The 144,179-nt window shown below is 39.9% G+C and overlaps 1 protein-coding gene and 1 non-coding gene across 2 annotated transcripts; one reads left to right on the top strand and one right to left on the bottom strand.

Moving 5' to 3' along the window:
* The first annotated feature begins 34,258 nt into the window (after positions 1 to 34,258).
* Positions 34,259 to 34,360, top strand: LOC119261489 (U6 spliceosomal RNA). Its single transcript, XR_005129032.1, has one exon. It is a non-coding gene; the product is annotated as a U6 spliceosomal RNA (small nuclear RNA).
* Positions 34,361 to 55,674: 21,314 nt separating this feature from the next.
* Positions 55,675 to 141,938, bottom strand: LOC119260642 (cytosolic beta-glucosidase). Its single transcript, XM_037529630.2, has 5 exons — positions 141,857 to 141,938; positions 112,717 to 112,944; positions 100,430 to 101,226; positions 99,608 to 99,731; positions 55,675 to 56,118 (listed from the first exon to the last, which is right to left on the bottom strand). Exons 1-5 carry the CDS (start codon positions 141,912 to 141,914, stop codon positions 55,919 to 55,921), a joined length of 1,407 nt encoding a protein of 468 aa, XP_037385527.1. The 5' UTR covers positions 141,915 to 141,938; the 3' UTR covers positions 55,675 to 55,918.
* Positions 141,939 to 144,179: the final 2,241 nt, after the last annotated feature.

The following is a 144,179-nucleotide window of genomic DNA, read 5'->3' as shown; positions in this document are numbered from 1 at the left end:
TATCTAACAATCCAAGTTCTAGGTGCCGGAAGATTGCAGATCCTGATTCTGCCACTTCCAACTGTGTGACTTTAGCAAATTTCTAAACTCTACATGTCAGTCTTCTCAGCTTTAAATAGGAATGAAATAACAACATAAATAATGACAGTAAGACCTAAGACTTAGAATTGCTCTGAGAAGTAAAGGATTCAGACATAAAGCTCTTAGAATAACACTTGATACATAATAAGCACGGCACTGTTTTTAGTTTTTACTAGTTCTCATAACGCCCCCAAAGTACTATTATTATTCTCAATTTGCAGATGAGGAAACCAAGGTATAGAGAAATAATGTAACTATTCCAAGTCACACAACTAATAAGAGATAGATCTGAGAGTCAAAGTCGAAGATTCTAGAACAAAGGTCCAGATTTTAATCCCTACTCTCTGCACCTGTCCTGTGCAACAAAATTCACATCTGCAGATTGTCAATCAAATGTCTTGTATAATGCCCACTCCATCTTTCCATTTAATCATCTCCAATTTTTTCCGCAAGGAAGACATAAGGACACATGGGTTAGTAAGCACAGAGCCCACCTACGCCAAAGCCTACTCAGTGCCTTCTGCAAAAATGCCTCTCCAATGCCCTCATGATTAAATTTCAGACAACTAGTGCTACATTCCTTCAACGTCTACAATCACCAGTAACTATTCCTCTGATTTATTTGCCTTGCTTGTATTTTTTTTGCTTTGTTTTGTTATCCTACAGCATTAATACTGCCTTCCCTTTCTGCTTCCCCTCTGCAGCTGAGCACCCACCCTTAACTTTCTCACTTGCATTTTATTCCATCCAATAACCTATAACCAGACAGCTCTGAAGCATAAAACTTGGGCAGTTCAATCCGCCCCCTAGTGGTAATGTAGGGATATCTTAAAATTGCCTGGGTTGGGGATGAATCCCTTTCTGTTGAAACCTACCTACTCTTTTGAAAGTTTTTTTTTTTTTAAATAATAAATTTTATTTTTATATTCCCCCATACAATTGCAAAAGCCCCATTCTGACCCCAATCCTTCCCTTCCCGCCCCCCACCCCCCAAAAAGTGTCTCTGGTTCATAGTTTTTTGTTGATTTTGATTTTCACTTTCTTATATTCATTTTCCTGGTCCCTTATTTAAGTTTTCTAGATTCCTGCTATGAGTGAGACCATCCGGTATTTTTCTTTTTCTTTTTGGCTTATTTCGCTGAGCATGATCCCTTCCAGCGCCATCCATGTTGCTGCAAATTGCATGTGTTTATCTTTTTTGAATGCTGAGTAATATTCCATGATATATATGTACCACATCTTCTTGATCCAGTCATCTATTTTTGGGCATTTGGGTTGTTTCCAAAGCTTAGCTATTGTAAACAGTGCTGCTATAAACATAGGGGTGCAGGTGCTCTTTGGAATTGAAGTTTCTGTGTCCTTTGGGTAAATACCTAGGAGTGGAATTGCTGGATCCTATGGAAGCTCTATGTTTAGTAGGTCCAGAAATCTCCACACAGCTCTCCATAGTGGTTGGACCAGTTTGCACTCCCACCAACAGTGCAGAAGAGTTCCTTTTTCTCCACACCCTCGCCAACATTTGTTGTTGCTAGTTTTTTTAATATGTGCCATTCTCACTGGTGTGAGATGGTATCTCATGGTAGTTTTGATTTGCATTTCCCTGATGACAAGTGATGTTGAACATTTTTTCATATGTCTGTTGGCCATTTGCATTTCCTCTTCAGAGAAGTTTCTTTTTAGCTCTTCTGCCCATTTTTTGACTGGATTATTTTCTTTGTTGTTGCTGAGTCTCATCAGCTCTTTGCAGATTTTTGTGATCAGTCCTTTATCATTAGTGTTGGGTGCAAAAATGTTCTCCCAGTTGGTGGGGTTTCTCTTTGTTTTCGTTATTGTCTCTTTTGCTGTGCAGAAGCTCTTTAATTTGATGTAGTCCCAGCTGTTTATCTTTGCCTTCACTATCACTGCTTTGGGTGATGTGTCTGTAAAGATGTCTTTGATGTGCAAGTCCCGTAGTGTTTCGCCTATATTTCCTTCTATGTATTTTATGGTTTCAGGTCTTATGTCTAGTTCTTTAATCCATTTTGAGTTGATTTTTGTGTATGGTGTGAGGTAGTAGTCAAGCTTCATTCTTTTGCATGTAGCGACCCAGTTTTCCCAGCACCATTTATTGAACAAACTTTCTTTGCTCCAATGCATAGTCTTTGCTCCTTTGTCAAAGATTAGTTGACCATAAATCTGTGGGTTTATTTCTGGATTTTCTATTCGATTCCATTGGTCTGTATGTCTGTTCTTGTGCCAATACCATGCAGTTTTGATGATTATGGCTTTGAAAGTTTTTAATAAAGGAAGCAGACAGATGTGGAATGGCAGATGATGAGGATGAAACAGGTATTGTATGCCCCTTAAAAGCTTAGGTACTTCCATCCCCTAGGGAATGAGAATTAACAAAATGTAGTGGTGGAGGTGGGGGGAGCAGCAAAACAAAAACAAACAAAAAAAAAACAGATTTACAGGCTTCAAAGTCCCTGAAGCAAAAGTCAGAGTGGGAGGGGAGTGGTGCAGAGTAAAGAAAAGTCAGTAGGGCTGAAATGCAAGGAAAAGAGAACATCAGCGGGGCCAGTGCTCAAAAGTGAAAATGAGGTGAAATTGAGGACTGCCTTCTGTTTGTTTGTTTGCCTGTTGGTTTGTTGCTGTTTTGTCTGAAAGCAATGGAAAACAAAGTTATTTAATCATGGAGTGACAGGTTCCCTATCTCCTAATATTCTTGAATTTATGTGATCGCCTCCCTTTGAGTGCTGATTGGACCTAGGGACTCCCTTCCAAAAAATAGAATACTGCAAAAGTGATGGCATGTCATTTCTAATATTAGGTTATAAAAAGACAAAGAGTTCATCTCTCTCTGTCCCTCCTAACCTCCCATCTCTTCTTCTTCTTCTGCAGAAATTAAGCTGCCATTTTGGATAGCCATATGGGGAAGTCCACAGGGCATAGAACTGATGTCTCCAGTGAACATACAGGTAGGACCTAGGATCTCTTCACAGTCATGTGGGTGAACTTGGCCATGGACATTCTAACAGCCAAGTAAATGAACCTGGAAGCAGATCCTCCCCCAGGTGAGTCTTGGGATGATTGCAAACCTAAAAGTTACTTCATGGGAGACCCTGACTCAGAGGCATCTAACTAATCCATCCCTGGACTCTTCATGCAGCAACATTCTGAGATAATGAATGTATATTGTTTAAACCACTAAGTTTGGGGATACCTTGGTGTACATCAATAGAAAACTAATACACTGATGTAGGGCATTTGGTTGTTGTTCAATAACTATTATTGAGTAATTAAATGAATAACTTCTGGCTTTTTAACAACAGTTAAGATATGAAATCAGACATTATAACAACTTATTTTAGTTTATTCTTCAATGTGAAACTACAGGGGCATAATAGTAGACGTCAATAGTAGATGTCAATTTGTCAATTGACAAATTTTTTGATGATGCTATGTGCCAAAAGGTGAATGGAGTAGAGTCCCTTACTCCAAAATGGATCTTTCGACCTAGAAGGTTCATGTCAGCCTTTTTATCACTCACGGAAGCCCCATATAATGTCTCCATGTAGAGAATTATGAGTGAAAGAGAACTAAACTCATCTCATTGTTTTTTAAAAGAGTTTTAAATCAGACAAACCTACATCTAGTCCTCACTGTCTGCTAGCTAATAAAGATAACTGGAGGAAGTAAAGAAATTTCTCCAAATCCTCAATCCATAAAATGCTTGTCATGATATCCACTTCCCTTGTTAAGGATTTGTGTGGCCCAACTTCCAAGTTCAGTATTACTAATCCAAAGAACTCAAAATATATTTATGGTCTCATTTGTCATAAACAAAAACAAGATCACCAAACAGGAGGAAAAAAAAAAAAAAAACAAACAGAGAAAGTCAGCCACAGGGACCCATGTGACCCATGTTGGAAAAATGGAACCCTATAGGCAGGAATTCCAACTAAGCTAGACTCATGAAACCTATGAAATCCAGTGGGGTCTGCTTAGATCTCAGACTATCTCCAAACGCATGTGGAAGAATCATAGCTTGAGAAGAATAAACCTAAAATATATCCTTGAGAAATAAATAATACACTTAAGAAACTTGTATACCGGAGAAGTGGCATAGGATGAAATGAAAATGAAGAATATATAACTGCAAAGGATTTTTAAAAATCAGAGATATTCTTACTTTAAAAAAAAAACAAAAACCTAGTTAGGACCTCCCCTGGTGGCACAGGCAGTTGAGTGCAGCGCTGTGAAGCTGTACTCAGTCTCTGCTATGCTGGTCCTATCCTGGCCGGCCGGCAAGATACCCACATGGCACAGCAGACCTCCCCTGTCTCACCCACTGCTCCCCTCAGCAGTGTATTTCATCAATCTGCCTGTTCTGCTCCCCACTCTGTCTCTGGTGAATCCTCTCACCCTCCCATGCATCTGGCCTCTACCCTGATTCTTGCATGCATGAATAAATAAATCTTTAAAAAATAATAAAAAATAAATAACTAAAAAGCCTAAAGTCAAAGTCAGTGTTGCAAATTTTATTAGAAAATGTGTGCCATTTATTTGTTCAGTGCCAATTTGCCTTTAGTTTACATATAATTCTAACAAATATGGAAATTTAGTTTCTCAGTTCTTCCTAGATTCAATGCAAAGGATTATAATGACAAAGAATATAATGACAACCCAGAGGTAGTCTAAAAGAAAAAGATAAATGAAAAAAAAATGGAGAGAAATGCTTTCAAAAAAAAGAGTAATCGGAAGCTATTTAATGAGGAAGGAGGTCCTATATTTCCCATTTAGCATCAATGTACGTAGTGTCAATTTATAGAAGTACATACTATTGTGATTAAATTCAGTCTTCCCAAAGATGCTAAAAATTATGTTTCATACTTTATCTTCCTAACCTTGGGAGTGTGCCATAACATTAAAAAAATTAATGCTATTTGGCATCAACAATTATACACAATTGCGCATTTTAGTTGTCTATTGAATTCAAATAGAGATTCTTCTGGGTGACACAGGTAAATAAAATATTAAATGAATGCATGTAAAGGGATCAGAGACCCTTAATGAATCACTGAGGGATCCCTGTATAGTACTAAGTAGACAGTAACCATTGATGTTGACATCCAGAAATCAGATGTGCCTTTGCTCTTCGTGTCTCTTGAAAGAATCCAACAGAGGGGCGGCAGAGAGCATATAACCACTTGAATGAGATTTTTATTTCTAGGTGGAGTCATAGGAAATAGGCATGCCATGGATGATGAAATTCACAATGTCACACTACCCTCCCCTAGTACAGACAGGGCCTCTCCATCAATTTGCCCTGTGTTGTCAACTGTCTCATTTGCCAGCCTTCTAGCCAGGAGTTACTTTCCTACTCAGTATTCTTCTTCCAAGGGCTTCTATAAGCGCCTTCCACTGTGCGGACACATTCTGGGCAGGATATTCTCTTGTTCCTACACATCCATTCTTCACTCTGCCCCTGGCCCCAGGAGGCCGACCTTTAAAGCTTCAAAGAGGCTTTCTTGTCTCCCGCTTTCTGGATAGGGTTAACATGAGAGACAACAGCAGGAGATCAGGGAGTGGGAGGAGAGGAAGATTGACATTTTATTCCCTTAATTTCCTCTCTGCTGGACCAATTGTGAGAAGTGAATTCTTTCTTTCATCCTTCATTCCAAACTTCCTGCCTTTCTTTGTTCCTTCCCCACAACTTTCCTTCTGTCTTTCCTTCCTTCCTTTCTTCCTTAATTCTTTCTTCCCTGCTTCCCTCACTCCCCACCTACCTTTGTCACCTTTATTTTCATACAGTAAAAACCCCTTTTACTTGTACTATTAGTTTTGACCAGTGTATACACCTGCCTAACGATGATCACAATCAAGAAAGAAAAAAGTCCATAGCTATAAAATACTATTTAGGGCCTCCGCTGGTGGAACAGCGGTTAAGTGCTGGGCTGCGAAGCTGCCTGCAGCCACTGCAGCGCCAGTTCAAGCCCCGGCCAGCCGGCAAGGGTCCCACATGGCGCGCAGACCTCTGCTGCCGCACCCGCTGCTCCCCTCAGCAGTGTATTTTGTCAGTCTGCCTGTTCTGTTCCCCGCTCTGGCTCTGGTGAATTCTCTCACCCTCCCACGCTTCTGACTGTACCCAGTGCTTGTGTAAATAAATAAATAAATCTTAAAAAAAATTTAAAAATAAAAAAAAAAAATGCTATTTAGTTTCCCCTCACAGCCAGCCCCTGTCTTCCCAGCCCCAGGCAGCCATGGATGTGATCTCCATCACTGTAGATTAGTTTTACCTTGATTAGAATTTAATAGAATTGGAATCATACAATAGGAACTCTTGTTCAACACAATTATTTTCAGATTTATCTATGTTCAGTCTATCAATAGTGTATTACTATTATTATGACTTATTGCTTTGTAGTATTGCACAGGAAGCCTATCACAACGAACACTGACTGTGGCCACTGTCAGAGTGCTCTCCTAAAATTCAACTTCCACTCACTTCCACCCTCCCTGTTGGCTTCCCTACACTCTCCTGCCATCTTTGCAAATAAGCTGTCACCCCCCCCCCCACCATGGGCCTGTTTCCTACTGACTCTCTAACTGACCCATCATCACTTAAGAAATGCGATATTAAAAGATTTTATAAACTTTTGTTCGCTGACGCAAGGAACACTTCTATAGGCATCATTCTATCACCCTTCACTGTGCACCAGGGTGGCAGTGAAGTGGGTTCCAGTCTTTTTGAACTGCAAAGAGAAAAGAAACGGGATGACCCCCACATGGTTGCCTACAGTGAGTTGTGAAATACTAGATAGAAATAGGGTGGGAGGTAGAAGAGTCTGGAATCCTTGACTTTTTAAACCTTTCGTGGCTCTTAATTGTTTTTAACTAGTCTGTTTCTTCAGATTATTTTTAAAATGTGTGCTCAATGAATATTTGCAAAATGCAGAAAAAGGTAAAGTGAAAACTATTCAGATTAAACCCACCTTCCTGAGCTAAACACAGCATATTTCTTCTCAGTCTTTTTTTTTTCCCGAGGACCCCTCTACAGACGATTTAATAAAATTAGATTCCTAAGGTGGCATTGTTTCCTGCCTTTACACCTAACTATATATTGCCAGCATTTTCATTGTCATGAAATACTATTTGAGACATGATTTTTAATGGCCGTATAAATCTTACATTGTATAACACATGTCTCCAACGACTTTCCTATTGTTCCTGATCCTTTGCTTCTAACAAGGCTCTAAATTTTGCAGAAAGCAAACCAAGTTTCATTTCACTCATTGGCCATTAGGAGGGTGTTCTTTGACATTTGGGGCCAGCCTACCTCCTAAATAGAATTTCAAATCAAGGGGCTTAACAATTGAGAGAAAGGTGCTTGACAGCTAATCCAGGCATTTGGGGAATATTCACTGGGCCTAACAAGGAAAATAATGGGGTTCTCAGTTTCCACCTCCAGGTAACTTCTGAAGTCTGCCCTGCTAAGGTTCAATTAAGACGAGAAAGATCAGGTAACTTCCTAGGAAAGCCATAATTCCAGCAATAACAAATGTCAAATGTTGCCATTTTAGCTGCTCTGAGTGACGACCTTGTTATTTCTAGGGGTTTTAAGGATAGTGTTTGTCAATGGCAGTATCACTGACTTCTCAAAGTAATTAACTTTGTCTCCAAAAATAAACTTAATTGTTTAACCACCGGTGTATTAGGCACCATGGGAGGGATGAACCACTTTCTTTGGAAATAAATCTGATTCCTTCATTCTCTCGATTTATTTCTCCGGGAACCATGTTATTGTCTTGTAAAATGGTCCACCCCTCCCATTATCTCCTAAGTAGCAGTTAGGCTGGGGAGAAAACAGTTATATTGATATATGAAGTTGGAGGCAGATGCCAAGCTAATTGATCTGAGTAGGTTAAATGGGAGAAAATACTTCCAAGAATCAATAGAGTTGCTAATTCTGCTAATTGTTGGATAGTGTTTCTTTTTTAAGTGAGCGATTTTCCCAATTACTGTTTATCATGTTTTTTTTTTTTTTTTTACCCTGAGTTTATCAGTTTTAACTTCACTAAACCTTCTATAATATCAGATTCCAATGTGTCTTTGTCCCAAAGATTTTATTGCCAACCTGGTGTCAGGTAGTTATTCTCACAGAGGCAACTTTCTGTCGATGACATCTACACAAAAACAAGAAACCTCATTTTGTTAGAGTAGATGAACCAAGAAATAGAAGTTGAAACATGTTTAAATTTATCATGATAATGAGGGATCTCCCCAAAAAAGATCAGATAGGCTTTCCTCAATACATCCACAGTAGGCCTTTTCTAATGTCACCTGGGTTTGTGGAACTAAGGTCATTGAAGCCCTGTGGGCATTGGGAGTCTGTTACCATTACTTAAGGAATGTAGATTATTTTTAGTTAAGAACAATAAAAACCCTGGAGGCTGAAAAGCCCTTCTTATTTTGGTCCTTCTGTATTCAGTCCTACTGAATGAAGTTTCAGTGCTATTATCAAGGAATAGATTTGTTGGTAAACATATCCTCTCTAGCTGAGAATCTCATCTTTTTACTCTCAGAATAACAATGAGGTCATGGCCCTCTTGTCCAGTAAAGTGCCCACTTCTCTCTTTTTGATGCCCCAGTTGCTTTAGCACTGGATATATACCTCTGACTTCTCCGAATTTATTTAGAATTTACAACACATCAATTCTCTATACATGGGATAATAGATTTTTTTCTTTGCTAACCCATCTGATGTTGCTTTGATTACTTGTCCAACATGAGAAGAACTGGGAGAGGTAAAGGATTTTCCCCAGCTCCCTAACCATAACCAATAAATAAACTAAAGATTAATATGTTACTAATTAAGGGCCTTCCTGGTGGCACAAGGGGTTATCTTGCAACCTATGAAGCTATCAGCAGCCACTGAAGCATGAGTTCGATCCCTGGCCAGGGAGCTGTCCACATGGTGTAGCAGACCTCTCCTGTCTCACCCGCCGCCTGTTCTGCGCCCCTCAGCAGTGTACTTTGGTCAATCTGCCTGTTCTGTTCCCCACTCTGTCTCTGATGAATCCTCCCACCCTGCCACACCTCTGGCCTATACCCCAACTCTTATATGCATAAATAAATAAATCTTTAAAAAATATGTCCCTGGGCCTCCCTGGTGGTGCAGTGGTTGAGTGCTGGGCTGCAAAGCTGCCCACAGCCTCTGCAGCGCTGGCTGGATCCTGGGCAGCCTGCAAGGATCTCACATGGCGCTCAGACCTCTCCTGCCATGCCCGCTGCTCTCCTTAGCAGTGTACTTGGTCAGTCTGCCTGTTCTGCTCTCCACTTTGGCTCTGGTGAATTCTCTCACCCTCCCGCGCTTCTGACTATACCCAGTGCTTGTATAAATAAATAAATAAATCTTTAAAAAAATATATGTTCTAATTAAAAAGCTGAGAAGAGAAATGCAGAAGGAGTGGTTAATAAGCTAACGTCTTACCTTTCTGTAACTGTTGGGAAGGGGATCACTAATACATGTTGCTTATGAAGGATTATTGAAAACATTGTCAACAACAATGAATTCAAGGATGGAAGCAGGGAAGGAATGAGGGAGCAAAGAGAGAGAATCTTCTTTTTAGAAGTTTTTCTGTTCGATGATATAAAATAATAATATAAAAAATGGTGTAGGAATTTGGGAAGAAATTAGATAAAGCAGACTCTTAAAGTCTGAGAATGCAATAAATAAAAGATATCTAGGAGAACAGTCTTCTTCCACACACCCCTTTCATAAATGATAGACTGGGGGACAGATGGTTGAATAACAGACAGTTTTACAAACATTGGTACTCAAAGAGGACAAAGTAGAATACATTCTGTTGATATGCAGTAATACTTGGAAAGTTTTCTTGGAGTAATACTTGGAAAGTTCTCTTTGCTGACCCCCACCCCCAAATCTGTTCACTAATGCCTGAAATTCTTTTGAGATGGGAATAATCCTTTCATTCCAAAATGAGGGATACCCTAGGGACAAATTTATACATTAACTCAGGGTTCTGCTTGAATGATTTTGACCTAAATTGGAAAAAAAGGTTGAAACGTCTGATAGTAGAAGAGTACAAAACTCTTAAATCAGAACTCTATATAAAGCTCTGTCAATATGAACTGGAAAAAGAACGACCAGAGGCATCAGACACAAATATTTTACACCATAACTATATCCTGCTGGTTTTCCTGCTGTCCACTGTCTTTCTCTGGCCTCCTTCTTTCTTCCGGTGCAATGGTCCATGGTGTTGGCATTGCTTTTATGCCTAAAATCAGCAACAGAATTGGAATTTCAAACAGTTACTGTCAGATTTTGGCTGGAATCTTTGGCAGATTCCCCTGATGGAGTTTTCACTGTCATATCGGGATGGAAATGATAAACTTGAACCAACACATCAGCTGGTGGATAAATTAGAATAGAAAAGAATGTTTCAAGATCTTTCCCAGGGAAGCTGGAGTTCACTGATTGAAAGAACTCGGACATCAGGGTACCAACAAGTATCTGTCCTCAAATAATGCATTGCCATTATCATCATCATCTTCTCCTTTGTCTTCTTCATCATTGTCATCATCCACACAACATTTGAACTGTGACCTTGAATAATTTCAGTAAGATCAGTATGCTCAGCTATAAAATGGAAATATTGAACTTTGCCCTGCCTACCACAATGTAGAGTAAGGAGACATAATGCAGAGAAGTAAATGGGGCAAACATGCATGGGCAAAATTAGAAAGCACTAAGTAAATATGAAAATGATCAGAAATGATTTCAAGGTCATGAGCTCTTTGAAGTCAGAACCCTACAGAGGATTGCATACTGCTCATTGTATAGATTTAAGTATGTTTCATGCATATGCAAAAGAGAAGAAAGGCAAAAAAAAAAAAAAGACAAACATGCAAGTGACAGTAGAATCGATTCTATAAGCCACCTTATGATCAACAAGGAGATGAATAGGGAATACTTTGATTTCAGAGAACACCTAGCCTTCCAGAGGGATTCTGGACAGGAACAGAAACTTCAAGTGGGCTTTGAAGGAGAGACCAGCTGTGACCAGCTGTTGAGGAAAGAAGACAATCGAAGACAGAGGCAAAATATAATTGGTAAATCTATCGAGAGCTTATAATGCTGCCACATATGATTGCTTGGTAGCCCTTGACACATATCACTTGGCTTCCCAAAAATATTCCACAGAATAAATGCAAATATTAGTATGTAAGTCCTCAATAATTTATATTTCACAAACTATGATTCAACGAGGTGGAGTTGCCCAAGATTGCACAGCTAACCTAATCATGGGAGGTCTGTGCAAAGAAACCCCAAACCATATGTTCTTAACCACACGGGACAGTGGATGTGCACATAGTAAACCATCTTTCATTTAACAGTAAGCTGTCATTGAGCCCTCAGAGGAACCTCATTTCTCACATCCTAGAAGAGATACTTTTTTGGAACCTGAACGCTGTGAAAATGCATATACAATCGATCCTTGTTATTTGCAGACTCTGAATCTGCAAATTTGCTTACTTACTAAAATGTATTGGTCCAGATCAATACTCGTGGTGCATTCATGGTCATTTGCAGACATGTGCAGAGCAACAGAAAATTTGAGCTCCCGACACGCATACTTCCAGCTGAGATGTAGCAAGGCAATGCTCTGCCTTCCTGCTGTAGCTTTCATTCTACAAACAAATGATCTCTCCAGTATCTATTTTGTGCCTTGTCTTCCCCATTTTTGTGCTTTGTAGTGATTTCACTGTATAAAATGCCCCTCAAGTGTAGTGCTAATGTTTTGTCTAGTGCTCCTAAACACAAGAAGGCTATGATGTGGGAAAATATGCATTAGATAAGCTTCATTCAGGCATGAGTTATAGTGCTGTTGTCCAGGAGTTCACTGTTAATGAATCAACATTATATATTAAATATGGTGTCTTTAAGCAGAAACACACATAAAACAATTATGTATTGATTGGTTGACAAAAATATAATCAGAGGCTCATGAGAATGTAGTGCTGTATTTCCCCTAGGAATAAGAGTTTAGCATTCTCTAACTCAGTGCTCACAGGGAATTTGGAGTACACAGCTACCAGGAGTAATGAGAATCAACTCTATTTCCTTGAAGTCAGATGTGTTGTATGCAGCATTCCTCATTGGTTACTTATCATCACAAATCAATACATTATCTTTACTAGATGAAACTGGAGCCAGGGCCAGAGCGAAGAATGGACTGGAGAGATAGTGTTTTGGACTAGAAGGTCAAGCATGAATGTTACCACCACAGTGGAGAAGATGGTATGAGTCTGACCACTTAGAGAGAGCTGGGCACTTGAGGTCATGGATGTGAGACACTGTAAAAAGAGGCAAAGAGGGAGCTGGTGAGCACAAACTATAGCTGCTCATCATTTTATCTTTTAAACAAGATGACTATGGCTGTGTTTGCCATTGTAGTCAACAAGAAATGTCCACCATGTCTACCCTCTCTCTCAAATACCTGGTTTACTTTCCAATTAGGTATGGGGAGATGCTGGAGCTTCCCTTTTAGTATTTTCAGTTGTGATTTACCCTCCCTAATCTGTGCCCATTGAGAATGCAAAGAATGGAGTGTTCAAAGCCTGAGGCCCAGCATCACTGATTCTAAGTTTCTTTGAGGCTTTATGTTTAATCACAAAAACTCACAAACTCAGGTAAATCTACAATGTACCTGTGCCTACAAGTACTAAGACTTTAGGATAATAGATATGGAACACTGATCCCAAGCAGGTGCTGTTATAGCCACTTATTTTCATTATCTTTTTTTAATCCTCACAGCATGAAAGAGTATGATTATCATTATCATCATCTCCATTTTACAGGTAGAGGAACTAAGAGTTGGAAAGGATAATTACTCTCCCCAACCAATCAGTGCTGGAGGCAAAATCCAGGCAGATTGACTCCAGAACTCTGCAGGACTCTTCAAGGCCCAAATGAAGTTTCTCATCCTTCACAGATCCTCCATGGCCCCCATAGTGAGCTCAGTGTCCTCTTACATCATAATACATATGTCACACATACTGAATGGTATGACGTACGTATTCAGTATGTATTATGTCATACTATTCACTCCTTCCCTAATCTGTATCCCTGTGGTATTAGTTATATTATCATTCACACGTGGATTGTATGATTGTAGTATCTACATTAAGACTTCTAGAACTCCCAAGACCCCAAGTTTCAAAACGGCAAATCTGCATAACTCTATCAGAGAAATCCTTAGTATTGTTTAAGTAGTAGGTTTCAATATGTGTCACAGAGTTTCAGGACCTCCAATGGGGAAAAAGAAGGCATAACAAAGTGGTGGTGAGGAAACCAGAATGGAAGAAGGTAAAAAAATTAATTAAACAGTGTAGGGAGAGGAAGAAGGGAAGAAAGAATAATAAAATAATAAATGAATAAAATGTGTTTGTGAGCCCTGGCATGATAGAGAGGAAACGATAATGAGTATGTTGTCTGTTATTGTCCAAGTCCCACGGGGCTACCAATTCCACCTGGGCTGACCTCTGCTCAAGACCAGTAATTAGAAAGCAAGGTCTCTAGCCCTATGTTCACTGCTAATTAACAAGAAAAGCTTGAGGTATTCGACCAATACCCAATCAACACACCTCATTTCATTTTAGCTTCTTCAGTTCTGTTACCTCAATGATACTTCAGCTGACCACTGGGTGAAAGGATTGGAAGAACAAAAGGAGGTTAGTGGGTGTGAAAACATTCAGGCAGAATATTCCATTGCACCTTTGGAAAGCACCAAACATCTGCCATATGCCATATTGGATATGAGAGATCCAGACATGAGTATGTCCCAATTTCCACCTTCAAAGAACTCACAGGCCAGTAATGGAGACAAGATGCATTAACCACTGTATTTCAAAACAGTTTGACAAGTGTAATAAGAAAAGTACATTCCAGGAATAGGGAATGGTAATTCTCTCGGGGAAGTTCAGGGAAAATAGCATAAGAAGAAAACGCAGGTGGTATTATTTGTTTTATGGACCAAAATTTAAAAAAAGGAAGGTGGTGAAGGAAAAGACACATAAATAAAAATGTCTAGCTTAAAACCCCACTAATTCAGTATCAAAGTAAGCATGCATTTGTTAATGTTCAACTTCCTTTCTCTGCAATTTCAATCAAGTCCAAAAGAACACATGTGAGATTAAATCACCACACACAAGACCTTGATTTATCCAGGGAAAACGGACCATTTCAGCCTCCATCCCCTGAGCCGACCAGCCAATTTTGCCTTTTAAAAAATCAACAGGTAGGGGCATAGCAAAGGTCATATATTATGAGGCTGCAGATGGAAATTCAGCCCCAGCAGTTACATCGACACAGTTATTACTGTTATTACAGCTAAACCTCCTCATTGCACTGACATTATTAACCAAGACAAACGTGGCCCTGCAGCTTTACTTCATGGGGTAGATCACCTATTAAGCCAGGAACAGTATCATGTCTTTTGCAGCATTTCCAAAATCGCTGTCTGCCTCTGAGAGTTTTCCTGGGCTTTTTCCTCCTTACCATCAAAATAGACACCATCTATCACACAAACATTGTCCTGTGGCCAGTTTCTGCTTTGCATATTCCAGCACATCCCTGTGGTATTCATTCCGGTAAGAGGTGCCACTGGGGTGATCATTTGTGAAGTCATCAGCAAGCTCTCTGGCAAGCTTCTCATTCAGGTGCTTACTGAGTGAATCTGCCCCTGACCAAAGCCCCAAATTAAGCAGGATATTTTTATGCTTCTAACCAACAACGCATACTTCAGGAACCATCGCTAAACCTTGTCTCAGCAAATGAGAGACTTACATTCATCTGGAGGAAGAAAGTTAGTCTCCGCGAATGTAGATGATTTGACCTCAGTAACATGAACCGGGACTAAAACTGAAGTCAAGAAGCTTTGTTTCTGTCTATTTATGTAGGGAAATGGCTACTCATTTGAAACAGGAGTACACGTCATTATTTGCTGCATGGATGATTAGGAAAATTCAAGCCACCTGCCTTTGGCTTATGGGTTGGGTTCTTTTTTGCATGGAGATTGTCTTCATTCATGATACCTTTCTTACTTCAATTAATTTAATGAGTAAATCATTCCCACAGTCCTTGTCATGGACCTTGGTTTTGTTCCAAGTTGATAACATTCCTTCTTATGAAAAGGGGAACAAATCCCCTCTCAGCATGCTGAGCCTGGAACTCGCAAGAGTGACTATTTTTGACAGTGTCTTAGTGCCCTGTGTGAGTGTAAATATAAACTCAGGCAGAAGTAATTATGGTAATCACTCAGGGCATCCTGGGTGCTCTGGTGAATGGTAACCCCCACGGGCAGCGTCCAGCGAGACGTTTGGGTCCATGTAGTTTTTAAGAAAGGGGAAGCATCATTCAGGGTTTATGAAGCTCCAAGTGATCAAAATCAGTCAAGGAGGTTTGCCATATGGCTTGGTTGTACATGTCTTTCCTTGCGTTTTCTCCTCTAATAAAACACACCAACATCCTGTTGAACAGCAGCAAAATAGCAGGACTTGATGTTCCTCGGGCATCAAGGTCGGGAGTCTGACCTAGGAGTGTCTATGTGGGCTGTGGCTCCCTGGACAGTCTCTCCCAGCCAAGCTGGCCGGCGGTGCACAAGCTCGAGGAGTGGAAACAGACCCCTGTGGTCTGGTGGCCCCCTCTGGTCCGGGGGCAGCAGGACTGATCGAGGGTCAGACCTGGCTCCCCAGCTCTTTGCCTTTGGCCACCAGCCACCTGGAGTCTGTTCAAATGAACAAGCTGCCTTTTCTTCCTACATATTGGTTTCCCCTCCATTTGAAAACAAAACTCTTCCCCATCTGCTTGCTTCTGGGACCGCCATAATTGCATGGAGGATAATTGGCGGCAACTCAATCTGAGGAAAACCCTGTTGATCTGAAGCACAGTCTCAGTAAACGTTTGTGTTTCATCGTGTTTGCTAAATGGGGCCTGTGTCCCAGCCAGCTCTGCTATTGCAGGAGTGGAAATTCATGGGAGGCATATGAGGAGGAGGGAAGCAGGGAACAGAACTTTACCCTGACCCCGCTGTTTCTAAGAACCCTCCACAGTCTGGGGGTCCACTGATTTGTCTGGTTCGTGCCCTCTCCCCATTCATAAAGCTCCAAAGTAAATGATGTCAGAACGAAGCCCTGAACTAATGGGACTGCCAAGAATAGGGCCATTTTCTTGACTCCATGTTCTAAAGTGTGGCCTTGGATCTGAGTATTGGACTGGCCAACTCAATAAAAAAAGAGAAAATATCTCAATACTTGACATTTGCTCTCGGATATGGTCACTGCCTGCTAAGACAGAAGCCACATGAATTTGTATACAACTAGGAGCAGGGCACATCGGTGCAAAAGAGCAAGTTTGTCATTCACACACCTGGGCTGAGGGCCTGCCTCGGACACTCACGGGGATGTGACCCTGAGCCCATCCTTCACTCTCCCTCAGCACACGTCTCTCCTCTAACATGGAGGGTAAGAATCTTACCTTGTGAATGAGCCCGCTCGTGTAAGGAGAACAACAGGACCTGAGGCCTGCGAAACTCAGCTCTATCTCAGCTCCTTACAGTTCTGGAAATACAGCACAGAAATAGACAAGCTCCTGACCACCATGAATCTTAGAGACTTGCAAGAGACAAAGAAACGAATTAGTAAACAAAAATCACCTGAGGGTAGGGGCCTCCCTGATGGTGCAAGGGGTTAAGCACAGCACTGTGATGTTATCTGCAAACTCCGCAGCACCGAGTCCATCCCCAGCCAGGGAACTGACCCACAGGATGCAACAGACCTCTCCTGTCTCACTGCTGCTCCCCTCAGCAGTGTATTTCGGTCAATCTGCCTGTTCTGCTCCCCACTCTGTCTCTGGTGAATCCTCTCACCCCCACACCTCTGGCCTGTACCCCAGTTCTCGTATGCATACATAAATAAATCTTTTAAAAAATCACTTGATAGGGGTCTTCCTGGTGGCGCAAAGGTTAAGACACAACCTATGAGGCTATCCACAGCCACTGCAGCACAAGTTCAATTCCCGGCCAGTCAGGGAGCAACCCATATGGCGCAGCAGACCTCTCCGGACTCGCCCGCTGCTCCCCTCAGCAGTGTACTTCAGTCAGTCTGCCTGTTCTGTTCCCCGCTCTGTCTCTGATGAATCCTATCACCCCCTGCCCCCCCACCCCGATACACACACCTCTGGCCTGTACCCCAGCTCTTGTAGGCAAAATAAATAAATCTTTAAAAAAGAAATCACCTGACAATAACAGTTTCTATGATGAAAATAAAACAAAATGGAGGGGTAGGAAGAGGCTGGGGTGGGGGACAGCTCCTTCAGGTATTGCATTCAAGAAAGACCTCTTTAAAGAGGACACGTCTGAATCACAAGTTGGGTGCTCGGGCATAGTAAGGAACTAGTGCGGAGGCCCCTAGTGGGAGTGGTCTTGACGTGTTCAGGCATAGAAAGACCCGTGAGGTTGGAACACAGCCAAGAAGAAGCGAGAGAGTGTGATGATAAGAGTGAGGCTGTCAGAGGGCTGGGCTGATGTGGTCAAGGTTAAATATAGTTTGTGCATGTGGCAGACTGGGCAAAGACTGGTGTTATGTGATTTATATGTTTCAATTCTCACTCTGGCTGCTTGGAGAACACTAGCATGGCAAGGTCAGGAGCAAACCAACCAGGGGCTGTTGCTTTCGCCCTGTTGGACAAAGGTGGTAGCCGTTGAGATAGAGAGCACTGGACAGCATTGAGCCATATTCTATTCTATCAATGCCAGTCAGCCTGGCACATACGTATTTTGACTGATCTGATTAAGCTCAAATTCTTAGTTCTGACCTGAGGTCAACCCATCCAGCAGCATACACACAGACAATGGCAAAACCTGAAATGAATTCCATTCCAGGGTCTTCTTTCTCTGTCCTCCACAGGCAGGATGGGGTAGTAAGAAGGATCCTGGGGTTTTAGTTGAAAGAATCAAGAATGGACTGAACTCCACCACCCACAGGCCATGTCACCTCAGTCAATCCACTCAGCGTCCAACCCCAGTTACCTCATCTTTAAAATTCAGCTTGGCGATACCAAGCTCAGAGAATTGTGACTGTAATATATGTGGCAACTGTTCTTGAATTGTAATGTGGCATTAAAATATAAAGTATTTCCAAACAGAGAGTTGGAACAGATGGTTTCTTGTTTTCTTGATGTGCAGCGCCCAGCCACATGGCCCACAAGGCTACATCTTGTTTGAATTTCTACAATAGTCTCCTAGGACTGCAGGAACACGCTACCACAAACAGGGGGGGCTTAAGACAGCAAAATGTATTCCCTGAGAGTTTAGGGACTAGAATCCAAAATCAAGGTGTTGGTTTGACTCTGCTCCCTCTGAAGAGTCTGAAGAAGAGTCCTTCAAACTTCTGGGGGCTCCAGGAGCTCTTTAGCTTTCAGTAGCATCATCCCTGCCCTTTTCTCCATCTCCACGTGCCATCTTCCCTCCGGGCCTGTTTGTCTCTGTCAACACACAGCACTTTCCCCCTGTGTTGCTGTTCTCTTCTCTTTTAACAACACAAGCCATCATGGATTAGGACCCCGCCTTAACTTGATTATATATGCAAAGACTATTTCTAAATTAGGGTACAAAGCACCCAGCATTTGGACTTCAACAAACTCTCTAAGGGACACCAAATAAGAAATACTCAGATTTGAAGCTCTTCTCGTGTTTTGCTACACAGACCAATGACCAAGTTTTGAGTTTGAGGAGATGTCTTGGCAAGAAGGTAAAGCCAAAAATCCAGGGGATAGAACTATACATAGAGGGTATAGCAAGTTTGATGTCAAGACTACAAATTAGGGCCTCCCTGAGGGGTGGGGGCAAGGGATCAAGCACAGCACTGTGAAGCTGTCTGCAGCCTCTGCAGCATGAATTTGATCCCCAGCCGGCCATGGAGCTACTCACATGGCTCAGCAGACCCCTCCTGTCTCACCCTCTGCTCCCTTCAGCAGTGTATTTCAGTCATTCTGCCTGTTCTGCTCCTCACTTTGTCTCTGGTGAATCTTCTCACCCTCCTGTACCTCTGGCCTGTACCCCAGCTCTTGTATGCATAAATAAATAAATCTTGAAAAAAAAGACTTAAAAATTAAACTGGAGCCAACTGATGGCCCTAAGGGTTGGTTTGTTGACTTTCAAGAGCTAAGACAAAGTGGAATCAGACAATCACCCAGCAATGGTAAGTGGAAAAACAAGATTTAAAAAGATACAACTGGAGGCAAGGAAAGGGGTTGGCAGTTGCCACATACAATGATACTGCCTGGGCGTTCCATTTGCTAGACAAAGACTAGATTACCCAACAACAACAAAAAACAAACAAACAAAGAAAATGATTCCAGGACAGCAAGTTTCAAGTTCTGTAGGTCATTAACTGAGCACAGGTGGAAGCCCTAAAGAAATCAGATTGTAAGTCACTCTGAATTGTATGTGGGGTTGAAGGTGCTGCGACTGGCAGATAGCCATGATCCCAGGCAGACAAGTTGTGGAATTAAAAGAAAAATCTTCCCCTACTGGTTTCCTATTTTTTTTTATTTTGATGAAAATTCAGCTTAAAAAGTGTGAGTATATACTTAATTTCACTAAACTCGGATAGTAAGCAATAATCTCAATTTAATAACTTTTTTTTCTTTCTAAACTGAGGGAGGGAATCTAATCCTGAAATTAACTAGGTGCATTAAAAAAATTTCAAATGGAGCTTCATGGAATGTCTTCTAAAAGAAATTTATTCAAGGAATGTTGCATTTTTCGTGAAAAGGAAAGAATCTGAATATTCTCTTTCCCCAAGAAATCAGAGTGGCTTTCAGGGATCAAAGCAGTAGGCAAATCATTCTCCTAGAGCTGGTGAAATGAAATGTGGACTTTGAATCCATAAAGTGAAACTGACAGAGTTTCTTTCATGGCATTTCACCAAATACTATTTCACCCATGTGTCCAATCAAAGTGTTCACGACATGTCTTAGCACCAATACCGTACTCACCTCAGGAATGCATTCATATATTAGTGCAGTTGCACACCTCTAGGTTTATGTATTTACTCACCCATCTCTCACACTAGGCTGAAAGCCCCCTGTAAACAGGGACTATGTTTCATCTCCACCTGCCCAGGCCACTGTATAATCAAAACCCAAAGAATATATGTCCCTCACATACAAATATCTCACTTTTCCTCTCACTCTATGAGAGAAAATCCCCTTGGTCAGGTGATATCTGATCTGAAGCTTTAAGTTAGAATAAAAAAAAAAATTCCCAACAGAGGGTCTCTCTGGTGGTGCTTGGGGTTAAGTCTTAGCACTACGAAGCTATTGCCAGCCACTGCAACTTGAGTTTGATCCCCAGTCAGGGAGCTGACCCACATGATGAGCATATGGGTCTCCTGTCTTGCCCGTTGCTCCCCTCAGCAGTGTATTTCAGTCAGTCCACCTGTTCTGCTCCCCACTCTGTTTCTGGTGAATCCTCTCACCCCCCACACCTCTGGGCTGTACCCCAGTTCTTGTATGCAAAAATAAACAAATCATTAAAAAAAAAAATTCCCAGCAGAGAAAAGGCAATGAGCAAAATCCCAGAAGCCAGAGATCATTATGTGAAAAGTAGAAGATATCAAGTTTAAATTTAAGACCAAAAAATCATCTACCACCATAAGGTGATCCCAAGTATGTGATCCCAACCTGCCTTTCCAGGATCACATAGTTAGGGTTCAATCAAAGGTGCTTTCTTTAGGGAGAGATTTGACATAGGGGATTGGAAGCCTATAGGATCTTGGAGCTGTCAGGCAAGAGGGTTCTAAGCTGGAACATCACCAGGATCAATTTAGAGCTGAAGGACCAAGGAGGTTACTGCATCTGAGACCTCAGAAGATCTGGAAGAGTCAGGAAGCTGTTGTGTCCTCTCCTGCTTCCCGTGATTGTCTCCAAGAACTCGGGAAGTGAGGGTGGTCCATGGACTGCTGCTGTGGGGACAGCTACCTACCTGTGTCCTTATCCAAGAAGGCTGGAAGATGACATCCTCCCAGGATTGCACAAAATCACTCATAGATGGAACCTAATTCAAATCCAGAGCCATATCCATAAAAACTTATGGGAAAAGGGTAGTTTAAATGTAGCCTTCAGCTTTTTAACCTCTCCACCTAGAGGAAAAGAATGATCCAAACCAAAATATTCAGAAAAACCTATTACAGGATTAACATACAGATGATGAAAGTGATGGTTTGAAAATTTTACCTGGTGGCCAAATGCAAGATGAATTAACCAGAGTCTGAAATAGAAAAAACAACATAAACGAAAAGCATTTTATAATGTGAACTAAATATTAGTCAGAGGATTTATTGATTAGAAACATATTTTTTAAAATACCTCTCCTGATTTGGAGTGTGTGTATGTGTGTGTGTGTGTGATTGTGCGTGCATGTGCACTTAAGAAAATGTTTTCTGGGGCCTCCCCGGTGGTGCAGCGGCTTGAGTGCAGTGCTGTGAAGCTGTCCATAGCCTCTGCAGCACAGGTTTGATTCCCAGCCAGCCAGGGAGATACCCACATGGTGCAGCAGACCTCTCCTGCCTTCGCCCACTGCTACCCTCAGCAGTGTCTTTGTCCCATCTGCCTGTTTTGCTCCCCACTCTGTCTCTGGTGAAACCTCTCACCCTCCCATGCCTCTGGCCTGTACCCCAGTTTCTGTATAAATAAATCTTAAAAAAAAGTACCTTTAAAAAAAAAAAAAGAAGAAAAGAAAATGTTTTCTGGGCCTCCATGGTGGTGCAAGGGATTAAGATGCAGCGCTATGAGGCTATCAGCAGCCACTGCAGCAGCAGTTCAATCCCCGGCCAGGGAGCTGACACACATGGCACAGCAGACCTCTCTTGCTCTCCCGCTGCTCCCCTCAGCAATGCATTTCAATAGATCTGCCTATTCTGCTCCCCACTCTGTCTCTGGTGAATCCTTTAACCCCACTGCATCTCTGGCCTGCACTCCAGCTCTTGTATGCATAAATAAATCTTTAAAAATATTTTAAAAAGAAGAAGAAAATGCTTTCTGACTGATAAGGACATTTCTCAGTAGGGGACAAGGAAATACTGGTAAGGAAAACGCATCCCTCAACACAGGACAGCCCACAGTTGTCATCTTACCCGGTGACTTGCTGAATCCTGGAGCCTGCCACGGGATTTCTTGAATTCATTCGGCATTTCAAATATCAGCTACAGTTTTAGGTCAAGCGTTGGCTTAAATTTCTATGGGGTTTCTTCAATATGGTGCTTCGGCTTTGAGTATTGGCGAACTGTCATCACAATTGTGCATCTAATTTTATGTGACTTCAGTTTGTACCTTTCACTAAAACCTCCTGAGCAGCTTTTAGAATTCCTGATTAGTTTATGAAGAGAAAAAAGTTTCTCCATTAAGAGGAAGAAAGAAAAATGACCACATTAGCAGTGAGGATTTCAGGATTTGTGTCTGTGAAAGAACAAAGACTCGATCACTTCACAGCTCCATCCTAACTAAGCTTCTTCCCAAAGCAGCTTCAGGGCAGCAAGACATATGTGTTATATGTATTCACTCCAGTGCTGCTCCCCACCAGCTGTGTGACCTTAGGGCAGTTATTTAACTGGGCTTAACCTCAGTTCATCTCCTGTAAAATGGACATGACACATAAGTTGGTTGAGGGGATTAATAAGATATATCCTTTCTGGGCCTCCCCTGATGGCACAGTGGTTGAGTGCTGGGCTGCGAAGCTGCCCGCAGCCTCTGCAGCGCCGGTTCGATACCCGACCACCGGCGAGGGTCCCACATGGCGCGCAGACCTCTCCTGCGGCACCGCTGCTCTCCTCAGCAGTGTGTTTCATTAGTCTGCCTGTTCTGTTCCCCGCTCTGGCTCTGGTGAGTCCTCTCACCCTCCCGCGCTTCTGACTGTGCCCAGTGCTTGTACAAATAAATAAATATTTTTTTTAAAAAAAAAAGATATATCCTTTCTGACATACAATAGAGGTTTACTAAATGCTAGCTCTCTCTCCTACTTAACTGCGCACTTAAGTAACACTTTGTGTGTCTCTGTTATCCTACTCTAGTGGAGGGCATCTGTAGATAGTAGGTTCTCAATCACCATTTTGGGGGTTATTAATTAACATTACAATGGATGGATGGGTGGATGGGTGGATGGATGGATGGATGGATTTTCACAATAGTTACTCATACCCTGAGCCATTGTTGGCTGAGCATCTGAGCTGCACTTACATCTCTGTAATGCTGGTGTTGAGTCTATAACGCAGGCACCCGTCCATGCTAAGCAGTACAGTGACAGTCATTTTCACTCCTGTCTGGAGCCAAAAAGGACCCTCCCTCTTACTGCCACGGGAGACTTGACTTGCATTTGAGGCCCCAGGAGTAATTGTCCTTTCCAACAGCCTTATTTCACAGTCGATTATGCTGTGGCAGGCACAGACATCCCATTTTAAACATGTATAGCATGTCCTTGAAGAATCCCATCACTTCAACAAGAAACAGTCACTCAAAATATTAACTATCAGTCTATCAACTTATCCTACCAAGCAACCCCTCCTGTGTGTGGCAAGGTCTACTACTGTCAAAAAATTAAATAAAAACAACAACAAAACAAAATGAGGTTTGGAGATGCAATCAGTCAATTATCCACCGAAGTTATCTATAATGCTGGACACCAACTTGGGGACATCGACTGGTGAACGATTCATATTCAGTCTTTTGGTTACCAATATCCAAACAAATACCTTAAACCAAATAAATCCAGAGCTCTGAAAGTCCACAACTTGCAAAGGTTTCTATGTACTGCTCCTACCCGCTGGCAGGAGTCCCAGAGCTCTCTCCTCTCTCTCTCGTCTCTGTGCCTCCAAGTGGTTATTAATCTTGGCTTCCTAAGCCACCCCTAGTATCATTAGTGACTGCAGAAAGAAATGTCAAGTCCTCTCCCCTGCTTCCAACTCACTGTGGAGCGCAGAGACGCAGTGTTTGGGGGAATTCCTGGGAAGTAGGTTGCAAGAAGAGATTTGCTCTCCCCCTGAGAAATGAAATTATACAAGCCTTTGATCTTACTTCTATATTCCTTCTGTGAAGTGATTCTATGCAGGTCAGGAAAATGGAGGATGGCACTTGCCAATGAGAAAGGTCAAAGAGGAGGAACAGACTTGCTATTAAAATTCAACTTTGCCCTCCCTTGTCTGGGGGGTTTAGGAAAAAGTGGTTCAAGATTCAGCTTGTTTCTTATCTTTGCTGTAGTCTAATGTGAAATTTGGGCCAACTTCCTTGTTCTATCTCGTTTTTCCTCTCTGTTGAGGGGACACTATCACTCACCTGCTCCTTCCTTCCTTTGAGGTACCTGAAAGCAAAGGCATATTCAAACTTGAAGTGCTTCTGAGTCTCCCGGAGCACAGGCACTAGAGCAACTCAGGCAACAAAAGGCCTGTCAGCTGCTGGGTCATAAGGAATGTACATGGTAAAACTACTCATCTCCACATATTTATCACTTCCCCAGTGCCCCAACGCTATGCCAACCTCTACATGGAGTAAACAGAATTTGAAACAGGGTCTGGGCCTCAATCAAGGATTATCTATGCAGTCTCTTTGTAACCAGATGCCTGCAGCACCCAGAGGCCACAGGGCAAAGTGGCTTTGTTGGGGCTGAGGCACGCCAGCCTCAGTCAACCAACAAGAATGTTCCCACTATGCCAGCCCCAGTGAGGTCAGCTTGAGCCAGGCTCCCTGGAGCCCACATATCCACAAGTCTGCCCTGACCAGAGTACGTACCTGTCCGGCCAAAGGCCAGGACTTTTCCCAGTTTTATATCTGACTCTAGGATCCTACGTGGACCAATCAGTTTCAAGCTCTCTAGCTGTCACTCAATCTTGAGTTAATTTATTCAGCTAGAAAATAGAAAACAAGCTGATTGGTGCTAAACAGTCTAATCCAAAACTTAGGATTGATAAGGGTCCAATCAGGCTTGTGGGCTGGGACACCCTGAAGAGAATATAAGGCAGAGTAAGAATCATCCACACACGGCCTCTAAAGAGAAAAGCAGCATTCATCAGACCAACTTTGAAAGATTCTGATTCCAACTCGGAAGAGAAGGACAGTCAGCAGTCAGCCTCTCAAGAGAGTAGCATCAAACAGTCAACCTCCATGGGGATGAACAGACAGACCTCCACAGAATTCTAGACCACCAGACCTCTGTAGATATGCAGAGACTCAGCAGCTGCACCTGCCTCCAGCCTTACCTCTGACATCGCCGGCAGGGGGCACCATTGAGCCCAGCCTGATGTCTCAAAGAGCCGTTCACTGTTGGTGGAAAACAACAGCTCACATAGAGCTGTCCACAGGCTCTGGTACTCTAGCACCACCTACCCCCTGGTGCCATTAAGTTCGCCACTGTCTGGTCCAATGTCCAGCCCAGCCTCAGACTGCTGCTGTGGACTGCTCCAGCGTCATCTTCCATGAGCAGCCTTTGTTTGGGACTTCTGGACACTGCATTCACTCTCTGGGGTGAGAATGTTCTTGTGGGTGAGAACCCACTGACAATGACTCGTCCCTGCCCTTGGCACTGTCCCTCAGTGCTGTCTGGGTAGTCTTTAGGACTGTTTCATCTTGATTTCTTTGAAAATGGAGTTACAGATCTACCAAGAAAAAAATAAAATTAAGTGAATTTATAATCAAGAGGGAAAAAAGTTAAATCACAACCAACTTAGCATAACTTAACAACTGTAAAGTTTTATGGAGGTAGCAATTACACCAAGTAGTCACCCCACCTCTTGGGCTGGGAAAACTGAAGGGAAAAGCGGGCTTCTTTAAAACAGAACAAAGAACCAGTGAGGCTGAAATGCAGACCTTGAGGGAGGGGTGATGCCTGGCTGGAGCTGGTACCTGAGGAAACTAGCCGGTTGTTCCTGCAAATGTTGGAAAAAACTCAAAACACATCGATCTCTGTGGGATACCGACAAGAACTAAAAATGCAATAAAGCAAACAGGAAACAAACTGTAAGTTAGGTTCCATCTTTCCTCCAGCCTTGCTCAAGATCTCCTCTAGCACCCTTTCTTTGAAGAATTTAACAGGAAACTGAGAGCAAAGCATCAGTGGTTGTGAATTTCCAGGCTAGCATCACAAAAAACGATGAGAGAAAGGTCAGAGTAGGGAGGCAATTTCTTGATTACTGGCATGTGGAAGTAATCAAGGAGACCAAGAGATTTGTACCATTTGGGGGTTCATACCATAAATATACAAAGTAGAGAGTAAGACTCAGGAGAAGCAGAAAACTGGAACAGGAGGCAACCAGTTCAAAAAATAAAAAGCAAGTCCTTAAAATTCACAAGGAAAATGTAAAGTGGAAGTAAACATAACACGGAATACAACATCAGGGTGAGGCAGTGGAGACGGAGGGGGTGGTGGTCCTGGTAGATCTTAAAGAGTAAAGCATGGGGTGCGGGGGACCATGGATTTTAGTTTAAATACAAACCTCATCAATTATTCAATGTATGACCTTGGGGAACTTGCTTAAACCCTTTGAGCTTCCTAGTCTTGGCCACATCTGCAAAGTGAGACTAAAACACCATCTTTAAAACAAAAAGACATCTTGCTGAGTGGGAGAAAATATTTGCACACCGTAAATTTAACAAAAGGCTAATATCCAAGATCTATTCAATACAAAGGACTCATATAACTCAACAAAAATAACACAAAGAATCCAATAAAAAAAAGTGGGCAGAAGAGCTAAATAGACACTTTTCCAAAGAAGACAAGCAGATGGCCAACAGGTGCACGCAAAAGCATCCTCACTGGGTTTGGTCTCAGGATCCACTGGCTAGTGGATACACTCCCTAGCAGCAGCAGAGCCAGACAATAAGAAAGTGACATTTTCAGCTTCTGTGGGATCTGGAAGGTGGGGTCTGCAAGAGAAGAAGCGGGCTGGCCACGCTGTTAGGCATCAATCTTTTCAGGAACTGTCCTTCACTTTCTGTAATTTTCATGTGGGCAGTTTAGTGCTGAAATTCTTTTTAAATGTCCTTATTTATCCCTTCACTTCTTGTTGAGTTGTCTGAATGCATTGAAAGGGAAATATGGTAGGATAAAATAATTAAAAAGAAATAGTTGTGACTACTATCTAATTCAATTCTACTATGCATCAGGAGCGCTTGATATACATTATATCATTTAATAAGGCATGGTTTCTGAAAATTGCTGGTCATTTACTTGTTACCTTCCAAAGCACTGCAGTTTAGTATGAATAAAAATAAAACTGGATGATAGAAGGCCCTATGAATCAATTTTCAATATGCTCAAGAATCAACATTACAGAAAGCAGACATCTTATTATCTTGGCCAAACTACATAAAGTGTTGGCTTAGCTTTTAGCTATGGCTTCAAATCGATTGTGATAATGGAGACAGAAAACATAACGAAAAACTAAAACATATCTGGCATTTGCCTGTCAAATAAACTGACCACTCATTGGGAAATGAGACCTTGGTCAAGAATTCAGACTGATTCACCAGAGTCTTTCTGGGACTTATCAAAAATCCTCAAAGCGCTTCTAATTTGCTTAAATATTATCTGCCAATTATTTGCAATGCATACATTGGTATACATTCCACTTTGAATTATGATCAACTGAATTTAAGGAATTAAGGGCTTTACTAAGACAGACACCAATATATCTCATCACTTTCAAATGGTTGTGTTGATTGCAGGTATGATAATAACTGCTAGGGAAGCGATGCAGAAAATTATTAAAACAATTGTCCACCAAGAATAGACAGATCCCTCACCACAGGCATGGCCAAGAGTATATCCAGGTCTGTAGGTTATCTAGTTGTTCATGATCTCATCTTGCTTAATTCTATACTTTTAGGTGTTTTGGTTCCACTCACCCATACTTAGAATCTTTTGTTCTCAAACATGGATGGACATAATAACCACATATAGAGGATGTTAAATATATAATTTCATATTTTATCCCAAAATGTATATTCAGTAGCTCTGGATGAAAGTAAATGAATCTGCACTTTTAATACTTGCCACCAAGTGGTTCTGATGCGGGTAAATCAGACCACAGACCATAGTTTGAGAAACATTGGTCTAGATGCTGTTTGATATCTGCCTTCCTAACTTTAAGATTTAAGTAAGGATTCCCACTTAGGGAATTTCCTTTAAACCAAGTAATATGAAGGTTAGATAGACATCGGATAAATCAATGGAATATTGCCATCCTGACCAGTCTGCGTTTTGTAAGGATGAACAAACCACACGCACTACCCCAGTGACTTGACAGAAGCTGAGCTAATAAAGCATCTCATCTTGATCACTTAACAAATGAACTGTCAAGTATATCAGAGACATAATGTAAGGAAAATGATGCTTATTTTAAGACCATCTCAAACTGCTATAATCAAGTCACCTGATAGTTTTACAGCTACTGGCATTACAAAGATAAACTTGAGTGCCCTCTCTCAAGATAAATCCTTACATTAATGTTAGGGATTAAGGGCAAAGGTTTGACAGCCAAGGATTTACAAAATCTCCAATCTTCCCCTGACAATTATCCTTATCTCCCCATATGATTCCCTGGAGAGATATATGCAAAATTCAAAAGCATATATTTTGCATAAGAGAGCAAGTAAATTAGTAGCAACACCAGGTCCTCCTACCCTTTTGCTGTATGTCATGGCAGAAAGGTTTGCTTGTGTCTGGGAATCTAAGCAGAGCCTTCGATTACCTCCATCTTCCTTCAGATGTAACATCTGAGACAATTATACGCCATGAAATCTGTTTGGGGAGTGCAGGGGCATGATGGGCACAGTGCAGGTTTATCTATGATCCGGCAGACGAGTAAAGGAGAGTCCTGGAGCCCTCGGTGGATTTCTCCGGCTTTTATTGAGCTTTACCATCATTGCAGCAACCAGGTACGTGGCAGGCGGGTGGGCCTCCTAGCCCCTGGCAAGTCTTCACTCTGGGCTTCTCTCTGGCTTCTTTTGACGCTTCTCTGTCCTGCTTCTTATCCTGCTTCTGCTTCTTTCAATGACTCTCTCAACACTCCTCCCATGGCCCACAGACGTAAACAAGACAGTTTGCAACAATTTAACAACTGTGGGTGCCCCATCAGGCAGGGCAATCCTAACCGTGGGAGGGCAGTACCCCACAGGGAAGATGGGTCAAAGGGATGGAAGATAGATGGGTACAAAAAGAGAAAACAAGAAAATGGATGAAAAGGAACACAGAGCGTGGACTCCAGGCCAAATTACCTACCCAAATACATGGTGATAGTTGCTGAAAACTCCGTGGTTCTCTAGGATAGAAGGTGCCTAGAACTGCTTATTAGATGCAGACAAATCACAGGGAGAGGGAAAGTCACCGTCTGCACATCTAAGGACTGAGAGCAAACCCACAACAGCAGTAAAAGCTCAGGGAGTGCTTGATCTTAGCAACCATGGCAATAATTGCTTTTTTGGAAGCAAGTACAAAAGGGATAGGTGGAGGCAGTGGAAAGAAGTTGAAGTTTTTTCCAAGTATGATACACTTGATAATTGGTTTTCATTTTGAACTGGAATGGTCATTCTATCCCCTCACCCCTACCCATCTTTTAAGTCTCACTCATCTTTTAGGGCCTCTCACACATTCAACTTTGCCACACACTATGCTGGCAACTCTTCCCCTGTGATGCCCTAGCACATCTATGCCATTTGTTTCCTGGCTCAGCTACAACAGATCCTGAATGATTATATTTATTAGAAAAAAATCTAAGCCTTGCATGGTTTCATCAAATAATCAGACAGAATCTTTAAAATTTTATGATGCTTTGTCTTCTTAACTGAATTCTCTATCCCTCCAATGTTCCTCCACAATGCTGTTTTGAATGTGTTTGTAATCTTTGTGTCACTTGTAATGTATAATCCAGAAATCCCCTCCCATCAATTTATAAGCTTGTGCAGATACAAAGGTTTTTCACTTGAGCCAAAGTGAGACAATCTGCCAATCATCAACAGATGGTTGGGAATGGTCCCCCGAGATATGGCAATCAAGTCTTTCATTAATTAATTGCCTGTCTGAAGCAGCATCCTATTATCAATTTATTTTTTATAAAAAAGAAAAAAACTGAAAATGCAAGCATATCTGAGAAACAATGCAAAAGAAATTGTTTAAAATGATAATTGCCAAATAATTATAGTTCTTTAACAAACTTTATACAAAATACATTGCTAGAAATTGCTTGCCTACTATCCCTGGACTTTTAAACATATAAACAAGTAGCCTTTGGATACTCACTGGTTCATAAGTTAAAGATTTTTGACCCTCAACTCCAACAGAAAACAATAAGTCCTCATCTAATTTTATTTATATTTCTTTTTTTTTTTTAAGATTTATTTATTTATTTATACAAGCACTGGGTACAGTCAGAAGCGCGGGAGGGTGAGAGAATTCACCAAGCCAGAGCGGGGAGCAGAGCAGGCACAAGGACCGAAGTACACTGCTGAGGGGAGCAGCGGGCGGCAGGAGAGGTCTGCGCGCCATGTGGGACCCTCCTCCGGTGGCCGGGGAGCAACCGGGGATCGAACCGGCACTGCAGAGGCTGCGGGCAGCTTCTCAACCCAGCGCTCAAACGCTGCGCCACCGGGGAGGCCCTATTTATATTTCTTTGACTCTACAACTAAATCTTAACCTTTTCAAAGGCAAGATATATATCCACGCCCCACCCCAAGACACCAGACATGGTGTTAAATAACATTGTCAGTCACAGAAAGAGTTAACAAATCATCATCAAAATAAGCTTATTGCACATAAATTTGTGTGTGTAATTCTATATGCTAATTCAGGCCTTTTCTCTCCACCCCAGGAGTTGAAGGGAAAGAAAAGAATATAGAGATTATCAGACATTCACACAACTGAGTGTATGGGTTAAGGTCATACAGATTTATTTAGTCAAATGTAGGCAATCATTAAAGACATGACTTTGGGTAAGTTATCTAGCCATGCTGTGCCTCTTTACTTTCCAATAAAATGAGATTGACAATAAAAGCAGAGTCATCCTCATATAGTTACTCTGAGGTTGGAGAGAGCTAGAGGTTGACAGACAACATTCCTACAGCTCAAACCTCATATTGGGATGGCCCACTGCCTGCTTTTTTTATAAACAAAGTTTTATTGAAACACACACACAAGAGTTACTACATTTGAAGTACTTAGAGTTTTTCCTGTCCCCTAGAAAATGTTTAGGGAATGTTAGCTGTCGTTTTTGTGGTGTCAGGAGACATAGACATAGTGTTATTTCTGCTGCTACTGAGACTTGTGATTTTGTTTCCTTGTCAAGAAATGGAATCATTTATGGTTGAGAATTGGGTACTTTGGTGATGGAGGTGGTGTGGTAACATACATCAGAAGAGTGTGAACTTGTATCTCTGAATCATATTTGTGTGGTAAACCATGTTACTTTAATATAAATAATGCAGTTAAAAGTAATAATGCAATTAAATAAATGGAGATATTGAAAACAAATTATCTCCAGCGTTAATTCTATCTCAGACTACATATGTTATTTGAAAGCAAAATATAGACAAGGAAAAAAAAAATGAGTAAGGTAAATTATTTGACATGAAGTGTTCTTCTTTCCCTCCTACACCCAAAATAAAAGGCAACTAATCGAGCAGGAAGTAAGAAGAAATAGTGACATAATAAAAGAAAGAAGAGGCAATATTTCACTCAGCGCTCTATTACTTTTATTAACTGGGAGATAAATTCACTTGGAACTTTTAATTCTTCAAATAACAGGCATCATAAACACTATTATCTGTTTGCTTGTGCCTGTAGCATTTACTATAATTCCTGAGATTAAAAACGCAGCTTCTAATATTACAGGACAAGGATGGAGGGAGAAAGACTTAATGCAATTCAAGATATTCAAAGGTAAAAAGCTGCAAATGAAAATTATCACAATGAGCAAGAATAAAATTATTATAAAACTGTCACATTTCTAATATTTCATATCACTTCTGACCATAAGCTCGGCAGCTATAAAAGCAATATCTTTTACTCCCCAGTGTGCAGTGCTGATGGTTCGCATTCTTCAAGGCTTATGATGTTAAAATGCCTTTAATTATGTTCGGGATAGCTATTCGTGAGGCATTCTTAAACCTCTCCAAGGTCAACGTCTTCCTTCTCACTGATTCTCAGATCATCACTCTATGATTGTACCTTCCCTGACACAGTATTCATTTTATCCTGGGGAAAGACACAATTGCTGAATTGGTTACGGTGGCATCCAGGACAGGAGCACGAATGGTCCCGGAAGGTTCCTCTGCTGGGCGCTGGATGTCTGCATTGGTCTCCTGTGCCATTCTTTAGAGGTCAGCCAAAACCACTCAGGCTGCTACTTAAATGCAACTTGGAAGTTTGAGCCCTGCACACAGCCACCCCACTGGGGGCCATTTGGAGAACCTGAGTGTCAGGCAGATGGTCAGCACCACAGCCCCTTATTGGACTTTGTGGCAACACCTGGTAATGGGGAACACAAGAGGCCATGTTGCATTGCCAATCACCGCACTAAGTGGGCACCTTGAAAACTGAACTAAGTATCCATGGCTTCTCCTGAATTTAAGCAATTGCTGGCTGTGCTTCATACAGTAATAGACTTTACTCTCAAACCATTAATTTAAACACTCAGACACCAAAATCCAAAAAAGAATCAACTTCATGGCTCGCTGGCCTTGTTAACAAGGAGGGAACGGGGTAAGCTATATTTCAGGAGCACAGTCTCACCATGTTCTTGTTAAGGGCACAGCAACTTCAGAAATGTCCTTGTTTTCGGGGATTTTCTGTTCATTCATACACACCCACCCACGCAGCCCCATACATCTGTTTCTCCTCTGGGGAATTCTGAAAAGCTGTGAAAAACAAGTAGGGAGGGAATCCAATGCCCAAACCATGCCAAAGGAAGACCAAGTACACAATGGGATGTACAGCCATGTCCAGGGGCCACCTCAGGAAGGAGAAATGACTTCATTTGCTTTTAATAATTTTTAATAATTTTACCAATAAAAATCATAATGAAAAAATTTTCATGAAAAATTGAATAATGATGATACTTATTTTAATAAAAAATGCTCATAATATTTTAATAATCATTTTTGAATGGTTTTCTTCTTATTGAGAGAAACCTACACCCTTTTTAGGAGATTTGGAAAGTACAGAAATGTCCCAGAATAAGTTCTTCTAGTTAGAGACCACCACTGATAACATTTTCATATATTTTTACCTAGTCTTTTTTTTTTCTAAGCATTATTGTCTTGTTGATTTGTTTTATACTATATTTGTTCATTTCAAAGCTACACCTGATCACAACCTTTAATCCCCTTGCTTATTTCTTTGTTTTTTTTTTTCTCTTCCTTCAGTTCTTCCTACAGATCCTTCTCCAAGCTTAGAAAGAATGCTCTCGAAAAAAGAGTTGCTGCTGATTTTTTTTTTTAAAATTTCATAGGATGGGGGACTTTATCAACATGTCATACATTATTGAATGCATGAATTAACTGGGATCCTATGAGATCCTTTAGATCTTCTATTTCCCCCTTGATTTTATGACACTATCTTGTGTATCACTTAGCAGTCCCTTCTTACCTCTGCAAGAGGAGTCATTTTCCTGCAGGGCATTATGAGCTGCTACAAGAGCAGTTGGACAAACCATACTGGTCTTTTTGCTTTGAACTTGCAAGCTTCTCTCACTCCACAACAGGGATACTCATGAGACTCCTATGCACAAGAGAAAGTTGTGCCCACAAGGTACTTGACCAATAAAAGGCAGGAGCCAATGGATAAATGCTTCCTCTTCTCATTCCTTAGGAAAATGGTCCTGATATGTTTTCCTAAAGCCCTCTGAAGGTTCTGGTGGAGACTGAATTCCAACTGACCATGACAACATGAAAATACGTTTGCATTTGGGTTCTCCATGCTCCATTTCTATATTCTGCAAATGTGTTCCATAGACTGTCTTCTTAAGCAACTACATACATATAAACTTTCATCTCAGATTCTGTTTCACAGGAAATTAGCCTAAAGAAGAATAGAACTTCTATATATTACTATAAATTATTTAAAACATAATTTTAGTGCTTACTTTGGCAGTACATATACTAAAATTGGAACAGTAGAGGTTACCATGGCCCCTGCACAAGGATAACACACAAATTCATGAAGCATTCCATATTTTTGGTAATGCATTGAAAGATACTTTTTTGTTGTTTATTTTTTCAAATATTTATTTATTTATGCATAGAAGAGCTGGGGTACAGGCCAGAGGTGATGTGGGGTGGGGAGAGGATTCACCAAAGACAGAGTGGGGAACAGAACAGGCAGATTGACCAAAGTACACTGCTGAGGGGAGCAGTGGGCAAGTCAGGAGATATCTGCTGAGCCTGAGGGTTGCTCCTTGGCTGGCTAGAAATCAAACTCTTGCTGCAGAGGCTGCAGACAGCTTCATAGGTTACGTCTTAACCCTTGCACCACCAGGGAGGTCCTGAAAGGTACTTTAGGCAGTAATCTTCATGTTGACTTCAACTGTGCAATCCAACATGTGTGCCAAGTGGGATAGAACACAGATGAAGTATCGTAAAATCATAACTGGCATCTATGATTGATCAATCAAATCTTTGGTAGTTGAATAACATCAGCCATGATGAGAGTGATTCCAGATTGTTGAAGTCATTCATAGCCTCCATGTATGTCACCATGACCATGTCATTCATGTGTCTACCATGTGAGCACTAATTGGACAATAACAGAAGATGATCAATATTAACCAGCCAAATCATTTTGAATACTTAGTTGGTGAGTACTTCTTCCATGGAGGATGCATTTTGATGAGTATTACTATACTTTATAAAACTTATTGCACTTAGTACCCACTCCAAAATGTTCACACAAATGCCTCTATTCCACATTATTTTGTTGCTGATCATGTAATTTTTCCTCCCCCATATATCTAAAAAGCTATCCAGAAAAATCTATTGTTCATAAATCCATAAACTGTTTAACATGAGATGGTCATTCCTTGGGCTACACAAAATTGATAACCAGTTTTACCATTAATGTATCTGCCAAATCTGGATAGGACAGGCATTCCTTCTAACCACCTTCCATTTTGTTCAGAACTTGACCATATAGTTCCAATCTAATTGAAAAAAATCTAGATTAGTTATTCTTATTCTGTGCCTAGAATCTTCAAAGTAATATCTCTGCCACAGAGATAACAGAAAATGGAGAAAAGGTAATATTCAACTGAAGAATTGTTGAGAATTTTCCAAAATTGTTTAAAGACACCAATTCTCAGAATCAGGAACCAGAATGAATTCAAAAGGGATTAAATAAGATAAAAATAGACAACCTCAATCATCATAATAATACTGGCAAACACCATAGACCAACAAACATCTAAAAGATGAATTATCAACGAAGCAATGGAAATTAGGCCAAATTATGACTTATCAACAGCAGCAATGAAAATCAGTTAGAATTGAAATAATACCTTCAGTGTTACAAGAAAAAAAAGGGCAAACTATTGTTCAAGAAAGAGGGCAAAGACATGCTGAGATGAATAATAGATGAGGAATTCAACCTCCAAAGACCCTCCCTAGAGGACCTGGAGTACTTTAGACAGCAGGAAAAATCACAGGAACAATCTTGAAGATAAATTGATGAGGAAAAAGTGAGATCCATGTGGTTATATCAAAATTAATATCAACTATTCAAAATATAAGAATATTTAATTGATGGGGAAATTGGGAAAAGAATTAAAATAGAAAATAGCAAAAGTTAAATTGAAAAAAATGATCAAGATCAATGTATTTAAGGTCCTGAAATATCTGGGAAGATGGTAAAGTGGTGTGATTACTGTTAAAGGTGTTAGAATAACAAAAATGTTTGAATACATTATATCCAGGCACACAAAGAGAAAAAAAGTGAAATGAGAAAAAGTTTTTATTTACATGTAGTTTTATTTACATGTAGATCAGAAAGCAGCAAAATGAAACTATATATGTGTGTGTGTGTGTGTGTGTGTGCATGTGTGTGTGTGGATATAGATATAGATATATCTGAGCAATATATTTTAAGTGTACATATCAAACTATAAAGGAAATTCAGAGGGTAATTTAGAGAGAATTCAGGATAGACGTTACCCCTCCTGCACATCTATTTCAGAGAAAACTGAGTCAGTTAATGCAATAAAGCAATCAATCCAGAAAAACTTTAATCCACTAATTTGATTAAGTAGAGATCATTTCAGAGTGGTTCTCTCTGAGTACCCATATCTATTTAGATGTGGTCTTCTGGGAAGGAAAAACGAAAAACATAGTACAAGCAATCCATTGCTTCTGCTATGGATCTTTGGTGTGGGTTCATCTGGCTGAGATGCTTGCATAAAAATTACATATTAACTGCATGAGTATGGTGTGTAGAATGAACCTCACTCCTTATGGGTAACATCTCTTTCTATGCAGCATTTTTCCTCCATGAAAGGCACAGCAACAGATTATATTTAACTGAAAAAAAAAAAAAAGATGATCATTAAATAGGCTTGTATTTCTTTTAAAGTTGCTTGAATAGTGTCTGCTCAGCTCCCTGAAGAAATGAAGATGAAATAATGGTATAAATTTTAATAAAATACGCAAGGAGTTTGAACATTAAAGCTGCCATTATCAGTATTAGCATTATCAGTAGAGAAGTTGTATACCTAATTTTCCATACATTATGCTAAAAAATTAAAACATTATATCTAATACAATGTCAAAGACAATGTTAATGCAAAAATTAACTACAGGAAAGTACGAAAGTGAAAGAATAGAATTCTAAACGAATAGATTAGAAAGATGGTAGGAAGACGATATCGCCAGCTTCTAGAATTAATACAGAGTTTTTAAAAGCAGAGTTCTGAAAAAAATTTGTCTGTGGAAGTTCTACCTATAGTCATTTACATGTTCATAAATGATATGTAAAATGGCTAGTAGTTAAAATGGAATATTGAGTTTAGATTGATAATGAATCAACAACTAAGAAATGCTGAAGAGTATTTTTATCTAAACTGTGATAATTGGCTAGTCACTGTGATTTGTTAGAGAGAAATTTGAGGACAATGTGTTCACTATTTTTGTCTAGTTCAGTGCATGAGGCAAACAAGTAAGGAGATTCCACTTAGTATGTCCTGGTTCTCTGCCTCATAGAAGGTGCTTTATTGAAATGTTAGCTGAATGATGGCTATGTGGTCTTGGGTTACAGTGCTACCAAGGAGTAGCTAATATTTAAACTGAATCTCTATTTACAAATAGAGAAATAGTCAATTGGCAGAGCTCCATGGGCTGAAAGGTTGTGTTTCCCATTTAAAGATTTATTTTATTTATTTATGCGTACAAGAGCTGGGGTGTAGGCCAGAGGTGGTGGGGTGGGGGAGGATTTACCAGAGACGGAGTGGGAAGCAGAACAGGCAGACTGACTGAAATACAGTGCTGAGGGGAGCAGTGGTCAAGACAGGAGAGGTCTGCTGTGCCATGTGCGTCAGCTCCCTGGTTGGGATTGAACTTGTGCTGCAGTGGTTGCTGATAGCTTCATAGTGTTGAGACTTAACCCTTTGTGCCATCAAGTAGGTCTTATTTTTAAATGGGAAGCATGGGGCTTCCCTCGTAGCACAGGTGTTAAAGTCTCAGCACTATCAAGCTATCACCAGCCACTGTGCCATGAATTCGATCCCCGGTGGAGGGAGCTAACCCACCTGGCACAGCAGACCCCTCCTGTCTCACCCGCTGCTCCCCTCAGTAGTGTATTTCAGTAGATCTGCCTGTTCTGCTCCCCACTCTGTCTCTGGTGAATCCTCTCACTCCCCACACCTCTGGCCTGTACTCCAGCTCTTGTATGCATAAATAAATAAATCTTTAAAAAATAAAATAAAATCTAGCTCCGTCTCTGGAGACAGGAGTAGGGTGTTCATTAAGGACTATATCCCAAAAGAAATGATGCTCCACTAAACCATGAAAAAGCCTGGAAGTTACTCCAAGAGAAAGAGAGTACAGGTCAAAGCAAGATACAAAATGTGGGGTGTTCAAGGAACTACAAAGATTTGACTATAGCAGAAGTTTGGGGTGTGATGGAGAGGGGGAGAGGTATAGGATCGGGGGGGTAAAGCCATGAGGACTCACAGGGCTGCAGGCTGACCAGGCTCAGGGTGGGGGCAGTAGGACAAAGGTTTAACTAGGGCATTTAAGGTCCTGCATGTTCAGAAAGAGCAGATGGACTTTACATCAAAATTGTCCCTCACAGTCCTTCAGATCTGTGCTCGCTAAGCAATTTTGCACACTTGAAAGCAATCTGGGTACATTTAGGCCTTCTAACTATAGTTTGTGTTACCTGTAATTATTATTAATTAAGGCAGAGACTCGTGTATATGAAAGAGTGTGGAAATCTGCAGGGTTCATTTTCGTATTTGTCAACTTTTATTTGAAAACAGCAGGTGAAATTCTGATTTGAGCAACGTTTAGCCTCAAACTATCATGCAGATTGTTTTGGTATCTATGTAATTGCAAAAGACTGCTTTGGTCGAAGCTCCTGAACACTTTTTATTGCTAATTTTGGCAATAAACCTGTTAATTAGTTAATTGTAAAACATTAGTGAATCAAGCAAAAAGAATCCATCTGTTTATAAAATTTCAAAGATCTCTTCTGGGCATAACATTTAAAAACAAGAGCTGGCTTGCACTGTACTGCCTGCTAACTACAAACCATCTCTTTGGAATATTTGTACAGTCTCCTCTTAGGGCTAGAATATGATGTTTTAACGCAACCATTGGTGGATTTTAAGGTGATTTTGTATGTATCCAGTGCTGCGTGCAATTTCTTTCAGGGACTGTGAGAAACTGCGAAATTGGTGAAGGGCATACAAGTTTCACATCTATATCTCCAGCTGGAATAGAAATAATTAGCCAGGCAGGAAAAGAACAGAGGGGTATCCCACATATAGAAACACAGTTAGGAAAGACACAGTAGCAGAAAATTAGAGGACAGTGAACATTGTTAAAGAGAATCTGTAGACCGGTGGGGATGGCAGTGGTTGCAAATAAATGTAAATGTCCATATCGAGGATCATCCTGCAACTTGACAATCAAACGCGCAGGAATCCACTGAAAATCTTTCATCTAGTGAGGACAATAAAAACTCTGCTTTTAAGAAATTTTGCCAATCAGCTACTTGAAAAACTGGGAAGGCCTCTAAGGTCTTCGTTCTTCCAATGACCAGAAGGATGTGTGCCAGGAAGTCCTCCAAAAGCCCATGCACCCAAGAATGAAATAGCAGAAGAGGTCACCACACTAGGAGCCAGACACGGTTCTAACTCCCTTCCCCTGCTGACTGGCTGGGGAGAAAAGCCCCTTGGCCATCAGGGAGTCTCTATTTTCCTCCACCGATAAGAAGCTTGTTAGGGGACACAGTCTGGATAGAAGGGGATAATTCCCATGGTTCCATTCGCAGTCACATCTATGCACAGCTAAGTTTTTGCTAGTCATTGCGATATTGGAATGGCTTTAAGGAACTCCCATTACTGAAATACCAATGAACCTGACCTTCTCTTATAAAGCTGCAAGGCCGGACACCAACACCTCACAATATACACTAAGGCACCCGCATTTGGAAGCATGTAGGTATCAAGGGACACAAGGTGTGGAAACAGAACTAAATCTTTGGAATAAAACCCTAACCAAGGATGTCATTTTCAGGGATACATAATGATAATGGATAATGATGACAGAAGTATTACATTTTTGATGATCTGAATTTTTAGATACACTCTGCCTCTCCATGACAGAAGCAACTGAATGATTTCAATTGATTTTTTTTTTTAATTGTAACTCTTCCAACTGCTGGGGAAAAATGGAATTTTGCTTTCCATCCCATTTATTTTCTGATGTTTCTCTCAGATCTTTAATATACAAAGATAACAAAAGTATCCCTCAGATTATCTACCTCCAAATTACTTGTTTTGCTTCTTTAAACATATCTTTCTATAATGCAATTGAAGTGAGTATTCGTTTGACCTCTGGACAAGAGCATCAAACACCCAAAACTTTTGAACATTCTCTCACTTTAGCTTTCCTTTCTGTAGACTTTATTGTGTCTTGATGCAAATTGTTATTACAAGGCTATGGGGCCCCACAATATCATCTCGCATTCATATTTCTGCCTTTACCATAGATTACCTAGTTGTAAATTAAATCTTCACAAATTCCATTATTTTAAGGCTTTTGCTTGCATTTTCTTACTGGGAAATCCCAGTAGACATCTGTTATCAAGTAGTCTAATTTGTTTACCAAGTTCTCACAAATATACTCAACCAACCTTGATGGAGAGAAGATAACCATGATATGAGGAAGTAGAAAGAGCACTGAATTAGGAGTCAGGAAATCAGAAGAGCTGTGTGGACTTCAATAATTCATTTCATCTCTTTAAGCCCCAGTATCTCCAACTATAAAAGCAGAGAGTTGGGCCAGGTCTCATTTTAGATTCCTTTCAGTTAAAAACATTCTGGAATTTGATTTCCCAGCTGCTTTTGGGGGCATCCATTTGCTCCCAGCCCAGGCAGGCAGAGGCCAATGCTATAATAACCTGACAGCTGGAGAGACAGACAAAGAATGAAAGCTTCCCTAAGTGTTCATGATCCTCCTTTTTTTTTTTTTTTGGTACATAAATGGAAAGACTTCATTTTCCATAACAAATCCTGAGTCAAATGTACCTTTTTTTTTTTTTCTTCATGGGGAGGTTACAAAAAATTAACATTTAAAAATATGCCAGCATGTATCACTTCATTTGTTTCCATAATGACTGATTTAAGGATAAAGATCTTTTTTCAACACTGAAAGCAAAACCTCCCAATTCATCTGGCTTACGGGATCATTTACATATCCAATGGAACATTTATTTTATCTGACCAGAATTGAAGATGATACAACATTCTTGGCTGAGATTAAAAAATATATAACGATGGAATATTGATGGCAATACACAATATAGAGAAGAATGGCCGAGATGATGCACTGTGGATGATAAGAACGAGATGATTCCTCACTAAAGTGAATTGATAACCTCGTAAGATATAGATTAATGACAGTAGTTTCTAAGATTGAAAAAGGAGAGGCAAGGATAAAAGAGGAATAAATTTCAGCATTTCAACAAAGGATGGAGAAATTTAAAGGATAATGTTAATTGAATTATGTGTTGTAACCAGATAATATGCTATTATACAAAGATGAAAGCCGCAGTCATATCAAACCATCTAGTGGAGAGATGTCAGCTTGAATCTCAAGGGTTATTTTTAAAGTGGCAGATTCTAAAGGAATCTGAATTTCAGGAGAACAAGTTTAGCTTAAGCTTTTTAATTTATAATGGTGATAAACTTAGTCTGATTACTTTGGTATGTACATCCAGATTTATGACAGCATCAGGATAACTGAATGCCTTGTTCCTTTTCACCCAGAATTCATTGATTCATTTTATATACATTTATCAAGTTCTTCTGGGTCCGTAATCCCAGATAGCTCAAGGGACCCTATTTTTTCAATAATAATTCACTTAACAAATCTTTGCTAAGTAACTTCTACGTGAAAAGCACTGTGCTATGGTTCAAAACCTAGAAGAATTCAATATGCTTTTTGAGGAAGAGAAATATATCATTTTTAAGTTTTCATATCTAGTAAGAAGACCCGGTCTAATATATGTTGTTGGCAAATGTTACAGTTTGCTATATATTTTTGGGAGAGAGATAGACATGAAACTATGAACTAAGAAAAGCATCTGCATGTCTGGAATCATGAATTTAAAAAATTGAAACAGATTTTACGACATTGAATCTAATATTGCCTTAATTTGTTTCATGGAATAAAAGCAGTGGATGTTACTAAAACAAAAGAAGGTGAGCGATTTCTTGGTCAAATAAATTTGGAGAAAACAATATCAGACAAATTTCTTCATTTCTCAAAGGTTGTGATTTGATGAAATTTTGTATTTCTCTCAAAATCAGACATAAAACAGAGCATTTCCTAACTTATTGAGTCAGTATGTGAAACGATATTCTGACTTTGAAAATGACTCAACTGATCCATTTTCCTCACCTTATACCTCAGTCCCCACCACTCTTCTTTCAGTGTGAGAGAACTTTGTAACTGCTTAAATAATTTGATGAACAAATGATGCATCCAGCACACTAGTTCTACCACTGGGCAGCCTTCATTGTGCAAGATTTTTTCAAATATTAACTGAAATTTGTGTCACAGTCAGCTAGAGAAAATATCAGCAAAAACAATCTGAGGAAAAATCTGGTCATGCCCTATTCTTGTATGGTCCTCAAGCAAAGAGAGGATTTTATGTTAGTTTTAAGAAAAACAAAAAAATAACCAATAGTGATCATTTTTGGCTGCACTGGTCTAGAATATTTATAATCTGAATAAGTCAAAAGGAAAAAGGAAAAGATCAGAGGGTGTCACTTATAGGAGGAACATAGGGAAACCATACAAGGGATCATGAAAAAAATAAAAGACAAAACTAGTAGGCAGACCATAAATCAGAGACAGTCATCAGAGGAGCGGGAGGGAAGGGGATCAAAACAAGAGGGAAGAGCGTAAGAGTTTACAGTGACGGTGCACGGGTGTCTTGGTGGTGGGAATTTTATGGGGACAACACCTGAGGGAAGAAAGCAAACATTGCACAAAAATGAACAACAATGTAAATATATATTAATTAATTAAAAAATAAAATATTTATAAATCTGGACCTTTACAAAATGCAGACATATTTTTATGCCTATGATTTATGACATATATACATATGTGATATATAGTCTAAAAAAGTGGCCTTCAGACTTCTGGGTCACGTGCTCTGGTACGCAGCTCGAAGGTGACAGCAGATTACTGCATTCTTGTGCTCACACTTCTGCATCATCTTCCCTTAAACATGGCTGATTTAACAACTACATTTCTATTCTGTTCTCTTCCATTCTGCTTTACTCTGTCCTATTCTATTCTTTTTTAAAAGATTTATTTATTTATGCATACAAGAACTGGGGTACAGGCCAGAGGTGTGGGGGGTGAGAGGATTCACCAGAGACAGAGTGGGGAACAGAACACAGACAGATCTACTGAAATACACTGCTGAGGGGAGCAGCAGGCAAGGCAGAAGAGGTCTGCCATGCCATGTGGGTCTCCTCCCTGGCCGGGGATCGAACTCATGCTGCAGTGGCTGCAGATAACTTCATAGGCTGCGTGTAAACCCCTTGCACCACCAGGGAGGTCCCTGTCCTGTCCTATTCTATTCTAATTTGTCCTACTCTATTCTGTTCTATTCTCCTATACACTATTCTTGTCTGTTCTGTTCTATTCTAAATATGCGTGCTTCTATTCTGCTAAATAGAATATGGCTAAAGTGATAAATTGTCTTTTCTCAGATTAAGTCATAAAAAGACTTTGGCATCTGACTTGATGCTCTCTCTCCCTCTCTCGCTCACCTGCTCTGAAGGAAGCCAGCTGAGCTACCCTATAAAAAGGCTGAGAAAGGAGAAATGGCAACACCCGTGAGGGAATAAGGCCTTCAGTCCAACAATCTGCAAGAAACAGAATCCTACCAACAACGAGGTACGTAAGCTTGAAACAATCCTCCACCTCAGCCTCCAAATGTGGCCACCGGCCTGGCTAACAGTTTCAATTCAATTTCATGAAAGACCTTGATCTAGAGGCACCCGCTAAATTACCAGATTCCTGACTGATAAAAAACGTGAGACCATAAATGTTGGCTGTTTTAAGCTGCTGTGCTTTGGAGGTAGATGTTGTCCAGTAACAAATAATAAATGCCCCACTAGCAAAAATTGTTGTTGTGTGTTGCTCCTTTAAATGTATATTTACTTAGGGATTTCCAAATAGGTGCCATTGCAAGCTTTGTCTTGAAATGCTAGTATTACTTCTATTTTTCATAATTTTTAGGTAAAAAGTAAATAGAGAGGGAAGTTGTATGACTTCTATTGGGTTTGGATCCTAGTAGATTGTTTTGTCCAGCCTTAAGGGGCCCACACCCAGTTTAAAGGACACTACGATGAAATATTGTATGACACCGTAACACCACAAGCTCTCTCTGAATCTGCAAACAATTTCATTTGTCTGATCACAATGTTCTTTCAATAGACTCAGATCTATCTTCTTAAAATATTTTACTTTTTCAGGAGTGTTAGCTATTCATCAGCCCCTCAATGGACATCTCACCACAGATGTCACCTTGGGAACCTATACTGAGGTTTGTAGAAAAGTTTCAGATGTCTAAGAGAGTTTGTTCTTGTCTTAAGGGTTGCTTGGCCACTGAAGAGGAATGTTAACAGCTGTGGGAGAAGCAATTAGTGTCCATTCTATCCTGATTGACAATTCTGTAAAATGCCCAGTAGCATTTCTATGGTTTTACAAAATGGCAACCTTCTGTTTCTGAGTACTGGGTAGCTATTGAGTTCTCGGTACAGTTATCTTTGTGCGGATGCCCCATGTGGCTTCCAATTAGGGAATCCAGTCTAATTTCACTCCCCAACCAGAATGAAATATAAAAGAGACAGATAAGACCTTCATAGTGAGGTACGGACAGAGATTTCAGGCAAGCGGCATACATGAATATCAACTTTTAGGAGCATTCAATTAAAAATGCAAAGGCAGAGCTCTCTGAGAAACTGGGAAGCTCTGGATGAAAGGAAAGAGATTAGTGAGAACCCGGCAATGAAGACACTGTTTTCATACAATGCCCTAATCAGAAGGACAAGTGGCAGTTGTTTTGAGGCAGTGAAATCCAGAACAATGCCTTTCCCAGGGAAGTAGTCACTACAAACGAGGGCTGTGGGAGGACAATACTGACTTGTACACACGAGAGAGAATAATTACTGCAAGATGTTATGCACGACATCTGGTGTGCCTCCTCAGTCCAAAAGCAAAAATCCCAGAAACCGGAAAGTAGTGTGTTATTTTTCCCTTGGTCTCCAAACTTCCTATTTTTCTTGCTATGCTTTTCATATTATCCCAATTATCTAAGTTAGTGTATTCATATAGAAATACTAGGATCTTCCATTTTCCCTAATTAAATCTATTAGGAAGACATTTTATGCTCTTCTTTTTTTAATGAAATTCAATTTAAAGTCACTGTATCAGATCTTATTAGCTGCTACATTATAACATACCATATTTCATTGGGGGTAAAATGCTTAAATCAAAAATTAGATCCAACCTTCAAGAACACAAACTGTGATAGTAACATAGTCATGGTCCTCAGCATATATTTTGCCCTGCATAAAATAAAATTTCTTTTTGTCAAGTTTTAATGAAGAAAATTCCCAAGAAGTACCATGGCATGTAAGACCACTGAAGAATGTTGCTATTCCAGCCTTTAATAATAGGGCGTCCATATTCAAGCTTGCACATATTTTAAGGAGGATGTAAGACGTGAATAACAGTGTTGATTCACTCCAAACCATGACTTAAAACAGCCAAATGGGAAAGTTTCATTCAATTAATTTATCCAGTGTTTTTAAGTGTTAAGTGCATATTGGGCATGGAGCTAATCACAATGAATGGTATTCAGTATACAGTAGTTGCTTAATACAAGATTTTTAAAGCAAATGGATAAAGACCTTCCCTAAAGAAATATGCATTTTTGGAATTTAGCAGACATCCCCTTGTGGGTAACTTCACCAGACATCTGTGAGGAAGGAAATATTTTTAGGTTAATTTCATATATGAAGAAACTAAAGTTCTGAAAGGTTGCTTGCTCAAGGTCAGAAAACTAGAGAGGCAGAAGGAAGAATTCAATACTCCCTATCTGACACTGGAGTCCAGGCTATTAACAGAGAATTGCGTCTCTGAGCTGCTGATAATTCTCTCATCTGAGAGCCAAGTCCTGCCCTCAATGATGTGCTTGTCCTTCAGTCCTGGACTTTTTGAATATGTTTTCTTCCCTTATCTATTAGAAGCATAGAAATGTTACAGAATGACAAAGCAGCTCCTATGGGGAATCTTCTAGTCATAATTATTAAAGCACAAGTACTATGTTCCCCAAAGCTTGAGGGGAAAACCATATTTTAAGTTAAACCTTGAGGGCTACCTGGCAAGCCAGTTTGTAAGGACCCTTCAAGGCTCAGAACAACTACTCCAGGACGATGGACATCCAACCACGTTTCCTTTGTCATTTCTGGACAGGAGGACCTTTTCTAAATGATTTTCTGTCACCACTTAAAAGTGATAAATTCTATGAATAGTTTAATGGACAAATAAAGGATTTCTAGATGCCCCATGGAAGGATTTTCAAGTGTGCTGTATTCCCAGTATATCTCACAGATATGCTTCAAGGACACACTGATGTTCAAATTTTCACCAGGACTCAGAATCATCAATTTATTTCTCTCCCAACAGCATTGGCAGGGCTCAGCACAGACTAAAGATAAAGCATCTTAGGAACTTGACAGTCAATAAAATACAGGGTCTCTTTTTTTTAGCTGATGGGGATATTCTGTTTAGGGTTTAATTATGTTAAAATCATAATTAATTGAAATAATTGAAATAAATGTAAATATGGGTAAATGTATCAGAAAAATAAAAATGTTAATTGGGTTTCCTCAACTGGCAGGACTGAGTTCCTTCATACTGTGAAATAGCTTGTTTCCTCTGTTTTCTTTCTAGACATTAAATACAGAAACTATAGTATTCCTTCTGGACCCTGTTACTCTTAATATAGACGCTACCATTGTTGACCAATAGTCTACTTTCACTCATCCAGAACTGGATCTGAGAAGAATGGCAGCTCTTATTACTCCAAAATTAACAGATTCCCAAATGCTCAAAGAAAGGAACTTCCAGAAAGACCGTAGAATCAGTCACACCATAACCTGCATGGCATTCTTCTTCCAACCACAATTGCTGAGGGTCAGAGATTTGTTCTTCTACCCTCTGGGACACCTTCCCCAATCTTGGGCCATTTGTTCACTGGACATATGAGAAGGAGATGCATGATCATGACAATCACTAAGAAAAAGTTTTTAATCTCCAAGGATTATTTTCAGTTTAAAAGTGCTTTCAGATACTATGATTCAATCCTTATAATAACTTTGCTATAAAAACATTCATCTTTTATTTTTTTATTTTTTTTTTTTTTATAGAGGCATGCTTTATTTATTTGTTTGCTGGTTTCTTTGTTTGTTTTGTTTATACATGCACTGGGTACAGTCAGAAGCGCGGGAGGGCGAGAGAATTCACCAGAGCCAGAGCGGGGAGCAGAGCAGGCAGAAGGACCGAAGTACACTGCTGAGGGGAGCAGCGGGCGGCAGGAGAGGTCTGCGCGCCATGTGGGACCCTCCTCCGGTGGCCGGGGAGCAGCTGGGGATCGAACCGGCGCCGCAGAGGCCGCGCGCAGCTTCGCAACCCAGCGCTCAACCGCTGCGCCACCGGGGAGGCCCAAAACATTCATCTTTTAATAAAGGAATTTGGACAAGTTCCAAGGTACGATTAAGGTGGCTAAGGCATTTAAGCAGTAGCCCTGGAAGTCTACTCAGGTCTTCTGATTCTTAGACCAGTGCTCAACCTACATCCCCACCACTAAGGTGATTTGACTATTGGTAAAAAAAAGGGATGTCAAAGTGGGCGATGGTGATAACATTTCCTGGCAATGCTTGAGAAATGCAAATTCTCAGGCCCTTCCCTAGACCTGCTGACTCACAAACTCTGTTCTGTTCTGCAGGTAATACCAATGCCACCACATGTCTCAGAGTCATTGACCTACACTAAGCTTAGTAGCTAACACTATATAATTTTACAACAGACTTCTAAGGGCCATGCAGTATGTTTTTCGCTGCGGATATCATAAAATCATCCCTGAAGTATTTCTTATGCATAATGGTCCCTATGGTAAATACCCAGACACCAGCTATCCATACAATGCAGGGCACATAGCTCTGCCTCTTTACCATTTGGAGATAAAATGTTTTTCATTTCTTAGAGATCACCCAACTATTCAATGGCATTAGAGTGAAAAATCTTTATTCTATGAAGTCCTTTCTCAAGGGTCTTCAGTGCCTTCTTGGTCTCTCCAGAACAATGTTTTGTTTTTTCCCCAATTTGTGGGTAGCCAGAAAGTGTTTCTTCTGCTAAACCCCTCACTGACGCTGGGCACCCTAAATAGTCACTCTTACAGAGACTTTATTCCTCTACCATTTAATATGTGCATGTCTTGGATTTCATCATGAAAAAAGAAGTGAGGTTAAGCCCCCCTGTCATATGCTCCGTAGCACTCTGTACTTCTCCTTCACAGTACTCATCACACTTCTAATTACTTGTTCAATGTCACTGTCTAATTACTTGTTCCCCACATGTTCTCTATTAAGACTTTTAAAGGCCCTAAGCTCTGACAAGATAATGGTGTCTCCTCTACCACCATATGGATTTTTTAAATTAACAAAGAAATCAAAACTTTCAAATAAGTTTAAGATGTCTAACAAGGTTTTGCTATTTCTCATCACAACTGCTTTAAGGTTTCCCTCCAAATAGCAGAGGCTGAGGTTCATTTTGAAAGGGCCAAGGATGTCGTCTCCTCTTTCCCGGTATCTTAAGAAGGAGCTGGCCTTCATATTGGTTAGTACAGCATTTTTCCACATAAATTAGAAGTTTTAGGTGGGTCACAGTGAGACCCAATGTCAGCCCAATGGCCAAACCAAAACAAACTCTGAATAAATGTCTGGTCAAAGTGAAAGAGAGTGAGTGAGTGAGTGAAACAAGAGGAAGAGAATGAGGTCAAAAAAATGCAGTAACATGGAGGACAGCAGAGAGTGGAAAGGAAGAAGGAAGAGAAAGAAGAAAGAACAGGAGGAAATAAAGGCAGTATCTAATTTTGTTATAGGTTAGAAAAAAGATATACAGCTTCTAAAGGCCCTGGTCTACTGCTAGAGCTCAAAGAATCATCTGTTTCATCATTGCTTAATTCTAGAATAAATGTTGCCATCATCCTCTTATAGAATTATGAACTGTGTCTTTATTTACTTACACGGCACAATTTTCAAATATGTGACAGTCCATTGCTCATGTTGTCTTTGTCATGGAATTAGGCAAATGTACCATGAGCTTTAAATCTGCAGCTGCCGTCCAGTCAATGAGGCAGGCCCACCAAGCAGCCAGCACTGTCATACATAAAGTCAGCTCTGCCACAGCTACTGTCCTTGGGACTTTTGATTTCTGTTGCCCTGGAAAATGAACGGCATTGGTGCTGATAGCTTTTTTTTTTTTTACACTTCACCCTTTTTAATGAATCTATTCTAAACAGAGGTACGCATTTAAATAAATTTCCACGCCATATCAGAACAGCAATATTAACAGCACTCGTCACCACAAAATCCCATGCAAATTACAGAGGATTTACACATGCAATACATTTAACCAAAATGGGGCTTTTAGATGATATCAATCTCATAAGGTGTCAACACACAGCAATAATATGCAGACCTTATTTTCTACTTTTCTTGATGAGAACAAAAGTCTACTTTGGCACAGCATTAAAATTCATCAAAGTGCCCAAGAATGACTTTATTGAATAGGAGAAAGTTGAATAAGGAAGGTCCATATGCTGTGTAAAAAAGCTCCTCTATCTTGAGGTCCCCAGATTCTAATGTGACAAGGATATTATTATCCACTAGAGTCATAAAGCCTTTTATAGAGATAGTTTCCCCCTTAGCCCTGTTGTTTTAATTTGTGCACAGATTTTAGCACAGGCAATTTTCCCCTGCAAGGGTTTTTCACTAATAGAATTATACTGTCTTAGCTCAAAATGGCCTTTGGTTCTTAGTCCACTGGGCTCAAAAGATTATTTTCTTGTGGTGGAGAGCTCTCCACACCGCCCGGGAACCCACCATTATCTGCACCAAGCACCCCGATCCTCTACATCCTTCAAGAGGCTACACAGCTGGGCCCAGCATGAAAATGACAAGCATCAGAAAGCTCCAAGAGTTTATTTTCCTCTGGCTGGGCATCTCGGCTTCTGGACTCCCGTCAACGCCATCACAACACATGCCTTTCAATAAAAAGTGATCCTAACAGGATTAAATGTAATTTAGAGCCAATAAGGAGAAGTTTGCCATCGGGTGGAATTATAATAGACAGTGTGATCAGAAGGTAGAGAATCTGGAAGGTTTTCAGGAGCCCATTCTACTGTAAAAATGAAACCCAGGGAAGAGAAAAAATGTTATTCTCAGCCAAGCCCTAGTTCCTAGTTCTTTCTTGCACACAAATCAATTCACAGTCTATTAAAGTAATAAGTACCACATTTTGCATTTACAGGGAGGAAAAAAGGAGAGGGAAATACACTTGTGGGGGAGTGGGAAACACAGTGGGATTTCTCCACCCATCTTTGTTGTTATGCAAGTGGTAAAGATAATGTTTTCAGTTCTTCATGGCATGGAAGCTGAGCCCACAAAGGCACATAGAGCCCTCCACAGCATCACATTTGATGCCAGACCCATCCTAAATTATCCTAAATTATCAACAGAAAGCACCTGAGCAGAGGCAGTCACTCTTTCAGGAGGCAGCTCTTTACCTCCTGAAGGGGTGGAGCTGGACAAGTAACTGAGGAATGGAACACGGGCTTGGCACTCTAGGCCAGGGAGATAGAAGCCTCTAATGCAAAAATGAGTCTTTTCTTGGCCATGACCATGCATGCCCTTCACCAAATGCACCACTTTCGTGCAGACAGGCAGAATAAGGAAGCAAGGTAGGCATCTAATAAGCATTGATTGTCTGAAACAGAGGCTTTGCTCTAGTATTAACCACAAAATAATGATAATAGCTAACGCTTAATAGACATTGTAATTATGGCTTGTGGATATTATTCTAACTTATTTAACATGTATTATCTCATTTAATTCTCACTACAGTCTATTAAGTAGCCTACACTTTAGTTAGCTTTATTTTAAGTCTCACTTTACAAAGCAGGAGGTAAGAAATCAGAAAGAGGAGTCAGCTGCCTGAGGTCATCCATTCTATAAAGACTGGGACCGCCTCAAGCCAGGCTTAGCTGATAGTATCCATGAGCTTAGCCATGGTATATACTCAATTGGTGACTTGATAATGCAAGATCTTTAATCATAGGGAAAATTTTTCTTGGTCAATGCCATTGCTTGAAAGAGGAACTAGTTTATTAGAAGACAAGATTCAAAAATAAACTGGCTTAGGCTGAATATAGAAGCAAGGAAATTCAGTAAGTTGCTTTATATCACTTGGCTAGTAAATATCAGAATAGGGATTTAAATCCAGGTAAACTGTCTCATATGTCTATATTCATAATGATTACACTATATTGGCCACAAGTAGGAGGACAGTTAAGTCAGTCATGCATCAGAAGACATTTACAGACACTGGGAAAACCTAGACCAATAGGCCCTGTATACTCAAGAAATGCTTCCACTCCTAAAGAACACTCTTCCACCGTTGGTGAAAAAGTCAGTTGGTGCAGCCACTATGGAGAAAAGTATATCGGGTTTCCTCAAAAACATTAAATACATATCTACAGTATGATTCAGCAATTCCACTTCTAGGAATCTTCCCAAAGGGTAGGAAAACACTAAATCAAAAAGATATATGGACCCCTATGTGCATGGCAGCGCTAGTCCCAACAGCCAAGTGATAGAACCATCCTAAATGCCCACCCAGGGATGAGTAGATAAAGACTGGAATACATACACTGGAATACTATTCAGCTATAAAAAAGATGAAATCTTGCCATTTCTGACAGTCTTGGTGAATTCTGAGGTGACTGTGCTAAATGAAGTAATCCAGAAAGAGAAAGCCAGGTATTATATGATTTTACTTATGTGTAGAATAGAATGAAATAAAACAAATGAACAAACTAATATGGACTCTTAGATGCTGACAACAAAATGGTGGTTAGCAGAAGAGAAGAGGGTCAATTGGATGGGGGTGGGTGGTACCTACATCTTTGGTAGTGTCATGATGTGTTACATCCACTTATCACATATGAAGCTATCCACCTGAAGCTTAAACAGTGAATGGAAAGCAACATTGTCTCACTTCAAAAAGAAAAAAAAGAATAGTCAGACCCTCACCATTGGGAATCTCTTTCTTTCATGACAATAACTGGGCAATTCTATCACATTCCCCCAACTCAAAGGTCACAATTTATAAGGTAAATTCTCATTTCATACTACCTTAACCCATAATTCTAAAGGCCACCACAAAGTATCTCCATTGTCAAAATTTCTTTTAATTTTCTTCTAATTTCATTTGTTAAGGTTCATTATGCTTTGTGTTCAGTACTATATCCCTCCCTGGACAGTGGGAGCCTAAAATATTGTGATCGGTGATGAATATGTGTTCTCCAGGTAAGGTGCATTGCTAGTAATTAAACAGTATTAATTCCATCAGCTTTGATTTATTCTGCTTTCTCAGTAATGAAGCTTGGTATTCTATTTTCTTTCTGCCTAGCACTGAGCAATAGAATCGGTGTTTAAGGATTATCATATAAATCTACTTTTTGGTCAGTGAGTGTTGGGGAATTTTTTCAATATATTACAAATGTATTCATTATTCCCTCGTTCATAAAAATAATTAAAAGCTACAGGCTGAACACAAATTCCCAGAGCACAAAAGCCTGTCTGGCACTTCACTGCCAAATACCAAGGTTGCCAGCTTCTTAGTTTACGGGTTTCTTAATGAGAACTTGTACCTTCTCATTCAATAAAGGGCTTCGGTGGACAGTTCCTGGTAATGCTCACAGGAGTTATAAAAATAAAGGCTTACACATCAAAATGAAAACAGACTGTGTTCATTTTCTCCATGTTTTCAGCAATTCAGAAATGGCTTGTCCTAAAGCAAAACTAACCCCTCCAAAACCCAATTCTTTAAAAGTGACCCCCAAGATGTTAATTACATGTATTCAATTCCCTTTTTTTTAAACAGCAAGGCAAGGCAAGAAGGAAAAGGGAAAGAAATACAAGTAGATCCAATCCATCATTGTGATATCCAAGTTTCTTTTTAGATAAAACAGACATAAAACATGTGCTTTACAAGCCTCAGATGACCTTCAAGACATCTAAGTACAGTATCTATGGATTTTTAAGTATAATTAAGAACTCCTGTTTTTCTGCTTAAAGAATTCAAGTTCAATTTCCTTGACAAGCAAAAGCCCTATCAATCTTGTTCTCAAATGCTAATACAAGCAATTAAAAATAACATTCATTAAAATACTACAGGGGCTGTTAGGTTTTTGGCTGGTGGATTTTTTTTTCTTCACCTTAGCCTCATGGCAATTTTCTAATTTACAGGACTAATTAGGGAAGCACCCTTGGTTTGATCCATCTCTGGGATGAGCAGCTGGCCTTTAAAATCCAGCAGAGAGCAGAGGAGGCCACAGCACCGTGAGGAAGCTCAGAAGCCGCAGCCAGGTTTATTTCACCTGGTAGACCAAATGTGACAGATCACTTTATTTACAGCACGAATATTAATTTTCTGGTTTTGGTAACGAAAATACAGTGCTCATTTGTATTGTTGTAAAACTTGTAAATATGCCCTGTAGGATAAGTAATATTCAAAGCAACCTCCTAATTAAAAGGAAAGCTCAGTCGTCTTGCAAGATAATCTAAGGGAGCACATAAATTGTAAATAAGATACATGGTAAAAATGAAGAAGACAGGTTGGATAGGAGAGGAATGAAATAAGATTTGGAAATGTGCTTTTTTAAATGAACACAAATCGTGAGATAATATCTCTTTGAACAATAAAAATAACCAACTAGTGGCAAAGATGTAATGAAATTTCCTATGCACACCATTTTAATCTTGATATAATTTCCCCCTGGTGCATCCACGTTTATTGCACTACCATGACCATTTCTTTCTCACTCTGCTCAAAGTTAGTTAGAATGTTCTTGCCTGTAAATAATTCCATGATTAGGAAAAATAATCTGAAATTGACCACCTTAAAAATAATGGTATAGCATCTGCTAGTATTGAGAATGGCAAAGTTATGTCATTTCCACGAGGAGGCAGAATGACAGTACAAAGAAAAACCATGGAATATTATTCAGCATTCAAAAAAGATAAGCACATACAATTTGCAGCAACATGGATGATGCTGGAAGGGATCATGCTCAGCAAAATAAGCCAGAAAGTAAAAGAAAAATACCAGATGGTCTCACTCATAGCAGGAATCTAGAAAACTTAAATAAGGGACCAGGAAAATTAATAACTATAAGAAAGTGAAAATCAAAATCAACAAAAAACTATGAACCAGAGACACTCTATGGGGGCTGGGGGGTGGGGAGAGGAGAGATTGGGATCAAAATAAGGGGTTTGTAATTATATGGGGAATATAAAAATAAAATTTAAATAATGATAATAATAAAAAAGTTAAAAAAAAAAACCCTTCCTATTCCTCCTGCACAAGCAATCCATACTTACGCTTGTTTTTTTTGTTTTGTTTTTTTTTTTTTCCTTCTATTTAAAAAACTCAAAGGATACTTCCAGGGCACTCCAACCTTTGTGTGTAGGACTGAGAATAGAGCTGATGCCAAGCAAGTGGGAGTCCATTGAGCAAGCAGTAATGTGATCAGAGGAAGAGGTACATTGTATGGCCTCAGGTTCTGTCTGCACAACAGGGATGACAATACTTACCTCTTGACTGCAAGCTTGATGCACAAATCAATGTTGAGTAAATGCATCTTAAATATGCATGTGAGGACCCAAACTCCACATCTGTGAAAGCCTTGCAGGAATGAAGACACAGAGTAAAATGTCAACTCCAACCCACACACAGGCAGGTTATACATGCAAGTACCAAAGTAACGAATTCCCCTGCCCTCTTCTTTGCTTACACTCATGGGGTCTTTAACTCATATATTTATATCATGAACATTAATTAATGTTCATATAGAATTTAAATTTGAAAAAAAATACTCAGAAGTAGAGACCACAGACTGCTTTTTTTTTTTTTTTCACACCCTGCTTCTTATTTAACTTTTCTTTTGGTGTCACTTTGCTAATCAACTCAAATACTGTGTCTGCTAGTCACAGTCTAACTTGTTTTATTCATTTATTTTTCAAGTTCATCACATAAGAGAAAGGTGCACTTGTCTGTGCATACATACAGATCATGGCAAATACATCAACAAATGCATTTTAAAGAGTTTCTCATCTAATCCCTTTATGAATTAGAATGCATAACTAGCTAGTATGACTAACTTTTAACTTTGATTCTTTTAAAACTGGATTTAAAAGTGGAAAACCTATGCACCACATGACAATGGGTCTACTAAGCAAACAATAGCTTGGGTGACCTGAAGATGACACACTCATAATAAGCATCCTTTTAAGTGGTCATTGTTCAAGTGATAAATCTTGAGCAGACTGTCTTTACAAATATGTATTATTTTTTCTAGTAAAATCCTAAGGATTTAAACTGAAGTTTCCAAACCTATCTGATTTCTCATTATAAAAATTAACTTCCATAGTTTTCTATTCTTTTTTTTTCAAAGCTTCATTGATCCAAATGCAAATAAAGGCCATCATTAAATACATCTCCAAGCATTACCTATTCAGATTTCATAATCACATATCAGCCGATAGAAGCTGTTGATTACAAAGGCAACTTGAGGTTGTTGGGGGATCACCAAAGCCATTCCCTTTCCAAAAGCAAAGGCCCCTTCCACAGGCAATACTGCCCAGCAACATTTCACTACTGTCCCTCCAGTCCATTGTTTCGGATGAGCTTGGCATACTCCTTGGCTGAAGTGTAAGGGACCCGAGGCCTGGCTGGATCTTCAAAATCAACATGGAAGAGCCCAAATCGGCAGCTGTACCCCTGGAGCCACTCAAAGTTGTCCAGAAGAGACCACGCACAATACACTTTGACATTGACTTTGTCAACTTGGATTGCTGAAATGAAGAAGGGAAAAACAAAAAACAAAAACTGTCATTTCCAGGAAGCTTTCACGAGAACATAGAAAAAACACTGATGACTAGTGTGGGTCTATTTGTCCTTCAGGAGATCACAATGGAAACAAGAAAAAACCTTCTCTCAATCCCCTTGTCAAGCTTTCTACATTAACCTAGAACAGGCTTTACTGAGAAATCAAGTTATGTACTATTCCAATTATTTGTTATTCAATTATTTTGACATTTGTTTTATTCAATAACTCATTCATTTATTCAATGCACATCTTTTCAATACCTACTGCTTTTCACACATACCTGCATAAGCGTACACATGTCCAGGCACACACATATGCATGTGCACACACATGTACACACACACATAGTCTCTTCCTAGTACGCAGAATTATATTCAGTAAAGACAGAGGCCAGCTTCCAAGCACAACCTCCAGATAATCAAAAAACCCACTGATAAATTGAAAGATGTGATAATGACATCTCTAAGGAAGAACCAGCACTTATTTTGTGTCTCTCTGAACAAACTGAGACATGTGTTATAATTCACTTGTTATAATTCTCTGGAAATAGAACCTCCAAAATGAAAAGGGTCAGCACACAGCTCAGGCTGTACCTATAATTTATACTGAGTAGACAATGGAAACGTTATGTCATCCACTCTGTCCCCAACAAAATTCAAAGTGGTGCTTCAGCCCCTTAGGAGACAAAGTTCTGGGCCATCTCCCCCAAAAATGTGTATCTGCACAAACGCAATATTCTAAATAATTTCATTGTTGAGGCCCCAGAGCCCATCCATGGGCTCCATATTATAACATGACTCTCAGTAGTTTGACGCTGATTTCCATCAGTGTGGTCACAGAACTGACCTTATTCTTATTAGGATTTTAAGTTGGGCAAACCTCTGAAGTTGTGTGAACCTCTGCATTGATTACTTTCTGTTTTAAAAGCAGAGTAAGTAAGCCCCATCGATGGGGTACACAATATCCATTTCTAAGTGTGAAAACAAAATTAAAAGTCAGGTTTGCTTTACTACATACAGATTCCTGAATAAACTGGGTGTAAATGAAGATTCATTTGATAAGTGTTAATTGTACTGAGGATTGTTTTCAATCAAAATGACTCTTCCAGCCTCAGGAAGCTGAGCCACCCCTTCATTTTTTTCTTTAGTACAAATCATATTTTTCGAGTTTCTTAAAAGAAGTGCTATACTCATATATTACAATACAAGTAGATGTTTCCAAATCTTCTTGGATTTTTTTTTTGATTATGGATAATCCATAGACTAAAGGTTCCTGACAGGTTAATTGAAGCATAACGTTTCTACCTTTGTACGTAAAGCCTTCAAACTACTTTGCTTAGAAAGTACCTTATGAATGGTCTCAAAGCAGGAATTAAGCCATCCTGGATTGGTTCTGGGTAAATTAAGCATTGTTGGAAAATGAAATATATAACATTCAAGCACGTCAAACCTTAAGAAATCAGAACATTTACTAGATTCTACTTCCTCTACTTGTTCACATTGCCTTGTGTGTGGCCTCCCTTCTGTCAATTAAATCTGCAAAATAACAACTTGTTAAAATATTATTTTAGCTAAGTTCTGGGTAATTTATCTTTAAGAATGTAAATGCCCAAAGTCAAATATCAGATCAGAAAACAACAATCTCCTTTGCCTGCCTTGTAATTCCATGTGGGGTAATGAGAGAATCTGTATATTTTCTTTTCCTTTGCAGAACTACTGTCCCATAAGCAAGCCTGCCAGCAGGTGCAAATCCAGGTAGTATCTGAAAACACACACAATCCCACCAATCATGGACAAAAGGATTGATTCCTGTGCTAAACCAAGGGATAAAAATGATGCCCTGCCTGCTTGGAAGGAACAGAAAGGAAATCGTGACAATTTCATTCTTAACTACCAGGAGTCCCACAGCAGGTACTAACTGCCCGAGTGACACTAGAGGATGTCTCTGCATTTTCATTGCAGGAACGTTCAAGTAGAGAATTACCCAGTTAGGACTGAGGGGCTAGGCTACTGGAATCCATCTCACTGTGCCACCGGTGGGGAAAATGACACCTGAGCTGGAACCTGCACACTTGTTCTCCAGCCTCCTCAAGAACAGAAAGAGATCATCATCGCATTTCTTGTCACCACGATTTATGAGGTCCCAAATCTTACTAGGTTAAAAACATGTCTGTAAGTTCACCTTGTTTTTATTAACCAGAGTTGGAGGCAAAGTAAACACAGACTGATGGGCTGTGTGTGTTTACAAAGCACAGTGGGATAAAAGCGTGACCCATCACATAGTCAAAGTTTGGTTTGGGACTAAAAGGCCAATGGCAGGGGTCTCACTGTCAGCAGGAAGGCCATCAGGATGCCAGGAGCACAATATTGAAGTCTCACCAATATCTTATAGCTTTACCCAGGCTGCTCTAATTAGCAGAGCCCAGTTGTACTACACACACACACACACACACACACACACACACACACATTCTCTCTCTCTCTCTCTCTCTCTCTCTCTCTCTCTCTCTCTCTCTCTCAATCCCTCCCCACCACTAGCCAAGCAGAAATGGTGAGAACACAGTTCTCCCCTAGTTATTTCTCACTCCTGATACTAACTGCAAGTTGCAGGGATTCTCAAAAACACCCTCAGTTTCAATAATTAGAGGACATGGAATACATTGAAAATTGTTACACTTGTAGTTATGGTTTACTCCAGGAAAGGATGCATATTAACATCAACTGAAGGAAAAGACATTTAGGGCAGAGCTTCTGGGGTTTCTATTGTCTTCTTCTCTGGGATCAGAACCAAGTGTCCTTACTGGTATTGACATGTGACAATATCCACTGTGTCTTCCAGACTGCAAGTCTCTCAGAATGTTCTGTGGTTTCAGCCACTTAGTCTGTGACATTTTGCCATGGTCACCCAGTAAACTAATACAGGTTGAAACGTGAGAATTTCTGTTTGTTTTTTTAAAGATTTATTTATTTATTTATACAAGCACTGGGTACAGTCAGAAGCGCGGGAGGGTGAGAGAATTCACCAGAGCCAGAGCGGGGAGCAGAACAGGCAGACAGATGGAGGACACTGCTGAGAGGAGCAGCGGGTGTGGCAGGAGAGGTCTGCGCACCATGTGGGACCCTCACCAGCGGCCAGGGATGGAACCGGCACTGCAGAGGTTGTGGGCAGCTTTGCAGCCCAGTGCTCAACTGCTGCGCCACTGGGGAGGCCCCAGAATTTGTTTTTAATAAATCCCTTGAGTGATCTTTATACTTAGTCCAGTTTGAGACTTAATCAAGGTAAGTTTTGATAGTCCACTACAATATAGGGAACACAATTCCAATCCAGAGGCAACTCTACTGAGGTGAGATTTATAAATAATCTCCCTCAGCCCTCTCTCTGACAGTCATACCAGGGGAGATCTGTGCAAAGAGACCTGGCTCCATGCAGGCCAGGTTACACACCTTGAAAAAAGGATGATCACTGACAACAGGCAGACCCTGCATGCTGAGGAGTGTCAGAATTCCTCACATCTCTCCCACTTCTTAGTCAAAGTGTAGCCCTGTTCAGTGGATCCTATTAATCAACCATATTTAATGCATTGATTGGTGGTGTCCCCAAAAAATTATCCATTTAAAGCCTGTGAAGGTGACCATATGTGGAAAATAGGACCTGCAAATTTAGTCATGATGAGATTATCCTGGATGATGGTGATTCCAAAATGACAAGAGTCCTTATCAAAGAAGAGGAGGGAAGAGATATGCAGCCATGAAGGCAATGTGAAGCAGGACACAGCTGGAATGGTATGTGCAGGCCAAGAAATGCCAAGGCCGCCACCAGAAGCTGGTGGAGAAGCATGGGACAGATTCCCCCTCAGAGCCTCCAAAAACCCCAACCCTATTGACACCATTAACTTCAGATTTCTGGCCTCCAGAATTATGAGAGAATAAAGGTATGTTGTTAAGCCACCAAATGGGTGGTGATTTGTAGCAAGAGCCACAGGGACAAATGCTCCAGGCTGTCAGAGGGGCTGCTAGGTGAGTTCCTAGTCCCAAACCACCCATGTGATCTTGCCAAGGGCTGTGAGACTCTCAAAACCTGGCCGAGCTGAAGAGAGTGCACCTTTCTGGGACATGGTTTGCCACAGATTTTCTGGCAATTGCCCCTCACACTAACTTTGAAAGTGTGTCTCTGAGTTGGATTGAAATGAACTTGAGCACGACAGTCAGAGGACAGTTTAAGCTGAATATCGGGCAGAGGCTGCCTCCCCCTTCCTTTGGAAAACTGTAAAATAAAACTACATCAGGAAGAGCTAAACACACGCAAAAAATGCACAATAAACCCTACCCCTCCCCCAGCTCCTGGTGAGCATCAGTGGCTGGGCAGCACAGTGGAGGTGCCCAAGTAACCCCAACACAGGAGACAGAATCTGCACATGGAACTTAGAAAAGAAAAAAAACCATGAACCTTTGAAAAGATAATCTTTGAAAACCAAAAGCAAATTTTCTACTATTTTATAGGAAAATACCAATTAACCATAAAGAAGCTGTATAGATTCCTTAATTATTTATATTGTTCCTGACATTGAACTTGGGGGGGTAGAAAAAGCTACAAATAACAAGCTGTGGAGAAGGTTCCTCTAAAGATAATTAAATTATAAAGCTGATCTGAGGGTAGCTACTTATTCACGTCATCTTCTATAATTTCTCCATCAATATGAGGATTATAGCTTCTTCTGCTGCAATAGGGAAGTTCTCAGCAAGTGAAACTCACCCTCTGAGATGGTTTCCTTCCAACTCACTTCCCTCTCATCCTCTCTTCCTTTCTTTTCCCTGAGACTTTCTTTCCCTTCCTATGAAAGGTGGGTCAGAGCATCTTCTTCCTAGGGCTGTAATGGATATCCAATAAATGTATTACATATAAAGCTCTTGCATAATCCCCAGTTTATAGTAAACACTCTGTCTATACTACTTGCTGTCATGTTGCTGCTGCTGTTGTGATTTCTCTCAGAGTCGGGAAGAACAATGAATGAAACCTGTTTTCTTTCTTCCCTCCACCTGGTTTCCAACAGCTTTTGGAGGGCATAGAGTCAGCACAAAACGCTCAGTGCTGAGATCCAGAGAAATCAGGGCATCCAGGGCAAGCACAGCACCTGGGGCAGGGCTGGTGCTCTGTGGGAACAGGTCAGTTGCGGGTCATGAAAATAAATCATTACAGACAAGAAACGGAGGGTGAGGCTGCCGGGAACATGGGGTGCTGCTGAGGCTCCCCGGAGTTGGTGTCGCAGAGGAAGGAACAGCATTACTCAAGATTTCTGGAATCCTAACACAGCGTCCTCCCTATGGTAAACGAATGTATTTTATGCTAGGAGTTGGGACTATCATGGTGAGCAAAATAAAGAGTCTTCATTTCATAGAGCTTCACTGTCTAAGAGGAAGTCATATCTTAATCCAATTACCACCCTCAAGTTTTTAATTAGAATTTTTCCTAAGATTTTTTCCATCACTTTTCACTGGTCTGTCATTTTCTGGCATTTCCCACAGGCTTCTGCACTGTCCCAGCTGCTGCTATACTTCACCTCTGACTCCAAGTGTTTTCCAAAGAACCCTTTATTTTACCTTGGCTGCATTTCTGAGGTAGTCCTCTCAAATGCTTTCCCTTGATCTATTCACTCCGGATGCTTTTAATGCTCTGGAGTATCACTGAACTTCCTGGGGCATGATCATAAACTAGGAGGATGGTTCCTTAGAACTGGAATTCCCTTAGAGCACCACAGAGGCGTCCCAGGAAAAAACCTCTTCCATCATCTGATCGTACCCCAAGCCTGAGGTACATACTTTTGAATAACTGCCATTTCAATGTTTTAGGTCATAAGAATATTGATCTACTTGTATATAGAAATGCCCCATCTCTGGTAATGACAGCCACCTAAGAACAGGCTTTGAAGAGAATAGCTGACACCCACATCATGCCAGCAGGGTCGCATAGCTCTATCCTCAGGTGGTACGAGTGGTCTGTGGGTAAACCAAATGACAGCTGCCTGTGAGGTAAAAAGAAAAATGGAGCATTTTGCTCTAAAACTCTCTTAGGAGTTTAGAACTATAATTTGTCAAGCCATGTGTTACTTAAATGGACTAATGTCTTTACATCCTTGTTCCTTCCTCACATCCAAAATACTTTACTGAGCATCAGCTATAAAAAAGATGCCATTTTTAGCAGAATGATTCTCATATGTGGAGAGGGAATCTAATGTAGACTGGGTCCTCTAGCTTCAAGGAGTTAAGTAGAAGAGCCAAGATCGCACCTAGGTTTTCCTCTATGCAAACACTCAGCACCCTTAACTTCCGTCCCGTAACATCTATACTACGTGGAATTTACTATTTGTTCTATCGGTCTTGTACTATGGGCGCTAATCTCCATGAAAGCAGTAAGCACATGGCTGTTATATTCTTAATGCTCAGAATAGTGACTGTCAAGGAGAGGACCTTGTGTAATATTGCTAAAATGAATGACTACAAAAAAGATGTCCAGTACTGAGGATAACGTTAACAATAGAATAGAGAAAAATAGACCATAACAACGCAAGATTGTTTTCTTGGCCAAGATGAAAAAATTCAACTCCAAATTCACCTTGTCCAAGTAAAAAGCCAGACACATCTCCTTCCAATCTGATTGACTCACTGTTCATTATGCATGCTAGGATAGTGTCCTGTGATCACTTGAAGTCAGTTACTCATATTCCTATACATACACAATAAATGCTGAATTTGTTCTATTAAATGCCCCTTAAAAAACCATTCTCAGAGGAAGCAATGCCACCTGTCTGTTGATCACAAAGGGAAACAAAGCAAGTGTTAGCATTATCCTCACCACATTACTGTGGCTAAAACACTTCAAGCACTAGCAAACAGCAGCCGCTATAATTGCCTAGAGTCGAGAGACAGAAGAAAGTGAATAACAGAGTTGAGAAAACCAATGACACCTCTTTAAAATGCTGCAGTGTACGTTTTCATATTGCTGGCACCAAGTTCAAGCCCAGGTGGGTACACCTCACCCAGACTGTCTGTCCTGGCCTATTGTACAAGTCTCCCTAGTCTGCTTTTTAAGGACAAGGAAGGACACTGCTTGGTGATGTGACCACAAGCTGTTCAGGGAAGAGACTTTGCTCAGCACATTTCAGCTACTGAGCAAGGCTGGGCTCATTTCAGAGCGCCACATAAAATAAATAATCATGCAAAAGCAGATTCGTTCTGATAGGGCTCTGACAGCTGCTCCGAGAGGTGGGTCTTTGCAAGCCCATCTTTCAACAATGAACTGACCCAAAGATCCAGCAAAGCTCCAGACAGGACCATATGGCCTGGAATAAAAACATATTTCAAACTCTGTTTATTATGCATATCTTTCAAAGGTTCACTACTCTGTGATGAAACATTGCACCTGCAAGGCTTTAATAAGCTTCCCAAGCAAGTACAATTATAAAATCGCAGGCACCTGAAGAATTTGTCTTCTCCTACACTTAGCTGTGCACTGCCCACCAGTGACTAGTCTCATTCTTTTTAATTACATAGGTTTGCAATATTTTGTAAGCTGCCATCAATACTTATTCAGAAAATAAAACTTCTATGGATGCTAGAAAGAAGGTCATGAGGTAGCACTCCTCCTAAACTTTGGGGATCCCAATATTATAGCATGTAGAACCCACCAGTCTTCCTGTACAGAAAACAGAGCAGCTCAATCCTGTGTTCCTGCAAAGAGGAGAGAATTTAGTGAATTTAGATTGAGCTTCATTCATTAGCGATGGCAGGGGTGGAGGGGCCATGAACACTTCCCTTTGCAAGTGAGCTCTGTGACACCATATCTGGTTCAAATACTTGACAGTCGTTCATTATTTGTTCCACAAATACCCAATGAGCAGCTATTATGTACCAGGTTCCAGGGTGGGTGTGGTGATTCGGAGATAAATAGCATATAGTTTTCTGCCCTCAGTAGTTGATGGTCTCATTGGGAAGAGACACCCCAAATAATTGTTTTTTGAATAAAAGTATTGTATTCAATAATTGAATACAATAGTTAATTGTATTCAAGAGATATATGGAGGGACAAAGAGGGGGTGACAATTCTCCTGGGAAGTTCCACTTTCCATAGGAACAGGTATTTGAATTGAACTTCGAAAGATAAATGAGTTCTTTAGCTACTGTAAGGAGGGAAAGTATGAACCACATCAAGGTTGTAATTATGTCCATGAGTCCATTTTAATGGCCTCTCCCAAGGACACCAGCATTGCACACAGTATGAGGCCTCGATTCTATTTCTTTCTCTGCCTTTAATCAGGACATGCATGGATAAGACATGTGTGTTTGAGACCACTCATATGATCAAATGTGCGTTTGAGATGAGTATTATCTATAGATAGGTCTATTGGGACTAGAATCTCTTTGGGTTTTTCCATAGTCTACATGATACTTGCATTTCTTTTATTTCTCTACCCAGCACAATGCACAGTAATACCTCTTAGAATTTTAAGGATGCATTTTATGTAAGATTGCTTTACCTAATCATTATGCATATGTCAGAGTGACTGAAAATTGTCTAATAAGATCCTATTTTATTCTCCTTGAACCCATGATCCTACATGAACCCAACCCTACATCCTTATAGGAGGATTATATCAGATTTGACCTTCAAAATAAAAAATACAGAGCCAAAACTGATAAATTAAGATTTTTGACTTTGAACAAAGAGAAACCCCACCAACTGGGAGAACATTTTTGCACCCAACACTAATGATAAAGGACTGATCACAAAAATCTGCAAAGAGCTGATGACACTCAACAACAACAAAGAAAATAACCCAGTCAAAAAATGGGCAGAAGAGCTAAAAAGAAACTTCTCTAAAGAGGAAATGCAAATGGCCAACAGACATATGAAAAAATGTTCAACATCACTTGTAATCAGGGAAATGCAAATCAAAACTACCATGAGATACCATCTTACACCAGTGAGAATGGCACATATTAAAAAAACTAGCAACAACAAATGTTGGCGAGGTTGTGGAGAAAAAGGAACTCTCCTGCACTGTTGGTGGGAATGCAAACTGGTCCAACCACTGTGGAAAGCTGTGTGGAGATTTCTGGACCTACTAAACATAGAGCTTCCATATGATCCAGCAATTCCACTCCTAGGTATTTACCCAAAGGACACAGAAACATCAATTCCAAAGAATACCTGCACCCCTATGTTTATAGCAGCACTGTTTACAATAGCTAAGCTTTGGAAACAGCCCAAATGCCCAAAAATAGATGACTGGATCAAGAAGATGTGGTACATATATACCATGGAATATTACTCAGCATTCAAAAAAGATAAACACATGCAATTTGCAGCAACGTGGATGGCGCTGGAAGGGATCATGATCAGCGAAATAAGCCAAAAAGAAAAAGAAAAATACCGGATGGTCTCACTCATAGCAGGAATCTAGAAAACTTAAATAAGGGACCAGGAAAATGAATAACTATAAGAAAGTGAAAATCAAAATCAACAAAAAACTATGAACCAGAGACACTTTTTGGGGGGTGGGGGCCGGGAGGGGAGGGATTGGGGTCAGAATGGGGCATGTGCAGTTGTATGGGGGAATATAAAAATAAAATTTATTATTTAAAAAAAAAAGATTTTTGACTTTGAAATTATACAATAGACCTAGAGACATGCAGAAGTTACTTTAACTTCCTAGAGATAGAGATGCTATCAGTAATATGCAACAAGGTAAGATTTTTGAGTAGGGATTATTATTTCACAAGTGTATTGAGGGTACAAAAGGAAAGAAGGTAGGGATAAAAGGAGAGGGAGAGAGGAAGGCAGAGAAATAAAGGTGAAAAAAAGAGGGAAGTGGAGGAGGGAGGAAGAGAAACAAAAAGGGAGGGAGGAAGACAAGGAGGAGCATCTATTTACTATACTAAACCGTTTATCTCCAGACTCTCAACAATCATCATAAATATGCAGCCAGGGCATTATCTCTCAAGTCTTTTCAGACTCAAGGACGATCGCAGATGAAAATCAAAGATGGCAGCTGATACTACCCTGGAACACAGGAAAAGTAAGAGCTAGTGTTCATTACTAAAAGCCAAGCTGTTCACACCAATCCTTAAAGAGTGATGCTCTTATTTCCATCATATGGACACAGAAATGACCTTTAAAGAAAGTAAATGTGGTCAAGGTGAGACTTTTGCCTGAGGTCATGCATTTGATAATACCTCTCAAGTGTAGTCTCCTTTGCTGACCTCTTGGAGAGTGGATTAGCTATGTAGAGACTATTCTTGAAGGACAATTATATGCCCTGATTTTCATTAAGTATATTTTTCCTTTCATTCAAACAATTATTGTCTGGATTCTAAATCATTGGGAATAAAGAAACAGGCTGAGTGAGATCCTAGTCCTCAAGGGGTCCGGTCGTACAAGAAAGAGAACTACCTAAAGGAGTATGATTCAGTGCAATCGGGATAGACACTGGCATCAAGGGGCTACAGAAAAGAGAAGCTCCTAACTCACTCAGGAATTGGGGAAAGAGAACATCAGATAAGGCTCTTTTAGAAGGATTTTTTCTAGAATAATCTTGAAGGATGGACAGAAGATATGAAAGGAAAAGGCCAGAAAGAAGGACACATTCTGGAAACATCTCATTTGATGAGACACAAGTCATCAATAAAGGACAAGAGTGATCCTGGGGAAGTGTGTTAAAAGGCACCATGCTACAAAATTGGACTTTGATGCTGCAGCCAATAAGAAACCAGAAGGGAGTTTTAGGTGGATTTGTAAGCCGTTTAAATTATACATTTGAACAATCATTTACCAACAGACTGGAGCCTGAAGTTAGGACTAGGCAGGGGCAGCAAAAGCCTTATACTTAAAGAAGTCTTAATGGGATAGGAGGCAGGGGAAAGTACTAGAGATACTGTAAAGCAGAGTCAAATCTTACAGGCCAGCTACCTGCAAGGAAGAATTTAATGACTCCTAGCTTTGTAGCTGTGTTATAAGAATGAGAATTAAATAAATGAATCAGGTTGGAGGAATTACTAACAATGATCCTGAGGCTTTACAGTTTACAAGCGAAACTGACATTACTATGCTTTTTAAACAACCCTATGAGATCGGTGTTATTTTCATCCCAGATGAAAGCGCTGAGCAGACACCGATGTTCAAGTATATAAAATTTGTAAAGGAAAAAACTAGATCTTGAGCCCTTTGTAAGTCCCATTTTCTATCCACAACATCGTCTGGTACACATAAACATGATGATAGCTAAGGTATGTCACATGCCCAGACTCTCTTCTAAGTATTTTATATTTATCAAAACTCATTTAATCCTTGCAAAAACCCTTTGTGGTAGGTATTACTGTTATGTCCATTTAATAGCACAAGTAAGTGGGCCACAAAGACATACTAGCAATTAGCTACATCCGCTGGGTCAGAGTAGATAACAGTTGCCGTTTCCCCAGTAGGAGGGTCTACAGCCACAGCAAGGAGAACCAGGTTCTTGTGTCCCTCCAGAGGCCATGTCTCTTTCAGAGTCTGTGGGCTACAGAAAAATCCAGATATGACCCTCATTGTTTAAATCCATGCATGAAGGATGAGAACTATTTGCCTTCCACCCCCACCCCACACAAACACACACCAGTTCCTTGAATTTGCAGGAGAGGCTATCCAAGATCTCGTTGCTGGGCTCCTAGTATTACCTTCTGAAAGCTAGAATCAGTCCCCGTTTATCCTGTTTGAGTTTTCAGTAGGGAACCATTTTCTGGAAGCATTAGCGCGCTGGGCTGTGCTGTCCTGGAGCAGGATAAACCACTGCAGGCTTGACTGCCCAATGCATCAGGCTGTGGAAACAGCCCCCCGGAGGGCACTGCTCACCAAAAACCCATTAGCCAATTACTCAGAGCCCCTTTAGTAAATGAGCTCTTTCTCTGTACTAATTGGAGCCTTGTAAAAGTAAACTTGCAGGGAGATAGCTAGCTCTCTCTGGCCGGATTCTCTCACAGGCGCACCTCAAAACCAGCAGACAGAAGATGTAAGATGGGGGAGCGAGACATCCACAAGCCCAAAGCCCAGGCCGCCTGCAGCCATATCCCCACTCTTCACCCACCTACTGGGTGACCCTCGCAAGTTATTCTGGCTTCAGATAACTCATCTGCAAAATGATGATCACAGGACCCATTTCATGGAATCTGGGGGTCTCCATGCCCAGCACAGAGGAACAATGTGATAAATGTTAGCTACTATTATTTACTGCCCTTGCTTAAATATGTGGAGAGGCCCTCTTAGTCCTAGAAATGTGATATACAAAAGTGAGAGAATAAACTGCTCAGGTTTGAGTTAACAAATTTACTCAGAGCACCAGTAGTATCTGCTATATCCCTCATTTGGCAATTTAATAGGTACTTTATTACCATGCTGTATTACTGTCACTAAGCGAGTTTTCATTTTCTACCTAAACATTAATTATCTCATTAATTTAATTTCATGTTTCTCAAAGACATGTCCCATGTAGCTCCTGGCCCATAGTCCATCCAAACACTCAATGGATACTTGTGTACTGATTGACGTCCTTGAGTAAATTTCTGCCATTCCTGGTGAAAATCACCTGGAGTGAATCTTGGTGACTTAGGTTTACCACCATGAATACTTACTGCTTCAAGCTTGAAAGATTCCAACGAACTTAACCTCTAATTATGTTTGAATGTCAAACTGACATAGAACATAGAACAAATATTAAGAAAATAAGCCAAGGAAAGAAGTTACACTACTCATGAGCTACATGTAGTATTTTAGGAAGACTTCATAACAAAGTAGATGACTCTGTGTGCCTTGGGGTGGGTGAGGGTGGATGAAGGATAATATACGCCTGAAGGTTGTGATCCTATACCTCTAAATCATACAGTGTTTCAAACTAATGCTGCCTCAATTTGCAAAAATAATAAAGTAGGCTTAACTCCACTGAAAGTGTGCAAAGGTAGCCTAAGCAATGGACCTTGAAGTTCTCCATGAATTAGATTTAATTGTCATTGTAGTGATGTAAACACTATCAAATAATCTTATTATGTATAAAAGTGTCGGTCTATTTTAGTATAAATGAAAACAAGTTTGGTGTTAATGAAACATATTAACCCAGCAACCATTTTATAAATTCCAGTAGTTGATGGTTATTTATTGAAAATTATAGTTGTTGGGTAAATATTGAAAACATTAACTTCATTGTGTGTTAAAAGTCAATTATTGCTATTTATATCTCTCTTGACAACATAAAAATAACATGTTCATTTGTTTAAAGGAAAAACAAAAATCACATCACACCCTTTGCAAAGCATTCATAGCAGTTAAATGGAAAAGTCAAAACCATATACCTTCAGACCTGATATTCAAGCAGATTTAGGTGAAGAGTTAGAGTCTTCTATATCATTAAAATTATTTGATATTATTTCTATAGAAATAACTTTGTACTTGTAAGGGCAGGAAGGAACATGGAGCAGGTTTTCTGATCCAGCAGACCAGGTAAAGGAGGGAGAGTCCTGGAGCCCTCAGTGGCTTTTGCAGGCTTTTATTGGGATTTACCAGGTACACAGCAGGCAGGGGTGCCGGGGGGCTGGGAGGGCTGGGAGGCCCGGGAGGCTGGGCTCTCCAGCTTTTTCTGGCAGTCTCTGCTGCTCTGCTCTCTCGTGCTTCTGCTTCTTCTGCTGGTGTCCCCGTGACACCGCCCTTATAAACCCAGTCTTAGCCCAGGTGAATCCCATCTACCTATGCCCACACCCTGTTCCAGGTGCCCGCCATCAGGCATGCATTCAGGACCGCAGGGTTCCCTCATCTATCCTAATGGCGAGAGGGCAGAAAAGCCTGATACTTTTTACCTTACCCTACAGTACTTTAAAAAGGAGATGAAAATGCCGAAATAGTTTCCTTTTTTTAGTGTGGTCATTTTCTTAAATCACAGGCAGAAGCAGAAACAATGTGAGTAGATAATTCCCAGCTGCATGAAGATTTAAATCCATGTCTAAACACTGGACAATCAAATTACGTAGCACCACAATAGTCAGAAATAAACCCAAGACATAAATGCAGTTTATTCAACATTATTAGCACAAATAAAATTTATACCCACAGTCCTGTGCATTAAAAATAACTTTTCCTCCATCAAAGAGCAATATTTTGCTATGCCAATCAAATTAAACCACTAGAACATACAGAAAGAAATCAATTCTATAACAAACCTTATGACATTTGTCATGTTCAAGACAGGTTAATTCCAGTTCTGAACAAACTTCTCCTTCCAAGTTACTGCTTTTAGGTCTTTTGTTTTCTGTTTCTGTGTTTTTATATTTATTTTTATTGAATAACAACACTGTAAATGATTTAGTGTGTAGAATCACACCTCTTCAGATGTTCCCACACCACACCCACTACCCACGTACCCTCATCCTCCACTCCATTGAACCTATTCCCCTTCTTTACTAGGAATGTGCTATATGAAATAAAAACAAACATACTGTCCATCTAGCCATAAAACCCCTTTTCTCCCACCCTACATGAATTAAAAGGTGGAAAACAAAAGCTATATTATGGACAGTTGTGTATGTGTATGTATACACACAAACAAAGAATCCTACTAGAGCCAGACAAATGTATTCTAGGCAAAAACAGGACTAAAATCCTTCACCAAGAGTGAGAGTCTGGTAAGAAGTATTTGTAGAAAAAGCTTTGTCCCCTTGTTCCCTGTCAACAGCTTCAGAAACTAACTGTAAAATCACCTCCACAATCTGTTTTCAATGGTCTCCAACCCTAAACTCCACACAGATCTACAGAAAACTGATAGCCTTAAGAGAGTCCTACTCTGAATGATAAGGGCATCATCCACGTTACTTGAAACATATTCTAAATAAGTGGTCTCTGCAGCCACCATTAGCTCACATTTGAAAGACATCCTCATGACCTGTCTTCTAAATCATGCACCACAATAGCCTCATCTGCAAGTTATGAGCAGGTGAACAATGCAGATGAAGCATAAGGCAACAATGTGTGTTCCAAAGTGCATCTCCAGTGGAATGAAAGAAAGGGAAATGCATAAGGCATACATGTTAGAGAAAAAGGATTGCTTAGCAGTTACCTAGTCTAGTCTTGTAGTTACCTAGTCTAGCAGTTACCTAGTCTAGTCCATCACACAAGAGTGCAGGAGTGAAAATCTGCAAAGCAAAAAAATTCCTGACTGGCAAAGAAGAAGTCACTGTGTGGCATCAAATACTAATGAGTCATCTCATCATTTGGTAGATACCTGGTTATTCTTCACAAAAAGAGATAGAGCTAGTGTGTCAAAATGAAGAGAGGAATTGAGTTTTCAGCTGGAAATTTTATATTCCCATTTAGTTAAACCAGTCAACTGAAAATTTAAAGTTTCTTAGTTTTCTCTTAATTTTACCATCTATATCCTAATGAATATATCAGTCATTGACTTAGGTCAACAAATATTTATTGAGAGCTACCAAGTACTAGGTTTTCCCCAAACAGAGAATGTCCGTGGCAGAGACTATCAATAGACAAGTACATATATGTATACATCAGGTGGTGATGAATGATAGAAAGAAAAAGAAATCAGGGTAAGGGTTGGGATTGTCAGAAGAAACTATTTTCTATAGAATGGTCAAGGAAGATCTTGCTGATAAAATGACATTTGAGATAAGATTTACAAAAGAACAGGAACAAATCTGGAGAATATACAATAAGCGCATTGCAGACAGAGGAAACAAGTGCAAAGGATCTTAGGTGCAAGCATTTTTGACATGTACAAGGAACAATAAGGCCAGGCCAGATTTGAATGAGCAGGGGTCAAGTTGTATTGCACGAGTGTGAGAATAAGTGAGAACCAGGATTAGAGAGGGGGCTTGTAGGCCACAGCAAGCGTGCTGGGTCTAAGTAAGATGGAAAGCCATTAGAGTGTTTTGAGCAAAGAAGTGACATAATCTGACAAGACTGATGTTTGAAGCAAGAGCAAAGCAGTTCAGATCACTGCTGGTGATGGCACTACCACTTACCCACAGAGCTGGCTTCAAGTCCTGAGATCATGACCATCATCATCCACTGCAATCACCACCACTGATTTCACCCAATCCAGCAGATATGAGCAGGAAGGGAAGAGAGGTTGTCTAATTGAATTCAAAGAGTATCAAGTAACTCTTCTTCTAGAACTTTTCCACTATTCTCTTCTGTAACAGTGAGAAGAACCAAATGTCCTCCCCACCTCTGCTAAACCAGGGACTGTTGATGTTTTCTAGTAAGAAGAAGGGTTAAGCTAAACAATACACATGACAAGGAATGGACCCTCAATGGGTGGGGGCAGACAAGACAAAGAAGTAAGTTGTTTTTATGGGTTGACCTGACAGCAGAAATCAGATAACCCTTCCATAAGGGCCACTTGATGAACGAGGGAACCCCACAGCCAAAGGGGTGAGTGACCTGCCAAGCATGTGGGGTGAAGGCAGCAGGAAGATATCAAGACTGACCCAGGTCTTTGGGGAGAACAAACAGTGTAGGACAAAGCTGGAGAGGGCTCTCCCATGAGCAAATCCTTAAGGGAAACTGCCACACACAGTGACAGCTAATTAGCAAAGAAAAGTGGACTAAATTCTGAGAAAACCCACCAAAAATTGCATTTAATGTGTTAAGGTGATTCTCATGATCACTCATTGAGGAATCTGCAAATATGGTTTCCCATGCACACTGTTTAAATTGTGAAAACACCCCAGTGAAAACTTTCTACATTAAAAAAAGTCATCTTAAGAGACTGATAAAAAAGGGCTTATATATATTCTCTTTGCACAGAATTAAATTCAAAACAGTTCATCAGAGAAAGTTTCAATAGTTCTCTGATAAAGTCATATTCCCTTTCTCTTGGGTTTTGTTTTTTATTTTTGAAATTTGGCAAAATTATCACTTTCAAAAATGGCTATTTTTAAATCATAAATATGAATAATCTAAGAAAGATCCTGGTCTGTAGAGAGAGCATTGGAATGATTCTAGACTGACTCTACCTTTCTAAGTGTGATCGATGAAACAGGCACTTCAATTTTCAGAGATTTTATCCTCATGAAGGAGATGGATACAGAAAGTGTTCACAGTTCTCTGGGGAGGATACTCCCAATATCCTCTACCTCTCTCCTTTTATTAATGCAAAGCTGGAATCCACCTGGGGACTCTTCCTGGGCATCTGCTGACTTTTACTGCTCATCAACCACTGGTAAGAACAACTATGTTCTGGAGAACTCACAATGGCCTCAGTCAGGGTACATAGTCTGGATGGGACAGACACCATCCTCTGACTCCAGGTGTTGACGCCAAAGATATTTCTGGTCAATCATTTTTTTCCAAAATTGAAGTCAAAGTGATCGGGTCAAGGCTGAATCCTGGCTCAAGTTGTCTTACCAGAGCTCAAGCCAAGCACTGCTATTGCCCTCCCTCTGATCTTGGACATAAGCCTGGATCTACCCACAATCACCACAGAGACTGAATCTGGGAGTTGAAGAAAACCCACAGAAAAGCAAACCCAGACCTAGAGAAGAAATAAATCTCTTTAAACCCATGAGCCCAATTAATTTGAAGAACTATCCTTGAACCTTTTACCTCCCTTAGGCAAATAAATTCCCTGACATTTGTTAAGATTTTTTCAGTTGAAACCAGTTTCAATTAAGTTCTTGTAACTGAAAGAAATGTGTCTGATGCACAAGATCTGTAAATTAAACTATTTATTCAGTTCAATAAAGAGATATACAGATATTTTATAATATATGTAGATAATGTGCCAAATAAAATATAAATCAGTATAAAAGTTTTCTAACTTTTTATTAGGATTTTATCAATCAATATATAATAAAGGTACAGTTGGAAAATTTCAATAGTCCCTTCAGGGCTTTTAAACCCTATGATGTTTAAGAGCCTTTGCATTACATAAATCAAGGTATAAATCTCTGTATAACATGGTACAGGGGACATTTGTCCTCAGAGATTAATCAATAAGCAGCTGTGTACCTTTGCCTGATGTTGTAAAACGGGATGACTTTGAGACAAAGATGTTACAGTGTGGATTTTGTAGATTAGAGTTGTAGAAATTAGGTTGTGAATTCTGAGTAAAACCAAAAAAAATAAAATAAAATTCCAAAAGATGCCTTTTTGTTTTGATCCTGCCTTTGGTGCCAGTGGAGATTTCACACTGGGTAATATACATCACCGACGTGCTAATTAAGCTGTGTTTCTCACTTTAAGGTCTTTTTGTGCTTCCCTCAAAGTGATAACAAAAGGAACATCATCATTTTCCTTAGATCTGAGATCACAAAATGTCCATGAGCAATATACAGTTGTAGTGATACAATAGCCAGCAAAAAAATAAGGCTTTAAATATCACCCACCACAAAACTTGGAATATATAAAATGTGAAATTTGCAGAGCCATGACTAATGGGGTGATTTCTATTTTCCCAGCAACTGAACACCCAGTCTATGAACTGAGCACATATAATACTTAGAAAACAGTCTTAGAGGAAACTGACAGATATATAGGGTATTTTATCTTGTATTATGTGATTTGTAGAAGTAATCTCAACTGGAAGCACTTCAAAGGAAAGCATTAAACAAGTGTAAAATAACTAATATACAAGTATTTATTAAGTGTTTATGTAGCAAGCCAAACCCAAGTTGATTGAAGAGGAAGAATACAAAATATAAGGACCTTGTTGAGAGTAACCCTCTTTCAGTTTCAGTCATCTTAACTACTAAATGGGTAATTCCCCAGCTATCTGGTTCAAAGCACAGTCTGATTCATGTCACTCTCCAGCTCAAGCACCTTCTGTGGCTCCCTACTGCCTACCAAATACATTCTGGGCCTCTCAGAAACATTCTGGTTTCACCTAGGGTCAACCTAATCTTCTAACTGTGTCTTTCTTGATACCCCCTTTGGGTTAAACAGATACAGGTTATCATTTTTACCTGAGAATGAATTCCTTCTAGAAGAGCTTTAAGAATGATGACAGTAATAATGATGAAGAAAAGAGGAGGAGGAACTGAAGGAGGAGACTGATATTCCTTGACTGGTTGCAGTGTGCTAAGTATTAGCCATCGTGCTAAGTATTTAATGTATTTAATGTTCATTATAACTCATTATAACTCGGTGCACTATTTTTTAATCCCCATTTTTTTCTATTGAGGTGAGATTCCACATGACATAAATTAACCCTTTTAAAGAGGACGAGCATTTAGAACATTTACTATGTTGTGTGACCACTACCTCTATAAAGATTCAAAATGTTTTCATTACCCCAAAAGGAACCCCCACATCCACTGAGCATTTGCTCCTCATTCTCCCCTCCTCAGGCCCTGGAAACCACCAACCTGCATTGTGTGCCTATATCATGCCCATTTTAGAAATCAGGGATTTCAGTCTTAAAGAAGGGAGCAGCTTGTCCAAATTCTCACTGTCCAGAGCAATGTCTCCTTTCTTAAAACAACTAGGCTATGAGACTTTGGAAATGCAAACATTTGAGAAGTAAATGTACCATGAATAGAGGGGTTAGAGAGAGGCTGAATGCTGTGCCCTGGGGACCTCCTCATGATGAAACAGGCCAGATCTCCTCCCACCCTGCAGAGACCACGCGCAATGGACCAAGGAGGCTTTTCTAGCAGCTCCCACTTCCCTGAGGGCCCCCACAAGCTCCTGTGTAGCGACCATTTGTGTATTACGGTCTCTCTCTCGAATACCTACTATGAGCTCAATGGACAAGAAGATTCTGCTGAATTTGCTATGCCTTTAAAACTCCTCAGAAGAGACAAAGTTCAAAACCAAATTTCTGTAAGTCTGTACATGCTATACCAGGTGACGGGCCATCTTGTTTTTCTCTTATTGGGATCCCAGTTCCTTTGTAGAATGTAGTATCAACAGTAGAAATATTCTATCTAGCAGATGGAAATAACCTACACAATAATGCGAGCAATACATCTACAGTACTACAAATATATTTTATGGTAATTGAATGAAAATCTAGATATAATGTTTTACCTTAAATACAATTTAATTTTAATTTATATCTTTCCTCTTTTCTTATTATAAGACATCACACTTGGCCCTGGTCTAGATGAGCGCCTACAAAGGCTGTCTGACATAGAACTCTTACCCCACCCCTGCTTCCTGTGTCACTCAGGCACTCCAGAGGAACAGAAACAATAGGGGAGGGTATGTGTGTATGTACAGAGAGAGAGAGAAAGAATTACTTTTATTTTAAGGAATGAGCTCACATAATGGTGAGAACTATGGAATCCAAAATCTGCAAGACTCCTGGAGACCCAAGGAAGAGGTGGAATTACAGTTTCAGCCTGGAGGCAGAAATCCTTCTTCCTCAGAGGACCTCAGTCTTTCACTCTTGATAACTTCAACTGACTTAAAGAGTCCTGTCCACAGGAAGAAGGATAATTTGCTTATCTTTGCTTATCTGAATCTTAAGGCAAGTGTGAATGTTAATCACACTTAAAAAATAGCTTTACAACAAAATTGATCCTTTTAGACATTATGATCTAGTCAAGATAACACATAAAATCAGGCATCATACTACTTGCTTGAACTAAATTTTGCCTCCCCACCCCACCCTGCCAAATTTATATTTTGAATTTATATGAATCCACTGAGAACACACATCAGAGTCTGTCCATCTTCTATCCAAAGCCTTCCTAGTTCCTACTTCCTGCAAAACAGAAGACATTGTCACCGCAGACCTTCCCTGCCCTGTGGGATCTGTTCACAAAATGTTCCTCTCTCCCTTAGTCATTTCTCTCTCCCTGTCCATGCTGCTTCTGCCATGCTGTGCCCCTTTCTTTGGTCAGCCAAGGCTAGAGCAAACCCCTTCCCTCCCCTGAAACTCTCCTGACTGTTACCTTTGCCTGGAAGTTTTTTCCCAAAAGTCTGCACTGTTTCCACACTTATCTCTTAGTCCATCCTCAAAAGACCTCAATAGAGTGAGACAAGTTGCAACCAGACCTTCCCCATCTCTGCTCCCATCATCTGAAGTACCCTGGCCCTGCTCTAGTCTTCGGAGGAATCCCGCAAAGTCAATGCTGTTATTACACATATTTCATACATGAGGAAAACCAAAGAATGGATGGCTTAACTATGTTTCCCTTGCCTGTTAATCCCAAAATTCTCAGGATAGGAATTCAAGGTAACTTGAATCCCATACCCTTAGTCACTCCACTAGATTGGCTCTTCTTTGGGGGGAAATTCAGCTTTACTAAGACACAATTTACACATACTATTGTGTAAGTTACAACAGAATGTTTTGATATACAATAATATTGAGAAATGACCACCGGAAATGCACTGTCTGGTGAACACAACACATCATGCACAGCCCATACCCCTACACTGGTGCAGCCTTCTGGCAATTACATGGAACAATATACAAAATGATTCTTAGGAGTCAATAGGGTAAATTTTATATAAATGAGTAAGACCTTTTAGGAGAGATTTAGCTCACAGAAAATGAGAGAATTAGAATTTCCTCTCCAAAATCTGTATCTCCACTGTCTCATGCTATTGCTAACCATCTGGCTGTGGGTAAAATGGGTGTTACATAAGTGACTCTAGCATAACATTGGAGATTAGATTTCATATGATTCAGAGCCTTTTCGAAGACACAAAAGAGTAGCATCCCCTTGTATACTTGTATACAGAGACTGCTGAACATCTTCAGTCATTCCTTGTGGTGGGGGCTAACTCTATAAGTGACACTCACATGATGAGCTGAGTCTGTGATAGTGCAAGAAATCCCATCATTAAATGAATTCTTTTCAGTTGTGGTTCTGTTATATTCCACTAGATCTTTTAAAATTGCAGCACAGAATGTTCTAGAACCCTTTCTTTTGAGAAAAAGACCTAAATCTAAATAATTAAGGGAATTTATAGACCTAAGTAATTAAAATCTAGAGGCAAACTGGCTTAAGGTAAGATTTGATCCGGCAGCTCAGGTGATCTCCATAAGGATCCAGGTTCTTTCCATCTGATTATTCTACTTCCATGACATCTGCTCTAGTTCCAAACGTCCCTCTGTGCCCCCAAAACTCCAGACTCCTTTCTTGTGACTGTCACAGAGCTCATTTCCCTTTCTCACACCACATGACATAGACCAAGGGTGTCCTTTCGTAGTACCAATGGAGAGAGGAAAATCATCTTTGCAGAAAGCCAGCAACGTCTTCTTGCATCTCTTCTCTGATATATTTACAGCCCTTTCCATACCAGAGTGTCTCAGAAATGAGGTTTTCTGGTTGACATGAACTTTTTAGGGTTCCTCTCTGAAACTCTAGTGGATTGCTAAAAGGAAACATGGGGTGATACCAGCAGAGGTAACTCTTGTTCACTTAGAAAAGGTTAAAATACAAAACCATTAAGTCTTCATTACTTGAGGGCCTCCCTGGTGGCACAGGCGGTTGAGCGCCATGCTGTGAAGCTGTCCTCAGCCTCTGCAGTGCCATTTCGATCCCAACAGCAGCGGAGATGCCCACATGGCAAGGCAGACCTCTCCTGTCTCACCCATTGCTCCCCTCAGCAGTGCATTTTGTCAGTCTGCCTGTTCTGTTCCCCGCTCTGTCTCCAGTGAATCCTCTCACCCCCCACATCTCTGGCCTGTACCCCGGTTCTTGTATAAATAAATAAATCTTTTAAAAAAGCAAAATTAAAAAACTTTAAAAAAAAAGTTTTTATCACTTGATCAGGATATGGGTATATTCACAGAGTGTCAGTTGTTGCATCCAGCCTGGCACAGGCAGTGAGAAGAGAGGGTGACAGATGTCAGTCTAGATGGGTGGTGGGAATATAGGGAGTGGGGTGGTGGGGGAGGGGCATACATTTCATCTCCTAAAGTAGGAAATTGGCAGAGCAGGCAAATGCGACAACGGGAATGACCTGAGAGACCCATGAGTATCAAGAGTTAGGAGGCAAAACAAGAGGGGGAAGGTAGAAAGATGCAGGACACACAAAAGGTTTTGCCTACTGGACAATTTTGCCTTCACAGTGAGGCATAAGCTCCTAGGCCAGGCAGGCTACAAAACGAGAAGAGATGGACTCTGCAAAAACAAGCATACATTACAGAAATTCTCCGATGGGATGATCCTCCGGAGAATTTGGCTATGTCCTAACTAATTAGCCAAGAAGATAATTCATTTTACTCTTGAGAATCCAGTTCTCCCTGAGGGAGAAAAATATTCATGGTCTGCAAAAACAGAGTCCCAGACTACTGTGAGTGTTACTAAATACCAAACGTTCCTCCTCGGGGGCTCCCGCCCAGCAAGGACAAAGCAAAGACAAATGATCTGACTTTGGGAGTATCCACTCCCCTCACACTTCCCCTCACCCCTGTCCTTCTAATTGTCCTGTTCCTCCCCTAGCATTCAGGCTGAGCTGTCTCACGCCATGGGAATGCAGATTCTAGAGAGAATTCCTTTTGTTACTGCCAAAATACACAGTAGGGAAAACCACACAGTATGGTGAGGGTGGAATATGGAGGAGAGAAAGGCACGCCCAGGACCCACAGAGTTAGAGGAGTGTTATTGTAAAAAATTGTAAGAGTAGACAATGGCAGATATCCAGCACCACAGTTTCCTCCATTACAGATGAGGTTTGAGCAGAACCCTAATGATGGTGTGGCTGTACCTTAAAACAGGACGTAGCAAGAGAAAGGAGAAGCTCAACTATAAGAAATTTGGCAGGATTTGTCATTAGGTGTTCAGCAATTCTAGAGACTGGATGTCCTGGGAAACTAGCAATATTCTTTGTACTCCCATTTAGGAAAATCATTATAATAGAAGTCAATGCATTAAAAGATTACGACACTGCTTGCTAGTCCTTGACCAGCTAGCTTTCTTCTGTTTCACATACAGCTTCTTGCAGAAAAAGAATGTGTTGACAAACTGATGCAAGTATCTATGGCCTTAAATTATTTCAAGTCATAAAGTAATAAATTGATATTTTGGTTTATATGTCAGCGTCTTGCAAGTCAATATATATGAGTGTATTCTCTGAGAAACTGATATAGTCTGAAAATGCTGACAACGTTTTAGTTTCTGAACAAGCAAAGTGGAAGAACATGGCTAGCCTGTCCTCCAATGGGCCTTGCAATTATCTGGCTGAATTCTCCTACTGCCATCCCATTTGCTCAGGCACCTCAAACGTTAATACCAAGGCAGTGTCATGAGCAAGGTCAGTTTCATTGCAAAGGTTTATCTTCCATTCTAATGAGACACATAGGAGGGATCTTTGTGTGTTGAAATTCTGCTCCAAGCAGAACATTTTTATGATCTGGTTTCTGTTAATCCAGGAAAAAGGATGGGCAGCTTGAACCTAAGTGTTTGCAAATGAAAGAGAGAAGAGACAAAAGAAAGAAAGAAGAGAAAAATGACTGGAAGATTGAAGGCTCAAGTAATAGTGGGTTTGGGGTTGCCATGAAATGAGATGCCGAGAGCTGGGGACCCCAGAAATGAATAATACAGGGGCTATGAGAACTCAGTCTGGGAAGGGAGACAGAGAAAGAATGTTGATCAAGGGGTTCCATTTCTCTGACACTTTTTATCAGACACTGAATTAAGTATTTTACAAATATGACATAATTCAGTCCTCATAATAGCAAAATGTGGTTAGTACAAATAGCCCTAGTTAATAGATGTGAAACTGAAGCTTGGCAGTAGAGTTATTTGCCCAAAATGTGAGAAAGGAAAGATGGGAAATTGGTTTGAACCCCTATCTATCTAACCTCAAACTTATTCACTTAACTATTATACTTTAGTCTAACTCTAACTCAACTTAATCTGAAGAAATAAGGTAGGCATGGTGTATGAAGCAGGCCCAAGAGTAAGGAAGCAGTTACCTATGACAGAACAATTGCATGAACACTTTTCAGCCATAAAACAAGAAGAATGGACTTGATGATTTCCGTGATCCCTCTCAGCTCTAAAAGCCTATAATTTTAAAACATGGTGATGCTTCTTTTCACTAAAGTGAAAGTCATTTTTATTCCTTAAGATTGAATAGCATATAACACAATTCTCTTATTTATACAAAGCTATTCCAAGCCAGGAAGAATTGAGTCTCAAGCCTTATATTTGCCTGTTCTGAAATAGAAAGAGCATTAAGGATAAAACAATAGCAGTAAACATAAAAGGGTAAACAAGAAAAAGAAAAAGGTATATTGGGGGGTGGGGAGGCATTGCCATAAAATAAGCAAGAGAAATAAAAACTAAAATATTTAGTGACAAGTAAAAAAGTAGCTTGCATGTTAACGGAAACTTTAATTTTCATAGTCTTTTGTTGTTCCGAATCCTGGTCTGTAATATCACACCTTCAATTTATCACAATAGCAAAATCATATAAACATATTCTCACCCAGAGAGGACATAAATCATGTACGGCCGGAAAGAGATAATGCAATATGTTTATGTTTGCCTTCGATTTGGGATATGTCTATGAGATTAAAGCAAAATTTGGCCTAGATTTAAGGAATCATAAAAGCAACTTTGGTTTTAATTAGGATGTAGCAAGCAGCATGTCTTGCCTTCATCATCATCACTAAATTTATAATGGGCGTCCATAATGTATGTGTCTCTGTAGCGGGAGGCAGCTATGGGGATATGCGACTTGATTTGCTGACATGAAGGCAAATGAAGTTATAATGAAATGATACCCAAGTATTAGCATGCCAGAAAAGGAAATGCTCTAAATTCTGGTTTCTAACTGTGCTTCTTGAAACTAAAGTGTCTAGTCCAGAGGGTAGCACTTTCCCTGTCCACTTCACTCTCTCCCTTGCATCCTCTTTTGGATGTCTTTGTATGATGTCATTTACATAACGACATCTTAAAATCTCATTTTAAGTTTTAAAGTGTGTAAAACTACACCTAAGATTTCAATGACTAGAGTCAATGTTTAATGATATAAATAATATTGAAGACTTTGCCTCGTATATCAGAATCACGCTTGTCTCTTTATGTTTTCTGGGGATTTGCTGGAGGAAATGACACTCATTTTTTAGAATGCTATTATTGTCTTACAATATATGCAAACATGTAAATCACAATAGCATATTCAAAGGACATAAACAGATACCTCACAGGAGAAATTCAAATAACTAATAAATAAATAAAGCCATCTTTCCTGAAATTAAATTAAATATAAATGAAAACAACAGAAACATACATGCAAGTGTATATGTCATATCAAATTAACAAAATGTGTGTTGTGCATGTGTATGTGTTTTAAAGATAGTATTCAATATTGATGAAGATGTGGGAAAATGTGTATCTTAGCAAATATTAAAAATTAATTTGTATAAATCAATTTGAAAATATATATCTAAATTATATTAAAAGTGCATGCTTTTTGACTCAGTAATTTTTAATCTACAGCTATATCCTAAGGAAAGAAACAGAAACTGGATAAAAAAAACTTTCTAGTGATTTATCATACTTTTAGATAGATGGTCATTATGACCACAGGCATTTAATTTTCCCAATTTCCATGTCCCATAAACATTTCAAAATATACAATAGGTAGTACCTGTATTAATTTTGTGAACCATAAAGGACATGTTCCATTTGTCCAGAAATGTAAGCTTGTTGGACAGTCTGCTAGAGAGGGAGGGTAGACAACAGCAGAATGGAGAAAGAACAGAGGGAAAATCAGGGTGTAAGGAGGTACTCTGAGCACATTAATCTGAACTATATTTGGAGAACACAATTTTAAATTGGATGGATTTCAGGGTCAACAAATGAAAGCAGAAATACACAAAGACACTTAAGCCAAGAGAGGAAAATAACTAGTTTCCAAGATTATATAGCAAAAGAATCTTTTAAAATACTGCTTGCATATCTTTCCAATAAATGACAAAAGCAAGCATTAAATATCTGCAGCTGTAATCTACTCAAGGTCAGAGTAGATCCCAATTTTCTGTGTTGAATAAACCCAAAGAAGCATATTAATCCCTCAAGTCACAAGTCACGGTGATGGTACATGGATCAGTAAGTACAGGAAATTATACATGTCACAGGAATCTAACACACTGGCTCTCAAGTGTGTGAAAGATGGAGAGGCCATATGCATGCAGCTACCAAGTTCACATCCTTAGCTTAGACGAGAGAATTCAGACCAAAATATTAGGTTCACAAGCATTATCCAAACCAAACCCCTAAAACTGCTCTGTCTAGGTATTTATCCATTAATGTTCTTTATGACACTAAAGGAGGTTTCCAAGTCACTCTGTGATTGACTACAGCAGGTGACTTTAAAGAATTAAGTGTACTTAGTTATAATTCTGTAGTCTCTTCTTTATAATTCATGTTTTGTCATCAATGAGAATCGCAGACACCCAATTCTAAGGCAAAAAATATTTTTTTCAACAGTATTTGATTAAATAAAGCCAACACACGTCATCCTCGGCTCAGAATTCATATTAGCTTTCTAAGCCAGAAAGAGAGTGAGCCAAAGAAAAGAAACAGACATTCTATATACTATAATTGGCTATGTCACAAAAGCAAAGCCACTAGATCTTTATTATTCCCATTACTAAAAAGAAATAATCATTATGCAATGTGATTGAGGCCACAATGGCAATCATATTACAATATGTAGATTACTAAATCAACATGTTAGACACCTTAAATTTACACTTGATTTCAAAAGGGTAAAACAGCAGAGCTTAAATCAAAGGCAGCCTTGGACGTGAAGTCTGGGAAGTGGAGTTCCACCTGATGTTCTTCCCAGCTGTGTGTAAGATCATGTATTGCTGGCAGGTTGGCAGAATTTTAAGACCTTGTAACCTCAGACTACTTTAATATGAGGGTCCATAAACATTACATCAGGACCTTGGCTAACACTTCCTGAGAGTCACAGAATTTACAGTGGGAAGGTGGTCGTGTCCATACAGGAGCTGTGTGGTGTATGCTTCTGTATCCCCTCCAGAGGCAAGGACATGGTGAACACTGGATAAACATCAGTGACTGCACCGTGCTTGTGGACCTGCTCGCCACCAGGGGGCAGACATTCTGTCCCCAGCATCTGTGACAGGTGGGTGTCTGGCATCTGCTTCTGCACCCTCTATTGACAGGTACCTAATGATCTCCTGAGGCCTTCCGCTTCTTACTCAGTCTCAGTAATTGTCAGACACTCTGTCTTCTGTTAAACTGAAACTTGCTTTTATGTAATGGGCCCCCACTGCTCTGTGTTCCGCCCTCTCCAACAAGACAAAATGAGTTTTTAGTCATCTACTTGATTGTTCCTTAACAATCTTAACAGAAACTGACAAGCCTCTTTCTACATAAGATCATCCCCGACATTCTCTTCCAGGCATCATTTAGGTTGTTAATATTAACGTTAATGCTCGATGGTGCCAAGATTGGAAGATAATATTCCAGAAGTGTGTGCTGCTTTAACATTTGACCGTGTGAATGCATGTAAGGCAAATGTTTAAATGATGTATGTTTGTTTCCGTGAAGCATATTCAATGATATCGACCAGGTGAATAGTCTTGACTCCTTCCAAATTTCATTTCTAAATTAGAAATCTGATGTCACTTTCTTGTCTTATATACTTCAACAGTCCCCACTACTTTTGTACCATCAACAAAATTTTATTAAGTTCCTAACAGGCACCAGGAGCTATTTTATGTTCTAAGGTGCCAGAGGTAAACAGGGAAACATGTCATCATTGTAGACAATGCAGATGTGTCAAAAAAAAACATTAAACAATGAAAAAATACAATTTTCAGATAAAGACAAACAGCAAAAAAATAGATTTAAAGTGGAGGCTACCTGTTAGATCCTCAGCGAAGCCTCTGAGAGAAGGTGCAATTTAACCCAAGGTCTATCTGACCAAAATGAACAAGCCATTGTGAAAGTAGCAACAAGCACAATTTCACTCTCCCCTGATCAGCTTTGGTCATCTGCAAATTGTGTCATCTGCAAATTTGAAATGTATTCCCTCAACTCTTCACCAAAATAAATGAATAAAATGTTACACTGAACTGAGTTCAGAAGAAAGACGCATTAGCACCAAGAGTTTCCTGCTAGACATTGAATCACGACTTTGCAAAGTAAGTAATATACTTTCAAGATTTCCAAAGCAGGGCAGAATTTCTCTGATACTAAACTCCAGTCAACAACTGAGAGAACATTCCACAGTCTGTTGTGGGGTTGTTTTCCTTTGCAGGCAGAGCCACCTGGTGAGGAATTTAGATGAATGTCTCTCGATGTATTGACACTTGTAGAAGGGGCCCCAGTAGGTGGCTCATAGCTGGTGCCTCAGCCAATCCACCATCCAAACTTCCTCTCCCAGAACATATCTGCCTCCCCTGGATACGAGTCTTCCTTAGCGGTGCACTGTTGTGTTAGTAGATGAAGCTTGTTAGACTGTTACACTGTATGGGTGTCCACATGGAAGGGGACTGAGGACAATGTGGGGACTAACAGATCACACAGTATCACACGTCTACACATCAACCCAGAAGTGCTTCGTCTGGGACCTCCCATTGGTGATTGTTCTGTGACATTAATGGAACAAAAGCCTCATGCTCCTTCCTTGCACTGTCCATTTGCAACATATTATCACTGAAGAAGCTTCAATTTCCTCAGCCCAGACCTTTAGGCAGAAAAACCTCTTGTAAACACTGGGCACAAATCTACTTCTATGCCACTTGCTACCTGGGGAAGCTCGCTGATTCACCCAAACCATTCCTGTCCTACAAATGTTCACACAAGAGCACCCCCCAGGTACTGGCCTGCCGCTAATGACCATGCGGGTTTCACTTTGCACAGCCCTGGAAGACACGCTTGGCATAAAGCCAGTAGATTTGTTTAGTCTTTGGACTAAAAGGAATAAAAGCAAAGTGTTTTGAAGAAAGGTAGTCCATTCTAATAGTGCAGATTCTACTGACTAGTACTAGGGCTGCTTCATAAAGCCCCGTGTATCAAATGTCTTTCAAACCCAGGAGCTACTTAAGGTCATTCAGCGCAGCCCTGTTTGTAAAAGTGGAAAAACACCCACCACTTGGATCCAAATATACATCCACACGAGGAGGTATATTATTTAAAGGTGGTTTACAGATCGGAATATCAGAGATCCGTTGAAAAGAATGGATTGAAGCAAAAAGCATCAACATAGACATCTTAAAGAACTTAATGTTGCAGACAGACATGTTTATGATATGACAGCATCAGCACAGAGAAATACATGAACAGTCAATGAGAGCCTACCTTTGTAACAAATTGTGTATCCGCTATGTAAGTAAATGCATTTCAACTGCAGGATCAAAGGATCCCAGAACTCGAGGGAGGAAAGATCTGAGAAATTCCAAAGGGTCAATGGTATTTTTTTTCATTTTTCATGAAAAATGTATGTGATATTAATATTTATATCATTTTAATGTGAAATGTGTGTGATATTAACATTTATTAAATCTGGGTCACAATTATATAGGTACCTGTGTTTTTCTATATGTTTGAGATGAATTTTTCAGTGAGAAAGAAAGGAAGCTGAGCTTCATTTCCCCCAAAGCAGCTACTCTGTTTCTTCCCTCCAACAATGAGATCCCTATTATTCAGTGGCTTTCCAATTTTTCTTTCTTGAGCAATAGAATCTCCCTTTCACATGAAAAATTGTATTAAGCTATTAAGCCCTGGGGCCCTGCTTTCTGTCTGTCCCTCTGTGTGCCCTCACAGACTCTCCAAACACATCTCCATGGAACCCTGGGCTCCTCAAAGCACAACGTGAGAATTACTGAGGTAACTAATGGTGAATCCCTTTGACCTGCATGCCAGGAAGTTCTGAGTCAGTTTTCAAGTCTTATGTCAAGCTTTTGTCTCTGGTTTGGACATTTGCAGTCCTTCGAGCTCCTGGTTCTACTTCACTAGCTGGCATTTCTTTTTATCAAGATTCTGAATATAATAAAGTCTTCACTCATTGACGAAAATGAATGGCTCTCAACGAGTTCAAGCTGCAATTTCTTTACTGTCCTCCCTAGCATTCTTCTAAACAGCAGATTTAACAGTGCTTGTGATAACCAAAAAAAAATATTTTTTAAGAAATAGAAACACAGAAAGAAGTTATTTTTTTCAAGAAGCAAGTCTCCCTTCAATAAAAGGAAAGCAATCAGTGACCTAGGGTGAGTGAAATTGCACATGTTCTAAGAAAATCTGTATTTAAATATCAAAAATGAAAAAATAAGATACATCATATAAATTTCCTTTCGCTTGACCAGCACAAATATTTAATATGACATTTCCATGACTAACAGTATATTGGCACAGAAAGCTAGCGTAGATATTTTAGCTTTGCTTTTGTGAATGTTCTTAAATTTTAACATCTTATATTAACATAAATTCATTTGTTCTGCCAAGTGAACTGACGCGGTACTTAGGAAAATGTCACATTTTTTGAAGGAAACCTATTCAATAAAACATTGCAATTGACCATTCTAATATACCAAAGTTCAAGACCATGGTTCCCAGAAGATTCAAAATAGCCCTATAATGTAAATACAGTTTGTCAAACATGAAACATGGTTGCAGTCATTAAATACAGTTTTCCTGTAGCTGGAGAAACAGCGAAAGTGGTATCATTGAAATGTGTGGCTTTTAATATGTCTGCATAATGAGAAAAGTCACTCTGGGGAGAAATGACGCAAAGTAGCACTAACAGGCAACTTTCCTTATCAGCTGAAGGAGGGCTACCAACTCAGTCTAGTCTCAGGGAAACCGCAGGTTTAGAGAAGAACACTAATCATTGCTCTCTGGCTCAGCACCCAAGCTCCCAATCCTCACTTAGCACCCATCCCGACTTCACCAAGTTCCATATTTTGACCTGAGTACCCGTAACCCACACAGGGGTAAGAGTTGCCGGGCCTCAAAATGAGTTCCTCAGCAGCTGGTGTGACCTTGGTCCTTGCTGCCCCCGAGGGAAATGATAAGCCTCCTTCCATTGCATCATTCTTATTGCATGGCTACAGGGGGTACCCATTGGGGTGTGAATTCCTGGAAGTCATTCAAGTTGGAAGAGGAGACTTCCAGGCAAGTAAGAGATTGAAGGGAAGACAGAATGAGGCCAAGGAGGACTGTGGAAAACTATGTCCCATGATGGTCAATGAAACCACTAAAATCAACCTGCTTGCCTAAAAATGTACCTTTAAAAAGGTTAAAAGTTAATATTGAGGATCACATAAGAACATCAATACATCTTTTGAAGGGAATTTAGTTTTAACATGAGTCAGTTGTTATGTCATATTTTATTTATTATTTTAAAGATTAATTTTTTATGTATACAATAGCTGGGGTACAGGCCAGAGGCGCGGGAGGGTGAGAGGATTCACCAGAGCCAGAGCAGGGAGCAGAACAGGCAGATTGACCGAAGTACACTGCTGAGAGGAGCAGCGGGGGAGTCAGGAGAGGTCTGCTGCACCATGTGGGTTTCTCCCTGGCTGGCTGGGAATCGAACCCATGCTGCAGAGGCTGAGGACAGCTTCACAGCTTGGCGCTTAACCCCTGCACCACCAAGGAAGCCCTATTATGTCATCTTTTAAAACAGCATGTGACATGATGTCAGGGGAGAGACAAACAGGAGAAAATGTGGACTGTTCAACAGAAGAACCACAAAAATGATAGAATGCATAGTGTAATTTTCATCAGGAAGGTTATAGAGCCTAAAAGCCTTATGAAAATAAGTCTAAAACACAACTGGATAAGAGTAAATGCTTTTGAAACACCAAGATGAAGTGATTACTAATGTTGGCTCAGATGTCCATCTCAAGAAATCCATAGGAAAAAAACAGATAACCCTGAGAGCTGGAAGTTTTACTTATTTGTCTGTACAAATCAGATGGGATGAGCAGCATTATTTAAGTATATTTAGTGATTAATTTCAGAGTTTCCAACAGGCTGCAAGTCAACACATTGACTCATGGAGATGAAAGACCAGTATGGAAAGAACCCATCTAGCAAATGCCGGGTTTATCTGGAGGGTAGAGTTTGGGTTCCAACAAATCATAAACTCTTTATTAGTCGGAGAGTGAGGAAATGGAGTGCTCCAGCTAATCAAATATTTTTTGTTAATTGTTACCACATGCAGAAGGATTAAAAATTTTTAAAGAATGAGAATAAATTAAAATACACTTAACACTGAAACTAAACTGATTATAATTTAATCTTTCTCTAATTATTCAGAATGCATTTCAGGGTCATCAAGAGAGGCATAAATTATCAGTGCTTGATGACTGTGCAGGAAGTCACAGTTTTTCTAAAATCCTGGTTAATAAATGCTGGATAACAAAGAATTCACTGCAATAGTTATCATTTGGGGGATTTATATGCTAGGATTCTGCTAGGATCTGAAATATATCATTAATGCTTGCTGAAAATAAAATTTCATGGATGATGAACTGATACTCAAGCATTAGAATAACTTGTGCAGAGTAACACAACATGCAAGGGTATTAAAACCAGGTCTTGAATGCAAAAGGACCTGTCTTTACGGAATATACACTATCAATATGTCAAACACTTAAAGCATTATTGTGTAAAAATATTGATAAAACCTGCTGCCTGTCTATACATAACACACACAGTCAGTGGGTCATCCTGTTTGCTTCCCCAGGAGTGCTGAAGGATTCTTCTGAGCCCTTCTTCAGATTGCTATGCTGGATTCATGACAGTATCAAATGTTGGCCATGAAATGTTAGAAAGACCTTTCATTAAAAAGACCTTTCATTAAATTTAATTTAATGACCTTTCATTAAAAAGAAACAACAACAAAAAACTTTAAAGATTTTTTGTTGTTGTTTGTTGTTTGTTTCTTTTTAATGAAAGGTCATTCAAAATTTCGAGAACAGACTGAACATCTCTGGAAGGAAAATGTTTCAGAAGAATAACTCAGCATAGCCTCAGTCCCATATTAAAACTATTAGTAAATATATTCACATATACATCATTTACTCACATTTTTGCAATGGTCTAATTTTTGTGTTATTCCACTTAGTTTTAATTGTGAAACATTCAAGTCCTAAAAAAAAATGCTCATTTAAATTTGATAAGGCTTTGGGCTAGTTTTAAATCCATTAAAGAAATGAATTCCACTTGCTGGGGAGGGGGGAATTTATTTCATCCATAGATGGGATACATTCTTCCTCCCATCATCTACCCTGGAGTTCCAAATTCAATGTTTTCACCTGAATCATTTATGGCTTCTTGTTCACCTTCACTCACCAGTGCCAATTAAAATTCTTCAAGGTTCAAATGCCTTTTCTTCCTCCACCCATAATGGTTTCACTTATCTCTCAAGCAGCAGTGAATCCTATAATGGAATTTCACAAACAAGGGGGAAGATATGGCTGACCTTCAGTATGGCACAAAATAGTCTTGGGCCATGATACTGTTTCATTAGCTAATCTCATTCACACACAGGACACTCTGCTGTCGCTGAGATGACCCTATTCAAAAAGACAGGAACACTCCCCTCTCCGTGCATGGAGCATTTACAGATAAGCCTCAAGAATTACCTTCCATTCCAAAAGAAACTACTTTCATCTCTAGCACCAGGCTGACATTCTCGTTGTATTGAAAAAAATGCTACCTAAACAGGAATGTGGGGTAAAAGTAGCCCAAAGAGAGGAAGATCTGTGCGCAAAAGTTCTGAATAGAAAAGCAGGCTCCCCCTCTAGGAAGTCTCCACACGAAATTATAGCGGGAGAAGGCACCGAACACGTGGTGAGTTGATCCCTCCTAATTCAACATCTTGCCCAGAGACAAAGTTTCACGCTCAAGTTAAATTTAAGGAAAGTTAAAATGACTGCACTGCCTAACTGAATTAAATTATGCATTTATGGCAAAGCTTGAAAATCATACTTAAGTGTCTTAAAACTTGATAGATTAGGTGGTGCTTGCCATGATCGTGTTTTGAAAGGTGATTTCACTGCTCGTGATTGTAACTGCCGAGTTGCTGTTCAGCTGGGGATTTTACCCTAATGCTTTGAACTGATTTGTTCATTCAATTTCCTCTCTGAGATTTTATGTTCTCTACTGTAACTTTGTTAAGCTTGAAGCAGAGGTGACCCTTCTGATTCAGAATTCCTAAGGATAACTTTCTCCTGAGAAAGGCTCATTTTCAATAGGAATAAATAGAAGAGGAAATACTTAGGGTGGGAGTCAAGGAAATTTTACCTAAGCCCTGAATTCTCCTCAGTAGAGATGGTTCATGGAGGATCCAGTCAAAACAAGAAAGGGGTTCAAATTTCAAATTAAGTTGCTGGATGAGAAGACTGAAAGTTGTTTTTTGAAAACTATTAATCATAAGTATTTAGACATAATTTTATAGCCTAAAAAACTATTGGAGTTTAAAAAATAGGGACCTTGACATACCTACTTTGAAAGGCTAATTAGAGGGTCACACAATTCCTACACTAGAAAGATCCCAAAGGGAGAGTCAGTTTTTCAAATGAAGAAATGGAGGTATTTATGTGAGTGCATTTATCTAAAGAAGGTTTAAAAACTTTAGCATATATTTCAATTATTGCCACAACTAACCCAAATTTAATATCAAAAAGGGTATGGTTTGTACCCATGTGTAATATCTAGCAATGAAATAATAGTACAATCTTCCATTTCTTTAAAGATTCAAAAATGAAAATGCTGATATAAATCTAGTATTTCATTGAAATTCTCAGGAGCAATTCCATTTTCCTGCTAATCTAGACTCAATTTCCTAGTTAGTTATTCATTAAACATTTACTGAGCACTTACTGTATGCTAAGCATGTAATTCAGAACTCCAAAATTTTATTCTGGTTGGAATTTAGCTCTTTTAAAAAAAAGGGTGAATAAAATCTTTATGTACACCGTTCCTGCCAATGAGTGCTTAAATCTTTTAATAACTTTCATTTTCTCCTGAAAATGGTTTTCTTCCTTCCTTTTAAAGATGATAGTAGGTATTGTCTTCAAGAATCAAAGTGTTTCTCAAGTTCCATCCATTTGATTCTCTTATTCAACAAGGATATAATTGAGACAGGGTCACAGCTGTTCAGGGAGTCTAGGAATCAGTTATGGCACCAATTTTTAATGTTTTTATTCATAATATTACTGATTTTCTTCTACATGGTGTCAGGTTTGCTATTGAAAAAGATATTATGGGATGTAGTTAACCAGAAATTCCCCCAATTAAGAGTCTGGAGAAGCTGGCAGAAATAGTATTTACCTCAGTATAAAGTGATACACCAGCATAAGTAATGAGGAAGTTATAAATTGGTAAGATAAGAAAATTTGGATAGGAATGCTTTAGAACTGGTGGTATTCACAGTGTTGAGATCTGATCCTAGAAGTGTAAATCCAAAAACTCATTTTTGCAGTGCACCCAGATCTAATCCCCACCTTTGAACTTGCAGGAGCTTGAATGAAAAATGTAAGGTTGATGCTTTAATTTATAACAGAGAAATGTCCTTTTCCAAGCTTTTGAAAACCCATGTTAAGTTTCTGGTATAGGAATGGCTAACTGAATCACCCAGAATCTCTCTAGTCTTTCCATGAGCCAATACGCTACCTAAGGGATTCCTGCTTAACACGGTTATCCAAGTAACCTCTGCCAATGACACTAAGATAAAATCTCTAGTCCTGTTCCACTGCAGTGCTCTTTCATTCCCAAGATAACTTAAGAGCCCATGTAGTAATCAGGTAATTCTGTATATCAGGAAATAAGAGCAAATATAAGCAGATTTTTGAGGACTACTTTAGCCCCACCCTGGAGAAAACTTGAGAAGTTCACCTTCACTCAATTCCACTAGCACTCTCATCACCTGAATATTCCAGCACTGCTCTCTCCTGGAACATGTTCTTAAAAGAAAAGAAAAAGTATGATCTGTTCAAATTCCTGTTTTCATTTCCTTTGGATTAATACCCAGAAGCAGAATTACAGGAGCATATGGTAGTTCTATTTTTAACTGAAGAGACTATACTGTTTTGCATAGTGGCTGAAACAATTTACATTTCCGCTAACAGTGTACAGGGGTTACCTTCTCCAAACCCCTGCCAACACTTGTATCTCCTGTCCTTTTGATGACAGACAGGAGAGAGCTGCGCTCTGCATTTATTGCAGCACTATTCACAGTAACCAAGATATGGTAGCAAGCTAAGCATCCGCTGGCAGATGAATGAATAGTGGTATTGTATATATATATATATATATGCTCAAAATGGAATACTACTCTGCCAAGAAAAGGAAGAAAATCCTACCATTTGCAACATGGATAGACCTTTAGAGCATTTTGTTTTGTCAGATAAGTCAGAAGGGAAGAAAATGCTTTCTGATAACACATTCAAAATCTTTATAAACCAAACTCATAAAAGTAGTAGAATGTTGCTTTTAATATAGATGAACAGTGGTTACCAGAGGCTAGGAGTGGGAGAATCAAGAAGATGTTGTTTAAAGGTACAAATTAAAAACTAGTTAGTAAGTTCTAGAGAGCTACTACACAGCTGAGTGATCATAATGAGTAATATTGTATTATAAACTTCCAAGTTGCCAAAAGACTAGACCTTAATTGTTCCCATTACAAGAAAAAAAAAGTTATGTAATAGTGAACAGTATCACTGAAATCCTATCATAACAGATAAACATATCAAATCAACATGTCAAATTGTACACCTTATGCTTATGCCATATATGTCCATTATATTTCATTTTTAAGATAATTATCAAATTCTTTCTCATTTTCCACTATTTCAAGATTTCATTGAGTCTGTTCTTTACATTGGAAAGTAGATTGTCCTCAAATAAATTTCACTACAATTATTGGTAGATTTCTTCTAGTTATAAAAATAAAACTGATCTGTTTGCTCCCTCACACAAAACTAGTGGACAGGTTGCCATTTGAAAAAATAGAGGATAATTTTGGAATCATCTGAATTTTAAAAAAGACACTAGAGTAGTCTGAACATTCACCAGGGTTGTTAAGGACCTGAATGATCCCCTAAGAGGAGATAGAGCTGAATTAAAAGGAAGCCCAAGGGGCACAGCATCCGTGTGAGGATGTTAAGGGAAGAGAGATCAAGGACGGATGACTGAGCCACTTCTCACAAGGACAGCGCCAGGAAACCCACTCCCACAGGACAGAGGCACCAAGTTCTGTGTTTCTAAGAAGGAGAAGCTGACCATGTCAATATGTGCTTAAGCCTGGGGACATGCTCAGTGTGTGTGTGAGAGAGAGAGAGTGACAGAGAGAGAGAGAAAGAGAGAGAGAGAGATTCTGAATTTGGCTAAGATCTGCATCAGTTGCTCAGGGCATATGAGGACATAAACTATCTCTGTTCACCTTTCACAAATTATACTGTATTAAGCAGAATAGCATTTTGTGGTTACCCACTGGTTGATATTCAGAGAACCCTAATGGTGATGTAGGCAAAGGCATGCTTGTAGCTCTCAGGACTCACTCCCAGATTTCACTTTTCAAACCCAGCAGACTTTTTACTCTTTGTATGAGGAAGGTCAGGCACAGTCCAGCATCCCAAGGCAAAGGCGGGGGGCGGGGGTCAGTGAGGAAAGAGCGGGAGAAGGGCATGTATGGTGCCCTCTGGCCTCTGCTGGTCTCTGCTGGCTGAGTGGGTGTGGTCTGAATCTGTGGGTTGGGGGATACAAGTGTTTTGGAAATTGTCATCTCTATAACCTCGAACCCTACAAGTCTGTCCACCAACACAAACAATAATACTTGTGTTGCAGATTTGAATCTAACTCATCCTTCTCCTTGCTGACCTTGACTCCTCTTTGCTAGATACCAGCCAATCCAACCAGCAGCAATAACATCAAGGGACTTCAGCATCCTAAAGGCCCTGGATCCAATGCCAAACAAGCATGTATCACCTGAGTTACGAGGTGAGTTGTGAGATGAACTCCTTCATAGGGGCCAGAGTGATAAAGGTCTCCTTGGAGAAGCAATAAAACAATAATAGATGTGGGGTGGGGACCTACATTCAGGTATTTGGGTCTCTATTCTGAGCTTGTAATGGATTTTTAATTGGTTAGTTTTTCTAAAAGGTCAATGTATTAACCTTTGAGATATTTCCTTAATTCTTAGGATTGTTTGAAATGCACATTTAGAAAAACACAGGTGTTTAACACACTTTGTCCAGTTAAATGGGCCTCTGTGATCTGAAATTGGCATAGGCAGGTGGCTGCCAGGTCTGCACTACTTCGGGAAATGGATGTATTTCTCCTTTACCGGCTCTCCATGGGAAAGGGAAGCAGAGGGGGGAGGGAGAGGCTGACAGACAACAGCAGGGCGATTCTGTGCTCAGCACCTTGTCTTGGTGGTATACCCAAGCTGCAAGATTTATAACCTTCTTGTTACAATGCATCAGCTTCAACACTTTCGGTGAAGTCTTCAATAACTTTGATGACATCTTGCTGAGGGGTTTTGTCATTAAAAGCCTAAAGCTGGTCATTAACAAACCTTCTCTGCAATCATCTACCGCTGTGCTAACTCAGGCATGGATCTGACTGGAAAGTTGGGCTGGCTCAGAAACTTTCCAGAAGGCTGCCTTTTTTTGTTCTATGTGGGATATGTGTCTTTGGGAAAAGAAAAGACAGTGCTGGAGCATGTGATCATTTATTTCTCATGCTCCATGGACTAACCCTTCTCGGGAAGACACGACCAAATTCAACAAGCGTGTAGCACACCTATTATAGGACAGACATGGTGCTGGGGCTGAAGACACCTTTGTGGAAAAGACTCAGCTCCAGTCCTCAGGGGTTCACAGCCCCCCATTAGTCCTCATTTACAGATGCCTTCATAATGTGCCAGGCTCTGTATTGAGGCATTGTAACCATTTGCCTTTTTACCTTTCACCATCCTATAGAAGATAAAATGTTCTTATGATCCCCATTTTAAAGAGGATATGGGGCCTCCCCAGTGGCTCAGCAGTTGAGCGCTGGGTTGCGAAGCTGCCCGCAGCCTCTGCAGCACCAGTTCAATCCCTGGCTGCTCCCCGGCCACCGGAGGAGGGTCCCACATGGCGCGCAGACCTCTCCTGCCGCCCGCTGCTCCCCTCAGCAGTGTACTTCGGTCCTTCTGCCTGCTCTGCTCCCCGCTCTGGCTCTGGTGAATTCTCTTCTGACTGTTCCCAGTGCTTGTATAAATAAATAAATAAATAAATAAATAAAGAGGATATGGCTGAGGTATGCTTAAGAATTTTCCCAAATGATTGGGCTTGTCAGTGGCAGACCCATGTTTCACACACATACCTTGTCTGCTTTTAAGCATGCTCGTGTCCTCCAGACAAGAGCATAGGGCTAGCAAGCAGGCAAATGCTCCAAGTTGAGGAGAGACCATGAGCCCACTACAAAGCAGGGCATGGCTGGTGTGTATGAGGACCAGGCTGAACACGGCTCCTGGCCCTTTTCACAAGAATGTAGGTCCTGGCTGGAATGTTGTCCACTGGGGACCACCTCGCCCAGATGCATCCATGTCTTCACTGCCATTGCATTAAGTCTAGAAGTGTCCATTTGTGTGTGTTTACCTGTGAACTTAAACTTGTCTGTGACCCTGCAACAGCAAGGGCTGGAGTAAATTTGGGGAGCATAATAATGATTCCTACGACGTGAGCAAAGCTTTATTCTTCCTGAATTTATACAAAAATTCATGTGACAGAGCAATTGCATCTACCCAGTTACTTCATATTTGTTGCTGCTGCCAATGATTTTATTTGGTATCTGGTAACCTCGCCAATGGAAATAATGAGTGGAAGGAGGTGGTTTCTCCTCCATGGGTTTCATCCATAAATAGCCAGAGGGTCAGTATTAAAACACCCACGCAGAGGCTCCCTAAAAAGGGGGATGGAGAAACCTGCAGATGTGGGAGGGGTCATCTGCTATAACTTAGAGTGGGCAGGGAAGGATTTTTTTTTTTTTTTTAAGTCTTGGAATAACATTTTTAAAATAACAAGGAAAATAACTTGAGGTGATAAATATATTCATAAGGGTGCCCATTTTGCAATAAAAAATAATTGTTGCCACTGATTGAGAACCTATTCTATGTCAGGCCATTGCTAGGGGTGTTTTACTCAACTCATTAGCTGGAATCTTTCCAACTTTGCTAGGAAATGTATTACCCCATTTTGAAAGATGAATAAACTGAGGGTTTGAGAGGTTGATCAATTTGCCAGAGGTTGCTCACTGAATAATCTGCAGAACTGGAATGAAGACCTAGTTATGTTGTTATTTCATATTTTTGGTGTCTCTTCTGTGTGGCTTTACTCTTATCTATATCTACATTAATTAAAACACAACCTACTTAAAGTCATTTAAATAATGCAATGATTAAAAAAGCATTAACTGCTTTTTTTCATGAAATGACATTTTCCTCTCTTTTTTTCCTCCTATCCCAAAAGGAAACAGAAACATTAGGTTACTTCTTACTGCTCAATTAATTGCTGTGGGATTTTACCTGAAGAGATCAGTAAGCCTTCCTGGCTGATGCCATTGATCCAACTGGAGTGTCATTATGTGCCTGTCCGTATGCCTGATGTTGGAGGGGAGGTTTTGCTGCTGGGGATCACAGAGCCATCATCCATCTGACTCCCTGGGTTCTGGCTGCCTCTCACCTGCAGTGCTTCCCATGAATGTCTTTCTTGGCTTGTTATTAGTTTTAATTACTTACAGGGTGCTTTTTACTAGTAAAGTTCTAACCAATCAAGATCATCAGTGCTACCTCGCAGGAGTCTCAGGAAGTTGATGAGTAAGTGCAGCTCTGCTCCTCTGAGAAAGGTGGGATATAGAGGATCTGAGCTTTGTCCAAGGCCAGAGGACTGTCCATTCCTGCAGAGGCAGCAGGAGGCACTTTCAAAGAATTTATGCCAAGACCAGAGAACCAAAGGTGAGACAATGGTTCGGTGCGGTGGTGGAAGAGCGAGCTTCTGATTCTGAAAGACTTAGACTCACAGATCTCACTTAAAACAAATCTCATTTACCTCTTCTGCCCATTTGAGAGTGGGGATGTTGTATGTTCTCTTTCTGTTGTGTGCATAAGCACTTTCTAGATTTTCCATATCAATCCTTTATCAGATGTATGGTGGGCAACATTTTCTCCCATTCAGTAGGGTGTCTCTTTATTTTGGTCATTGCCTCTTTATTGTACAGAAGCTTTTTCATTTGATATAGTCCCAGTTTATATTCTCCTTTGTTTTTCTTGCTGCTGGATATGAGTCTGCAAAGATGTTTCTGAAGTTTATGTTATGGGATGTTTTGCCCATGTTATATATATATATATATATAATGGTTTTAGGTCATATAGCCAAGTCTTTTATCCATTTTGAGCTGATGTTTGTGTGGTACCTATGTATAATGAAATACTACTCAGTGATCAAAAAGGATAAATTCATGCCATTTGCAGCAATGTGGATGAAACTGTAAGCAAAGTGCAAAGTGAGCCAGGAGGGGAAAGATAAAAATCAGATAGCCTCACTCATATGTGGAATATAGAGACAGAAAACAAAGGGTCAGACAAAACTGAAAAATTAAGGCTACCAGAGAGGGAGGAAGAAGATGAATAAGTTTTATGGTAGGGGCCCAATGGACTATAGTGGAGAATTATGCATGCCTTGGTGGTGAGTGTGGTGAAGTGGCATATATCTGAAGAGGTGTGATTCTATATCTCTAAATTATATACAGTGTTATTAACCAATGTTACCGCAATAAAAATGAATAAATAAATTTACTAAGCAACAGTTGTCCCAAGGGGTAAAGAGGGGGAAAAAATAATTGGAATAGAAATGGTGTCATCAGTTAAAAATTATACCTTTACATTTATTTTCAAATAGGAAAAGCCTTCCATGGGGGATGCGGAGGAGTTACCTGAATAATAATATTGTCCTGGAACACAATTCTACATGAAAAAGAAAAAATAGACTGTTCTAACTGGGTTGCTTAGTTACAGCTTAAATGAAACATACATTGATCGAGGACTTGTGCCACTTTAAAGTTTATTGCACAAATGCTTAATTTTTGTCCTTTAAACATTCTGTCAATTCATTTCTTGGTAGTTAGGATATTAAAATATGCAAATAAGCATGCTGTCGTTGGTCATTGCTAATCTTTTTGTAATAACTAATGTTCTCTCCCAACAGCCACAACTCATTCTATTCATGTCACCTTCACCCAGGAGTCACAAAATGCTGAAGACAGTCGCTTTTTACTTGATTAAATTTCAGGAGGTTGAAGCTAGGCCAAAATCCTCACCTTCTTCTTTCCTAAATACTTTTTCTCCTCTCTCTTAATTACATGGCTTTACACTGATTTACATGAATTTCAGTTTTTAAAATCATTGGTCTTTGCTGAATGCAAATAGGAACATGGGAAAACTATATTAAGTTTGCACAATTGATCTTTCATCATTTCAAATGATACCTTTGAACAGTTCCTGAAATGTCTGTCTGAAATACTCCCAGCGCTGAGTGTCATCAAGAGATGCGGGGTCATTCTGGAGAAACCCATTCTCGGTGATGTAAATTACAGGGTTATTATACGTATCCTAGAACAGGAGAGCAGAAGTTTTATTCCAAACAGATGTTTAAAAAAAAAAAAAAAGCTCATAAAATCAGATGCATTACCCTCTATCTCCTCTAAGCTACAACCCCAAAACTAGTTTTCATCAAATTGCACTGACCCTATTAACTTAATTTTCCACGCATTGACCTTTTATGACTAACAATGGAAAAGCAAAACTGTGCAAATGTGCATGAAGACAGTCAAATGACTCTTATGATAATGAACAGACAGAAATATCTTTCTTCCATCAGCATCTGCTGATTGTCACTGCTCCTTAACCCCTTGGTCCCACCACAAGCTACATTTTCTACCTCCCTGCAGGTGGGGATGACTTGGATTTTAATTGCAGCTACCTAGATGCCACCCTGCATAGCAAAGATGCAAAAAGAATCCAGCATTTCAAACTTTTGTATACCTTTAATAATCACAGTGTGACACCTGCCTGAAAAATATATCTGAGCTACTCCTGTGGCCACAACCGACTTTAGCATCCTAACTCATATCAAGTAGTTACCCCCAAGCAACTTAAATTCAAATCTTCTCTTCCCAGACCAGCACATCTGTATGCAATTGCCTAGAAACATTTTTTGGGTTCAAATACACATATACATATACATATATACCTGCCTTCCCACATTCACATACTTAGGTGACGTGGGCGTAAACAAATTGTGCACTTACCTTGATATATTTCAGTAATTTACGTAGCCCCCATGGCACCACGTGGATCCACTCCACTTTTTCCCATGATGGGTCTGGCAAAAATTCCAACTCCACATCCTGAAGAACACCCCTTTCTCCCTCTGTGTTGTCCCGGTGCTTGATTAAGCGAGACGTATAATATTGCACAGCAAAGAAATCAGCAGTGCCTTTGATCATTCTTTTCTCCTCTTCTGTAAATTCTGGAAGCCTCGATGATGGGTAGCCTTGCTTTTTACTCAAAGAGGCTATCTGGGACTTGACAACTTCAGGATAATCACCATCACCAAATATGGGTTTAGCAAAGAAATCCAGGTGGAAAGCCATGGCTCTTTTAGCCGCTTCCTGGTCAGAGAGTGAATTGGGATCGGCTGGTTCTGGCCAACCAGCCAAAAATGATAGGGACACCATGCCCTTTTGCTCTTTTCGGAATAAGTCGTCATAACTGTGCCAGGACCTGGCATGAGCTTTAATCATATTATGAGCTGCCTGATAACCTCCAGTTCCCAAGTGAGGTACACCAGGAGGAAACATGCCAAGGTCATATGCCAGCAGGGCATATATATTAGGTTCATTCATCGTGATCCAATGCTTGACTCGATCCCCAAATGTACTGAAGCAAAGCCGGGCATACTTGTCAAAGGTTTCAATGATTGACTCTGACAACCAACCTCCTTGGTCTTCTAAAGCCTGAGGTAAGTCAAAATGGTAGAGGGTCACTATGGGTGTGACCCCATTTATTAACAAATCATCAATGATCTTGTTGTAGTAGCTGACTCCTAGGAGAAAAAAAAATATGAGAAGAAAATTTATGTTTAGCACGTTGGCAATAAATTTGAAAATGAAGATTGGGATCATTTCTTGGGTAACTTATTCAAAATAAAGCTTATTTTTTTTTTAAGGAACTTTAGACACTTTATTTTTTTAATTTTTTAAATTTTTATTTTATATATTTTTACACCATTTTTCATTTTTGCACAATGTACGCATTTTCATCTTGGTTATATTCCCCACCTCCCCCACCACCACCCCATAGTATCTCTGGTTTATAGTTGCTTGTTGATTTTGATTTTTACTTTATTATAATTAGTCTTTTTCCCAGATCCTTCAAAATAAGGCTTATTACTCCCTACATGTAATCAATTAAATATTGGGAGGAGACTTGAAGAAAGTCCAGAGAAAACTGGTTGATCAGAATGTGAGAATGTGATGGGGGTCACGACTATAGACACAATTGTTCTAAAAGGGATTTATTTGGGCAAGTTGCTGTCACTTAATGTTGATGTTGCCACACTTACCAATATTATTTTATTTGTTTGTATGCTTTGTCTCCTACCCCCACTAGAGCACTAGTCTCATGATCATAGGGACCTTGTCTGTCTACTTTATCTGGATTTCCCCAACTCCTGAAATACTACCAGAAATTTGGTTTATACTCAATATTTGTTGAATAAGTGAATGGATAGCAAAGGTTTTAAATAAAAAGTAAGGAAAGCAAATCAGATCACCCATCCTTAGATCTATCAGCCTCATGGATCTGGAAGGAGACCTACTGAGCATGAACAAGAGTTCAGCATCTGTCCCAGAATGTGAGTTACAAGGGCCCTTAGTCAGGGCTTGTGACATTCAGGAATACGAGGTAGAGGAGTTTGCCCTAAAATTCTGATGTAATCCATGGGAATACGTAGCCACTAATTCTGCCAGCACTTCTTGTACGAGAGAGAGTTCAGAAGAATGATATTGAGTTGCTGTGCCTCAGATTGCAATGCCTGCAAGTTATCAGGTCCAACCTAACCATAATGATTACTTGAAAGAGACATTCTGAGGTAAGTTTCATATTAGTCCTTCATGTGACTTTATGCCTGAGAATTGGAGGAAATCTAAACTTAGAAGAAAGAAACTATCCCCTTTTTTGAGAGGGTGATTTCCAGAAAGCAATCATATGTAAAATAATGTTACACTGAGCTTAAATAGCAGTAGGGTCTTTTTCTCTGTGTTTAAACTTAGTATCCTCTAATTTTAAAAAATTACTAAAGATTTCTGCATGTGTTCATTCATTCAATCATTCACTCATTCATTCATTCAATACACTTTTATAGAAAAGCCACTATGTACAACTATGGGTAAGTTAAACACCATCCTTGCCTCAAGGAGCTTAAATTTGAGTAAGGACTACAGATAAATTATTCAAATATTACAATACAATATTACTAGTAAAGATAAAGTACAGAATGCTATTGAAACATATGATAAGGAGCACCCATTCCAATCTCATACATTTGAAAAATCTTTTCTGAAAACAAAGTAGCATAATGGTTTCAAATAGAAACTATGGTACCAGCCTACCTAAATTCTATCTCAAGCCCTTCCTCTCAGTGACTGTGGGCATGTCATTTTATCTCTCTCAATTATCTTTCCCCATCTGTAAAAATATGGACAACGAGTGAAACTCATTACAACAATTTTTCTGAGAGTTTAATGAGTTGAAAAATTGAACCTGTTGGCATCAAGCAGAATGCCTTGGCACAAGGCAAGGGCTCAGTACAAGCCAGCTATCATCCTAATAATTATTATTATTGTTGCTGTCATTAGTGACATCCAAGAAGATACTCAAAAGAGGAATATAAATTACCCATATGAGACAAGGAGGGTAGAGTGATCCAGGAAGAGAAAAAGAGAAAACAAATGTCCAAAAGACCAATGGAGGGGTGGAACTAAACTAAAACCACCCATATGTGAACAATCTATATAGTCAGAGTTTGCAGTAGGTAGCAAGGGGGTCAACCAGCATCAAACACATTTGGCAGGTACTCAAAGGGCATCAGGAAAAAGCAAAGTTTTATAATGGAAAAAAAAAAGATGGCAGGAAGTTTCAGAATGCTCCGATTGGAGGGTATGACAAAAGGAAGAGAGAAAGAGGCTCACTAGAAGCAGGCATCTCATGCATTTGGTTTGGGGAATAGATCTGGCATTCTCTGGATGGTCTTGAGTTGGAAGCAGAGGGCAAGGGTGGGGAAAAAAAAAAACAGAGAAGCTAGTATCTGTTGACCACGTTCTGACTATTCTGGGCTAACTTGCAGAGATTTGGTGTGGCTTCATGGGCTTTATGTGGGTCAGACATTTATTGACCTATATGGCCTGGCCATTGTTTATTTTTTTTTTTTTTTTTTTTTTTTTTTTTTTTTTTTTTTTTATAGAGGCATGCTTTATTTATTTGTTTGCTGGTTTGTTTGTTTGTTTGTTTTGTTTATACATGCACTGGGTACAGTCAGAAGCGCGGGAGGGTGAGAGAATTCACCAGAGCCAGAGCGGGGAGCAGAGCAGGCAGAAGGACCGAAGTACACTGCTGAGGGGAGCAGCGGGCAGCAGGAGAGGTCTGCACGCCATGTGGGACCCTCCTCTGGTGGCCGGGGAGCAGCCGGGGATCGAACCGGCGCCGCAGAGGCCGCGGGCAGCTTCGCAACCCAGCGCTCAACCGCTGCGCCACCAGGGAGGCCCTGTTTATTTTTTTTTAAATATTTATTTTATTTATTTATACATGCACTGGGTACAGTCAGAAGCGCTGGAGGGTGAGAGAATTCACCAGAGCCAGAGCGGGGAGCAGAGCAGGCAGAAGGACCAAAGTACACTGCTGAGGGGAGCAGCAGGCGGCAGGAGAGGTCTGCGCGCCATGTGGGACCCTAACCCAGCAGCTGGGGATCGAACCAGTGCTGCAAAAGCTGTGGGCAGCTTCGCAGCCCAGCACTCCACCGCTGCACCACTGGGGAGGCCCGCCATTGTTTATTTTTATAGTCATACTCTTAGGAGAGTAGTCTCTTTCTGAGACTGCAATTTCAGTATCAGGATGGTGTATAACTCACCATAAGAGGAATGAGAATGATGAGAAGCAAGCAGAGTTAGTACAGGTCAAATTATGAGAGCTCATGTGTTGTCTGTTTATCTGTCTGTAAGAGTGGGTATTTTTATCAACAAGTCACTTATTTTGCAAACTGGAATGTAATGTAAATTATGCATCAGAACTCCATACTTGGAAGATCCATGTCATTACTCACTTGATAGACAGAATAAGCATCTGCCACACACCCAAAGATGTCTATGCCCTAATCCATGGAACAGGTGTGTTACTTTCCATAGCAAAGGACACTGCAGAAAGGTTAAGGATCTTGAGAAGGGTCCTTAGATTCTCTAGATTAGGTCAGGTCAGATGGGTCCAATCTAACCACATGAGTCCTTAGAAGTGAAAGAGGAAGACAGAAGAGTAGGTTGGAAAGATGCAGTGTCAGAGTTAAGAGGCAGGAGAGGGCCTCCCCGGCAGCGCAGCGGTTGAGCACTGGGCTGCAAAGCTGCCCACAGCCTCTGCAGCGCCAGTTTAATCCCTGACTGCCAGCGAGGGTCCCACATGGCGCGCAGACCTCTCCTGCTGCCCGCTGCTCCCCTCAGCAGTGGACTTCGGTCCTTCTGCCTGTTCTGCTCCCTGCTCTGGCTCTGGTGAATCCTCTCACCCTCCCGTGCCTCTGACTGTACCCAATGCTTGTATAAATAAATAAATAAATAAATCTTTGGGGGAAAAAAAAGAAGAGGCAAGAGAAATACCAGCATGACAAGGACTCAAAACACCATTGCCCACTTTCAAGATAGAAAAAGGGAGCCATGAGCCAAGGGAATGCAGGCAACCTATGGAGTCTGAACATGGTCCTCAGTTGATAACTGTCAGGAAATGAAGGCTTCAATTCTACAACACAGGGTCCTGCCAGCAACCCCAATGAGCCAAGAAACAGACTCTTCTAGACCCTTCAGAAATGTATGCAGCCCAACAGACAACCTGTTCTTATATGGAGAGATCCCTGTCATACTTCCGAACTATGTAATTCTAGTAAATTGGAATTGTATTAAGTGCTAAGCTTGTGATAACTTGTCACAGCAGCCAAAGAAAACAATACACTCATAAAAACTTACAAAACTTTCCTTTTCTCCTTTTTTTTTGAATAGGGCTGACATTGGCTGACATTACTGTTGGTATTTGGAAAAATAGGCTCCCCCTTTCAGATATGTACACCGAAGTGCTCTCACCTCCAAAACACCCAGTCCCCTACCACATCCAACTGTTCTTCTTTCCCTTTATCCTCAGGCTTCCCCCTTCTCTTCTCTCAATGAAAGAACGTCCCATTATTCCATCTCTGGGTGTCTATAAGCCCACATTTCCGCATTTGTAAAATGAAAGAACCAAAGATGTTATGATGCAGTCATCTTCGTGGTGTCGTGTGTTGCTGTCTTCCTAACCAACTCTTTCCTTTAGCTGTAAATATAAAAATGTCAGTTTTCATTTATTGTGCTCATATGACAGTACCAGATATCAGACATTTTGTTTAACCCTAGCCCTAAACATATAAGAAACTGAGACTCAGAGAAAATAAGTACTAGACTAAAAGTGACAATGTTGTCAAATTAAATGGACAACATTTAAGCCTGGTCTGTGTCAACTGCAATGACTGACCCTCCCACTATGGCAGCCACCTCTCAGGTTTACTGTTTTGAAAACAGAAACACGGTCACTGTTGATGAGCCTTAACAATCACCTACTTTGCTCCTGATTCATAATATCAGATTTTTTTTCTTTTGAGGAGAAATCAACGATTTGTCTCTTGTAAGCCTCATTAGACATGGCAAAGTCATTAATGATGGCAATCAACGTAATTCAAACAACATGATCATCTGAAGTTGAATTGAGGTAAGAAAAAAAATTTAAGGAAAATTTTTCTCACTCATCAGCATGGCAGAGCAACAAAGCATTGCATAATTAATATTTAGCATCTCAGAACAGAGCACTTTAATTTGGTTTGCACAGTTTTTTGTCACAAAACTTTCCCATGAGGCAGGGGAGTGAGGTTTTTATGAGCAGATCTCCAGAGTTAGACAACTCAGTGAAGGAGTCGTGGATCAATAACTTGGCCTTTCTAATTCACATTTTTTTCCATGATAGAGGAGGAAAACGTATAGTGGCACCTCATGAGCACTGTAAATATCGAATAAAATCAAGTTATCAAAGGGCTCCTCATGTTTATCAGAGTAACAAAATGTCTGAATAAATGTAATATTTTTATGAGATCATGTTAACTATCTGGGAATCTCTAAACTTTTGGACCACGTTCTACATCTGGACATTTAGGACAGGATTGATTTATAAGTATTAAAACTTCCCTTATCTTTTTTTAGTAACTACCATTTCACCTGTTTTAGTTAAGCCTGCTTCTTCTTAGCTGCTCTTTGAAAAGATGAATCATGTTTGAAGTAAAGGTCTTTTGGACACAGGAGAAACAAACCCACTCAGATTAACTCTTACATAAAGGTGACATGAGGGGCAGGTGGCTAGTTGGTGTGGGATACAAGGGGACATTATTTGAAATTATAGAGAAAAACCAGTGATAGAAAATAATCGCAAACTGGAACACAAGGGAATTGAAGTGAGGAGCTGAAAAATCGTTGCCTCTCAAAAAGGCCTGGTCTCCTCCATTCCAACTTCTCTTAACACATCTACTTCATTTGTCTCCTTGCAAATCAGTTTTTATTATGCATCCAATTTGCCAGGGTCTCTAAATGACCATCGCCTCTGCCAAAACTACTTCATTGTCCCAGTGCCAACTACCAACCAACTGATTCTCTCAGATACTCAATTCCAAACAACCCTAACAATTGGGCAAGATCATATTTCACAAGGAAGTTATACAAATTATATGTCACAGGGAGTGAAGTCTTTCCCTTTTTCAGTCAGCTATGGCCAGGAGCAGAATACAATTATGTAGGACAAAGACATGAGGAAATCTATTGAAAGATGATCTGGTTGAAACTTTCAGAAATGAAGTTTCAGAGATCTGGAATCCCCCTAATCAAAGTATAGATGACTCAAAGAGTGGACAAAGAAAATATGATATATAAACCCAATGGAATACTACACAACAAGAAAAAGGTGAAATCTTTTCACTTATGACAACAAGGTTAGTAGTGGAGGAGATTATGCTAAGCAAAGTAATTCAGGAGGATAAAGACAATATCAAAAGGCTTCACCTACATGTGGGATATAAAAAGAAAAATACGCCGAAACAAACCCTTGAAATTTGACTATAGAACTGAGGCTACCAGGAGAGGCGTGGGAGATGGGGAACAAAAATATGGGTGGGCCCATTGAACTATGATGGAGATTATGGGTGCTTTGGTGGTGAGTGTGGTGTGGTGACAGACATTGGGTGTGAGCCTATATCACTAAATCATATAAAATGTTGTAAACTGAAAATACTTCAATAAATAGTAATTTAATTTAAAAATACTTTATCTAATGTGTAATTGATTTTGATTGAATTCTCACCAAATTGTTGATGTAAGATAACTCTAGATTCACTCTTCTCTAGACCCACGCTACTGATTTCTTTCATTGCTGCCATTTCTCCGGGCCCAGTATTGTGCACTAACATAGGTAGAATGCTTGCATTTGTCTCTATTACTATTGTAACAACTTACAACAATCCTAGTATTCTAAACCAGCACAAATTTATTGTCTTGCCTTTCTAGACATTGGAAATTCAAAATGGTTCTCACTGAGCTAAAAGCAAGATGTCAGCAGGGTTACATTCATTCTGGAGGCTCTGAGAAAGAACTCATTCCCTTGCCTTTTCTAGCTGCTAGATGCTGCCTGCATTTCTTGGCTCATGAGCCTTCCTCCATCTACAAAGCCAGCAGCATTGCATGGTCTCCCCTTTCTGACCCCTGCTTCATTCCTGCTACCTTCTCTCTCTGTCTCTGAGCCTCTTCTCTCTCCCAAGCTCTCATGTGATTACATTGGAACCACCGAGATTACTCCAGATAAGTCCACATCCCAGGAGTCTTAACGTAATCATATCTATAAAGTCCCCTTTACCATATCAGATAATATATTCACAGTTTCTAAGAATTAGAACATGATATGAGGGGAGGGCATTACTCTACTCTTCATACCGCCCAATGCAGAATAGATTAATACATTTTTCTGTAATGCACTGAACTATCATTCCTGTTGTGTATTCACATTTTCAAGCTGAAAGTGAAAAAGACATTCTGCATAAACATTTCTTTTTTTCTTTTTATTTCCAATGCCTTAGTCTCCTCCTAATCACCTGAAACTTACATTTGTGGCAGATATGAAAATGCACTGAAACAGTTGAGAAATATAGAAATACTGGATTTCAGTTGCCAGCTCCATCTCTTCTTGTTAAACCTTGAAAACTTGACATATGAAAGAGAAAGGCTGAGTAACATTTCCATTTTGTAAAACACTCTCTTAGTTTGGAAACAGGATTTCACAAGTTTCCAGATGTCCTCTAATCAAGCTTTAAAATAGGTAGTCAAACACTATCCTTGGAAAGGGTAGTGACAAGCCTTTTCTAATTCTTTACATGCTCTTTGAGAAAATGTTTAAACAGAAGAAACAAATGATGGCCTTTCTGAGTTAAAACCATTCCAATGGCTTCAACAGATCACTGCACAAGAGTGAGCAACCGCTTATTGAAATTCTGCCTTCCGGAAGCACCTCCAGTGCCCCCTTGTTCATGTACACGTCTGTAACATTAATCAGCTGTGGCTTTACAAAAGTTGGGCCCAACAGAGAGAGCCTGACACTGGGGGCATGGGACATGACCCCACGTTGGGATTTGCACGAGTGACTTCTCCACATTGTTCCAATGGCCCCAGCAACTCCACCAGCTTTTTTGCTGCCCTGCTCCTGAACTGCTGATCTCCAGTGTGCCCATGAACTTCTGTATATGGGAAGATGGTTTGAAATAGCCTGATATGGTGATTTATTGGTAGCAGTCCACAATCATTTATCTGAAAATCTTGAGTGTGAATATATTCAGAGTTTTTGGATTTTTGAAAGAAAACGCAGAGCAAATGTATAGGCCATCTATACAGTTAACACTCCCATCGGGTCCGGATCCCTTCATCATAATTAAGGGATAACAAGCATCCCTTAGTATTTCCACAGTAATTACATATAAATAAAATATATAAATCTTCCAACGAGGTGGAGAGAACAGCAATGATAGCAACTTTCCTGTCAATTGGGGTCAATATTTTCTGCCAAATTAGTTTAAAACTAAACCTGCTAACATGGGTCCAGTATTCAGAGTCTCTTGAATTTAGAACTTGGATAAGAGGCGTTAGACACATATTACAAGATGATGAGTGGGTTTTGCTTGTTTCATTTTCTGTTGTTTAGCATCTAGTGGGGGCTCAGTGAAAACTTCAAATGCCTGGAATCATGGGCTAGAAGAGAGGGAAGAGCACCAGTGATGTCGTGTCTCTGCTCCTTTTCATCAACAGGGAACAGGCAGCATGGAGGGGGCAAGTGGTTTGTTTGGCCTGGGCTAATCGCACTACACTAGACCACAGGCTTTGATGTTAGACAAAATTCAGTTGCACTCAGCCCAGCCACCACCCATGATTCCCTCCGTTTAGAGCAGGCCCTCACTCAGCAAGCTTTTAGGAATATTAAATCAGCAAAAGTAGGTGCAGTGCTTGGCACAGTGGATTGCACATATTATATGCTCAATAAAAGGTAACCATCACTACCTTTAGAGTGATGTTTATGATTGTTATTGACTTAATTAAATTCAGTAAGCATTTACTGAATTCCTCCCTGCAAGCACTGGACTGTCTCAGGGGTGAACAAGGCAGAATTACTGCCCATGACACTGTAAGCAATTCAGGAGATTCCCTTATAGCCTTGACACAATACCCCTGGCAGTGCCTGATACACAGGATATATTTAATGCACATTTGTTGAATTGCACTAAACTCAAGGTGTTCACAATCTAATGGGAAATGTAATAACATTGGTGAAGAATGTGAGGAATAAGAGTTTTACATAGTGTTATGGGATACTAAAAAAAAAACAGATTTCTACTGTCTTGGAATAAAGGAAGACTATCGAAGAGAAAAGCTTTATGTTAAGGCTTAGCAGGAAGACAGACGATCAACAATTATAGTCAGGAGTTACAAAAAGGTCATGCCAGGTAACAGGAAGAGTTTAATTCCTACAAGGGTGGAATACTGCCTACCATATTTTATAAGTAGTTGGTTACGTGCTAAGCCAATTACATAGGTCATAGATACAATAGAATTTCAGCCAATGATGCTTTAGTGCTTTAGTCAAGACTAAGTCAAATAAAACCCAGAATGATATATGAAAGAGCATAGATTGTACATTGAGGCTTACAGTGACAAAAAAAATGATTTTACCTCGGATGTTTTGGGCAGGAGATGATGCAATGATGCAAAAATGACTTGGACAAAGCTTTAGAAAATTTGTTGTTGTGGCATTTTGTGCAAAGGATTAAAAGACAGAGAAAGAGTGAAAGGAGGTAAACCCACCAAGGGCATATTGAAGCATCATTGGTGATAACAATAAACACCTAAATGAGGGCAGAGGCAGAAAAGAAGGCTAGGAGGAAAGGGATTAAAGAAACAAGAGTGAAATGGGTCATATTTGGCAACCAATGCAATGTAGGAAGCAAAGAAAATAGAAAACTCAAAGATAACTTTGTTTATAGATCCTGAGGGTATAGTAAGTAGTCCCACAGAGAAGAGAGTCTTCTGGTGTCAAATTAGAAAGGTGGAAATTTTTTTAGTTCATTTTAAGGTGAGTAAGAAATTACCTCATATTCAAAGTCAAAAAATAAAACCAGCCAGTGATGTCAACAAAGTATCAGCAACAACTATTCACAAAGGGCTGATGTCTATAGAGCCGAGCAATGAAGCTGCCATTCTGTGTGTCCTTTCTCAGGGACCTATTTTAAGGCCACATGTGTCACCATGAATTGCAGGTTCAACTCACAACCTAGCAAAAACCCCACCTTAAGTGGATGGCATTGCAAGGGCACAAGTCTACAAAGGAATTGTCATCACAGTTGTTCTTACTACATAGGAAATCAGACGATATACTCAGAAAGAGTCTCCCCTAGGTGTCAACAAAGGCTCTTGAGTCTTGAGTCTGGAAATAACACCAAGGAAAGCACCTTCACTCAGATTCCTGCCAGCGTCCATCTTACCAGGCCCAGAGAGTGAGCACCACTTCAAAGTTTACCCCTTGCTTTCCTCCTGTTGCACCTGGTTGCAGCCCTACAAGTAGTGTGAAATCTCTTCCAGGACAAATTGTTCATCAAGGTTCTTCTTAAAGAAACCACTATGTTCTAATACAGGGGTCACAAAATGTTTTCTGTAAAAAAGAGATATTTCAGGCTTTGCAAATGATATGGTTTCTGCCTCAACTTCTCACATCTACTGTTGTGGGAAAGCAAATGCAGACAACATTAAATGCACGGACATGGTTGTGCTGTGATAAAATTTGATTTACAAAAATAGGAATCTGCCAAATGTGGCCCTCAGGCCATGGTTTGCCAAAGCTGTGTGAGAAGGGACTAGTTAAACCTTAGGTGTACATCCAGTACACCATTTGTAAAATGTCTGTATTTGACCATGAGCCTCTGCAAAATGTGTAATTATACTTTGCTCATCGCTTTGTGGGAATTAGAGGAAATGTATTTAAAATGCCTTTTAAATAACAGTGTTCACATGGGGCACTAGTCTTTTTCATTTCAAGGCATAATCAGAATAATAGTTAACCCTTATTGAATGCTTTCCATGGGCAGCACTTTGCAAAGATTATTTCATTTAATTTTCCAACAACTCTCTGAAGAAGAAACATTCATAGAATCCCTTTCCACCTGTCCAGAAACTGAGGCACCAAGCAAGGCCCAAGAGAGAGTAAGTGACGTAGCAGGCCCTTGTTCCAAGTAGGCAGATTCCAGAGACTTTGCTACTAACCTCTAGGTTGCTGAAGTGGCGCCATTTATTCAATTCAATTAAAATGCTCAGAATATTCTCAAGTCCTGCAGAGTGTTCATAACTCTTCACAGTGCAACACCACAGCAAATAACCCAGTACACCACTTTTTGAAATTCAACAGCAGGTTCACACTCAAATAACTTCCTACATAAATAAAACATGTATTCTAACCCCCTTCCTGCCCTTGCATTCCCCCACTTTCCAACCAAGATCTCTAGTTAAGGGAAACAAAGATATGTGTAAAAATACAAACTTATTTAAAAAAAATTGATTCTATAATCACACTAAAAACTTGCCATTTCCAAGTTACACTACCGAGCATCCTGGATTAATTATGCCAAACCACAGCAATAACCTTGAATTAAAGTTGCAACCTTCTATTTTTAAGAAACACTTGCCTTTCTGGTTGATGAAACCTGTCGTCCCATCAGGTAACAGACGTGACCAGGAAAGAGAGAAGCGGTAATGAGTCAATCCAAGCTGTTTGATACATTTCAAATCTTCCTCCCACAGAGTGTAGCTGCCACAAGCTACATCACCAGTCTGGTTCTTGAAAACTCTCTCTCCTCCCTGATGGGTGAATGTGTCCCAGACACTAGGGCCTTTTCCATCTGCATCCCAGCCTCCTGAGAAAAAGAAGAAAATGGAGTGGTTATACTAGACATCAAGAGGCATGTGTGGAATGTAAATATTTGTCGCCAAAAGAACATACCTCATTAACTCAATGCACCATATTTATAACTTTAAAATACTCCTTTAAAATAACATGCATGAGAGGGTTACAAGTTTAGCTGTCCTTGATCCCTGAAACTGACTGGTGGCAAATGAAAAATTATTGCATGGTGCTGCCACATCGCAGGCTTCATGGTTCATTATCTGACCATCTCCCAGCTGGTAAAAAGAGGCAAGTCTCAGCTTATGAATGTCTGAGTTGAAAATATTCTTTGTAAATGTTTCTCTTGGCCATGACTCACATGCCTTGTCCTTGATGTGCATGATGAAAGCTTAGGATCTTATCATTAGCCCTCTATACTTCAACCATATTCTGTTATGATAGCATGAAGCTGATGGTTCAGTCAATTATGATAAGAACACTAGTTCCTGCCACGACTGATATATCGGTATCCTAGCCTGTCACTGGCTACGGGTAAGATTTCTTCAAGAGATTATACTAACACAGGGGTTAGTATATGGCGTGGGGGTTAAGTCTCAGTGCTATCAAGCTATCAAGCTATGGCCAGCCACTGCAGCAGGAGTTCAATCCCCAGGCAGGGAGCCAACCACCATGGTGCAGCAGACCTCTCCTGTCTCACCCACTGCTCCCCTCAGCAGTATATTTCAGTAGATCTGCCTGTTCTAATGCACACACTCTGTCTCTGGTGAATCTTCTTACCCCCTGCACATCTGGCTACACCCCAGTTCTTGTATGCATAAACAAATCTTTAAAAAATATCCTAATAAACTAGCTAATATTTTTTTTGAATTTAAAATATGTATATATTTAATGGTATTGTAAATATGCACACCAAGTGGGCAGAATAATATAATGAAATTCCACATACTTCAGCAGTTTTCAACCTTTTGCCAATGTTGTTTCATCTGTACCCCACCCAAGTTTCTGCTTTTATCTGTAAACATTTCAAAATGCTCTCTGGCAGACCACTTTTTAACTGTGAAAAAATACACTTATCATAACTTTCCATCTTAATCACTGTTACCTGTACAATCAGGACATTAAATATGCTATGTTGGTGTGTAATCAACACCATATCCATCTCAAAAAGTTTTCATTCTGCAAAACTGAAACTCCATATTAATTTAGCAAAGACTTCCCATATCTCTGGTACTGGAATTGTGCATGGCAGTCAAGAAAGTGGGAAGGTAGAAGAAGAGAAAATGGATAAATGAGTAAATCCTCATCTTTCACAATAAGAAGAAAATAAATTATTCCCCAACTGGAAAAATATCAAGAACTAATAATAGAAGCATGTTGTTTAAGATACAGCAGTCAATGTCAAGAGTATTAATCGAATGAATTAAAGAGGAATCCTCCAGAAAGAGGAACATGGGGGACCAAATGATTGATGGTATCTGAAACAGTCTCGCTTTGACACTTTAAATTATTTCATAATATTAAATTTAAGTAGTAGCCTGAACATGAAGAAGTTAAATGAACATAACAACAGACAAAGATATTAATAAATATGTATATAAATATAATCTAAACAAACTCTTAAAATATCAAACAATAATAGTGTTTCTTTTGTAAGAATTAAAAAGAAAAAATCTATGGAACTGAAATCCCAGACCAAAAAATAAAAAAAATATATATATATATAAGCAAAATGATGAGAAATCAATTTAAAGTGTTCTCGAGTTTTCAAATGGTTTAGAAGAAGGCTTATGATATTGATTGATATTTTACTTTGTGTGTTTTGTAGTCAAGTCAAAATTTTAAGAGTAAGCACTTAAAAAATGAAATTTATAGTTTTAAAGAAGATTGCAAAACATCTATAGCAATAGAACCTGGTTCTATTCTAAATGTATATACAAGCACCTTGCAATATTATAATGGAGCAACTGTCCTTATTATCCCTATTTACAAATAAAGAAAGTAAGACATGAAGAAGTTAATTAACTTAGTACATATTAAAGCCAAGATTCTAAAGCCAACAGTTGAATTTCAGAGACCACTTTCTTTTTTTTTTTTTTTATTTACTGTATTATTTCTGTTTTATTTATTTTTTTTAGTGAAATCTTTAAATAAATTTTATTTTTATATTCCCCATACAATTGCAATCCCCTTATTTTGACCCTAATCCCTCCCCTCCCCGCACCCCCCCCCCATGGAGTGTCTCTGGTTCATAGTTTTTGTTGATTTTGATTTTCATTTTCTTATAGTTATTCATTTTCCTGGTCCCTTATTTAAGTTTTCTAGATTTCTGCTATGAATGAGACCATCCGGTAGGAGAACTACATGGAAACATCTAGTAAATATGAAGAAGTGTATACCAAAACGGGGGTTCCTGTGAGCTGGCTACAACAATGCAACATCCACTTAATAACACATATAGACATTAAATATGTGACGAGTCACCCAAAGCCAGCAAGGGAGAAATATTAGCACTGTTTTAAGAGTCATGGGTAATTCCTGAAGGATATACCATCACTTTAATATCCACTAGACTGTGGATATTAAAGATGTATACTACAAATCCAAAAGGAAGCAGTAATGGGCAACTATGACCTATTTTATTTTTTTATTTAAATATTTTATTTTATATAATTCTTACATCTTTTTTCATATTTGCACAATGTGTGCATTTTCACTTTGGTTATATTCCCCATACAATTGCACCCCCCCCCTTATTTTGACTCTAGTCCTTCCTTTCTCCGCCCCTCCCCCCTGCTCCTTCCCACCCCCATAGTGTGTCTCTGGTTTATAGTTGCTTGTTGATTTTGACTTTTATTTTGTATTGATTAGTCTTTTTCCTGGTCTCTTATTAAGTTTTCTAGATTCCTGCTATGAGTGAGACCATCTGGTAGTTTTCTTTTTCTTTCTGGCTTATTTCGCTGAGCATGATCCCTTCCAGCGCCATCCATGTTGCTGCAAACTGCATGTGTTTATCTTTTTTGATTGCTGAGTAATATTCCATGGTGTATATGTACCACATCTTCTTGATCCAGTCATCTATTTTTGGGCATTTGGGTTGTTTCCAAAGCTTAGCTATTGTAAACAGTGCTGCTATAAACATAGGGGTGCAGGTGCTCTTTGGAATGGATGTTTCTGTGTCCTTTGGGTAAATACCTAGGAGTGGAATTGCTGGATCATGTGGAAGCTCTATGTTTAGTAGGTCCAGAAATCTCCACACAGCTCTCCATAGTGGCTGGACCAGTTTGCACTCCCACCAACAGTGCAGGAGAGTTCCTTTTTCTCCACAACCTCGCCAACATTTGTTGTTGCTAGTTTTTTTAATATGTGCCATTCTCACTGGTATAAGATAGTATCTCATGGTAGTTTCAATTTACATTTCCCTAATTGCAAGTGATGTTGAACATTTTTTTCATATGCCTCTTGGCCATTTGCATTTCCTCTTCAGAGAAGTTTCTTTTTAGCTCTTCTGCCCATTTTTTGACTGGATTATTTTCTTTGTTTTTGTTGAGTCTCATCAGCTCTTTGTAGATTTTTGTGATCAGTCCTTTATCATTAGTGTTGGGTGCAAAAATTTTCTTCCAGTCGGTGGGGTTTCTCTTTGTTTTGGTTATTGTCTCTTTTGCTGTGCAGAAGCTCTTTAATTTGATGTTGTCCCAGCTGTTTATCTTTGCCTTCACTATCACTGCTTTGGGTGATGTGTCTGTATAGATGTCTAGATGTCTTTTTTTTTTTAAGATTTATTTTTTTTTAATAGAGGCATGTTTTTTATTTATTTGTTTGTTTGTTTGTTTGTTTTGTTTGTACATGCACTGGGTACAGTCAGAAGCACGGGAGGGTGAGAGAATTCACCAGAGCCAGAGCGGGGAGCAGAGCAGGCAGAAGGACCGAAGTACACTGCTGAGGGGAGCAGCGGGCGGCAGGAGAGTCTGCGCGCCATGTGGGACCCTCCTCCGGTGGCCGGGGAGCAGCCAGGGTTTGAACCGGCGCTGCAGAGGCTGCGGGCAGCTTCGCAACCCAGCGCTCAACCGCTGCGCCACCGGGGAGGCCCTATAAAGATGTCTTTGAGGTGCATGTCATGTAGTGTTTCGCCTATATTTTCTTCTATGTATTTTATGGTTTCAGGTCTTATGTCTAGTTCTTTAATCCATTTTGAGTTGGTTTTTGTGCATGGTTTAAAGTAGTGGTCAAGCTTCATTCTTTTGCATGTAGCGACCCAGTTTTCCCAGCACCATTTATGGAACAAACTTTCTTTGCTCCAGTGCATAGTCTTTGCTCCTTTGTCAAATATTAGTTGACCATAAATCTGTGGGTTTATTTCTGGATTTTCTATTTGATTCCACTGGTCTGTGTGTCTGTTCTTGTTCTAATACCATGCAATTTTGATAATTATGGCTTTGTAGTATAGTTTGAAGTCTGGGAGTGTGATGCCTCTATTTTTCTATCTGTAAATCACCTCCCTGGTGGCACAAGGGGTTAAGACATGACCAATGAAGCTGTCCACAGCCACTGTGCAGAACGAGTTTGATCCCCTAGCTGGCCAGGGAGCTACCCATATGGCACTGCAGACCTCTCCTACCTCGCCTGCAGCTCCCCTCAGCAGTGTACTTCGGTGGATCCACCTGTTCTGCTCCTCACTCTGTCTCTGGTGAATCCTCTCACCCCCACACCTTTTGCCTATACCCCAGTTCTTGTATGCATAAATAAATAAATCTTTTTTAAAAAATTATAGCAGAGCATTCTTTGACCTACAGAGAGCAGCCCGTATGACAAGGCAGGCCTGGGGATGCCTAGGCCACTGTGGATCTGACCACGTAACTATCTCCATGGTGGCCTCAGGATAATCCTGCTTGTGATGACATCAAACACTTTGCTGATGCAAATGTCTCTTGACACATGGTCACAAGGTCCCCTTCCCTGTCCTTCGTAAAACTTTGTCCCCCATTTCTCTCCCACTCTCCAGACCTTATTCCTCATACCACCGTTGCATGATCAGTTTTTACTAGCCTGTCTGCTTTCAATAAATGCACAAGAATTTCTGCTCAAGGAGCAGGGTCTTGCCTTGCAAACCTGCTCCTCCACTGCTGTGTCCCTCATCGTGTTCCTGCCACAAAAGCGGCAACAAAGTTCCTGTGGCAACACCAAAACCCAGAAATTCACTTACCACCACAAACCGTGCTCATACAAATGTAGACCAAGAGACATACAGCCATGCTTGCAATAACAATAACAACACCAACTTGCACTGGAAACACCCCAGATTTCCTCTGTGAGGGCAATGAATCAATGAATGAATAAGTAAACTATATAATAATCATATCATAAAAGACTTCAAGAGTGTGTGTGTGTGGATGAACCAGATCTATACAGATCAACATGTGCAAGCACCCAAATATGATATTGAGAGAAGCACAAAACAAAAACCTAATATATTTCCATGTTTCAATATATAATGTTCAAAACATGTGAAACTAATAAATTGTTAGCTGTTAGATATTCTCACATGTTAAACCACAAGGAAAAAGAAGTCATTGATAAATGCAAAATTTTCATTTAGTGAGTATCTCTAGGCAGAGAGGTAAGAAAGGAAATATTGCAAAGGAGTTCCCGAAATGTGGTTTGTGGGTATCATTTTTATACTATACATAAGATATAAATATTCTCGTATCTATTCTTGAACAAAACAAATACTTTTTGTCCAATGTGCTCAACAGAAAATAGGAATCATGATGTTTGCTGACTCATTGCTTTGCAGAGATATATATGAGTTTCTTCTTGTTTGCAAATTATCAAAAAGTCTCCATTTGAAGAGGAAATGTGACTATAAATTCAAGTCATTCCCCTTACAAGTTATAATCTGGTGTGATTTCAGAAGATAATTCTTGACTAACATTCATTTAGTATATTATGTATAATTATTTTATGGGAAACTTTGAGGCTAGCAATGGTTTCCTGATCTAGAAGTTTTTTGGACCAAAGCTATTCCGGCAGGGACAGGGCCCAAAGCAGCCAGGACACCACCCTGCTAAGTGAAAATGCCTTTCTGCATCTTGTTTTTGTTTTTGTTTTTGTTTCCTTTCTGCATCTTGTCACAGCGGATGGAGCACTCCAGAAGGAATGTCTCCAAGAAAAGAAAAAAAAACTGATAAAGTAGCTGATGTGTTTAAACATGTCAAGAAGCAATTTACATTTCTGGCAGACAGTGTTGGGATGAATTAGTGAAAGAATTACTGAAGAGAAAGCCAGCAACAACAAAGACAATTATTAACTCTCAGACAAAAAAAAAAACTACATTTTTAAAAAAATGCAATCACAGGACATGTGGTGGTTCAATGGTACCCCACTTTTCTATCAAACCATGATATTAAAACTGAATGATGAAACAAAATGTGTTAAGTAGCCAAATTAGAAAAGAGGAGAAAGAAGCATTACTTTGTGACTGTGATGCTATAAGAAAGCTAAAAGGTAGCAGCAACTCATCTTAATAATAGAAGGTGAATAGGGGCCTCCCTGGTGGCTTAGAGGTTAAAGACAGTGCTCTCAAACTATTGCCAACCACTGCAGCACAAGTTTAATCCTCAGAAGGCCAGGGAGGTGACCCACATGGTGCAGCAGACCTCTCCTGTCTCACGCACTGCTCCCCTCAGCAGTGGATTTCAGTCGATCCACCTGTTCTGTTCCCTACTCTGTCTCTGGTGAATCCTCTCACCTCTTACACCTCTGGCTACACCCCAGTTCTTGTATGCATAAATAAATATTTTTTTTAAAAGGAGGTGAATATGTGATATTTTCAACTGGAGCATCAAACGATAACCATTTGTGTTCGCTATTTGGAAACATAGACCTAAGTACTCAGAAGAGATAATGGAAAGGCCCAGAACTGCTGGCTTTAGGGGCAAATAAATAGGTAGAAAAGAGTGACATTTGTTATAACTCTTATGATACTATTTGAGTTTTTAAACTGGGACCATACTGCACATTCTAAGAAAGAATTAGAAATTCAGTTAGGAAAATATACACAAATGAAGAGAACTTGTATGGCCCGGATTTGTGATTATTGAGTCACCACTAGCAGTGGCGTCATAGTCAAGAGAGCTGGCGGGAAGGGGAGGGGCATTATGGGGGTGTCGATTACACACAACCAAGAAATTGTTAGAGCAAATAGCCACAGCACCCCCACTGAGAAATGCTACACCAGAAGGAGGAAACAAAGGTAAAGGACTGCATTAGAAAATATAAAATAATAATGTGGCAGGAAATAAGTTGAAACATGTTGGTAATTATGAAAACTATAAATCTGTTAAATAGTCCTATGTAAGCAATGGTAAAAGTTAAGAGGAAAAAAATGTATACCAAGGAATTATTCATAAAAAAATAAATTTTAGCAATTGTAATATTATAGAAAAGTGAACACAAAGGAAAGCATGAAATGTGGCAAATTGCAGCACTCTTAAGGATAAAAGTTACAGCTCATGAAACTAGATACTAATCGTTTTTGTGTATCAAGCAATAGTGTTTAAATATGCAAGAAAAATCCTGCCATAAATGTAAGGCTATTTTGGAAAATCCATTAACACAATAAGAGATTCTCTTGCAAACTGGCAGCAAATTTGATTAGCTTCTTTTCTGTTTATTCTCTTACAGACACATGTGTATGTAGTTACATAGGTAGATATGTCTGTATGTACATACACACATGTGGCACACACAGAAGACAACAGGGATTGATACTGCATGGAAAATCATTTCCAAGCATCTTTAGGATTCACAAATATTAGATCTCAACCAGGCTACATCCTCTGGCGATTAAAAGAAAGGAAGGAAGAAGCCAGGGAGGGAGTATGGAGGGAGAGACAGAGAGTTTCCAACAACCAAAAGGTAAGCCAATGCAGCCACTTGAATTTTTTGAATTCAATGTAAACCATAATGAGACACCACCTCATTCCTGTGAGAATGACCCCTGTCAACAGGACCAGAGACAGTAAGTGTTGCTGAGGGGGGTGGAGAAAAAACCCTCTTCCATTGTTGGTGGGAATGTAGCCTGGTGTGTCCCCTATGGATAGGGGGGGTCTCTCAATATATTAAAATAGATTTGTCATATACTCCATCGATTCTACTTCTAGATATCTATCCAAAGGATCCAAAAACACTAATTTGAGGAGACACGTACATACACACCCCTATGTGTACTGCAGCACCATGTACAATAGCCAAGATATGGAAACAACCGATGTGTCCAATAAAGAGGGGTGGGTTAAGAAATGGGCCTCCCTGATGGTGCAAGGGGTTAAGCACAGCACTGTGAAGCTGTCTGCAGCCTCTGCAGCACGAGTCTGATCCCCAGCCAGCCAGGGAGCTGGCCCTCATGGTGCAGCAGACCTCTCCTGTCTCGCCCGCTGCTCCCCTCAGCAGTGTATTTCAGTCAGTCTGCCTGTTCTGTTCCCCACTCTGTCTCTGGTGAAGCCTCTCAACCCCCACACCTCTGGCCAGTACCCCAGCTCTTGTATGCATAACATAAATAAATAAACCTAAAAAAAATAAGAAGTCGCCTGTGTTTTCTGCTCAAGGGAAGGGAGGAGACCACAGGAAACTAAGCAATTTTACGAGTGTGGCCTGAGGCTCTAACTGTGGACTGTGACCATATAATATGTAACAGATTGTGATTATAATTTAACCACTGATTTGGTGACTCAAGGAAGAGGAAATATAAGGAAGAGGAAATATTTTAATCCTGCTCCAAGATTTGACCTTCTGGACTTCAACCCTGTAGCTGTCGAGTTGTTTGTTTTCTGATGAACAGAAGGTCTTTATTACAGAGTCTTCTCAGACCCCCTGCACTTGCTGTAGTCCCTGGAATCTATGCAGATTGCCTCCACTAGGCTACCACAATTATTCTTTTATTTTTCAATGAAGTCCCTTTGCATTCAGCCATTTATGCATCGAATCATGTTCTCTGGTGAAAGACTCTTTTCTCTGACTTTGGAAAAAACCCTCTTTTCATCCATCAGAGCTTTGCACTAATCTGAACTGACTTCAGCTTCTGATTGCCACTCTGCTAATCTGAGCCCCATTTGGAGGGACAGAGGAGTAAAGTGAAAAGAACATCATGATAATAATAGCTGTGGCTTATTAGGCTCTTACGATGGAGTAGGCACCTTGGCTGAGCACATAACATGTGGAAAAAAGAGGTTTCCTAGGCCCACCTAGGATTCTAGGCTGGGTCTAAACAGTAAACCAACCAAGAGAGATTAACAGGGAAAAAAGCATACACATTTATTTAATATAAGCTTTATATGACATGAGAGCCTTCCGAAGGGCTGTACAAAATAGTTAAACATGAGCATTTTTATGCTAAGTTTGATGACAAGGGAACAGCTGCAGAGGAATTAGATAGGTCAAGGCGCTTGAGGCAATGATAGTAAGTCAGGGGAAACTTAGCAAGGCCCGTTTGATCAGATCCTTCTCAGAGTCCCTCCGTCTTGAAAGATAAGACACTCCTTCAAGTAAAAGAAGGACCTATTTCTCTTGAGGGTCTATGACTTGATGGGGCTGGGGGAGGGGTCACTTCTGCTGTTTTCTTAAATACTTTCTGCTTCTAAGGTGCCCGATTTTGAGTCGTGTGTCCTCTACCTACTGATATTACCCCCATTTAAACTTGAGAAATCTCAGGATCCCTGAGTTTAAGGATTTGGAGATCGTAGAGCTAGTAACTGGTGAAAGTAAGTTCCATGTGCCAGTGCATATAGTCTGAATGAGAATGATGATAATACCTGGGCCATTCTAATTGGCAGAGTTCATGAGAAAATGTATTGAGCACCTTGTTGGAGTTGGTAGATTTAAAACTGAGTCACTGAGAGGCAGTGATTGTTTTGTGTTAATAGAAGAGTTTTTGTAACTTCTACTCCAGATTATCCTGGGAGTCTGAGGAAGTGGGGAGGTCTCAGAACAACTAGTCCTTTCTGGAACCCACCTGGCTCAAGGACTGCAGTCCTGGTTCTCCATGCAGGACATGCTGAGTGCCCACCATATTGCCTCCCCAAGCCAGTGCCACCCAGACCTGTTGGGTGTAACCCGGTGGATCCTGCCCACAGAGCAGTGTGGTTCCTCTGATTCCTGAATTCAGGGTCACTGTGACCTCTGCGCACCTTGAGAAAGGCATTCACTCTGTTCCAGAACTTCATGGCAGGTGGAAATGACTCAGGACAAAATGTACTCTAAAAGCTGTCCCCTAGGGAAGAGATGGTTTTCAGTGCCCTTTTATCTGTTTCCTTTAAAAAATAACAATAAAGTTCTCCTGTTACATAACTCTGACAGGAGGGATCAAACATCAAAGCTTAAAATGCAAAAGGCGCCCTACATTCAAACCATGGTTGCCCAAAAGAAACACCCTTTGCAACAATTAAATCCATTAACTCTTTCCTCCCTCCCTTGGCTGAAAATTGCAGAGAGCCCTGCTATTACTTTGTAACTTCCAGTGACATAATGTGACACATAAAATATATCCCCAAAACTCTGACTCCTGAAAAATTGCCTGGCCTGATTCCAGAAACAATTAATTAGTTTTATAAAAGCTAATTTGATTTGCATTATTTTCTTACAACCACCAATCATAGATTTTCTTTATACACCACAGCAAAGCAATAAAAACAGGTCCCTAAGTCCAGTGTGTGAGGTGGGCAAGGTGAATTGATTCTGCTTGTCTGTTACATATAAAAGTCTTATTTGAAATAATTTCATTTTGATATATATTTTCTTATTTTTTTTTAAGATTTACTTATTTATTTATACAAGCACTGGGTACAGTCAGAAGCGCGGGAGGGTGAGAGAATTCACCAGAGCCAGAGCGGGGAGCAGAACAGGCAGAAGGACCGAAGTACACTGCTGAGGGGAGCAGCGGGCGGCAGGAGAGGTCTGCACGCCATGTGGGACCCTACTCCCGTGGCGGGGAAGAGCCGGGGATCAAACCGGCACTGCAGAGGCTGCGGGCAGCTTCACAACCCAGCGTTCAACTGCTGTGCCACCGGGGAGGCCCCATTTTGATATATATTTTCAATAATACCTCTTTAAATCTGACATGGGTGACAGTGAACTAATAGCATCCTTATTTGACTAATGAACATCACAGCCGTTAGTTAGTTGGATCTTCCTTATATCAAAGCAACAGATATTTCAGGTTCCTAAAATGCTGCAGAAATGGAAGCCTGGCTCAAGACAAGTGACAAGGGCTAGGAGCCAGAGGGGGGATATATACTTGGAGAGAGTGACCTGATGAGCAGCATCTCCATCCGAATATTAACACCTAAAGAACTCCTAGCCCTCCAACTAATGGGGCAAGGATTCTTGATGAATCTGACAAAGCAGGAATGTGGGTTTATATACATATGCATGTGCCTATACATATGTGTGTGTGTGTGTGTATATAATTAAAACAAATTCTAGAGCTCCCATATACTAATTCACTCTGGACAGCTTAAATTCTCTGAATCTGCATCATCATCTGTAAAAAGGTAATAATAATTGTACAAGAAGTATATAAGATGTCTGGCATGGTAGCAAATGTAATCAAAATAAAAGCTGCTATTGTTATTGTCATTGTTCTTATTATTCCCATGATAACAGGTTTTTTTCTATACGTGATTTCTATGTTTGCAAATATCTCATTAGACTTGCTAAGGTATATTTAGATACACTTGCATTTAATGACAGGCTATGTCATAAGGCAACACTGGTAGAGCTTTTTGTCTTTTAGAAAGTTGCTGTTCAGAATCAATGTATCATCGAAATTAAAAGCCCGGCTTGAGGTATTACTGAGTCATAGTCCATTGGCTGAAAGGAGCAGAGCCATCCATCCCTACAAACAGGTCCACACTTGGTGCTGGTGGGTCTGACTGAGTCCGTGTGTGATCTAAGCTCTGTTATACTTGAAATGGTTAATTAGAAGAGGCAGGGAAATCTGAAATATCACAGCAAGCTCCTCTTGGTCCACTGTCACGTGTCATGAATTCTTGTGCTGAACCTATTTGGATTAAGCAGTGACCCAATCCAAACAAATTGCTTCTGTGACTCTTATCTCCTATCACCTATTTATGTCCCAATACATCTGCATTGCGTGGCTCAGTAAGATCCATTAAGTCCTTGGGCAGTGTTTACGGCTAATTTTTTTTTTTTTTATTATTTCTTTGAGACTCCGATTTCTCACCATAAAGTGAGAGAAAAGTACTGTGCAGGCAGTGAACAAAGCACTTTTTAAAAGAAAGGGAAAAAAGAAGTATAAGATACATAAATTTAACCTGGGAATTCTCAGAGCAACCCTGTGGGTGAGAGACAATCATCTCTTGTAGGTTTTAGGTAAAGATATAATTTACCTTTATTTGCAGACACAAAACGCTAAGAAAACATTACTTGCCGTCAATGCCCCTGGCTTTAAAAATATTTATGAGCTTGGAATAGTTACCTGGAGACAGACATTTCATTTCAATGTCAGGGGTCAGGCACATTGGCTAAAACCCCAGATAATATTGATGTACCTTCACATTTTAAAATAATGTTTATACCATTTATTTATTCATTCATATATAGAGCACCCATCCTGAAGTATCTGGGACACTGAACAAGGTTTACATAAATCTGACTGTTTTTTCCTCTGGGCCATTTGGCTCGGTCTGGTAGACCATAAATATTCAATAATACTTTACAATGACAAAGCATCTTTTATGCAAACATCTCTAAGCACATTATTCACCAATATTAGAATCTCCTTTTTAACCTACTGGTAAAGTCACAGAAACTAATTGACTTTCTTCAAGGTCCCACCACAAATTGTTTATTTTGTAGGTTAGAGTCCAGGTGTCCTGATCCTAGCTATAACTACAGAGAGAAAAAAATCAAACAAACACATTTTTTAGGTGCTTAAGCTGATGACCTACACTAAATATTTCTAAATTGAATCTATTAGGCAAAACGTCTTCTTTAAAGATGTTAAATGTTGTGATGCATCCAAGTGAATTTTATAACTTTTGTTCAATTTGCCCAAGGCCAGTTACCATTTCCAGAGCCCCAAGAATGACCTATTTTAATTGAATCCTGTTACAAACAATTAAACTTTCACTTTCTAATCAAATCAGGTTTCTAAATAGAAATTAAAGTTGGAGCAGAAAAATAAAACTTTTCATGAAAGGGACAAATGGAAGTAACAGCACAGCCCCAGCAAAACATTCGAGCAAAGTGGAAAACTGTGAGATCTGGACGCATCTCAGTTTGTGTTATCTGAGCAAGCGGAAATGTTTTAAATTATTGAACCACTTCTCTCAAATGTAAAAGTAATGTGGGTTCAACATAAAAAGTTAATAAAATGCCAAAAATTTTGAAGACTTTTAAATCACTCACTTAGTGTTAAGAATGAAAACACTCCACAAACCTCCAGCCTTTGTGATTGTAATAGACTGAGGGTCTTGGGTTCAAACTCAGAAACTCGTCACACTTGATAGAATTTGCACTGAGGCCACACTTCCCCAACCTGATCCCAGCCAAGCCTGAATGTGCAAGATTGCAATGGCAGGCCTGTTCCTGCCTTCGTGAAGTGAGACCTTAGATCAAGGACTTCCCAAAGATCTTGCTGTTCATTCCTCTGAACTCAAAGCTTCCCTCAAATTTCCTTTCTTCCTTTCCTCTTTCCAACACTTGTCAAATTTGCATCCCAGCCTGTCCTGCCTCCTGCTGCACTTTCTGTCATGGGCATTTCCCCTAACAAACTTCTTGTATGTTCAATACCATCCTGGCATCTGACTCTCAAAGGAGTAAGACTAACGTACAACCTGATTATGATGATGGTGGTGGTGGTGGTGGTCCACAGTGATGGTGATAACAGGGATGATGATGATGGTGGCCTTGATAGTGGTGGTGATTTTAGGGATGATGATGGTGGTGGTGATTATAGTGATGATGGTAGTGGTGTTGGTGATTATAGGGATGATGGTAATGGTGGTAGTGATTATGGGATGATGGTAATGGTAGTGGTCATGATGACAGAGATAAGGATGATAAGAACAAATATTTATTAAATTCATTAAAATTACTAGGCCCTGTAACTACAAATGTTGGCGAGGATGTGGTAAAAAAGGAACACTCCTACACTGCTGGTAGGAATGAAAACTGGTCCAACCACTGTGGAAAACTATATGGAGCTTCCTCAGACTACTAAAAATGGAGCTACCATATGACCCAGCAATTCCACTCCTAGGGATCTACCCAAAGGACACAAAAACATTAACTCAAAGGAATACATGTACCCCTATGTTTATTGCAGCACTATTTATAATAGGCAGACTTGGAATCAACCCAAATGCCCGAAAATAGATGACTTGATCAAGAAGATATGGTGTATATATACACAATGGAATACTATGTAGCAATCAAAAAAGGTAAAGTAATGCCATTCGCAGCAACATAGATGGAGCTAGAAGGGATTATGTTCAGTGACATAAGTCAGAAGGAAAAAGAAAAATACCAGATGGTTTCACTTATAGGAGGAATATAGGGGATCAAGAAAAAAAATAATAATAACAAAAAAACACAATAAAACAAAAATAGATAACTATAAATCAGAGACATTCTACAAGGAGGGGGAGGGAAATGGATTGGTGATGGTGCACCAGTGAATTGGTAGTGGAAATTCTATGGGTAATACACCTGAAAAAAGAAAGCAAACATCATAAGAAAAAAAAAAAAAAAACATAAAAAAATTCTATTACATAAAGTAAAAAAAAAAGAAAATTACTAGGCCCTGTGCTAAAAGATTGTCTAAAGTATTTTACATACTACTCCCAATGACTTCTAAAAGGTAGATGTTATACATGAGGAAAATAAGTGTTGAAAAAGTTATCTAATGCAAACAAGGCCACGTTACTTATAAAAGTCAAATGTGAACAACGCTTGTTTCTTCTATACACGTAGAGCAAAGAAGCACTGGTGCCAATAATTACTATATTTTATTACCTCTGTATTAATATTTTATAGTATAATCTTCTTGCCCTATTTCTAGACCATTATGAAATAATTATAATTATATCCAAAATAATAAATTTTAATGAGCTTTCTTGTAAGAAATTGAATTTTTACTTGAATTTTTTAATTTTTTTAAATTTTATATAGTTTTCTATTTCACGTTCATTGTGTAGACCAGATTTGATCATTTAAATACTATTAGTTAATTTATTCAAATAAAGTATCATAAATATGAAGTACCATTACATCAACTCTGCATAGTTGGGAGAGTTTTCCCAAGTCATTAAAACAAAACAAAACCAAAAAAAGGTCAAGCAAATGAGCCAAGGCCAAGTAACTTAAACAATCGGGACCATTAAAACATCCAAAATAACAATACCCAGTTTCCAATTTTAGAATTTATTGACACTATTAAATAGAACACTTAATAACAAACTAATGGCCTTTTTCTAAATGAAACAATTGGTACAATGAAATGCATTTAAAAAGATTTACATCCCATAAGCATCTCTCTAAGAAAAAACAGCTTGGAACCTGCAACAGAAGTTTCTAGTGGCGGCAATGCCACTAAGTATAATTTGAAATTCCTTTGACTCATGAATTAACTGACTTACTTCAAGGTCTTCTAGGAATCACTAGGTCAGTGTGCACTCTTGGCAGATTTCCCCCCCCCCCTGACTCAAAACAACTTCCTAACTACTGACATTTTGCATATTAAAGTTTAACTGTTGGGGTAACAAAGAGTTTCTATTGTGTCTGGATTGGCAATAAAAAGGAATATTCCATCACCCAAAAGAGATTTAACTAAATAGGCATTCTATTAAGAAGAGCACGCTTGCCTTGCAAATATGACTTAAACACATTACCAAGACATCATCTTTCAAACAAGTTACCCCTCCCAAAGTCCTACACGCCACTCCTGCATGGAAAAGAAAGCTTGCTATGTTTCACTCCGGGTTTTTGCAGATCACATCACTAAACTTCTTCCACTGAATCTGGATGAGTTCTGAGCAGTATTTGTGATGTGGCCTTGATATTGTAGAAGTCACTAACTTTCTCCAACCAGCACAAATATTTAGCTTTGATTTTTTAAAGGGACAGAAACAATCCCTAAAGGTTTCCTTTACCTCTAAATATCTACCATCTCTGCAACTCCTTCCTTGATTATTACGACTCAGAATGTTCACCACGTATTGTCTGCACCACTCTTTCTGCCTGTAAGTTCCAAATAGCCTTTCATGCCTTTGTTTCTTGCAGACCTAACATGCCATGTGCCCCCTCAGTCACACTAATGTGATGGGCTATGCAGACTGTGTCAATACATGTCTCCAACTGCTATAAAATAAGGAAAGCACATCAACGTTTAAAAATATACTGTCTTGGAAAGGAGAGGAGAGTTGCCACGTGGAAAAGCAGCAGTAAAGTAGAACCAGAGAAGGCCCATCTAGGTCTGTTTTATTTGAGTTCTGACTTCGATCTTTGCTGGAAATCTGATACAACTGCATTAAAAAATGTTTAAAACCCCTAGACTGGAAGGCTCTTAAAGTTCTTTCTAGTTATTCTAAGATACAGAAAGAACATTAGTTCTGTATGGGTTCCTTCTGAGTCTTTGAAATTATTCTGCAATCTTTAATCCAGACTTTGCACCCTTGTTTGTCTCTGCACATCTTTTTGTTTCCCTCCATAATCCTATTTCAAGCATTGTCTTTCATTATGACTTCAACTATAGCTGTACACTTGCAAGTACCAGCAAATGGAACCAGAAATGGATCCCCAACATTTCCACTTAAATACCCTCAGGAGATCTCATACAATTTTCAAAAACTGTTCCTTTTCCAATGTATTTGACTTAGATTCCATAATATCATCAGCCAGCAGTTTACATAGACAATAATCACAAGAGTCAACTTCGTCCTCTACCCATCATCTTTTTGCATTGTATCTTTCTACATTGTCTTTTTCCCTAAAGATTTTATGTATTTTATGTATTTATTTTTGTGTGGAAGAACTGGGGTGTAGGCTAGAGGTGCAGGGAGTGAGAGGATACATCAGAGACAGAGTGGGGAGCAGAACAGGGATATCATCTGAAATACACTGCTGAGGGGAGCAGCGGGCCAGACAGGAGAGGTCTGCTGCACCTTATGGGTCAGCTCCCTGGCCAAGGATCAAATTCAGGCTGATGCAGTGGGCCTTGGTGCTGGCAGCACTGAGACTTAACCCCTAGGCCAACAGGGAGGCCTCTACATTATATTCATGAATTACTATATATCCAGATTTCCACTTACTCTCCTTCAATGGAATTTCTTTGTTTTTTTTTTTTCTATTTTGCTTGCTCTACCCAAAGTCATGACTTTATCGTGCCCTGCCTCATCTACTGCAGTAGCCTAACAATGTTCTCAAGCTTGCCTGTCTCCTTCCTTCCATTCATCCACCACCCAGCAGACAAAGTCTTTCTAATAAATAAATCTGATCATATCACTCCCTTTTCTTAAGATAATTTTTTGACTATCAAGAACTCCTTGCTCATGGCCCAAAGGCCAACTCCTTAGCCTGGTACCTTAGGGACATCACAACAAGAACCTGTGCTGTCTTCCTAGTTTCAGGTCCTGCTATTCACCCCATCATCAGAAAACATAGCCTGCATCTGACTTTATCACAGAAAGCACTTTATCAAAGAAAGAAAAAAAAAATGAAAAAGTACATTCTTGGGCCCTAACTGTTGACGCTGCTATTATGTACCCTGGTCTAAGTCCCCTGAATCTGCATTTTCACAAGAATCCCAGGTAACTGAATATATTCTGAAGAATTCTAATTCCTTCCCTTGTATCACTGGATATGACTATCATTCCCCAAATACATATTTTTGTGCTTTGGCTTAATTTTTTTCTTGGGCAAGTATGTCCTTCCTAATGTCTGAAAAAAAGACAAAACAAACCAAATGTCTCTGTAAAGCTTTCCCATACAATCATGGGCCACATATGCCCACACAATCCTCCGCCCAACACAACCATTTGTTCTTATAGACCAACCCCAACTCCCCCACCTATGCTCAGTAGCTTTTTGTTGATTCTGCTGTTAGAAATGTCACATCAAATTATAGTTATGTATATGCCTTTATCCCTTACTAGAATTTTGGAGTCAATAGATCATTTAGCTACTTTTATACCTTCAGACTCATACTCACAGTAATTAAATGTTTAATAGGGATGAACTACCTAGCAGTAATTCAAATAAATATTCATTTAATTTAATTTGTTATTAATTATTAATTTTCTAGCAGTGAATTCAGACCTCCAATACAACACAGAAAGAAACCTTTTTGTGACTCTTCTTATAAAATTTCTCTCCGAGAGAAAAGTTATCACCCACCAACAAGCCAATCATACCAGATGGTTGTACCTGGTCTTTATTTGAGCCACAGAAAATATATAGGGATTCCCTGGAAGATGTTTGTATAACAAAAGGTATGCTAAGTAGCCTTCAGTTCTATATTCACCAAATCAGTTGGACAAAAAGATTGTATTGTGTGCCTACATTTGCCATGTTCTTGGTACTACAGGGAAATGCAAAATATACCAATGGCCCATTACCTCTATCCTTATATCTTGTCCTTTGAACCAGCACAGTGGACAATGGCCAGAATCCCTATGTAATATTTCACCAGATGAAAGAAGCTTGGTCTCTCATAGTCACAGAGTGGCTGATGTTCATCCCTAAACTGTTCCTACAATCTAGACCTGGATAATAATTTATTAGCTATATGAAGTAATAGGCCATCAAAAGAAAATGTTGCTCTTTCAAAGATCCCCAAGTATGCATCTGCATGATGGACTACAACAACGCTAAAGGAAGATGATTGTCTTTAGAGTAAATAATGTACTTTTCCCTCTTAGTCTCAATGCCTGTATCTAAATGATTATTCATGGGTGTTGTGGGAGACTTTAAGCCTTAGCTTGGCAATTCCCAATGCAAAAATGGGTAATGTTTCAAAAAACCTTGTTTATGAGTCACCTGCCCAGCCTCACCACTGCCTCTTACGTTACGCGCCAAATTCCCAGACCAACCCCCAAAATCTATTTGTCTCATTACACACCTAAAAGATATTTAGTGACACCAATCCCTATTTATATCATGGTTCCTTCGAGAAAATGGCCTCTAAATTCACAGTCAAGTGACATGTAAGTACACTTCTCCCTGCATTAAGGGGTACATGAGGAAAAGTGAGAGAATGAAAATAAAAAGTGAATGAAATCAGATGTTCCCAGGAGGCAGAATCCTGTTGATCTTATACATGCATTTTAAAATTCCCTTCTGCAATGGTGACTGCTTATGAGCCAACTACAACACAACAGGCGTGGAGTTAGAGTCTCCAGTATCAAGAGAGATTTTCAGAATCCGCAGTGACCCCCACCCTCTCCTTATTACGTCCTTATAAACATGGTTAGAAGATTTGACATTGAATCTGAAACTGTTCAACCTCTTAGCTGTATTTTCAATTTTTCCCCTCACTCTATGAAGTGCAAACTATAATTAATATAAATTTTCAAGAGGTTTTAAACGGATGCACCATAGGAAATGTTCTCCTGTTTTGAATCAACTGAAAACCAAATAAATTTAGCTTCAGAAAATAAAAGAGACCCTTTTAGATTGAAAGTAGAAGAAAACCTAGCTTGTTTTTTTTCTATTATTAAAATGTAAAGGATTTTTAAAATCTCATTTATTTTGTCAATTGGTTCTGCTTAACATTCTTCAGCCCAGTCCACTCTCAATTATCCATGCTAAGGAAGCGGGATCAGTGGCCTGGATAATCTAAAACAGCAGACAATTTTAAAAGCCCTTGTATTTGGCCTGGGCATACTTTACAATCAAACTCTGATTATCCACACTAATGAAAGGAAGAGCAGGCACCTTGAGAAAGATCCAAAGCCAATACAGATTGGCTCAGCTGGTTGAGGGCACCTCAAGGCACAGGTCCGCGGACCACAGTAGAGGGACAACAACAGGGTCCAGTGCTGCCAAGGGCAAGCACTCAAGCCACTCAAACTGCAACATAACTACAATATCTGTGTCAACACTTCTCAAGATATCAGTCATCTTTAGCAGCAAGGAATGCCATCCAAGACTTTCATGTCAAAACATAACATCCATGCTGTTCTGAAAAGATTGTTCATATATAGTGAAAACCTATTTGAGGATACCCTTTGCCCCACCTAACTCTGTCCCCTACAGTCACTACCAAGGTCACAGCAACACATGAGGAAGAGTTGTATAAGGGAGGAAGATGCAAGAGGCAGTATGTGGGATTAGGCAAATCTCTAGCCTAGAAATGAAAAGTCCTGAATCTTTTACTTCTCTTGGCCTCTCGCCATGCCAAAGGTCAGGTACGTATACAAGCAGAGGAAACAGTATGTGAAGGACGTGGCCCAGTCAAAGAATGACTTGTGCTTCATTTTGATCAAAGAATGAAGTAACAGATAAACAGAAGACGTCGTTGGTCAAATTACAAAGAGATATTTTTATGCAAGAAGTTCAGAAATTATTCTGTAGCAGGGAGACAATAAAATTATAATTGTTGAAATTGATTGAACACATATAGTTTTCCAAGCACCATTCCAAGCAGCTGATGTTAATTTAATCACATTTATTATTTTTAACAACCCTAAGATTAGCACAACTACTCTTGCCGCCTTTTTATGAATGAGTAACTAAGGCATGCAACCAGTAAGTGGTGGAGTCAGTGTTCAAACTTAAACTCTTTGATTGCGGCGCTCTTGCTGTCACTCAAGAAATACAATGATTTTGCTAAGCAACTATAAACCAGAGACACACTATGGGGCGGGGGCGAGGGGGGGAGTAGATTCAAAACAAGGGGGGTGGGAATCGTATGGGGACAATAACCAAGATGAAAATGCTGCATTGTGGAAAAATGATGTAAAAAATGTATAAAAAAAATGGAATGATATGATCAGACTTTCAAAAGATCATGGTGGAGAGATTGGAGGAGAATGACTTTAAGAAGACCAGAGGCAGTGGGTTCTAAAACTAAAGGAAAGTAGTAATAACAGGGAACATGAGTGTCATCACAAGATTTATTTATTTTAAAGATTTATTTTATTTATGCATGCATGCAAGAGCTGGGGTATAGGCCAGAGTTGCAGGGGCAGGGGGTTGAAAGGCTTCACCAGAGACAGTGGGGAGCAGAACAGGTAGATTAACTGAAATACAATGCTGAGCAGAGCAGCGGGCCAGACAAGAAAGTTCTGCTCTGCCTTGTGGGTCATCTCCCTTGCCAGGGATCGAACTCAGGCCACAGTGGCTGGCGATAGCTTGATAGTGCTGAGACTTTAACCCTGTACCACCAAGGAGGCCCCTTGCAATCGTGACATTTAAAAGAGACAACCAAATACATTTGACTACTAAAAGGAGACTGTAAGAAGAAGGGTCTAGATGAAGTCCCAAATTTCTTGAATGTGATGGTCTAATAATTTTTTTATGTCTTTTATTTTAAGATTTATTTATTTATTTATACAAGAACCAGGGTACAGGCCAGATGCGCGGGAGGGTGAGAGGATTCACCAGAGACAGAGCCAGGAGCAGAACAGGCAGACTGACAAAATACGCTGCTGAGGGGAGCAGCAGGTGCGACAGGAGAGGTCTGCCGCACCATGTGGGACCCTCGCCGGCCGGCCAGGATCAAATCGGTGCTGCAGAGGCTGCGGACAGCTTCACAGCGGGACGCTCAACTGCCTGCACCACCAGAGGAGACCCTGATGGTCTAATAATTTTTAAGTAATAACTTAATCTTTGGCACCAGTAAACTTAGCTGAAAGCTGGTTCAGGAAGGAACATCACAAGTCATGCCTTTTATTGTCAGCATAACACCAACTCATTTCATCCAAATTAGCAAATATCCTATCTTAACTGAGGAACTAAGTGGTGGCAAAATAGTTCATGCACAAACAAGCAGGCCAATATACAGAACCCCTACTCCAAATGAATTATTGAGTTGCAGCATTTTTTCCTTGTTTTTCAAGGTTAAAAATATTGACTCACATTCACTTTCTGGGTAACATCCATGTGCAACTGTAGAAAGACAGATAAGAGAGAAAGGACACAGGAAGAGTAAAGATCCAAACAAGTCAGTGTTCACCCAGATATCTGTGAAGGTCTGAAGAAGCCATTTACAGAACACCTATGAGAACGACAAAAATAAAAGTGACTATGCATGAAGGGCTGGGAAAGTAACAAAAAGGATTGAAAGTGCTTAGTCAGTGCTTGAAAACACCTCTCTGGCTTTTCATTTTACTTTTGTTTGTTACATGACCTAAATGTTCATGAAATTATGTATGAAATGTATTAAGTGAGCATGTTTAAATGCCTGAAAGCAATAACAAAACTTTTTGTTTTCTAAACACAGGTGATAAGCCTTCAGTATTCAGAACCTTGATGAGACAAAAGAATCAGCAGCGAGACCCTCTGGGTAAATATCCCACAGCTGCCAAGAGTGATGGCAGCAGACACCTCCAGCATTGCCCACGAAGCCAAGGGGAACCGGAAAAACCGGTGCATGGAGACTCTGTGTGTACATAATAAAGGGAGAAAGGATGAAAGCATGAAGGCCTGTAGTCTCGAGCATAGACCTTAGAAACAGACGCCTAGACCTGAGGCCGAGAAGGTCATAGTGCCCCCATCCACGTGGCTTTCTTTGTAGTGTCTGATTATCCCCCTTTCTCTCATGACAGTGTCTGAGAGTCCATCAAGTCCATGTTATCTCAATCCTCTTCCTTTTTTTTTAAGATCTATTTATTTATGCATACAAGGGCTGGGGCGTAGGCCAGAGGTGCAGGGGGTGAGAGGATTCACCAGAGACAGAGTGGGGAACAGAACAGGCAGACTGACTGAAGTACACTGCTGAGGGGAGCAGCGGGAGAGACAGGAGAGGTCTGCAGTGCCATGTGGGTAGCTCCCTGGCCAGCAGGGGATCCAGATCATGCTGTGCTGCAGTGGCTGCTGATAGCTTCATAGTGAGGCAACTTAAGCCCTTGCGCCACCAGGGAGGCCCTCAATCCTCTTTCTAATATCCCAGGACTAGGGAATTTCCAGAGGTTGGATGTGTTAGTGATGATAAGGAAGCTGATAAAGTAAGAAGAAAAGAAAGGGGGAATTTACTTGTCAACCTTCGTGGTTTTTGAGGCACTTCCCTATAGTAAGCCATGTTAATAAAGGTTTCCAGAATATACACATGTAATTGCTCTCCCTCTCACAACTCCACTCAAAGGACAGTAAATTTAAAATAAGTAAATAAAGAGGGAATCCACGACAGAGATGAAAATAAAAAAGCATCCCCGAGGAATATCACCTTTACTAAAATATTTCTGGAAAATAGAAACAGGACTGAACTGTCTGAGAAACTAATCAAAGAATTACAGCATAAATTCACACACTGGCAATGGTGACGATGATTAGGACTGAGGAGGATTAAGAGGGGTTTCCAGTGGCTCAGCAGATTGAGCGCAGCCTGTGAAGCTGTCCTCAGCCTCTGCAGCGCCAGTTCAATTCCCAGCCGGCCAGGGAGATTCCCACATGGCGTGACAGACCTCTCCTGTCTTGCCCGCTGCTCCCCTCAGCAGTGCTTTCAGTCCATCTGCCTGTTCTGCTCCCCACTCTTTGGTGAACCCTCTCATCCTCTCGTGCCTCTGACCTGTACCCCAGCTCTTGTGTAAATAAATAAATCTTTAAAAAAAAGAGGGGTTTCCCTGGAGTATCTAGGGGGTCAAGCAGTGCAGAGAGAAGAGCCTGCCTCAGTGCCATCAAGGTAATTAATTAAAGGATTATCCATAGTGCCCCCAGCTGCTTACTTTCTGTCCCCCATAAACACCGCAGCTGGTGCTGCCTTTACCCCACTTAATAAACGTAAGAGAGCTGACCAGGAAGGATGCCTATTGAGGGAACTAAGATAATCAAGAAAAATAGAACAAAATCTACAGTTGAATATGAACTTGAAGGGGAGTGGGGACAGGAAGCATAAAAGTAAAAAACAATCAGACAGAGAAAGACAAATAGTGTATGAGCCTACTTGTATGCGAAGCTAAAATACACTCGCAGCACACACAGCTGAAAGATCAGCCAGGTTACTAGAGGCAGGTGCACGTGGGTAATTGGAGGAAGGTGTCAAAAGGAATAAACCACGAGCTCTAAGACAAACAAGCACCAAGGAGGCAATGGACACGATGAGTGTCATTAGCACGCCATAGGCCATATTTGAAAGTTGCTAAAGCAGTAAATCCTAAGAGTTCTCATGACAAGGAAAAACAAAACCTGTTTTTTCTTGGAGCATGTGTGTCTACATAAGGTAATGGTTGGTAACTAAAGTTATTGTGGTGATCACTTCCCAATCTATGTGATGTCATTCTGCTGAACACCCCAAGCTTGTATACCGCTGTATGTCTGTACCTCAAAAAAACTGGGGGGAGACAGGAAAATGGAGAAATCTACTTAATAAAAATATAAATACTTTTTAAAGCAAACAAAACATTCTTCCTTAGAATAAATTTCTGCTTATCTGGCCGTTAGTGAGGTCTAAATCCTGCCTCCCTCCCCTCTCACCCTGTGGTTCTTTATGAGAAGGCTGACAACCCAAGGAGCACCCACAGAAGCAGGGCCCTGTTCTTCCCCCAGTTCACCTTGTTCATTTCAGTAGAGCTACATAACTTCAAAGGAAGCCTAACTCAGTTCCGGATAGCAACATAGTTGGTTCATCGACAAAAACAGGCATTCAAGATCCAGACTTTTAATTTAAAAAAAAAAAAGACAAGGACCCAAATAAATAACCCCAAATTCTCAGGGTTAAAAAAGACAGAGAATTTAATTTTTTAAACTAGCATTCTTTTTTGGTTTTTACAGATTTATTTTATTTATACAAGAACTGGGGTACAGGGCAGGGGCGCAGGAGGGTGAGAGAATTCACCACAGACAGAGTGGGGAACAGAACAGGCAGACTGATGAAATACACTGCTGAGGGGAGCAGCAGGCGAGGCAGGAGAGGTCTGCTGCACTATGTGGGTATCTCCCTGGCTGGCTGGGAATCGAATCTGCACTGCAGAGGCTGCGGGCAGCTTCACAGCTCTGCGTTCAACCCACTGTGCAACAAGGGGGGCCCTAAACTAGCATTCTTAAAAAGATTTAGAGTGATTAGATCCAAAAAACAAAACATGACTTCCAAAAAAGGAGGCCATCCAAGAATGATTCCTAAAACCTGAAAATACCTAAGTGCAATATTCCACTGAGGTGTCGAAAACCAAAATGAACGAAGCTATAGTCTGAATCTGTACACGGAAAGAAAAAATTGAGGAAATGAATCTAGACACAAAGAAGCACAAAGGACAGGAATTTTGCAGGTGAGAAAACTGAGGCTTAGAGAAATTAAGTGATTCAACTCTGCAGCAGTCCACAAACAGAATTGTGTATATTCTAGATGTGTTCCATGCAAAAATTCAATCAGAACATATATGTGCCCCAGTGGCTGTTTACAGATGCCACCCACTCTGACGGGTTAGCATGGGTACTAGCCTGGTCTGTTTGTAAGATAGCGGTGGATGAAGAGGCCAGCCAGTCTCATACGGGTTGTTTATGCTGCATCCACTCTGATGAATCCATGCAATGAGAGAGAGCCCAGTCTATATCCACTGTGTACAGTTGCTGTATGATTGGCCAGTGTGGATGGTGCATCAATTGATGAGTATTTAAATATCATCCATGCCTAAATCAGGTCTCTCTCAATGACAATTTCATGATCCAAATAGGGAATCAAAACGGGGAGGTGAGATTGTTGTAGATATCAAATTTGAAATGGAGGGCGGGGGAACAGGTATGGTTTCTGTCATATCACATATAGACTACAACAAATTTCCTGGATACACACCACTCTTTTTCCTTATAAACCAAGGGATAAAGGAGCCTGCTGGAAGCCTCTTCCCTTCTTCTTTCTTAGGTGGTCCAGACAAATAGTAGAACTATCTGCTGAGCCCTGTTCTAGAAGTCATCCAAGGACAGGAAAGAGATGAAGTCCCAAAAGGGGTGGTTTAACCCAAGGGTGTTAGCAGAAACTAAGAACCAAGATATATAGTCAAATGATGACTGGAGAAAGAAAAAAAAATGTGGGGGGGAGTGGTAGTATAAAGAAATGTGGTGCCAGTGCCCACATGTGCAGCAGGTAGATGAAAGTTGCCTCCTGCTCAGGTCTGTATAGACCAGAGAAGAAATGGCCCAGTTGCACCTAAAACCACCTAATATAGTTATCCTGTTTAATACTAATTTTTTAAGTGTAAAAATTACTTAAGATTTCTGAACTTTAGGATTCCACCTTTTAGTAACCTGGTCAAATAGATAGTCAGAGTTTGAAGCCAGACTCATTTCTTGCCAGGGTCAAAATTAAAAGTCCAAACACTATATTGATATCCAGCCCAGCATGAAGGGCTGATAATGACATTCATAAAGCGGAGACTTTGACTTTTTAAGAATCAAAAACTCAGCTCCCATCAGGAAGCCTTTACAGAGTAGTTCAGATTTTGCTTAGGATTTGTGGGATCTTTGTACAGCATGTTCACCCTTAAGAAACTTCCCTCAAATCATTGGGGGTTAAAAGCTCATAAGGGCCATAGAATTGGGCCCGAAGTGTCAGTTTCTTGGCTCTCTGAAGCCCACAAAGGAAGACAAAAAGATGCCACACAGTTCCCTGCCCTTCTGAGTTCCTGGTTTCTCCATGTGAAAACATTGCCAGAATACCCTTCACAAAGGGTTAAAAATTATGGGACTACATAAACAAGGGCCCAGGAAAAAGACTAACAATAGTAAAGAAAAAATCAAAAGCAACAAACAGCTATAAACCAGAGACACACTAGGGGGGGGGGTGGAGGGGAGAGGAAAGGTTATGGTCAAAATAAGGGGGGGGGGAATATAATCAAAATGAAAATGCATGCATTATGCAAAAATGAAAAATGATATAAGAATTATATAAAATAAAATATTTTAAAAATTAAAAAAATAAATTTCTCTTAAAAAAATTACGGGACTACAGCAATACTTGCAAGAGACTCACTGCTGTATATGCAATGATTATCTGCATTTTCTTCTCTGCCTCTTCATCTTAACAAATACATTTTGACAGGTTTTACGATGCTCTTTACAACTCACCTAAAACACATAATTTTCCTCCTGCTTATACCACTTGTTTATTATTTATTTATTAGATTTATATTGTGTTTTCCTCCTAAAGGCTCAAGGCACCATGCAGCCAACTCTTACATAATAAACATTACATTAAATTCTTCGTAAAAACCACCAACAGGGAAGGAAGCAGAGTAGAGGCAAAAGGGATTTAGACAGAGACAGGAAAATGGGACAGTCTCAGGCCTGGAGAAATATGCCCCCCAGTATTTCATTTGTTAGGTGACCCACTGACCAAAGGTCCAGTCCAGCAACTCTGTCAGCCCCACCTGTCAACATGCCAACTTTACTCCAAGGAACCCATTATTTCTGGCGGAGGTGGAGGTGGGTAGAGGGCGTTCAAGGGTTGGTAGGGGAGTGGGTAGATGTTGGAATATGCCAGTTATTTCTCGAGCTCCAGGAAGTGTGTCTGAAAACAAAGATACCTACACAGATACCACTGTATTTCCAAAATCAGTGGAAAGAGATAAATGGTAATGTTTTATAACAAATTACCAAAATGTTACTTTCTGACACTTTTTTTACAAATACAATTCATGCTGGGTCCTCCCTTTTGTGAAGTGTCTGTGACTTCCAATGACTGTAGATTTCTGAGTTCAGAGCATTCCCAAAACTCAGAGTCCCAAAATCAAAAAGAAATGGGACGATCTCAGATGACTTCAAGTAACTACTTTCATGTAACCCTTCACTAAAACATGCAATGATCACTGAAGCACTTACCATAAGCAGTAACTATTTCATCTATTAATTTACTTGTGCCATTATAATAGACGAGCTGGCCTTCACAACAGAAATAATTGTCTCTCCGGTTATAGAGGCTGAAAATTCAAAGCCAAGACGTTTGCAGGGCCTTACTTCCTCAGACACTAGAGAAATCCTTCCTTGTCTCTTGCTGTCTTCTGGCAGAGACCAGCAGTCCCTCACTGTCCTTGGCTTACATCCTCATCACTCCAGCCCCTGTCACCATTGTCAGTTTCTCCCCATGCCTCCGTCTGTGTTTGATTCTTCCTCTTCTTACATGATTGCCAATCAGTCAAACGGATTAAGGGTTCCTCTCTCTCTCTCTCTCTCTCTCTCTCCCCTAACCTTGTATCACAGGTATATTATCTGAGACTTGGGTATAGCAGATTCACACTCCATGTATTATAGGATGGTCACTGCAGTTCAGACTTCCAACTTCCAAATCCATTCAGGGTGCTATGGTAGGAAATTTCCTACTAGAAATTTCCACTACTGAGGTGCCTACAAATGGGATGGCATGCTAGATTAGACTCTGCTTTGTGCTCGCTAGAAATAGAACAGAGTGCCTCTCCCAGTTAATGAACAGCCTTCAGTGAAATCTCTACACTCTTTAAAGACATTTACCTAATATTTTTCTTGAAAGCAGGAAAGCAGGTGCTCCAATGTAAATTGATGTCTCAGATAAGCCTGGATTGACCAAAACTACAGCTGCAGCTTGCTCTTCTGCTCCTTACCTCCACCACCCTATGCTTATGCAAAGGGTCAAGAAGTATGAACCTCTTCCATTTTGAAAAGTATCCGTTTCATTCATATAACTGCATCTTTGCCTGCTCAATCCCACCATCTTCTGCAAGCAGACAGAATCCACCAAAAGGAATCCATTCCAGCTCGAGAAAAATGAAAGGAGCTTCTCCTACCTTCCACTTGATAAGCAGCAGTGGCTGCGCCCCATCCAAACCCTGCAGGGAAAGCCATGTCTTCAGAAGGTGGTCAACTGGAACCACGAGCCCAGGGGAGTGCTGTGCCTTATAGTCAGAGGAGCTAGCAATAGTGCAAGCAGTAAGTGACCTCTCATCCCAGGCTGGAGTCTGGGCGTACAAATGGGTTATGCAAATAAAGGAGGTGATCACAGGATCGCACCTAACTGGCCACAGCCTAGATATGAATCCCAGACACTTTGTACCAGCCAGCAAGTACACCGGCTTTTCAGGCACTCCCTGATCTTTAACAGAGTTCCCCCAGCCTGGTGCCCACACCCTTCATCTGATCTTTCCCCTTTTAGTGTAATACATGGACATTGTTTTTTAAAGTCACATAATCCTACGAGAATTTTCTCTTAGCCAATTCCTCCTTCTTCTAAATCCCCACTCCCTAGAGGTAACCATGTTCAATTGTTTTCTTCTCTAATTCATTCCCATGTCATTTAAATAACAGGCTGACATGGATGCTTACTAATTTTTTTCTCAATTTTAAATAATCACTCTTGGATTATGAACATTGGAGTGGAAGGTCTAGCTAGTTTTCTGTGTCTCTATCTCTGTTCCTCTTGTTCTTCTTCATCCATTCAACATGACAACATTGTTTTTTTTCCGTTTAGATATTTGATACTTAAGTTTCTATGACTCTACATGGTTCATAGCTCCGCCATCTAGCACACCACACTTACATGCAACTTTATATTTTCTCTGTGGGTTAATTGTATATGTGTATATATGTATATGTAATATATATGTGTATATATATACACACACATAAGCCAGACAGACTATATATATATATATATACTATATATATATATACTCTCTATATAGAGTATATATAGAGAGAGTAATATAGACAGTGTATATATATATAGAGAGAGAGTGTATATATATATATATATATATATATATATATATATATATATACACATACTGAAATACACTGCTGAGAGGCAAGGTAGGTGAGACAGGAGAGGTCTGCTGTGCCATGTGGCTCAGCTCCCTGGCTGGGGATTGAACCCGTGCTGCAGTGGCTGCTGATAGCTTCATAGTGTTGAGATTTAACCCCTGTACCACCAGAGAGATCCTGGCTTTTATATTTAATCTTCTCTATACCTAGTATTAATTCATCCCCAAAGACTGACAGAACTCTACGCCTCTACTTCTCCAAGTGCCCCATCTCCTGCTCCATTCTGCACTGGTTGTTTTTCAGTCTCCACAGAACTGCATCGTCTGCAATCTGGAATATTCCCTCCTGTTGTTTCCCTCTGTCTCTTCTCCACTTTTAGAGAAGCAAATCTTTGAATACCTTTCTGATGGAGGGGGTGAGGGAAGTAACTTCCTTGAAAACCTGTTGTTCTGGAATTGTCTTTATTCTAACATCACACTTGATAGGTAATTTGACTACTCTGGAAATTTACAACGAAAATAATTTTCACTCAAAATTTTGGAGGTCTCAGTTCAAGATTTTCTAACTGCCAATGTAGCTATGAGGCAGCGCGATGGATAATCCAATCCTTGATCTTTTATAAGTGACCTGTTTTGTGCCCCAGTCCACTTTCCCTATTCCCTGAGGTTCTGTTTCTGAACTTTCAGAACACTGGGCAGCGATACAGACCTCTACCTCCATGGCCAGGTCTCCAATTTACCATAGGAACACAGGATGTTGACAAGTGAAACTGGATCAAGGGACATGGGAACAATCTATACTATCTTTGTAATTATTCTGTACCTCTAAAATTGATCCAAAATTAAAGTTCCCTATTTAAAAAAAAAGCCTGTGGAGAGAAGAATTAGGAAATATCAAAGTGAGGAAAGTTACTTACTCAGTCCCCTCAAGACAATGGCAGGAACACAAGACTAGAATAAGGAATAACTAAGTCGTACCCTCTCCAATTAGATTGAAATCTGACCCTCACCCGTTATCCTAAACCTAAGAAAAAAGCAGAGGTTACATAGAAAACAAAGTGAGGACAGAAAGCTAGAGGCATATGTTTAATGAAATAAACATCAAAAATACAGCACATGCCACTAAATCGAATCCCTATAATCACTCAGTTCTGAAACAATCACCATAAATTGAATGAAAAAAAATATTAAAAGGTTTTCATTATTGACACTAGATGGCAGTATTGCAATTTTTTTTAGATTTATAAGTCGATGTGTGACGTTTCAATCTGTTATCCCACTATTGACGACCTCTCAGCAACCCTAGATAATTGCTACTGCTCTCCTAATGATTTTTCTCCAAAAGAGCAAA

Source organism: Talpa occidentalis, unplaced genomic scaffold (genome assembly GCF_014898055.3).
Source record: "Talpa occidentalis isolate TD23 unplaced genomic scaffold, MPIMG_talOcc4v2.1 talOcc4.6, whole genome shotgun sequence".
Lineage (NCBI taxonomy): Eukaryota > Metazoa > Chordata > Mammalia > Eulipotyphla > Talpidae > Talpa > Talpa occidentalis.
The sequence above is the reverse complement of the archived record's forward strand: the minus strand, read 5'-3'. Positions and strand labels throughout refer to the sequence as shown.

Excerpts from the sequence above, each read along its gene's own strand:
- LOC119260642 (XM_037529630.2), bottom strand. The coding sequence starts at position 141,914 with ATGGCTTTCCCTGCAGGGTTTGGATGGGGCGCAGCCACTGCTGCTTAT. Across the intron at positions 101,227-112,716 it reads AGGTTTCATCAACCAGAAAG|GAGTCAGCTACTACAACAAG; the intron begins GCAAGTGTTTCT and ends TTTTTCTCCTAG. Across the intron at positions 56,119-99,607 it reads ATTTCAGGAACTGTTCAAAG|CAATCCAAGTTGACAAAGTC; the intron begins GTATCATTTGAA and ends TCTTCATTTCAG.